The following is a 144179-nucleotide window of genomic DNA, read 5'->3' on the forward strand; positions in this document are numbered from 1 at the left end:
GTTTTTACCTTGTCTTACCAGAGCTAGATTCAGAGCACATACCACCAATTTCTTTTTTCAGCTAGTTTCCTGTGAAGTCCAACATAAAGAAACCCTAATACTGAGGCTTTCTGAAGCTCTGGTCTGACTGTGTTTTGCTGTTGACTTTAAACACAGCACTCTTCAACAGTGTTTCAAGGCACCCTAATAGGTGTTGGTTGGCTTTGCTACCACTGGAAAGCTTGAAAATGTGCCATTACATTGTAGCTGGTAATGTTTAACCTATGGCAAAACAGTCTGACTATGACCTCCTGAGAGGTGTTTAGATGCATTCAACTGATGAACAAGAATTCCCAGGGATAATATACATTCTTATGTATACTGGTAAATAGTTACCAAAATTAGAAATGCAATGACTATAGCATAAAAAAGGTATAGTCTAGCAGGTATGGCAAATAATTCAGTTTGCAATCATTCTGCTGCAGCAAGAAATTATAACACTGAGTGCTTCTTGCTGAGGCAGGAAAACTGAATTTTCCAGAGCTGAAGAGCTTGCATAAAACGGAAGACTGGAAAAGATCCATGGGATGTAGATCCAGCACACTAGAATGATAATTGGCTGTGGTGTGCCACTTCTTCTAGTGTAATGGTATTGAACAGCTGGACTTGGTCTGAGAATAGTGTTGGTTGTTCAGCCACAGGACTGTCAAAATTTCTGCCAAAACAGACTTTCCTTACCAGCTTGTTTGACCAAAGTTCTTTCAGCTGCTTCTGTCCCCAGTATAAATGCATGTGTTCCTCAGACTGATAGATGACACTGAAGGCATGTGGGCTTTGCAGTCCCTATCATGTTGTGTGCTTCAGTACCATACAAGTTGTGTGAAATACAGGAAGAATAACTTTCAGTAAGTTACAGGCTCATGTGAATTATTAGCCCCATGGAAATAAGTAGAAGCTATATTTGCTTCGTTTGAAGGATTTCTGTTTTATAACCACAGTCCACTAGAGTCTTTTGCACAGAGCACATACAAATATCTTCAGCAGCTGTGACTGCCAGACTACTTGGAGCTAGTGAACATTGCTCAGTCTCTGTAAGTACAAAGAGATTAATAACAATCATGCCTTATCGTCATCCCAAACATTACTCATTCCACTTTACCTAATGCATACTTTGGACTTGAATGCCCACCAACGTTTCAGTCAAAGCTGATATAACTACAGCCTATGATAGTAATATAACAAGCCTTTTTGCTTGATATGTGCTATGATTTCAAAATAAGGTAGGGTTACATTAATCACTTACAGTGCATCTGCAGCAGGATTTGCAAACTTACAGTCTGATTATTTTATGCATCAGCAACTAAACTAATCTGTATTTACTGTTCAATCCAAATTTATTATTCACGGAATTCAAGGTGGATGACTAAGCATTGCTCTCTCCTTCCTAGCTTCTGCAGCTTTCTTTCCTGGTTTTTTGTTTTGACATGAATGCAGAGAGATGGTTTCAGAAATGTGGAAGAGAAACACATGCTAAAAATGAACCTCTTTTTGAAAATCCCTAGAGAAGCTTCATAACTTAGTCACCAATAATCCAACTGTGACACTGAAGAAGATAAGGCAGCTTCTCAAAGATCTTGCATAAATAACACCGTATATATACACAGTTGGGGAATTATTACAGCACCTTCTCAGTCCCAGTGTCTGTATGTAATGTAAGTCAAAGGAGGAAGGGACAGAGAGGATAGAGGAGAAGAATTTTCACAGCATCACCATAATAGCTCTGGCTACCCTCTGTCAAGTAATCCATTTTACAGGAAGTAATGCCTTCAGTCTGGATCATCACTTCAGTGGTGGGTCTCATGCAGGTAAAGTCAATTGAAAGCCTATAGAGTGCTTTAAGAGAGGTTCTGTCTCTTCATAGGCTTTTCCATCTGAAGTATCAGCTCTGTGTAAATCAAATGCAACTGGCAATTGCTGATTTTCATATCCCTTAGGTGAAGATATGTTCAAATAAAGCAGGTGTGTGTATCAACAGTGCTATTGCACGTTGACTATCATTCTCTCAGGCTACCAGCTAACCATAGTCAAAACAGAATTTTCCACCTGCTGGCCAGCACTGTCCATAATGGTATCACTCACTGTAATGATAGTCAGGGTTATTTATGCACTTTTTTTTTTAGTTAGAGATGTTTTCTGACTGCAGCAATTTTCAGATTTGCTTTTGTATTAATAAGATATATAGTTAGTAATGGAAGTAAACCAAATTTAATTGCATCAGCCTTATGTGCATTCAATTATATGCTGTCATAGCTGGTAAAATCACAATAAGCAATTTTCCATACCTATTTAAGCAAATAAAAATGCTAGGATAGTTCTTGCTTCAAATACATTCATATGAGGGAATGTGGCTGTTGTTGTTAGACCATCCTGCTAATTGTTCCCATTAGTGCCTGTGGGACTAGTCCTTGCACGTGCTGGGGACAGCTTAGGCCATATGGTTGATACCTTAAAGTAGAATCCCCAATTTCAAAGAAGTCTTTAAAACAGCCTGAAACTTAGCAGAAGCAAGAGTAAAATGACAGCAGCTATAAACATCACCTCTTATATTGATATAGTTTCTGTATATGTCATTCATTTCTATAGCAGAAGCTCTTCTATTTAGGTATATGACATACACAAAGCATTTCAGAAACCATCATAATTTCATTTTTATCCTGTGTGGTACCTCACATTCTGTTGTAGCGTGTGGGCACTTAGGAGGGCAAGTGCTTGTAAGGTGATGTACCACATACAACCCACACTTAGCTATGTTGTAACTCTCTCCAGAGCCCAATTCAGAGAAAATTAGCAGGGTTAGGGTTTGTTTGAAGATCACTCAATATATGTGTGCATTTTACAGGATTCTTATCTGCTGTCACTGCAGAAAGGAATACACGTTCTTTAATACTCACATTATGTATTTCCATGTCTTGAGACATGTCCCTAGCAAAATTCCCACCTGCATATATGAAGCTGTGCCTCCTAACTCCCACTGCTGTGCCCAATTCATTCATATTTGCAGTGCGACAAAGACACAGCATACAATATCAGTGCTAAGGGACAGTTTTTCCACCTAGCTGATATTTCTTTGTCACAGGATACTTCTGGCTGCCTGTGACGAGATCATAGAGAACACAGGGCAAATATAGCCACACTTTCATAGCCTTTATTTATGCTTGCCAGCCACAGATAACTTTGTCTGGCTGAAGCATGGCTTTTTAGACCTCTGCCCCAAAACTTTAGAAACACAAAATCCACCCTAGTAGCTGAACCCACTGAGCTCATGCAGGACAGTGACAGTGTCATCATTCAAAGCATAAATTTCATCAGTTTTTGGTCATTTGGCTTTCATATCACATGAAGACGGTGATTAATCAAGAAAATTGCTATCTGACCTTCACTGCTGAGCTTCCATCAGTGCTGAACTGTGTTGTATTATTAGCAGACATTTGAGTGCTGCAGAGCAATGAAGACAAAGAGTCACCAAGAGTGAGATCTAGAAAGAGAAATTACTTCAGAGGCAGTCTTCTGAAAGACCTGGGAGATGGCAGTTGCCTCTGAAATTTATCTCAGGTCTAGAGCAAGGTTTTGGTAAGTCTGATCTGATAGCTATCAGAAGATTATTATTATTATTTTTAATGTGATGTATAACAGTGTCCCAGTTTCAGCTGGGATAGAGTTAATTTTCTTTCTAGTATCTGTGTTTTGGATTTAGTATGAGAAGAACATTGATAATACACTGAAAGCCTTAGACATAACTATTGTGTCAAAAGATTGTTACTTCTCTCTCCAGAAGTAAAAAATTGGAGGCAGGAAGGATTTGAGGAAGTATTTGTTGTCACAAACAGCACAAGAATCTTGACAAACTTTGCTTTACAAATTGATGTATAACAAATCTACTTGTCACCATGGCTAAGCATACAGAGGTCTGCTTTGACCAAGCAAAGATTTTTAAGACGGACATCATAAGCCAAGGATGCACAGCTGGAATCAGATCACTTTGGAGCCTCAGCAATAGCTGTTTTGCAGAATTACATGTAGGTATGGGGATAATACTAGTTTAGTGTAGAAATACCTTTGAGCTTGCTCACATGAATTCTTAATTTCATGACTGTTTATGTAGGGGGAAATGCAAATAAGCCTGCTCCTGCATCATGAATCTAGACACCACATGACATTTGTGCTCATGACTGAGTCATCAGCAGTAATGTCAGAAAGCCAGCAACTGGAGTTGTGCATGCATTGGATATAGACACTCTTGTAGTATCTCCCTGGGATATGTTAAAGATATCATAAAACAATAAGACAGTTGTCAGCATCTAAATACATGATTAGAGATTTGGTTTAGTACTATATACAGTGAAAACATGCTTTGGAAGTTAGCAGCATTATGGGGATGTCATTTTCTATTCTTATCTCTGTTCATCATGATTTTTAAGTAACAGTCTGTAAAAGTGAAAAATGCCTGTTTCACATGCTGAATGGATATTAGTCCTTTAATATTTTTAGTCTTTTTTGAGACAGCAACACTAGTAATACATGATTGCAATGAAAACTAAAAGCACATTGAGCTATATTTATAGGATACAGGCTAACAAAAGAGATGTTCTATTTCATACAGTAACATGTTTTATTATTCCTGCAATACAACATTTTGGCTGATTTAGTATTCTTCTAAGTGTCACTTAGACAAACAGGTTATGTTCTCTATACATAAGTCTATCCCATACCTCATTGTGTTCTATACATCACTCTACCCCATACTTCATTGTCCAAAAAAAAAAAAAAAAAATCACAGAACCCACTTAGACAGTGCTTGTTCTGAACCATCTTGAAGTACCTATTACTGCAACAAAACCAACCTTATTTTACTCATATGTATGTGGAGGTTTTCCTTTTGCCACAGGACAGCTCACTTATGAACAACCACAAGATTTTTCTAACACTCCACCACCATAGTTTTTGTCTTAAAGAAATAAAACATCAATGCCATAGATACAGCACAAAATTCAGCATTATAGCAAAGTCTTTCTACTGAGACTCAGTCATAAGAAGTAGCTTTCTTGATCCTGAACTATTATCACCTACCTTATTCTTCAGTCATGTCATGTACCTCAGGTCACAAATAAGTTCCATCACACATAGTGAAAAGAAAACACCTTACTCATTCTCTAAATACATTTTTTCCAGATCGTCTTTATATTCTCAGTCCTTTGAGGTAGGACCAACCATCAGCCTCAGGTGAAGTTAACCTTCATTTAGTAACTGCCTCAGGTGGGGGAGGAGATCTGAATAGCCCCCAAGCAGTCACAGGAATTGATTTTCCTACCATAACATGTGAACAATGCTGCTGCTGTTAGAGGGATTTTGTTAATCCAGCTGGTAGAGTGTGGTTTGGTTTGGTTTGGTTTGGTTTGGTTTGGTTTGGTTTGGTTTGGTTTGGTTTGGTTTTTTCTCATCACCTTTTTTTTTCCCATCACTTTTTCCTAACAATTAACTTTTTTTCCAAATCAGTGGAGCAATGGGTTTTGGCCTGCCAGAGCACTAGGTGGCTTTTCTGACACTGCAGGGTTAGTTGTCAATAGGAGATCGACCTACTTCATTCTAGAGACTGGAATCAGCTTTCCATGATGTACTTACACTTCTGGCCAAAGAGTGGGATACAATGATAAAATTTGGGTAGGGAGCCAACTGTTGCTACTGTTGTCCCAACATCCATTATCTTTAATTGCTGGATTGACTGATGTACTTGACAACAGAGATGGAACATACAGGGTGTCAGCCAAGGTTTTCATCATCCATAAGGCTACGGCAGAGCTTTTGCTCTGTCTGTGTCTCTTGTGCTGTCTCTTCCTCCTTCTAAAACTACTCAGATTTATATGTGAGTGCAGCATTAAATGCACTGAAGGAGAGTGTAGTGGCATGACTGAAAAAATCATGCTGATGCACCATTTCAGTAAAAATGCAGTGACACATATAATCAGAGAGCTGATATCTGTCTTGTTCAGCCAGTGTCACAGCAGCCTGCCTCATGTGGATAATTTCACTGCCTTCCTAGGGTCTATGTAGAGGTCAAGTGTACAAGAATGGGAGAAGACAGTCCTGTTCCTCAGTCCTTGCTCTGAGCAGATCAGGTAGAAACCAGCTCCAACTCAGAACCTGTGCAACGCTGGCCCCAGTAAAGATGACCTTTTGGCCATGGGACACATTTATCATCTGAAATAAAACTGCCTCTTTATTCCAGAACAGTTTGGGTGTCAATGTAGCAATGATGTTTCCTCTTCATTCTCATACGCTAATAAATATCATGTTTTCTGGGTGATGTTTCCATTTTGCCTTCACACAGGAATCTTACTGGGGTAATATGAGTGGGAGAGCTGCCTCTGCTTAACAGTGCAGCAGTTGTAAATACACACAAATTGGTTAAAAAGAAGCTATACTAACCTTCAACTTTCAACAAGTGAGAAAGAAACACGAGCTGGCTGAATCCACATTATGGGGAAGATGGCAGAGAGGCAGTGTAAAGAGCGACTGGATGTACACCATGAGCTCCAAGGATTCCTACAGAAAAGTGAAGTGAAAGACAAGGAGTTGGTTGCTAAATGAGCAGCTGGAAAGTGAGGAGGAATGAACTGAGCTCAGAGAGTAGGATAGGATTCAGATTAAAAAGTTGAATATGTGTCTACAGAGAGGACAGGTCACAAAGAATCTCAGTAGTTTACTGGTTCTGAATCTGGAGAATGAAATCAGATATGATGTGGTAGCTATTGTGGGTGAGAACATGCTGGCCTGCAGAGTGGTAGAGAGCAGCTCCAGATAATGCCAACAACATGGTCCTGAATGTGAAACAGAGTTCGTGGACACCAGAGCAGACATCTTTAGAATGAGAGGAACTAAAGATTTAGGAGATAAACCTGATATAATGAGAAATATCTTTAGGATGCAATCATGAAGATGTGTGGAGGCTGCCAGAAGCTGAAGCAGGCAAGAAATTTCTATGTCTGTTAAAAGGGCAAGGGGAAGCTGAGGATTAGGAGCACAGAAGTTGTGAGGGTGATAAAAGTCATTTTGCTTTTAAAATATGCTCTCCTTTGAAGGTATGAGCAGGACCCAGTGCAGAAATAAGTATAGACAACAAGGCAGCACATAAATTATCAGCTTGGAGGGATTTATTTAAATAGGAGTCTTGTTTAACATTGTTTAAAAAATGGGGTTTTTTTGTACTGAAGGAAAGCTATCTACAGGATTTCCATCCTGAATGTTTTTCAGTGACAGGTCAGAAAGAGGAGCAGAGAAACTAGGGCTGGTGTTTGAAAGGTCTGAAAGCAGATGACAACCCATCAAAGCTAATGGACCAGAAAAAATAAAAGGGCCAAGTGTCAATGTGAGAGAGAATGGGCGGATGCGGAAAGAGATCAGATGATGGCTGAAGAGGGAGAAAGTGGCTATAAACAAAAATCAAAGAGAGTACTGCTTGATAAAAACAGTCATGGGAAAGACATCAGTGATAAGAAGAATGAACCAAGGCTGAAATTTGAAGAGATATATGAAAGCAAAGAAATATGTACTAAAGGGTTGGATGTATTTCCATTGTAGGAGTGGAACTTACTAAGGATGAGTGGGGAAGACTGCAGGACAGAGAGAATTAGCAGGACTTTAAAGGAGGTTGATAAGTAGGATAGGATGTAATGGTAGAATGAATGGAAAAAGAAACAGCAGATGCAGTCTGCTCAAAACCCAGGAAAGAAATTGGAAAGAAGATGCAGAAGAGAGGGGCCTGATGGATCATATACAGATGGGTTAAGCTGGAGAATATGAAAGAAAGCAAGAAGGGACAAAGAAAGATAATTTAAAATAACTGTGAAGTGGAGGGATAAGACACAGTTACATGCTGTCTTCCCAGAATTTGCAGAAGCTTCCTTGTCACAGGACCAACTCATGCAGATATTCAAGACAGTCCTTTATTTCTGTGACAGTAGGCCACATGTTGCAGTGTTTTCATGTCACATATTCCCTTTAAAGACTGGTATGAAAAAAAGTTTTTGTACTGACATATTGCATCTGATTGCAGGGAAAAAATAAGTTTGTGACCTCTCAATCACCAGATGGCATTTTGAATGGAAAACCAAACCAAACCAAACCAAAATCCATTGTTTAATGCATATTCAAAGACAATTTCATAGCAATACTGTTATAAAAAATAATATTATGTGGGAACGTGTATGTGTAATTGTCCAGTAGCCTGGAATTTAGGAGCTCTAAGGACGAGCGCTGCCTGTCAACACCTCTGTGACTATATAACAAGATTTGCATTTCTCTAAGTTTTATATGGATTGGAGATTGGACTAAAGGAATTTAAATGCATTTAGAAGCCTTCATATGCCAAATCCATCAGTGGAATTTGGCCAAAAAACCAATGTCTGCAAAACAACCTCATAAATCCATCGAGGAAGGACATCTGTGGTAGCAGCACTCTTGATTTAAGGAAGGAGTGAGCATCATATTAGCTGTACTCTTCTTACTGGAAGAGGCTTTGAAGGTTTCTTAATTATCTGCTTTTGTATCTTCAGATATATTGCTTTCATTTTTTTCTTTGCTTGGTTGTATGATTTATGATATGCCTTTCCCGAAACCTTTAATGTGTTTTGTCTAATATTGTATCTTTTCTGCTACAGTCACTCAGGATTATCCACCAAAGAACACATGCCCAGCACTTCAAAACAACGTGCACTGCAAGGCAGGACTGGTGTGGGAATACACCATTCCGGGTTGCAATACAGGCAGCTCCAAAGCCCCCCACATTCTGGGATTTGTGTTCTGCAGTTCAGGTTAGTTTACACTGTAACCCAAGCTTTTGTTGTGTGCAGAAGAGCCATGGTGCACCTCACCAACAAAGCAGATGGCAAAGACACTTCTAGAAAATGAAGAAGCAATTCCTAGTAAACACTGCAAAAAAGAAGCAGGTATAGAAGGTTCTTATTGAAGTTCTATACTGGAGAAAACAGAGCTGATAAGAGTGTTCAGATAAAAATCAAATATGTTTAAAAATGAAAATGATTTCTAGTGTCAGTACTTTTGCTTGTTTGTTTGTTTTCCCTCTATGTCACTCTAAACATTCTCAAAGACAGGCCATTAATCCTAGTTACAGTGAGTGATGGTCATTTCAATTGCAAGAGTGAGATCATTGAGTTATGGAGGTTATAGCTCCATTTGGGAGCATCAGAAGGAAGAGACTTGACTGAGATTTTTGAAGATGTCCTGCTAACAGATCTTTACAGCAGCCATTAGTTCTAGCTGAGAAACAGGACTTCTCTTGAATGGGAGACAGAAGTAAGAGTGGAGGAGAGAATCAAGTGTCATAAACTACAGTAACTTAGGCTATGAACAAGGCCTAAAAGTATTTCCAAGGTAACAGAATAATTTGGTTTCAGTTAATGAATACAGTAATTTGTGAAAAACATAGAATCATATAATAGTTTGGATTGGAAGGGATCTTCAAAGGTCATCAGGAATATGCCTCATTTTTTATTTAAAACTAAATCCCTATTTGTGACAGACCTGTAATGTGGATAACTTGTGTCTTTTTAAGTGCATGACAAAATTTTTATTAGGAAAGCTGGCATTCTGTGTTGCTCTTAGGGAATCCAGACCAGCCATGGCCAACCTCTTCCCTGATGTGGCATAACATTAATGACAAAAGGTACAGCAAACCATCGTTTGTGGTGTAAGACTGATAGCACTTCTGAAATCTGTAGATTTAAGAAAAGTGCTTCATTTCCTCTTTCTTTAAAAAAAGTGTGCAAAGCAGTGTTTCTCATATTCATCCATTAGTCCACCTACAGTCATCTCATAGTCCATCCATAGCACCTCAAACCACCACTATACCTTGGGATCTATAGAGGACTTCAGGAGGTCCAGTTGAGCTCCTGTTGTCATAGGAAGCATTTTTCAAGTTCACCAAGTCCCAGATCCTGTTCGAGAGGACTTGTCTTACTCCACTTGATGGAGAGTTTGTTTGGTGACATTTAGTTAGCCATAAAAAAACATCAACACTTGAAGCCTGTAACTACAGATAGTGGATGTCAGGAGCAAAAGAAATTGCAAAGGGATCTCAAGAGACTAGATCAGGAGAGTCAACTGAAGGAGGTTCAGTATCAACAGAAAATATCTGAAAACAAATATCTGCTTCTTTATGTAATGGAGGAGAAGGGAAAGAAAAGAATGTAGCAACTGTTCTTAATTTCCTCTCATTATCCAATGTTACCCTTTTATGTACTTTAGGAGAAAGTAGATGTAAGACTTGGGAATAGCAAATTACTCAGTGAAGGATTTTCCTTGAAGTTAACAATACAGAAGAGCTGAGATGAATTTTCAAAACAGTCAACTGTAGTTTGGAATATATGTAACTTGAAAAACACCGTTTTCTTCTTAACGCTTTGTAATAGCTAAAGTCAAATGAAAATGAGGTTTCCTTTGGTGTTAGTTTGAACTGTGTTCCTTAGGAACATTTTCTCTTGTAGGGTCTCTGAGTGTATGGTAACTAAGAATATAAAATGATGCCAGTCAGTTTGATTGAACAGGATTTTGTTTGAGCAATACAGTTAAGAGTATATCATGTGCTGCTGGTGTGTTTAACAAACATAAAAAAAAATCTTGCAATGTATCTTAGCATTGCCTCAGACATGTTGCAAACTTTTAATAGACTAGACTAGGAAAAATGACTAAAAATTAAGGTTTGATTCCTAGCTCTGCAGAACCTGAACCATTATTGCTCCCATATAAAAAAGGGGAACGGGTTTCTTTACCTCACCCTTATTACCTGCGAAGAGCAAAGATGTAAAGTTGAAGCTTGTAATGGGTCTTTTGATCTTAGCTGAGAGAACTATTTTGGGTTAAGGTAAGAAATCTGCAGCGAGATTTGTCAAATCTCAAGGTGTTTGCCAAATCGAAGCCTATTTATTTGCCATGAGGAACTATTTATATGGAACTACAAATTTCAGCAGATATAAATTGTTGTACAGGTGAGCTATATCATCTTACCAGCTGCCTAAATCCGCTCCAGGAAGAAATAAGATGAAGTTGTTAAACCCTTGCTTTGATCTAATATCTGGATTTACAGGCCCATTAAAATTTTTCTGAGCTACTTGAACACAGAACACCATTATTCGCTATTTGTGATGGGACAGCCTTAAAAAACTTGAGGGATAAATTTTAAGTGATTCCAAACAGTCTTAAAAATGCCACAGCAAAGTATTAAATCTTTCTGTATATGTAATGATCACAATTGCTGTGATTGCTTGCTATGCCCAGTCTTCCATAGTATGCAAAGCCCTGCCTGGCCATTTCGGTCCCTTACCTCAATGGTGAAGCGCAGCCAGGTCTCACGGCCTGAAGTTGTGACTCCAGTTCCACCAAGTGAGGCTGTCTCCTCTACTGGTGTCTGTGTTCCTATGGTGCCTTCAAATAACACAAGATTTGATGATTTGTTTTCTAAGCTGTTTTACGCTGAGAAGTTGGACAAAGACCAACAATAAATGAGAAGAGACAGAGACAAAAGATGGTTGGTAGAAACAGGCAGGTGTTCTTTATTTCATGTGGCACAGCATTAGGCAGACAACCCAAGAAACAGTTTCTAACAAAAACCAAAGCTATCACTTCCAGGAACCATCCCCCAGACAAGGGTCTACTGCCAACAGTGGCACCAAGGTGTCCTTGCCTGTCCACTCTTATCTCCTCATAATTTGCACACGCTGAGGCTGTATCTTAGCGGTGAGCATCCTAAGGAGACTAACTTCTTACGATACAATATCTTTAGGCAGCGTACATACTGTGCAGTATCACCATAGTACAATCTCCTCAAGCCATGCTAAAACATAACACTAACTCTGGAGAGAAGGCTGTGCAGTCGCCTCGCATCTCTCTGAGGTAATACAATGCTGTTTCTTAGCTGACAACATGAGGGGCACCTGAAGGAAGATCAATATGGCTTCAGAGTCTATTTTTAAACTCTTGATGCAGTAGTGAGGACCTGGCATGACATCTGCTGAGACACAGGGTGAGTACCTCCTCCATTCCTGGATACTGCCAGGTGCTGGCAGCACCATGGAGCTGAGCCTACTGTCACTGAGAGGGTGGAGAACAGAGATGCTCTTGGACCAGGAGGAGGAAGAGAGGTCCGTCAAAGATCACAACAGGCTGTAATCTTTGCATTGGCCATGAGGCGAGGGGTAAGCAAGGACGGTGGTAAGGGGAGTTACATAGTTAACACTCTGGATTAAAGGCATGAAGAGTGGGTGGTGGAAGTAGGACATTTTGGAGACTAAGGGCAAAGCTTTAAAAGCCTTGGGATATTACTTTGAATTATTATCTACAGGTTATTCTCTCTATATATACTATTTTTCTTTCTAAATTAAGAAAATAAACATTTATTAACAAGTCACCGGGTCAAATCCTGCTCTCCACTGAAGCCAAATCCACTGACTTCAATGTGAGGGAGCCCTGTGTAAACAATGAAGGGCAAATTTGGCCCTTTATGTCCTGAAAAGTCTGCTTGTATTCATTTCTTTCAATCCTGCAAGGAAATACATATTGAACAGTGAATTAATTGTTAGGAATTTCTCTTGAACTACCGGGGAGTGTCAACGAGATGTGGCAAAGTAGCATAAAAAAGGAACAGATAAATCCTGGTTTAAAGATAATTTTTTCCATGTTTCAGAGCAGAGAGTGGATCTGGATCAAGCACTACTGGCCTTTACTTTATAAGCAATCATTAAATCCTTCATGTAGCTTCGGTGAAATGGTACACAGCCAGAGAAAGCAGAAGGAACCAAATACTCCTTTTCCTTTGCCAACATCGTTTGCCCAAAGGTGAACACTGTCATCATCCCTTCGGATGCTCTGCTAACTCCAACTGTCTGTACAGTGCAAGCTCAGCCGCTGAAGACAAAATGCGTCTACTCTGCAGATGAGTAAAACCTGTGATGTCTTACAAATGTCAACTTAATGTTTTAATTATTAAAAAACACTAGGTGCTTTTAGACACAGAACGATACAATTTTGGATGCATTTACCACTTTTATTTCACTATGCAGAAACATACATTCACCATGTGTTGTGATGCAGCTGACAGTGTAATGGATGCTATCCCTTCAGTGGGTATTATAGCTGGACACTAACGAGTTTTCAGTGGATGTTCTGTACAGGTTAAGGCTTGACTCTGAACTAGATAGTAAATGCTGACCAGATTCTCAAACAGATTTTTTTTTCTTTTGAGAACAAAAGGGAAATCAATAGAAAACCATCATGGTTATTTCAGATTAATAATTTTCTAATGCTGAAAACTAAGTAAAATACAGTTTGTTTTTTTTTTTTTTTTCTCCAAAATAACTACATATAATTTACAAGGTTAGGATCTGTGAAGGGTGACTGGAAGCTGACTCTGAACCACACTGACAAAAATCTTTAAAGTTAGTATACTAAAATCATTACTACCTCATAAGGTATTCAGTCAGGTATACAAAGCACACTTCGTAAGCATTTAAATATTTTGATAAGAGTAAAGATTCATCATCGTTTATCGGGCAGTAATAAAACCAGATCAAACAAATATAAGATTCAAGTTGTTTACTGAATAAACGGTGTTATTGGCACATCTAATGTGTGGTAAAACATTATACACAGTACCTATACAGCTTCTAGCATTTTGGGGATAATCTTCATTTACAATATCTGTAAACAAAAGGCTTGCCACCTAACAAATTTTAATTTGTTTAGACTTTCATAAACTGTGAAAGGCATGAACTGTTTATGTGTTACATGAGATCACTGTTTATATTGTTTATGAACGTGCAGGTATAGCTGAAAACTTAGACATTTTAAGAAAATTAAAAATGCTGCTTCTCTGTAATTTTATCGTTGCTTCATGCAATATTGTTTAACTGCTGCTGATTCAGATTGCTTTCTATGGGAAGATATCTCTGCCAGTTTCTTTATTAACAGTCAAGATCAATTCTTCTGTACGGAAATTTTCCATAGACAGATACAAGTCAGTCAGGTTGGAACTGAGACTCCGTATAGGCTCTTGTATTCCTACTGGTGTGCATGTCTGGATTCATATGCAAACTAGGTCATTCCTGCAGGAAAGAGAACTGAGTTAATTATTTGAAGCAACTACTCTCTTGCAAAGGAGATTTTGTCAATTTGTTCGAGTAACAAAAGCTATTTGAAAACAGCATCATCCCAGGATAAGCAACTTGGCCCAAATCCAAAGCCCACTGATGCCGATGGAAAGAATTAGTGACATCAACAGAGTTTTAAGGAAGACACAATTTGTTGTTTCTGAAACAATTAGCAGAATACCACAACAATCATGGTTACTCACTCCTCAGTGACTGGCTCCATCTTCCAAATAAATAACATACCAAAATTCCAATTTTTTTTTTCCTATGGTTTGTATATCCAAAAGCAGGTAAGCAAAAAAGCTTCAAAAGGTGTTGTGCATCACACTCTGCTACTTACACCAAATTTATATTGTTTTAAGAATAAAAGGCTGCTATTGATTTAAACAAATCAGACAAGCAGCTTTTTTTTTTCCCCACCCCCTTCTGCATAGCATTCAAAGCAATTTGTGCAATGGTGCTGGCATTAACGGTTAGTATGCATGACATGTTTTCACACACAGAATAAATATCATAGTATTAAGACATCTGTTTAGCCAGCCGCAATTGGAGAGCATGCCTTTACGGAAAGAAAGCTTCACACAAGAAAAGCTGCATTATCATCTCATCCTGATAAACAATGCTGCTTTAAAACATAAAATGTTCTTTCAGGGACAAGCCAAGACATCCAAATACTGACGCACTGATTCACTGGGTTTAAACAAAAAATCAAAAGCAAGTTGGACCATATCTTTGCAAGCTGGGAATTAAAGCTTAATTTGTAACATATCTGCATGGCACATTAATCAAGCAGCTGTTGGTATTTTTAAACATTGGCATTTTTAAATGAAATACATACCTTTAAGAACAAATTGGTTTTGTTCTTAAATGACATAAAAGCAGACAACAGATTTTTTTGACTTCAGAATCAGAAAATTAGACTGTACCAAAGCATGGACAATGAGGACTTTTCAAAGAGCCAACAAAAGCAAATGAGTAGTTTCTCTTTCTCTAGCTGGCACCATTAAATGAAGAAAGATGTTTAGAGCTGAATGTGCTTTACATTCATATACCAGAACTGATAACCAGCACAAATGCAACTTGTAAATGCCAGTGAGAGAAAGCAAAGGGTTAGAGGTGAGTTATGGTAGGAAAACAACCCTCACAACATGCCAGCCCAGTAAATGCCTAGGAAAATCATCTAGTCTTCTTACCTGTGGTCAATCCTCTCCATCTTCTGGTGTGATTTCTGTCTCTTTATGTACCACTACTTTGGTCACTGACATGTCAGGGTGCTGCTCTTTGGCTTCTTTAATTGCCTGAGCCAGCGCCTATCCCAAGGAAACCACAGAAGGGCAAAAACAAAAAGGAGGTGGAACATGCATGATCAGTAGCAAGGTGGAGAGATTCATGAGATATTACACAATTTACAAATGAGGAAAATGATTAATATATGAAATATACCATCACTGATTTAACTACTAATCCAGTTTCATTTAAGGCATTCCGGTATGAATAGTATCTTTTAAAGCAATGTTTGGAAATGTTCTCTTTGGCAGTTTTCAGGGTATCCCTTAGCAGTTTATAGATTTTACCTGATCATGATCAATATCTGCATCTCCTGTGATGACTATTCGTTTTTCAATTCTTGTCTCTGAGATGCCTCCTTTCACAGTCTAGATGGGAGGGACAAATGCATGTCAGTAACTTACTTTAAAGAGTGCTTCTGTTCATTCAGAAATGGTCAGTGCAGGAACACAGACATGACTGAACTACCTCAAACAGCACACACAGAGGGGACAACCCTGAACTGCAACCAGAACAACTCTAAAGTTGGCCTGCTCTGAATGGACTAGATGACCTCCAGAGGTCTTCCCAACACAGATTATTTTATGATTCTAATCAACCTGTATACATGTCAGGAGAGATGTTTCTATGTAAAAAAAAGGCAGGTATTTACAGTAAAATCATCCCATGAAGAAAAGAATGGACATACAGACGGCTCATATTAGTTCCTAGTTAAGTCCAACTGCAGGCTTCAGAAGAATATACAGAGTGGTACGATAGCTCCTCTACTGAAGGGTGAATTTCACTGCAGAAAGACGAAATTCTGTCCTCGGCGAATATTGGTAGAAGAGATGTCATGGCACTAACAAGTTTCTGCTTAGGAACTGTTATTTAGATGTTGTCTTGGAACTTGGAAGACCCAACATCATTGTTTGTGCAGCCATAAACTTTCTGCCTGTCTGTGGGCAAGTTCCTTAGGGTACCACCCAGCAATGCCACTGCAGCCTCTTAGCCAACTTCTTGTCCTGTTCTGACTACATGATACAGACTTACCATGTGCTTTCAACACTGTGCAGGAATAACAGCTCAGGACTCAAAGGCAGTGCAGTCATATCAAGGAAGCCTCATGTCAGGCAAATTATTGCTTCTTGGCTACCATACAAGGCCAACGTGGCTACACTGCTTCCAGTTCCAGAAAGTATTTGCAGCTAACTCAAGTGTTCTGCACAGCAATGTTTTGTCCTTGCATAGACATACCCTAAGGGTTTGTGACTCTTAGGACTCTTGTCAAGTCCTTGATTGAGCATTAACAAAGCCAGCAGAGCCAAAGACAGGGGAATGAAGACAGATGCCTAGAATAGGCAGGATTTTGTCCAGAAAATATAAGTGTGTGTCTACATTTTAAAGTACATAATAGAACTGAAGCTAAGAAAACATACACCCTTGTGAAAAAACCCTTCCCTGTTTTCTGAGGACTCACTTTGGTGATGTGTGTGGTGGTTGTAGTGCTGGTAGTTTCAGATGTGATAGTCTGTGCACTCATCAATACACCTGGTTCTGAGTCAGCACCACAATCCACCTAGAGGACCAAGAGAGACAAACAATCATCAAAAACATTTTTCTGAGCACAGAGAGGTGATAACTGGACTCGCCGAACTTCCCTATTTCTACTGTTCTTCATATCTAATAATAGGGAAATAACTGCTACTGGGGTGATCATGAGTCAGCATTTCATGTGGAGACTCCTCTTTCCTTCTGGAAGGACAGATGAAAAGCTGAGGCATTGAAATCTGTAGCGTCATCAATGTTCTTGAAAGGCCAGGACATGAGGGTCACCCTCAGGTAAACTGCACTTGCATACATCTTTCTCATGCTAATATTTAGTACTTGAACAGGTTAGAATGGTTTACGCTAAGGCATACACTAAAAATGGGTGAAGAAATATGTGTTCCTTAAGGTCATTTTAAATTAGACCCTGGCTTTTGCAGAATTTCTTACCTGAGAAGACTCATATGTGATGGTTTTTGTTTCTGTATGGACTACTGGCACTTCCTTTGTGGAAATTTCAAGGTTTTCCCCATCAGCAGAAACAGTACTGAAACTGATAGTTTCGGTCTTCACAAGTGGTGACTGTGTGAACAAAAAAAAAGGAATTGAAACATTTAGTAAGGCTTATAGATTTCTCAGAGTATTTTTTTTCCCTTGAGAAAGGAGGAGGAACAACTAAAAAGTGCATTTAAGAAAAGAGAGAAAATTATCTTAATTATAGTGGTACATAAAAGTACATAATGTTGGCAACATTTAGCACTATCCTGGATTTCATGAAAACAAACATTAGAAAAGACGTAAATACTACAAGAGGCAACGGGCACAATCTGAAACACAAGAAGCTCTCTCTGAACAGCAGGAAACACTTTTTTCCTGTGAGGATGATTAAGCACTGGCAAAGGTTGCCCAAGGAAGTTGTGCAGGCTCCATGTTTGAAGTTATCTGAAAGCCATCTGGACATGGCCCTGGGCAACTGGCTCTATGTAACTCTGCTTGAGCAGGGGGGTGGACCAGATGACCTCCAGAGGTCCTTTCCAACCTCAGCGTCCTGGGATTATACATCTTCTTAAAAAGGCAAGAGAACGAACGCTACTCAGGTTTAATCTTCCATTCAGCTCTCAGAAAAAAAAGCACAAGTTTTTTTTTAACCCCTCCACAAACCAGTCCTTCAAATTTTGGTAATGGGGCTAAGATAAGGAACCTGTGTTGTTTAAGACACAGTATATTTATTTACAACTGTAGTAAACATGGAAAAAAAACCCATATTTTCTGTTTTTGAGGACACATGAACTTTGCCAATTTTGATAGACTTTTCCAAAGAGAATACTCGATGAATCCTTGTTATTCATTGCATAACATGGCACTGAATTAAGCATTTCTCTGTAGCATGAAAAGTGCTTTTAAATAAAATAGGCCTGGCATTTTGCCAATAACGGAAACCAGCAACAAGCCTTGAAGGTGCCATACAAGGAGGAAGTAGGAGAAGAAAAAAACCTGCCTGCTGTAAAGATGCAATCGTACAAGCTTGGTACACTTTGCTTTCCATGGCAAGAATTAGCTTAGTCCACTACTGCCTATGTTTCACAATTCAGCACAGACATGACCGATTTAACGAGTTACCTCAAAATGAGATTTTCTTTCCAAAGACCCTGGAAGGTGGACTGTCGTACTGTGCTCCTCTACTTGCTCACATGAAGAAGCAGCATCAGTGACAACTCCTTGTTTGGTCAGGGCTTTCCGAGCCTCCTCCCTTTTCTCCTCCTTCGCCCCCTCAGTCTCAGCAGAGCCATCTTTCCCTTTCACAACAGCAGTCACCGCATCCAGCACAAGTCCGGCTGCTTTAGCAGGATCCCCGCTTGCCTGCACACTCGGCCCGTGCCTCTCCTCGATAACCACAGTCTCCTGTACAACCTTCTTCACCACATCCTGGGGCGGGTGAGCTGCTTGCTTCATTTCACTGGAAGTTATCTCCTGAGATGTCGTTGTATCTATTCTCTGCAAGGAAAGAGAAAAAAAACCCCAGAACATCAGTGTCAGAAGCAGACAGTACCACTTGCAACAGCTCCTCAGCTTCATGTTCTGTGAACATAAATTTAAAAAAAAAAAAGGGTATTACATTTTGCCAATTTATGTCTCTCACATTGTATGGATTTTCACTCTCAGGACATTTTCACAATAGAAGAAATGAAAACCAAAGCAAGAAGCACAATTTTTAGAAGTGAAGAAAAATTGCAGTGTTTTTCTCATTGGGATTTTGTGTGAGTTTTATAAAGGCAAAATACAGCACCCTGCAAAATGACCAAAATGAAGTGAAATGAGAGAAACCCCTTCTCCCTTTTTTTTTTTTTTTAATTTTTCTTTTCAGTGACGTTTCTATCGTGGTCTATTGTAACAAAGGAAAAAGCACACCAATACATGCACTACTTATATAGGTTCCAAGTTATACATAAAATCAGGAAACAAAAAAAAAAGCAAAAGTAATCGGCGTGCAGTGATAACGTCGATGGAGGGAATCAAACGGCCACCTGAGCCCAGCTCTGTGAAGTAGAAGTAACCCCTCCTATGAACTCAGTCGGTTTTCTGGCAGACTCTATTAAACTGAAGATATCTGAACCATCCAAGGTTTTTTCACCGGTGGACTGTTTAGTCTAAATAGACAAAGAAATGTAGAGTCACACACAGAAGAAAGCCAGACCCACATGCACAGACTTATTAATTGCCAAAACCGGAGGCAGAGACGGAGGAAAGGGAGAGAAGGTTGCGGGGGCGCAGAGAGGTTGGAAACAGGAAAAGAATGGGAAAATAAATCAGAGCAAATTCATAATGGCTGTAGTAAGCAACACTTACGAAGCATAGTTGTTAGCATTGGCATTTTGCTGGTTCAAGCAAAACTATTTTTTTTTTCTTTTATTAATAAGCCACAGCAGCAATACTACATTTCAGTAACATGGATCTTTAAATAAACTAGGAAGGTTGAAAGCCTTGTATAATGTCTGCTTCAGACTCTGGGCTGGATTCAGACTATGAGGGGAAAAAAAAAATAAGCTGGGTTGGCTGCTGTCAACATAAAGCCAGGCAGTGAGAAGACTGAAAGGCAGGGTGGTGTGAAGGGATTGCCTAAAAGAAGTCATGCTTTAATCTTTAAACCATGGCACGAAGTCAAAGCCACTTGTTACCACTACTTTTGACGTGGACGACTCAGTAACATAGTGAGCAGTAGCAATGGTAAATGGCTGTTCTCTGGAATATCTCCACTCAGACAGGCTCTTATCTCTCCGGGCAAATGCCCCTGTTTTTGCAGCTTCACTGCCAAGGTGTTTTTCTGCTTTGCCAAGCTGCAAGCTTCCCAGTGTACCATGCAACTGCAAATCCTCGTCCATCTTTAGTGTCTTTTTCAAACTTTCCTCTTCAGGACTTTGCAACCGAGATTCTGCTTCTTTTATAGGTGTCAGAGAGTCGGACAGCTTTCTTTTCGTGCTCTGCATGTCGGATCCCCGCCTGGCTTTCTCATCAGTGACAGGCTCAAGGATTTCATACTCAGCCACTACAGGAATGATTTTCACAGATTCTTGCACTTCCCTTTCCATTTTTCGCAAAGCTTCTACTGAAGGCTGTACTGCTTTCTCACTCTCTTTAGCTTTACTTGTCATGGTTACAATTTTCCCAGATACAGTATCATAGGACTTTCCTAAGGTGAACATTTTCTGCTTATTCTCCTCTTTGGATTGTATTTCACCTTCCAAGTCCTCAAAGCTCTGCATTAGAATGGTACTGGATTTTAACATCTCAGGTGGAAAGGTAGATTTACTGCTCACAGTCACTACTTTGTATGCCCGATTTTTTTTCGATTCACCATCAACTACCTCAGAGGGTATTTTGTCTATAATAACCCAATCCTCAGTGCCCTATATTTGAGATATAAAAGCTAAATTAGAATATCTGAAGGTTTATCTGTACTTCAGGAGCACTAAAGTATGAAGACTTTTAAGAAATCAATGCTGCCTCTTGTGAAAGCATATGATAACTTTTACTGTTGTACCTCTTAGAGCAGTTATCAAACAACTAAACAGAATCATGTTAGGCAAAATATGACTTCTTTGCATATTCCCTCTCTCTAGAGGCCCATATAATGTGGACACAAAAAATGACTTTTGCCACACTGTTTCTGTATTAATTTGAAGCAAAACAGAGTTTTAGCACATCCATTTAAAATTATTATTGGAATCATCCTAAGGTTAAGAATCATGTATCACAATGGTTCATAATGCTGTTGTCAAAATCAAATTGCAAAAATAGGGCAAATAAGCCCATTCAACCATTCCCCACTTGTCACAAACACACTGTTGATGAGGTTTTAGAATAGTATGTATTTGTATGTAGCTGTAGCCTGCAATGGATTTGTTTTCATTAGAATAACATCAACCCCCTTCAGCATTGTTGAAATCGAGTAGTACAACATAGTAAATGCCATATTGCTAAAGACACTGAACTGAACTTAATGCTCTTTTTTCCTCCTTATGCAAATATGCTATGTGATTAGCTTTGCCTATGCAATCAGCATCCACATATTCGACCTTAAGACCGTAACATTTGTATTTAACTAAGCAAATGTGGTAGTTTAAAATCGAATGAATTAAAAATAACCTCTAGGGATGATGGGATACTTTTCTGGATAATGATTTGATGAGAAGTAACCAAAGTGCCAGCAGATTCTCCCTCCTGCAGCTTCTTCTCTATCACACTTGGCTAATAGAAAAACCAATAAGAATAGAAAGTTCACCATCACTCAGCATAATCTGAATTCACTTGACAGTATAAAGGAAATTCATTCTAATGACAGAAGTGCTGCATTCACCATAATGTTCTCAGTGATGTTTACGCTGGAAATGCATGCATAACTGCAAACAACATCCACAAACAGTACTGTGCAAGTAGATTTCTAACTAGTAGAGAACTCAGTCTCTATCAAGAAGCCATAAGCTTTGCAGAGGACTCATTTCTCAGAATTTGCCCCCCAGATTACATCTTTATCTGGAACATACGAAATCATTTTAAAACCAAAACAAAACAAAAAAATGGTTTGGAAAGGAAGAAATGTAATAAAATAATAAATCATTGCCAGCCTGACTGCATTTCAATAAAGTATTGTTTGTTTTTACCTGCATTTCAAGGAATGTAGTACCTCCCTTCTGCAAAAATATGAGTTTTTCTGATTTTTCTGTTTCTTCTTTGGTCTAATGTCAGGGGAATAAATGGTTTTAGTAAATCGAGGGTATAAAGATCACTATACTTTACAATAGCTCATCCTATTTCTCTAATCTACAAATTATTAATTGCATGGTAAATTAAGAAACAGAATTAAACAGAATAATTTTACAGTAAAGAGGTTTCTAACAAGAAGTGAAATCAGTGTCACTCCGTGACAAATGCAGACATGAGCATATTATTCGCATAGCAGGAAAAACACTAAATCGAATAACACCTGGGCATGGACACACTGTGTTCATTTCCTCTTATATTACTCATCTGGTTGTGTCTGCTGCCAACTTCCATGGCCTTCATCAACATTCTAGAGCAGGTCCCTCCACCTTCACTCTGCCTTTAGCTGTTTCCTGAGTTTGCAGTCTTCCCTGCTGATGCAGGCAGAAGACGCTCTCTGTGAACATCTCAGCTCTCCCTTTCTTCTTACAGGTGGCAAGAAGTCTCAGAGTCTTTTTCTGATGCAGGAAGCTAGTGTGACACCAAAATCCTCCTCATTGTTACAATGCTGTGAAAATGGTACAAGTATCTCTGCAGCTTGACCAATGGGGAAAGTTTTAAATGTTGGCTTGGTAAGATTCAATTTTCCTAAGCCTTTTGAGCCCACCTTCTCGGCTGGCCACCTTTTTCATCTGGCTAGAACAAGTCAGGCCCTGGAGAGCAAAGCAGGTTTCTTGCCAAACCCCTTCTACTCAGTTCAATGGCCAGTGTCCTTATCAGACATGCCAATAGAAGTGCTATGACTGCCATGATAATAGGGTACTGTTTTCAAGATGTATACTCCATGTACTCAAGAAGAAACATAAACATTGAAAGGTAGATACAAAGCTAGAAACTAGAGAAGCAAAAACGACTCAGCTACCTGACTGCAATGAGTTGCTTAATTTTGTTATTTCTACAGTGTTGGTTTATTTCAATCCAGATTAGACTAGACACTGTCAGGGAGTTTGTTAATACAATGGTTTTCATGTTCTGTAGCTATCTGGCCATCATTATGGCAGATATTTAAAACTATACTTTTTATAACTAAAGAAAAACAAATTATTTCTCCTACTGTTGTAAGAAACCAATGGATGACCATATGGGTTTGAAGTCAAACTGACCAAACACACACAGGTGGCAAATGCTCAAAGCACATATTTTGAAAAGGCAACTTTTCCCTTTCTGTTCTTGTTTTGTTATACTAAAGAGTTACAGGTAACAGCAATACATATTTGAAGTGGATATTCTGAGTTAAACACATGACTTCTTTGACTAGAAGCAGCTAATACATAACCCAGTTCTGCATGCTCTCTGTCCTGACTGTCTCTGAATTTCTTAGTCGACATCGAGGTGCTGAATTTAACCCATACATGACTTTATTTTTTCCCTATCAAATTCCTCTCTCAGCAGGACATGTGAACTTAAACCATCCGACTTAGTGGGACCAAGAAGGATGGTCAGATGTTATCTACAGCAGCGGTCCCTCACTGCCAGAAGACACCTCAGAGTTAGGCTCTGATAGCTCAAATCCATTCACATTTTTCCACAGAAACACCTTCATTTGGATGAGATTCGGTGGGACAGCTGTAGCTTACTTAAATGCATATAATGTATAGTGTCTGGATGCTGCTTTTGAGCAAGTCCTTTTCTTCTATTAAGAGAAGAGTTACCAGATAAGGATATCTCTTGCTCTTTTCCTTTCCAAACAAATGGCTAAATTCAGATGTGTTTGGTCATGGTGAAGCCTATGTAATTGTGTAATGTTTTGCTACTGCTTGTGCATTTTAATTAAAAATTGTTATTAAATATTTAAAGTAATAAAGACACATAATAAAGTGAGGGGTTTATAAGTTTCCTTTCTCTGATTCAGGTTCAGCTAGCCAGCCACTCCCTATTCAACAGTTCCTTACATCTTTAAAATGTTAAATACATTCAGTTTATTACACTTATTATACACACTTTATTACAATTTTAAGAAAGTAAACCCATACTTTTAACTACAACCAAACATGGTTGTAGGATCTCTTACAATTCCTAAACAATGAAGGCAGTAGGAACAACAATAAGACTCCTCAGTGCTCCCTCCAAAAGGCAAACTTTGGGCATCGCGTCTGCTTTTTAGATATTTTAATCCAACTTGATGGCCACTCTAATGCATATCTGATGCCTGTATCACCCACCCGTTAGGTGGGTATAATGTGAGAGAAGAGGAGGTGGAGCCTTTTTCTTGGCAACATCCATTTCCCTAAGAGGAGAAGCTGAGAAGTTCTATCTGCTTCCAGGGATTCTTTTCCTCAGAGATCAGCTATGCCAACCTCTAAGGTGGGAAAGAAAGCAGAAGATTCTTTCAAATTATACTTTCCATCCCACTCTTTCTGAGTTCCTTACAACATTACATCAGTGCTGGGGGAGAAAGAGGCAAGCTTTGCGACCATTTATTGGTCTATAATGCTAAAAACAAGTGGTAATCATAAAGGTTGTTCCAGTAGAAAAATAAACCGGATATACATCCAAAATAGAATAAAAAGATTAATCTTCATACAGACCACACAAGCATATTTCTTTTTGCTCCACTGGATTTAAATCAAGATTCCCTCATTTTTTTTTGAGATCTATGTATTTTATGGCAACATGAATGTTACATGTTACATTGTTACCTCTACATCTCACTACCTACTCACAAACTAAATAAAAGGCTTTTTATTTGGCAGGTTCCTTGCAAACAATTCAAGACTGCACAGCAAGCAAGATTTTTTTTTATGCATGCACACTGCATTAAAATGTACACACTTAGCAATCTGCAGTGGGTCTTCAATGGAACAGTATCCAGTCAACTGCAGCAGCTATCGGTTCCCTTATGGCACTGGTCAAGCAGGTCTAATTATCATTCTTATTTCTCTCTCGCCTTCAAAGATGGAGAGAGTTCTGTCCCCTTTGCCCTGTATTTTCTTGTCAGGCTTGGTGCTGTAACCCCAGTCTGTCCCACTACAGTGCCGCTCCCAACCTATCACCATTATTTAAATTTTCTTTCCATCACCTTCACAGTTTCTTTCACGCGTGGCTGGACTTCCTCAAGCTCACTGAACCTGTAAGGAAGGCTGCATTTTGCACCCTCAAAGAGACCCAATTCTGCCACGTGGCTTACAGCGAATTTCATACTCCAACTACATTATATATATATATACATATATATATATACACACACACAAAAGGTATCTGTTATTCCTTGCATGTTTGCTGCTAGAGCCTGAGTCCTGAGAAAAAGGGAGCACCTGCAAGTGGGGAATGGCCTCTAATTGAGGCCTCTAAATGTACTGAGAGCTATTATAAGTAAAACTGAATAAGACAAATACGTAATGAAGCCTTTCAGCTCCCGCTGACCTCTTCAGGCACTAGTGGTTCAATCATAGGAGCTTCCTCCTGCCTTGCTGCAAGCCGAACGGGAGATGTGGAAAGCCTCTTCTCCCACTCATTAGACACAGTCGTTTCTGTGGAGGTTTCCAAGAAGGTGCGTTTCAGCTCGCTTATATTGGTCTGATGTTTCATCAGATCTTCCTGGGTTTTGTCTAGGTCCTGGACAGTTTTAAAAGAATAGAGCAGTTTGTAATACATCCTAAGCAGACCAAATTTTAGAGCCAAAACACACAACTTTGTTAGTAAGGAGGAAAGGAACATCTCAGGGAGCCGGGCAGCACAGCACTAACACAACACTCTGTGAAAATGTGGCATTTTGAAAGATAACAGCATAGCATATCTCATACAAGTGAATTTAAAAATACCCTTAAAGAGCTTCACTGTATTGCTATGATTTACACCTGATAAAGAGGCTTCAAACAAACATACATATGCGCGTGGACGCACACACACATACGTGCACGCATATATATATTTATCGTACAAGTTAGAGGAGTCATCATAATCTGAGAAAAAAAAAATCTATTTAATTTATTAGCAGGTGGGAATACACAGTTCATGCATCATAGTGCAGATTCACAGTTTACCACTAAAACTAACACACATGTACGGACATGCACTGGTATATACCAATACCAACCTCTAACATAAGATTACTATGTTTGACATACACATTTTCACCCTGTATTCGCTTAATCAGACTATTCTGAAAGAAGTGAAAAAGAAAGGGAAAGGTAAGGGACACAATATTGAAAGGATACAAAATGCTGTTTCTACACATTTTTTCACAGAGAACCGACAATAACATGCTGAGAGAGGTGAACACCTCCAACATTGGTACTTGAGCAACATCTGGACCTTTCTTTTCCGTTACCTGTGCCTTTAGATCTCCATCTTCCTCTTGATCCGACTGCCAGCATGAGAAAGATTGGAAAACAACACCTTACACATGCGTATGACCAAAGCCTTTACAAAAACTGGTGAGAGGAACACGCTAGGTTAAAATCACATTTTCTCTACTTTAAGGGCTTAACGAAAAGGACTAGACCCACTGGTTGACTTTGCACGTTCTCCTAACTCAGAGCAAGTCTCCTCTTCTCAAACTTGTTTATTGTGAGCGAAACAATGTTAAACATTTTCCAAGTAACATTGGTGTGCTCCACCTTCATAGATCTCTATTTAGGGAGCAGCAGTTGGACCTTCTCACTGAGATCGCGGCTGATTTAGGACCAAATGGTAACAGTAAATACTGTAATCCCAGAGTTTAAACACCTCCTGGGCCACGGGCTGGACTTTGTATTAACTCACCATGGGTAAACGACCTGCGACACTTTCTACAGAACGCAGCACATTTTATTTGCTAAAAGTGCTAATTCCCTAACCTCAGACCCATTCTGCATTTATATAATTTTGTTCCATATTTAGACTGTATACATTCTTTCAGGATCTATCTGCAGAGGTGATATTCTGGAATCGCCACGTTTCGGCTCAAATTTGCCTCACATCTTTGAAAGCAACTCAATATGGACTGCCAAAGCAGCCCAGTTTCTGAGGGCTGAATTTTCGGATGGCCAGTATACCACATATTCTGAAAGTCAGATACCCAGAAGGATAATTAAGGTTCACAAAATATTCTCCCCTAAAATAAGGATGGAGGATAGGGAGATTAACATGCGTTTTTGGTTAATAAACTGAACATTTTAAATGTCATGGGTTTAGGATTATGTTTTACTTTCTGTATAGCTCCACACCTGAAGCCATACAGTGCAAGAGGTACTTGAAAACATTTTGTACCCCAGATTCACCTCAACAGATTTTATGTTATTGCTCCATTTGGATTCTTTTAATGTTTGTGCCACTATTTTATTGTTAATTTTTCATGTAGTCCTAATTAGTCAAATGACTCATGGGAAAATCTTTACCTGTTGACAACTTTATAACTCGGCTCTAATCTATTCTATTTACAGCTGAGGCTGAATTGCCCTGACACATCATACAGAGAATTCTTCCTTGACAATAATTGTAACAGTCTGAAATATTAATGAGATCCTACTGAAAACCTACAGCAGTGTTTGTGGTAAGACCCTGTCTTCTAGCAGATGTCAGATTAAATTCAGCTCATATTTGCAGCTACAATCATATTAATTATGAAAGCTTTATATGCACTTCAGTGGAGTCACACAGGGTTGAATTTGCCTGCACGGTCTTTATACCATGTTGTGCGAATAAGGCTTCTCAGTGCCTCCTCTGAAGACAATACCTGGACTACTTGTGACAATATGTGAAGATGACATGTGAAATTACATTCAAGGAAAGCCTTAGAGGTTTAAAATCTGGAAATATCTTTATTCAGATATTTTGAAAACTGCTTTTTACTGTTTTTTTTTTTTCCCCCTCTCTATCTCACAAGGGCTGCAGATTACAAGAGCAAACAAGCTAAGTGAACAACCCGGGGGACAATCTGCCAAGCATGACCAACCCAGGTGGGCAGTGTTGGTGTGGGGGACAGTGCCACCACCTTGTGATCTGCACAGCACATGGGCCTTGCAGCTTCCAAACCCAACACAGACACAGTAGGAACCCGCAGGGAGTGTCGAAGACTCCCCCAGCAAAACTCTGGCACTCACATCCACACACAGGTACAGGTGTGGAGGGGGATCCCTGTGGGTGGCAGGAAGATGTGCCAGGGGAGGTTCAGGTTGGACATTAAGAAAAGGTTCTTCACTCAGAGGGTGGTGGAGCACTGGAACAGGCTCCCCAGGGAGGTGTCATGGCCCCAAGCCTGACAATATTTGACAGGAGACTGGACAACACCCTCAGACATATGGTGTGAATTTAGGGGTTGTCTTATGCAGGGTCAGGAGTTGGATCGATCCTTGTGGGTCCCTTCCAGCTCAGGACATTCTGTGATCCCAAGATGCTGCAGAGGACATGTGGTTTGGCACTCAGGGTGGGGAAGAGACGAGGCAAAATTCTCTCCCCCTGCCAGAACAGGGTGCAGGAGACTGTACAAACCTCAGTGGCAGTGGTCTCACCATCGGCTGCGGTATCCGTCTGCTCACTGTCAGTCTATTTGGTGAGACAAGTAACCGGGTCCCCAGAGGAAGGCAGGAATAAAGAATAAACCCAGCTCATCAGTACACGCGGCTCACATGGGGAGCTGTTTAAATTCAAACATCCCTGCGAACTGCATTAGCATTGCTTTTCAAACCACGCACAAGTCAAAGAAGCAAAATAAAAATGCTATATTAGTAAACAGAACAGACTCAGAGGAAGACTCGAGGCGTACTGTACACAGTATATGGCTTTACTGGAACAAATTTATAAGCCAAACAAAACATTACTGGAAAAGTGTTATTTGAATAGCAGATTTTTTTTTCTTAAGAAAGCCAGGTGGCTTTAAAAAAATCTGGGGAAAAAAAAAGAAGCTAATATTTTTCTAAACAAACTTTTCCTCCCATAATGCTTTTTTGAAAGAAATTTATTGATCAAATTTTCATTATAGTCCATATAGTTTAATGCGATATTCGACTTTTTATCTGGAGGGGGAAAAGATAATTAAAAAAAAAAAGGCTACTTTAACAGTCACCTGACTTTCAGCCCCTCATTTGTACAGAAGTTGTTCTTGTCTCCACATTTATACGCCATGAGGCTGTCTGCATTACCAAGGAGTTCAAATAATCATACCCCCAGCCCATCTACTGTCTGTCTGTGGAGTAACGGTAAGGCTCAGATCCCACTTGGTTCCAATAAAGAGCAGCTGATATTGTTAATGATAGTAAAAGAAAGAAAATCACCATTAAAAGAATCAAAAATACTTCTCATTCCATTTAAGAATATGGATGAAAGCAAGAGAAAAATAAAAGTAACTCCCCCCACCCAAAACACTTACTAGGTACAAGTGATAAAAATGAAACAAAGCACAGCATTGCACCAGCTGATCTATCCCTGCTTTGCTCGACACTGTGAAGAACGTTTCAGTGGAGAACAGAAGTGTCTAGGTTGAGTGTAGCTTACTATAGGCTGAGAACTCAAATGACTATTTTTGACATTATTCAAGCTTATGAAGAACTAGTAAGTAAAGAAAGTGCTTCCTACTGCCCCAAATTGGCATATTCAAGTTGTTTTAGCATCAGTGAAAGCTCTGGTTTAGATTAGAGATTTTCTATGGTCTTTATATAATCTAAAGTAACCCAGGCAGGTAATTTAAAACTAGGAGAATACATCTCATCCATAAATCACATCAGTAGGAAACAAGAGAAAAAACCAGCATACTGGTGGATGAAGTATTAATATCAGTCTTAACTATTTCCTATCTTCTCTCATTTTCTGACAACTGCAATGTTACATAAAACTGCTTTTTGGATCTTTTTTCATTGCTTTGTTCTCTATTATTCCTTCATTTGAGTAATTTGTATTGCTTGTACAACAGGCAGAAAAATAAATAGGTATTTTGGCCTATTTGGTAAGTGCATGAATGCAAGTTATATGCAATTTTTCAAGCAATAACCACTCACTAGACAAACTGCTTTTATTTTAATGTCCAAATAGTTTAGCTGGTCAACTTTCACTAAAGTTTTAGAAAATAGTTTCTCTATTAAGGAAGAGTCTCACATCTTCATAATAATGTAGGCAAAAATTTATGCATTGTCACTCCTGTTTTTAAAAAAATGAGATAATGAATCTATGCATCTAAAAGGAATTAAAAGATTTGTGTCAAGGCACTGTAACACGTGAGTCTGGCACGTAAGATTCATTTAAGAACTCGAAGTTGGGAACATTAGAGAAAAGAAAAAAATCAATAAAAATATTAGCTGCTAAGATATGAACACAGAAGCTAATGAAATCTAAGGAAGAAATTCTGTCTCTGACTGCACAGACTGCCTCCAGACGGACTGATCAAGGGTGAAGGGAGTTCAGCAAGGTATGAGATTGGACCAGGATACTGGCTACAGCCTTCTGCACCACTGCGTGCAATCTTTTCTGACTGAGGGAAAAACAAGGTTGGTATGTCTTTCAGCATAACATCAGCAAAATCCTAAATAAGGCATAAAATACGCTTTATTGCAATATACATGTCTGCTAGTAGGCCAATCAACACCCACGGAGTCCAAGTCAGCATTGCTGAGTTACTTGTAAGAAAGACCTGGGGTAACTGCAGAGCAGGGAATGGCAAACTGAGGCTCAGCAAGGCAGGTTTCCTCTTGAGTGGAGAGTGAGGAAGGCTGGCCTCAACCCAGGGATGGGCTGCGGTGGATGTCAGGCAGCTGCCAGGCGAGGGACAGGGCTGGAAGGGAAGGCAGCTGTCTCCTGAGATGCTGCCGCTGCTCCTCCTCTAACTTGCCATCATAATTGCTGTGATTTGTTTTGCCAACGTAATGCAGACATGCCCGAGTTTAAAACATACTCACTTTCATGCAATATTTTGAACAAGAAATACCCCATGGATTAGGCACAAGTCTGTGTTGTCTGCCAGGAAGCACTGCCAGAATAACCACCCTCATAAAAGAGCAACACTAAAAAGCCTATTTTTTACATTTTTATGCTCAATACTTCCTACCTTTACTAATGAAAAGAAGTGCTCATTTCTGGAAGAGGAACAGACCAATGTATCACATAAACACAGCCTCATTATTGCCTCTGGAACTGGCACTGCATTAATGCTGTTATTGCTATTAGATTAATCCAAGTGCAGAGCTAATGCAAATTGAGACCTAAATGCTATCTCAAAATGAGGACACAAAATGAGACAGCAACATTTTGGATGTCTTTTATCAGAAATTGCACATTATTATGCAGTTGTTAGGCATCACAGAGCCAAAAGCATCTAAAGACAATGTTTTTACAAGATAAATTGATGTGACTTTTGACTTTCCATATAAAGCAAATAAAATCCTGCACCAAGTCTTACAAAATCAACTGCAGCAGATTACACAAACGTTTAGATGCACAAGCTGGTTTATTGAAGACCACTACTGAAATGGCATCCACAAGTGGCCAAAATGGCTTTTTACAAACTGCCAACTGGTCTGTGATTATTTGATCTGTTGTGGTGTTTTCGTATTTTGTTTGTTTGTTTTGTTTTTGTTTGTTTGTTTATTTTTAATACAAAGCAAAACCATAGTTTTGCATTTGGAGATGAAAGGGAAAAAGTAAAAATGAGGGAAAACTGAACTCATTTTATTCTGTCACCGAAGAATAACTAAGCACCAGAAAAAAAATGAGATGCCAGTTACTCTGTTAATTAAACAAGCAGATTCCTTTCCATCTTCTGGATATCTTATCATCTCCACAGTTCCCAGAAACACTGTGGAGTCCTCCTGCAGTTGTTTCATCTGCCTGTGATAACCCTGATGGCTTGAGGCATCGGTTTCGGCAGTGCTAATAGAACACCGCGCATGGCAAGGCGGCTCACATGGCGTGTTCCCCCAACAGCTGCAGAACAGCTGTCCCAATCTGACCTCTCACTGATACACTGGATTTAAGCATGGGAAAACAATTTAGTCTGCAGCAGAGATAGGATTAAGGCCGAAAACCCAAATCCAGGTTTCACCAGACCATAGAGTCTCTTCTAGGCTCAGGGTACAACACATAGACCCTTGCAAAAATCTAAGTCTATCTGAATGTCAAACACCCCGAAGTTTGTGAGGGTGCCCATTATTATCAGCAAGCTATTCATATAAATGTAATGTATATACACACACATATATATGCATGCATATATAATTATGCAGGAAATGGTACTTTATTTCCACTATTTAGATAAGTATTCTAACCCTAGTATAAATGGATAGGGGGAAGAAAACAGTCTCAGTAGGTTCAGATACAATACTTCAGAGCTGCTCAGTGGCAATTCGTTTAGTGCAAGTCACTCTGCATCAGCCAACACAGCTGAAATCAAGCCACTTCCACACAGTGTTGTGCCTAACCCTGTGCCCCAAGCTGCACTCCCAACACAAGAAAAATAAAAAAGAAGAAAAAAATAAAAACAACAAAAAACCAAAACAAACCAAAAAACCCAACAAAAAACCAAAACCCAAGCCAAAAAGCCCCAAACCACCCCTTCTAACATATCAGCACAGACAGAAATGAGGCTCTGAAAGTAGGACCACTATTGCAGCAATCTAACACTGGTTAGGACTGAAGCACTGAACACGAAAAAGAGTGTGTTCGATGCCGAGGTACACACCTCTTCCTCTGAACTGTCACTCAGGTCATTGGCAAGTGAGGCACTCAAGGAGGCCGCCTTGGGCTCCAGGTAGCAGAGGCACATAGCCAGAGGAAAGGAGAGAGTGAGGGCGTATGGCACTGAGAAAGAGGCAGAGAGCAGAAAGAAAAAAATGAAGAGGAAGCAGGGCACCAGGGAGGGGGAGCGGATGGGGAGGTAGTGCTGCACGCTGGCAGGCAGGAGGTTGGTTTCAGAGAGGTTAGGGAGCGACAGGTAGCCATCGTCATCCAGGAGGGAAGGAAATGACTCTGGAAGTTGCAAGGAGAAGGAAAACAACGTTCCGCCTTTGCCGGCTTTTTGCTTATAGCCGAAAGGCATGTCTCGCTCGGCAGAGCAAACTCGGCCCTTTCTGTCAGAGTCCGTCTCCGGCTCGCTATGCTGTGAAGCACTCTCTTTCGGTGCCTCACAACCTAAGGACTTTGTTCGAGCGCTCTCCTTGCATCTCCTGCGAAGCTTTGCTGAAGATGCATGGGGGCCAGGCTGCAAGGAGGAGGGCGAGGGGTGGCAGGAGTCAGTGCCAAGCAAAGATGGCTGGTGACAGAGAAAAGAGCAGCAAACAAGGCGCAAAAGCAAAAGGACAAAAAGAAAACTGTAATTAGTTAATTTTCTTCTGTGATGATAAATAATATATATATAAAATTATAAACAGTACTTTAACACCACAGTTTTCCACTGAGTTAAATGGTGTATGTTTCCATGCCACACATTGCAAGTATTAGTTAATCAGGGTTACAGCTTAGAAAAGGCAGCTTCTTGATTTAGCATTTGTCTAGTCATCTGCAGCACAGGATTTACATGAGAGCCTTCATAGCTGTATGTGCAGTTCCAGGTGCTGCCAGTTTCCACTTACTATAAGACTGGCTTCAGATCATAAGAAGCTTTCAAACAAGAAGTACATGGAGAGCAACAAAGAAATGAGGGAATGTATTTCTAATACCAACACTGCTTGTGACAGCACTCCCGCAGTCGGGAGCAGACCTGAGGGGGACAGATGCTTCCCATCTGTGCCTTGGGCAACCTCAGCAGCAATGATTAAAACCCTAAAGATTTAAAAACTCTGTGTGCCCAAATTCCTCCATTACAATATCAAAAAAAAAAAAAAAAAAGCTAGATTCTAAACCTAAACAAAACACATTCTGGTTTGAGGGGGCATAAATCTATATGCCAGCTGTTACCAATGGAAAACCATTGTACTAGCTTGATACCTACTCCAGCAGTTGGCTCCTCAGTGTGGCTCCCATCACTGCCCAGGCTGGTCTCTGCACAGCACTGCCTGCACCTCTGCCCACTGCAAGGTGGAGCAGGCAGTGCCAGGGGGGTGATCCCCTCCTGGCCATGCACCCTGCACCCCACCGTTTCGGCAGCACGCTGAAAGAAGGGAGCTGATGGTTTTGGATAGGCAGACCCTCTGCTCTCTCACTGGGGGTCTGAAGGGGTGCTGACCAGGGAGAGGTCTGTGCCCCACAGAGCCACATCTCCCCACAGTCAAAAAAGTGACTCTTTACCCATAGTGAAGAGGCAAAAATGTACTCAACACTTTTGCTAAACCTCCTACAGCAATGCAAAGAATATCAGGTACCAATAAGCAGGCTTTGCTTTGATACATTGCTTGTAGGGCATTCAGCCAGTCTTTAAGGTCATTCAAGGATACAAAACTGTTAGGGAGGTGAGTCAGCAAGAGGGGTGCTCACCCCTAGCTGTCCGTCACCAAACATGGTCCCTGTGGGCAGCCATGACTGCTGTTTAGAAGGACAACAATAGTCATTGCCACTAAAATACCTCAGTACAACAGACTCGCCATGATGCTGATGGACTTATGTTTTGGCTGAAGTCAACTAAGTGCACTTGGCTGAAGAGGCACGTTGGCTCTGCGACCAAACCCTAAGTGCTCCATCCACCACACATCTCCCTGAGAAGCTATAAAAAGCATTTCACTCCCACTGCCTCTCCCAGCTCCCCAGGGCACAATGGCTTCAAAGCCAAAACAGCATTTGACTGTACAGGCTGGTGCCAAATCTGAGCCAACAAGCAGAATTCAGGCACCCATTGCACCAATGTTAGATCCTAAGCCTAATCTTTACCAGGTTAATGTAACTACTCCTACATTTATACAGTCCTAAAATGCCATTCGGCCCTTTGAAGGCAATGGTAAGGCTGATGTAGCCCCCGGTGAAAATGAGTTCGACACCCTTGAGGTATACTAACAGTAGGAATAGGATTTAAGCCAAATATTTACAAGGAAAAGCTCCTTCCCCTCCCCTTAATATTTTGCTTCTCTCTCTTCTTTAACCAGAACAGCTAAAAAGCCAATCTATCAGTACAGGCAACCAAAACCAAACCTAACTTCAAACTGCTTATAAATGTCTTCTTTATGGGCTTAATGTAGTACGCTCAAGTCAAAATTTAATGCTGATGGACTCAAGGCTTTATGTGAGCTGAACACACAGAACTTTCCTTTATATTGTAGAGGCAAAAATGCCAAAGTAAATTTATTCTTTGCTATTAAAGACTATTCACTTATTGACATCTTTGCAGTGTTAATATTTAGAATAACTTCTGGTACTTAAACATATGGATAAAACAAAAGAAAACATCTTAGTGGAGAAGTTGGAAACCTACCTATAAAATGTATAAATCCTTAAAAAGGAATTTGATGTCAAATTTGTCCTGTGATTCTTGAGACCCTAGTCTCCTTATAATAAATGATGAAAGTATTAGCAGGTTTAGTGGAAGAAGGACTGATATCTCCTATAGGCTTATAGAACTGAAGGTCTATTAGTGGGTAGTTTAAACAGAACCCACCTCTTGGCAAGTGGGGGCAGATAAAAATCATTCATTTATTCTTGTATAAGTACCATCAAAATATTATCTTAAAACTATCTTTGAGTATTTCTAGGCATATATAAGAAACAGATGATCTTTGAAATGCAGCTGATCTCTCCATTGACCTAAATTAACAAACACTTGGGACAAAATTAGTTTCTATCATCTATTTTCTGCATATTTGATTTTCGTCAATGTTTCTCCATTCAGAAACTAATGGAGTTTCAACAAGACTCTAGTTTTCACAGAGACTATTTTTAACGCTACAATTACAGCACACACTTGGAAAACAAAATATTTTCTCATCTGAAATTTTCAGTAATTCAATCTGGTTTTGATTTTCGGTACCTTGATTGCAATTCTTTTTGAGGACTTGATCCTTTAGCTATGTAGCTCATTGTGGTCTTATATGACAAGAGTAGAAGTTCAGGTTCTAACATTTGCATGCCTGACAGTTTTGTTGGTGTAAAGGTATACAATAAGGCTTTTCCTCAGAAATTAAGAGGGTAGATCTTACCTGTTTAGCAAGTGCATTCCATAGTACACTTTCTGAATGATACTGTAGATTCAGTATTTCATATTTTGTTTTTCAATCCTCAATGCAAAAGAAATGGAGGACATTTTACACCCAGTCCTTCCTGATTCTACCTTATTTCTCTTCGTTGACAGTCTCTAAAATTCAGTCTCTTCTCTGTCTCTCTGTTTGATTTATCCCTTCTTAATAACTCAGTGGATATAATGCATAGCCATGTCTGTACATGTATGCAGCAGTGGTGGGACTGGAGATGGTGAAAGATGAATCAAATTTAACAACTGAGCATAGAATCACCAAGAAAAACAGTTTTCTCCAACGCAAAAATTCAAATAAGGGAAGAAAATGCTTTTGTAAGCCAGGGAAAGAGAAAAAAACTTATAATAGTATATTAATATCCAAAAGTTAATAGAAAAAAAATACTAATTGAAAAACACACAAGGAACCAGAGCGTTATGGGAAGTAAATACAAAAAATACAATAAGTTAAAGCACAGAGCTACATACAAGAACACAGAACTATTTGGTTGCCTTGTCAAAAAAATGATGCCCATACTGAAGTTAAAATATGGCTGAAGACCAAAGGAGCAAAATGTGCACTGTGAGGCTACTTTTGGGTACTTCTAAAGAGCTCTTCAATGCTATGTAAAAACCATTGTGCTGTCAAACAGATTTACTTTTCAAAGAACAGTCTAAGGCAGGAATTGGTTTTTACAACAACACAGAAAAGGAGAAAGAACTATAAAAATATAGATTCAAGACACATATATACAGATACATACAAACGTGTATGTCTCAATTTCCTTTCACTGAACTAGGAATATTCTCCCTCCCTAACAGTTCTGTGTTTCTCCGAGTGCTTTCCAGGCAGGTCAGTTTAATATAAAAACCTCAACACTCTACCTTGGTGTCATGGCGTATTGCCGAGACGGGGGTGACTTCCTCTGCTCTTTTCTTTTTGCCCTCTTCATCATCTTTCTCTTCTTCTGCCTTTTTCTCTGGAGTCACAGTGGTTATCAAGTTGGTCTGAGAGATGCCCTTTGTTGTGGCGTACTGGCCAGTACCAACCTCTGCAGCAGACACAGAATCCTTCATGTACATTTCATGGTTTTCATTCACTGATGCTAAAAGCAAATATTTAAAGAGGGAAAGTCTGAAATAGCTTTTGCCAAGAAGCTGCGTCAAATTAAAGAGCTGGGTTAGTAAAACATTCAAGATATTGCTGAAAACAGAACTATGTCATGTTTCAAAAAACCAGAAGCATGTGCATACATTTAAATAAACTGTTTACTTGAAATAAAGCTTGTAGCTTTTATATGCATAAACATATATTATGGATGTGTATACACACATTACTGTAGCTAATGTGTGCATTACACAATCGTTAAATGTTAGCAAGCCATTTAAAGTGTTACTGTAGTAAAACATCAGAAAAAAATCAACATGTTGCCACAGTTATCAGGCAGGAAACATAAGGAAAACCAGCTATGACATCAGCCATGGGGGTGGAAGGGTTTTTTTTTTTTTTAAATCTGTCAGAATATAACAATGCAGATCAAATGCATGGTAAGTAACATGCTGCATTGCAGGAAATGACAATATTGAAGTAACACAAGAATAATATCTGAGAATAAAGAAACGGAATCTTTGTATTATCAAGCATTGAAGTCTGCAAGTTAAGTGAGCTCATTATCCTAAAAAAACCTGGGAAGTGATGGCATTCAATTCAGTGGATGAAACCAGAATATTTTAGGATGTAAGCATTTGATAATTCAGAAAACTTAAATATGTATAAATGAATTTGAAAAAAATAGTAAACTTACAGATAGAATGTAATCAAAACATTCATGTTTATCGATACCCTGCTCTTCACTGTTGTATAACTAATTTCTAAGTCAATAGGACTATTCAAATTTATAAAGTTATTTGGATCTGTAACAAATGACAGGGTCAGGATCACAGCGTAATCACAATGCAGAATGTTACAGCCACGTTTGCATTATAGTAACAACATTAGTGACGAAATCGTAAGCATTGATTAGAAAAACTCTTTTCCCCATTTGCACTTACACAAATTAACATCATAAAACCCTTGTGGAGTCTAGCAAATGCTAGGGAAAAGTGTTTCAGAGATCTTGGCTCTTGGGAATGAGCTTAGGAGGTGAGAGAAAGCAAAGGGAGCAGAGGGAGACATCTTGTTTAGATGTTACAAACAACGCAGAAGGATAATTTCTGCTTTGAGACATGCACAGCAATCAGGTCACCAGTTGCTTGGTAACAAGCAAGAAGCACATCAGAATTAGAAGATTCCAAAATAATTAATGACAAGCAGCACCTTTAGGGGGAGAAAAGAAGGCTTGTCACTAGTACTTTCAAATCAAAGCTTCTCCCCCTCCCCACCATCAGTTATACTCATTGCAATTTGTTTGTGATATTCTGCAGGGGAACTAACCTTTTTTTTTTTAAAAAAAAAGAACTGCAGCAATTCTGAATTTAGTCTCAGTCCTTTTTTTCCACAAAAATAAGCTACAACCTCCTTTCACTCAACAGCTGACAACAGTAACAGCTGACAAATCAGCTGAGACTCTGAATCAGAGGCTGGTTTCACTTAAGGGAGCAGCAGAACCGCGACCTTTGTGAATCACAGAGAAAGAGCAGAGGAGGAAGGACATACTATAAACCTGCGTATGTTAGTCTCTATCTCAAACCTTCAGAAGTCATGTACGGAAAAAAGCCTGCTAGCGCTCATCTGACTAGGATGCAAGGTAATTGGAAGCAAGTGTTATTACTCAATCAAGGGAAATAATTCATTTACAAATTTTAACATATACTTGAATGAAAAACCTACACAGGAAAAAAAGCCAAGTTAAACAAAAACCCGAACAGTTACTCATGCAAACCGTGAAAAACCATTGAAGCCTGAGTCGCTTGGGCAAGCAGGTCCAGGTATCCTGTCCTTCCCCAAAGCAGGGAAGTGCTTTGCAGGTGTAAGGCCAAGGAGACAAGTTCCACAAAGAGTGGGCTCCCAAGGACCTCATCCAGGCAAACACTTTGTAAGGACCACAGGAGGACATTTAGCACAGTATTTCTCTGCATCCTCCCCTAGCCCTGCAGTGAATGTGCAGGTACTTGCAGCCCCCACCCAGGTGATGCTCAAGGAGAAGACAAGAAGTTTATACCTGATCTAAAGCAGTGACCACCATGATGATAACTTTTGACAAAGTCAATTGAGAGGACCTTACCCCCATCTAAGCTGCGAGACATAGTATAACGTTTACTAGAAGACCGCTCGAAGTAAGGTGCGGGACGGTCTATGAGGGCGCTTGCTCTTCTTGTCTGTGCCTGCGTCCGGCCGCTGTAGCGAAACTTGGAGCCCAGCGTGAGGAACTTCTTTGGAGGTGCTTCTGGCAGGAGGAGCCTAAAACACACCAAACAGTGCACTCGTTACACTCCCTCCAACAATAATCAGTCCATAATTACTGCAGAGGAGACGAGACAACTGTTGGGTATCACTCTCCATCATAACCCGTGCCTCATGGGTCTGCAGCTAAATGGGAATCTGTCCTGGTTTTGTTAAAAACAAGTTTCTCTTTCAGTGAATTTGCCTGTCAGCTAAAGCCTTCATGTTAGCTGCATTTTCCTGGAGAACCCAACACATGTTTTGGTTAAACCTAGCAATGGAATGCAAACCTATTGATAAGCATGGATGGACATCTCGCGAGAGGGGCAACGAGAAACTGATGTCCGAGAGACTGACCAACGGTGTATAACATTCCATTCACGTGAATACTTCTTATAAAAGTGGGAGATCACGAGGATCTCGTCCCTTTGCCTCTCTTTCCCTTTTTTCCTCATGGCTGACATTAGGAGAGGACCTTGCTGGTCGTCCCTGCGAACTGAGGCCAGTGACAGACTGAATCCAGCTCCGGTTGGCTGCAGAGTCTAATCCAGGACTTTGGGTGCTGGCTCTGCAGTTGCTGAGACTTACAAGATTGGTTTTGTATATTTTGTATTATTTTCTCTATTCTTATTAGTAGCATTAGTAAAACATCTTTAACTTTTCCAACTCTCTTCTCTCTGTCCTTCTTTCCCTCCCGATCGCCTGTCCTGAGTGGGAAGGGGGGAGAGGGAGGGGCAAAAGGGGGAAGTTGGGGGGAGAGGAGGTTACCAACACATCTGCCAGGGTTTGATTGTCACCCCGCAATCCTAACCCACGACAGAATCAAAGGATGCCTCTCATGCAGCATGACAAAACTGCTTAGCTAATAAATTTGAAGATCTGAATTCTTCATAACAGGCAGTAGAATCATACAATAATTTTGGTTGGAAGAGACTCTCAATATCATCGAGTCCGACCCCACACTTTGCAATCATGTCCCTATGCTAGGCAGGCCTGGGCGGGTTTTGGTCTGATAAATGTACGCAACCCTGGAGGTCAGCACTCGTTAGCATGTATTAGCTCTAGAATTACTACAATTATCCAAGGAACAGGAGAGGAGTGACCAAAGAAACCGTAACTGATTTAATGAGCCATTCACACTTTCACTTTACCGCCCGTGTGTACTTGGATATGCATGGCTTAAGCTTTGAGACAAGCATATGCTACTGGCAGGATCGATCATGCATATCGCTCAGTCCCTTCCTGCTTGAAAATCAGATTTATTATTTTCTAATCACCAAAGGAAAAAAGAAGATGTTCCCTTGTATCAGGGATTCTGGTCTGGACTGAGATACAGACAGATCTCTTATACTTCTAATTTAATGTGGTGCTGCTCTGTTGAGGACAGAGCCAGAACAGATTTCCAGTGAATGCAGGGCAGTTTTCATTAACAGTCATTTTTCAGGTTAGAGCCTTCCCACCATTTGTATTTTGGCTACAAGAATTTGCTGAAGAACTCATTCTCCTGCTATGGAGTTTATGCTATAGATATTGATTTTCCATTAAAAATCAGAAAACACCCAAAAAATGCACACTCAGTTTCTTTTTGCATCTTTAGCTACTAAGACTGCATTTCATATGAACATACAGACAGCTTGAACCAATATTTTTAAGAAAGGAGAGCAATTGTTGAGTGCTCCCAAGCACCTTGGAAGGGTTTTTTAAGTGATGGATGGCCTTTCACACCGTTGAAAATCTCACCCTTTTGGGTTCCCATTGCTCGCTGACTATCTCAGCACAAACTAATTACAGCATTTATTCTACTACCCCAAATTTCTCTCAGGTCTTCTTAGATCTCAACAATATAGCTTCAAAATCCCTCAGTAATACAAAAATTACAGCTATCAATCAGGTATTCCGGGTTACCAAAAACCCCACCACTGACTACTGTCTGTATTTTCATATGTAATTAAATAAAAATCTTTTTTTTTATTTTTTTTTTTATTCTCTTATCTACATCCCCCAGTAACTTTCCATATAAGTTATTCTCCCTATACAAGCTCATGTGCAGCAGAGTCTTTCGTCTCTTTAATTATAGTGGCTGATAATATCATGGCACAGATAGAGCAAAACGATTAATTTGGACCATATGGTGATTTTAAACATTCAGTATCTGTCTGAAATAGTATGAATAATTTGGGTGAAATAGTTCACATTTTGAAGAAGCAATAACCTTTCATTGTCTGCTCAGAGATAGCTCATGATCAAAAAGACAATTTGACTTGAAGGGTTTTGTCTCTGCTGACAGAATTGATCTTTTCTGTTGCATTTTATATCACACCTTTAGGAAAAAAAATCCACATACCTGAAAAATGTATGGTGCTCAACGCACACTTTCCATAAGCGCTTTGCAGCACGATGATTTGGCAACTTAAACCCAATGGTGCTTTCAAACTGCTCAAACTAGGTAGGAAGAAAGAAAAAGTAAGTATTTGATGCCGTGCATTTATTTTCAGACAGTGTACACAGGTTCATCTTCATTTCCTCCGTCTGTATCATCTCATTGCAAGAGTGAATGTATATGGTCAGGTATATAACCACATATATACATATTCTACAGACTACTGGGGAAGAAGCTGAGAGTGATAATCAAAGGCAACCTTTGAGGATAGTTTTTGGGGCTAAACCGAGACAATGAACAAGAGGTTTTTGATAGTGACAGTGATGTTTTATGCCCTATAGTAACAAAGAGATCAGATAGGACTTGGGAGACTTCTGAGAAAAACATCATTTACATGTTTTAACCATATTGTTTTAACTTCACCAGTTTAAACAGTGGGAAGCCTGAAAATAGCCTGGAGGGGAGCAATAATCCCCAGGGATTGTTCTGGTCTCACACAGCCTTAGATTAAGGGGATTTACAGTGAAAGAACTAGAGGCAGTAAATCACAGTCTTTTTAGCTAATTTATCTCCCGGGGAGGATGAGGAAAAGACAGGTAATTGGAAGAGTCACCTGGGGATACTAAGAGACCTTTCTAGGTTGTGCTGCAGATTTATATTCCAGATGCAAAAGCTGTGGCAACTACCAGCGCTGTAACATGCTGATGGCTACGTGCAGATAGCTGAGCAGGTGACACAGCGCTGCTGTGACCAGGGGAAGGTGGGCAGAAGGGCACCTGTAAGGAAGCCCGGATCTCTACAGGGAGCCAACCGAGAGAAACATGGCAGGAAATAGCAAAACAATAGAGATGATATAAGTGACACATGGGATGATGAATCACATTATTGTTGGATGTGATTTGGAAAGAGACTGCATTGATTATTTTGCGTAAGGAACTATGGCCTGGTCACGGAATGTCACATACCAAGACCAGCAGAGCTCAATAGGACTTCAGTGGAGGAGAGCCTGAGTGTAGGCATGGGGAACATCAGTGGCTATTAATTTTATTTATTTATTTTTTTTTTTTAATCAAACTGAAGACTGGGAAGTTGGTTACTAAAACTGTTTGGTGAGAGGCAGGAGATGCAGGTTTGTGGATTTTGGTTTAGGACTCTACAAAAGCCTCATGCCCTGAGGACAGTGGGGTGCCCCAGCAGATTTCCCAGGTGACTTATGAAGCCAGCACTGGAGACACTGGCTCAGGACTACCCACTGCATTAAGGGAGAAACACCAGTCCTCATCCCAGTGATTCCTGTCATGCTGTACAGTTGCATACTCTAAAATATGTATGGGTCTTTCAATCTATCACAGACCGATTATTGTACCAGCACTTGAAATGGAGACATCCCTTTGCCTCTGATGACCCTGAACACCTGTGATTTTTTCCTGAGATTTATCACCTTATTTCTGGGTTAGTACATGTTCAACCCATGAGGTAGGTATTTGCTATTCATCCGGCTGAGCCACGAGAGGGCACTCACTGTATGAGATTTCACATCACCTCCTGAGCCAGAACACGGGCTTCTGCGGGCCTGGGAGAGTTAAGACGCGTAGCTACCAAAAATGTGGAATGATGGATGCTTGACTCCATTTTTATCAGTCTCCAGGTTTCTATTCAGCCTCCAAATTGACTAGTCTGATACACTTATAAAATTTGGTATAGCCCATCTACATCTCTTAGTGGATAAGAAGAACAGATACTAATTTAATATACAACATGATGGTGGATAATGAGCACTCCATGAATAAGAAATATGTTACTTAAATTCCCAAAGTATTCATAATATGGATGAGCTTTTTACATGCAGATGGTCATATTTATTCTTTATGTTAGTTCATGGATGTAAACAGAAAAACACGAAAGAAGATTCTACCTGTATTTTAAATAAAGCATTTACCTAATCTTTCCTAAGAAAATCAGCACAAATTAAAAAATATAAATGGAGAGGAATATTACATGGGTGTAAGACATGACAAATCAACAAACCAATGAGAAAAATGTTTTTTTTTGAGAAGGTTCATTCACTAAAGTGTGTCAGGATGCCCCTACCTCTCCTGGTCGGATTTTGATGTAGAAGTTGTTCCTCTTGTAGGAAATTTTCAGAACCTTTGGCCAGGCAAATCTGTTTATTCTGAGTCTGTCTCGATATATTAAGAGACCACTTGCACAAACTCCTAGCATGATTTCTACTCCTTCAGAATCCTGGAAAAGCAAGGAATGCACTTTTTTGAATACTTATTTCCTTATACAGTACTACAGATTCTTGTATGCTGTGTTTCTATCTGAGCTGCGTCTTTTTAATGCATCAGCTGTAGTGACCTGATTTCTGAGAGCTACACTACTCATTGACTGCATTCATGCAAGTAATAGTAAGGTTGGACAGGGTGAGAGAAACTGAGTGTTGTGAATATTTTTGTGTATTTCAGAAAGACTCCAAAAGGAGGGGGGAAAGTTTAGATGTTACTAAAAGAATTATATTAACCCTATAGCAAAATTTTATTAGCATAATAAAAAAAAAAAAAAGTGCTATTAGCATAAATACAAGATTGAAAGTAAGTAGGACAGCTTACAAATTTACTTCTCCCAGCATCGCTCATCTCCATGACTAAGCTTGTGTATCCTTAGATGGACTTTTCTTCTGTAGTTTGCTCGTTTTGGCTCTAGTTGGTTTGCTGATTTCCTTAATGCTGTTGTGCCCATGCTCAGTATTTTCACTTTGAAATGATCAGTGAGCAGAAAGCTGGGCATTTGGACCAGAAAGATCATTTTAAAAGCGTATGACTGTGCCTGCAATAAAACCCATCTTTGACAGGGAAGCTATAGGTCAAACACATTTGCACTATAAAAGATTCGGCCACAATTTTATCCGAATATACTGATAAATAGGTATTTTAAAAGTCAGAATTACACACTTGTCTTTCCTTTATAAGCCTTCAAAAAGTCTAAAAACAATCTTCACTGTTTGCTATTACCACTAGACTGTAAAATTTTGTGTTTTTTCATTTACATAAGTACTAATACTGCCAGAAAAAAAAAAAAAAAGGATCTACCTTAAAGTGCAGAGTTTTTAGTTAATTATTTTAAAATAACTTGAAGTTACAACCATCTGACAAAAGAAGCTATGAAGATGTCATCCTATGAAAATCATGAAATGAATTCATTGTTTTCTTGACAAGCCGTCCTTTAGGTACACAGTGAAATTCTGATTACATTTTAAGATGAACACAAAGTCATGCATAGTCAGTCATGATGAAAAGGCTATGGTACAGCTTGAAAGGCAAAAAAAGTATTTTAAAAATCAGAGACAACATAGAATTAGTGCCTTAAATTAACTTCAGTGTGAGAAAACACACCAATAGAGGATGTATGTTCCAACAATGACAGTATCACTCCTTAGAAGTAGATTTTTTTCTAAATAAAGCTCATGTGTGATATCATGGTCAGGTACTACAGAAGTGACAAAGATAATTTTATTCAGTGGACTTCAGTTTCACAGTTTCTTAAGCAGAGAAACTGTCTAACTACAGTGAATATGTTCTGGAAAAGAAAGCCTCATTGCCAGTAATCCCACTGCATGGCAAATGCCTGAACTGCATGTGTGCTCACATGTGGCACACAGCTGCCAGTGCAAGAGACTCCTTCCTCTGAGATACTTTCCCAAAAACTTGTTGAGAAATGCCTTCTTCCCTCATTCCCACCTTTGCAGTAGATTTAAGCCCATTCACAGCTTCTGTTACTTGTCAGCATCAGAGGCTGCTTTTCAATGTGATACTACTGGTGTAAAATGAAACCAGAATTAAAGAATTTGGCTTTTTTTCAGGAGCGATGTGGTTGAACAGAACAGGAACCTGTTCACTGTAATGTTCGAGGCACGAGATGCTCAGCTGCAGCTCTGCATATAAGTGGGGGGTTTCATCAGAGCAGTGACAGCCCAGAGGACAAATCTGTCTATGTGATGAACACATTTTTTTATTGTAGTCTTGTGTTGGATAATTGAAAACTAGTTTCAACAGCAGCTGGTGAGTTCAGCATCTGTTGAATACCGAAGATACTGGCACAGCCTTAATGAACTGACATTTATATAGAGACATCTGCCACAGTGTGACTTCAAAAAGACATCCACAGAGATACCTGTCCCCTCATCTGATAGCATCAGATCTCACTGGCACACCTAATTAAAACTAAATATTACTTCTTGCACAGAATCTACTTTTCCCACCTTCAGCTCAGTTTCCAAGATTACTGTTGGGCTTCTTAACTCACAGACAGACCCAATGCGGTTAGCACTGCTTTTTAAATTAAGAACAGCACTGTAGAGAGAGATCAGCTTGTTTACCAACTTCTCCTGCTCTGAGTTTTTCCATATGAAAACCAGAAAACTGAATACTAATATTTTTTAGAAAAAAAAAAAATCTCAGTATATCCTGTCTTAAATTTCACAGTCTTTCTCTAATATTCTGAAAAAAAGTACTTAGGCCTTAATACTATGCTATGTTAAATTTTCAGTAATGAAGCCCGTAACATATTTAGAACAGGAACTCACTTCATTGTGATTCTGCAGACACGTGTTGGACAGAGGATGTTGAAAAAAAGCTACTGAGTGACATTCACCAATCCATTTCTATCTCTGCTCCAAATATGTCTCAAGATTTTGTGCCTACCTGCAAGACCCAGGGAAGGCAGCGGCATGCCTCCTGGTAGTGCCGCCCATCGAGCCATACCCAGATTTTGCAATTTCAGTGGAGGCAATTAACAGAACACAAAAGATTGCACTGAATTCTGTAACACACATGCACAGCTCCTATGAAATCCCTCAGGCACACAGTTGCAGGCCCCTTCAAGATCTGAGCTGCAAATTTATCTTGAGTTCTTGAAAGGATCTGCTGCAGCATAAAAACAGACTCACAGTAATTTGACCTTTACAGAAAATGCAGTGCTCTCCACAGCTCAGGATTCTTTGTTCAGCACTCATTTGCTTAATGATGCTTGCTAACCTTAGAGATGTTAAAATTCATTAGCCTTACTTTGAACAGTGAAAAAAAAAAAAAGTAATTATTTATTAAAAAAAAACCAAACCCACAAAAAACGGACAACCAACACAAGACTGGTAGGTAGCTATCTCAAGTCACACTAAAAATGACCATGTTTTATTCATAGTTTAACCTGCCAATGATTAGGGAATCTACCTCATCATGGGAAAATGTTTCCAGCAGAATTACTGCCCTTCCAGTCAACTGCAATGACCATACTTCAGAAGAGAGACAAGCTGCTGTCTCCCCATTATTATCAATCTGATTAGGTTTCCAGTGCACCTAAATAATTGCTTGAAAGTTCTCTGCAGTGTTAGAAATGATCTGCTTATCTAGTTAAGATACTGTAGTTGGCCTTATTAAATTGGAAAATGTAACTGAATGAAATGACAATTGATCACTCCCTGGACAGCTTCTAATATGCTTCCTCATTACTCCATCCGTTCAGTATTTTCCCAAAGGATTTGGGTTAAATCAACATGAAAGGTTGGTGTGCAACATCTTTGCGTCTATAGGCTAAGTCATTACAGTTACAAGATATATCTATGCTTATCCCATAAGTCACCTTTCCTCATGTTGACACATGATTTATCCCACAAACTGCCTGTCTCAAAACAAAAAGAAAGAATTAATTAGAGAGTCCATGCAGATTCAAGTACTATGCCGCAGGAGAAAGACAATCGCTGAAAGAACTGTAGTCCCTACCTTGGCATGATGGAGATCTACTCCATACATGGAGAGTTTTTTGGCATTCTCCAGGAAATGCATCTCAGCCTCTGCAGGTGTCATTCCCCTGAGGAAAAGCAACCAATTTTAGCATCAATGTTAAGCAAGCAGAGTCTGAAATAAAATCCAGCAGCTGGAAAATATTTTCAGCCTGTCAGAACTAAACTGTCCCCCTTAGATAGCCGGGTACCTACCAGAGTCAAAGCTCTGGTGCAGGCCCTGTTACCTTTCACACTGCAAAGCTCTTCTCTACCCAATGATATGGAGAGGAGTTTTGTCCAAAAAAATGTTCTTATTAGGTATACTGCAGCAGGTTTTAATACCTCCTGATGCCGCAGGATGGTAGCTGAAAGACAGGTTCCAGCCTACACTGATGCCCTCCGCCTACCTGTGGCTCTTGTGCAGCTCGATCACTTTATCCTCCAGCTCTTTCGTGTGATTCGGTGCGAAGCGGAACTCGCTGACATAGTCGCTGCCATACTCATCAGGATCGTAGTCACCGAGCTCCGACTGCACAGTGTAGGAGCCCAGCAGGGCCAACGTGACGAATGAGCAAGGCAGCCGACCCGAAACGATGTCGTCTCTCAGCTGCAAGCAGAGGTAGTACCTGCAACGGACCACCAAGGCGGCTCAGAAAGTGATGCTCCTCAGCTCCATCTCAAGTAGCACAGCCCAAGGACTTCCCAGAGACCTTGGCTCCTCTGTGAATTTGCAGACAATACCCAAGCCCAAAAGTTTTCAGGAGTTAACAAGGATATTATTAATTAAAAAACAAACAAAAAAACCCCACAAACCAAACCCCACTAAACCAAAAAGACAAAACCAACCAACTAAACAAAAAACCCACAAAACCCAACAAACCTGAACAAAGAAAATGCAAAACAAAACCAAACAACACCAAAATAAACAAACAAACAAAACAAACCCAAACCCAACCCTTGCCTAAGGGTAGAAATGCCTAATTTATCTTTATAAAGTCGCATAGAGATTTCTTAATAAAATAAGTTATTACTTTGTTTAGTGACCTAGATGGAGAATTACCATTAAACATACCTGGCTTCTATCACAGATCACAAAGATATATAGCTACCTGATAATACTTTTCTTTAAGGAGAAAAAATAATCAAAAGAGGCAAGTACTCTTCATCAAGGGTTAGCCAAACTCCAATTCATTCAAAAAACGTGAGTTGTCTCTTTAGCAAACTGTTGAGCTTTCTCAAAAAAATACATTTAAATAGTAAATGCTGTTAAAACCACAGTGATGAACAGTTCAGGAGGTCACCAGATAGAAGAAAACAGAAAAACGTAAAGTGTGTTGGCTTGGTGGTGAAGGCATGGAGTTCTCAAGGGAGATTTGAGGACAACAAGAGGAAACAAACAATCCTTTCTTTTGGAAGACCTCTCTTTAGGTGGGAACTCCTGGTACGCTGTCTTTCTGCACAATGCCTAGCAAAGGGGAAGACTGATCTAAGCCAAAACTTTCATGCTACCTTTCAAACAACAAGTAGTTCACAAAGCAATGAAGGTTAAAAATATCCACAGGTTGCAAAATGTTACAAGAGGCTAGGGAACAGCTTGCCAATGGCACAAAACTCATAATGGCTCCTTATGCCAAGGAGGAAACCAGGTGAAGTTTTTGTTGGTGGTGGTGTTTTTATGGGTTGCGCTTGCAATCTGCACATAAAACCAGAAAGCAAATGTGCAGATTGCAGAGCTACCTGACTTGGATAGCAGGGAGCAGCCATTCATTACCACCATATTCCCTATACCATGCACATTTACTGCTTACCTTGTCAATTGACATATAAAATTTACAAGCATGCTTATTCTCATCCCACTTCTTTCCTTCCATGCTTACGATTATACCAACAATAATAACTTGTTATCGCTGGCAAAACTGGGCATTGGGCATCTTTGTAAAAATTAAAATCAATGTTCAGGAATATGTACATTGGAAAAGCCTAGATTTAGGGTTAAATTATAGAAAATACTCTTCTTAGCTCAGGGGGCAGACACTGTTCACAGTGTCTTCTCTGCCAAAGGATCACATATTTTCCATAAGCTCATAAGAAAATGGAAGTCGAGGGGAATACAAAACATTTCTTTTCTTGGATAATTCAAATATAAGTGCTAACAAGTAGGGCTACTTAAGCCCCTTCTAGAAAGGTATTTGATGTTTTAAATACCTGGTAATATCTTCAGATAGTTGGGCAGGGTCTGGAGGGTAGAATTTCACATTAAATGCAAACTGCCAAGCACCACCTGGAAAAGAACACAGGTTCACTGAAAGTCCACTGCAAATATAAACAGAGATGCTTAGGCTGTTTGATTACCAGAAGACTTAAAAATACCCCAGCCAAGCAATTCATAAGAACAGGAAATAGTATCTTTTTCCCATACATTGTTCTGAAGATACTACTTTTCTCTCTCTCCCAATTACAGTATTGGATCAGATTATAGAGTTCTTTTCTTATTTAGCAATATTTCCACTGAAGTGAGGTCCCTAAGGAGCAGTAATTTATTACTAACCCTAAAACCCCCCTCAATCCAAAAACAATGTTTACTGGAATTAACCATCTGAAAACACAGCCTATACAAGCTTTAAAAAACAAAAAGCCAAAACACAGAGGTGCTGGGAACACCATGAGCCAGAGTACAAAGGGGCTCCAGACTGGGGTGATGTGCCGAGGTCTGACCACCCAAACCAGCCCAGAGCATCCTCTCCAAGTGCTGCCTCAGCACACAGCTCCTGCCTCCAACAGACATAAATTACTGTGCAGACAAAACTGCAAGGACAGACATGGAGAGTTTGACTGAAAACCAGTACATAACACTGGGGAATTCTCATTGAGTTTTTTCAGTAAGTTTAGGTGACCCATGCGATGGATACCGGCCCGTGTCACCACAGTTTGTGAAATTTTTTTGGAGCGTCAGCTTTAAATGTTGTAAAGAAAGAATATCAAAACTGAATTAAAAAAAAACCCCAAAACAAAAACCAGTATTGAACATAGCATGTAAATATAAAAGCTATTCTTGAAAAAGGGACAGGCTATACCAGCGCATCTCTAAATGCAAGTAAAAAGCAGTAACGAAACCCCAAACCACAGTGTTCTTACAAGCAACACAGTTGTTTTCCAGTAAGAAGACTTTTCACTGAAGGCTCTGTTGTGGGATATACCTCTTATTTGTACTTCTACCACATAAATTACAGTATTTCTGTAGTCAGGAAACCAAAGCCAAAGTAATGACCTTTGTGTTTTCTGAAAGGTATTGATGTCAGAATATAAATCTAACTAGAAATAAATAGATCTCTCTTGAAAAGTCTGTATTGGCTGTATAATGAGGAAGTGCTTGTGAACACTGAAAAACAGGACTCTATGAACTCAATAGGGTAGAGCTTTCTCATGATCTTTAAATCAGGGGCACCTTGAGCCTAGGTACCTCCTAAAGAACATGGTGTTTGAGGTGTATCTGGTACACTCTTCAGTAAGACAGCTTATATGCTGAACAGGTCTGCTTGCCTGGAAATACTGTATGGTCATCATAACTGGGTCTTGGGGAATATTTGTTTAGAGGCAAAAAGGAAATTTAATCCATGCAAAGCCCCATCCTCTTTGGTCATCCACACACCCGAGAAAACAGGCTTAATGTGCGAGAAGACTTTGATGTTTACCATCAGGACTTCAGCTCTTGCTAAGACTTTAATGGTCCTTGATTTTAGGAACTTTTCCACTCTCTTGGGCCATAAAAGCCAGCGGAAGGAAAATCTGGCTGGCAATGAGGATGGGGCATTTTCTCACCAGCGAGTGGACTGGCCCCAGGGTGAGGGCAGAGCCTGTGGGTGAGTGACACCTGGCCCCATCACAGACAGAAGGGGCCATGGCCCAAAAATGTGTTCCTCTGGCACAGAAAATAAGTCGAACCTATGATATAGTCTGTCATGTAGCATGGATAGCTAAGACACCAGAGTAAGAGGCCTTCACCCCGACTTACAGGGGCTTAAATAAAACCTAATGCTGTGCACGTTAGTGGGTTAAAACTACCGGTGTGCAAACCAGGGGCCACACACACAGCAACAGCCTCAGTTCTCAACCACTGGGATGAAATCTCTGTGGTCTGCAGTGGAATCACAGATACCTGAGTGTTCTACAACTCAACCAGTACTTAAGCAGGATTATAAATATGTGTTTTGGAAAGTATAATGGGTAACAGCCCTCCTTTTCCACTGTTATCCTGTTCTAAACTTCTGCAATGAATTGTACAGAGCAAGCAAATTATAGCTGTCATCTTCTGCAAATACAACTGTCCCCTGTGTCAAGTCCAGAACGAGAGTCTTCTGCCCTGCTTAATCTCTTGCTGTCACAATCTTTCATTGTCTATCTCACGGTTTGGGCACATATTAAATGTCTTTAAAACCAGTGGTGTGGAGCTGAGCTGCTTGGATCGACTGCGCAGCCTGACTCATTGACATCTACAGCACCTTCGTTTCCAGATCCATCTTCTCAAGAGATTAAAAAAGGCAGATTTTCATTACTTTTTATTGCAGATCACTTGCTTTTAATGAAAATAATACTGGTGGAACAGTGTGGTTGCTCACAGTAAGCAGAGAAGTTTTCCAGCCAGTGTAAATTAACCCTTTGAATCTCGAAGAGGGAAGTAATTCCCTTGCCAGGCCTGACCCAACAAACACAAACTACCAGGTGTATTTGTTTGTGAAAGCAAGAGTGCTAGAAGAGATCATTTACAAAATATGTGAAGAAAAAAACTACTGAGGTTGCCCAAAGACGACACACAAATGTTTCATCAACTTTAAAAAGTGAGGTAGGGGAAAAAGAAGGCAGGTCAAATTTTGAGCTTGGCAGTCTTGACAAGGTTTTCTCTTGAGAGGTTTTTGAATTTCTAATGTAGCAGACAGCCAAATTTAACAACTGAGCTTTTTAAAATATACATGTGAAGCAGAAAATTGCCTGGCTCTCTGTGAACTGAATGGTCATTTTAGGAGCAAAGTTCAAGCTTCTGAAACATAGGAAGGAAAGATATTTTAGATAGAGTGCTATCTTTGCATCAGTGAAGTATTTCGGCATGAGGCATAAGCAGCATTACTGGATATGATTTAAATATCAGTAATGCAAAGAAATAATTTATATACGTGGCCTAGACCCTAAGGTTACGTTGCTTAATGTCAAACTTTGGGTTTTTGCCTCTCTGCAAATGTCAAGTTGTTTTCAGCAATGAAAGTTCATGTGTTATGAGCCTCAATAACTGCCTACGTTCATTAAGGTCTAAAATACCTAAAAGATGCAGGTAATTCCTTTGCCAGAGACCCGTGACAGGATGCAAAAGAAGACTGTGAAATAGACTTTGATGTGGTGAGGGGCTGGGCAGAGGGGGTTACTGAGCCCCTGGTGCTGGGACGGGTCCTGCGAGCGGGCAGTTACCCCAGTGGTTTGGGAACAAGCCCAGAGGACCAGAGGGGCTGGACACTGATGGGCAGGTGGTGCTATGACACACCACTCATGTGGCAAGGAGCCCCCTCTGCCTCTTGCATCCCTGTTCATGTCACAAGGGTTCAAGGTCTTTGCAGACACAGATCGCAGTTTGGAGGGAAACACTTTATTGTGTAGATTTTGGAGTCTGGACACACCGGAATGAAAGTTTTCCAGACACGCTAAAAGAAACGCACAAACAATAACAAACTTACTTCGGATCTGCTTCTTGATTTCCTTGGCTGGGTCCAACCAGTTCTGCAAATAAAATGTTTCCTTATTATTAAAACAGAGCTATGAGTCAAAGCTAGAACACCTCTTTTCTCCTTGACACAGCAATAGGCAGGGGTAAGACTAACTTTCAAGACGTGTCTCTGGGTAGAAAAAGGATTTTTATTAACCTTCCCAGATGTTGAGAGGCTGAATGGTTCAAAATAAAAAATTAAAAAATAGAAATTAATAAAATACATGCACAAATAGGAAAACAAAATTTCTACTAGCTACTAGGTGGGTTTTTTTGTCTGTTTTATTTTTTGTTTTGTTTTTTCTTTTAGCTGGTTGGTTGGTTTGTTTTGCTCTAATGCTGGAAGGGCTGAAAAGCCTTGTTAGAGGATAAACAGTGTGGCACAGGCTACTGCCCCATTTGCAACATGGCTTGGGCACAAGGTGCAACCAGAGGCAGCACCGTGACTGCCCCCATCCATGCTGTGCAGAACCCAGTGACCACAGAAGACAAAACTCTTGCTGAGTAGCTGGGGAGTTATCACTGTGATGACTCCACGGATGTCAAGGATCAGTTGAAATTCTCCTGGAAGAGGTACACAGCAGCTTGGGGTCTCTCGGTGTCACTGCTGCAGCCAGAGCTTGCAATTTATAGAGCAGCCTGCTCCGTATCTGCTTCTCAGGCACTGGGAGAAAAAGGCCCTGCACTTCTCTCTTGCCCTCTAACAGAATGAAATTAACATTTAAAATGTGTGACACAGCCCAGAACAAAAAGTTTTCTTTCCCTAGGAAAGTTCCACTTTCTCCAAAGGAAGATAAACAAATGTATCAGAGAAAAAAAATACTAGAGAAATATCAACCAAGCACAACACAACAATCCCCCCTCTAAACAAAAACAACCGGTTTGCAGCTGTCCAAACCTGGTCTGTGGGGCAAAACATAAGCCTGAAGAGCTCCAGCTATTGCTGAGCACAAAAGCACACCGTGCACCAAGAAATTAAAGATTCATCAGGATTTCTGTTTTCAAAGATCACATGTGATATGGACACATGTATCGTGTGGCTGGACATTATCTGGCAGAGGATATGCATATTATTCATCAATAAAAGTGGTGGCAGGTACTATTCTTTTAGCTGTTTAGCTCTGTAAAGTAACTGGCAATCTACAAATGCTTAGTACTTCTAAACTACCTGTTAATAATGAATACATTTTCCTCTTTCCAATACAGGAAAGCACACCTATCTGGCAATGCTCTTAAACACCTGCATAACTTTTAACACAACTCAAAACTAAGCATATGCTAAAGTGTTATCTTTCACTGGCATGGACCAAGTGTTTGCTTAACTGATTTTCTGAATCAGAAACAAAATCCTTATACCTAAAAGACTGTAAAAAAAGCAGAAAATAGAGAAAAAAAGGACCGATTTCTTCTGTATGCTATATGACTGAAACAAAGGTAAGCCTAGAAAATAAAACTGTTGTTCTTACAAGACATGAACAGCTGAAGAAGCAGTAATAGCTTCAGGCCATGCAAAGCACAAAAAACCTTCACCTGCTGGGCTACAGCACATATTATTAAAAGGTTTTGTTACTGGTTTATTTCAAACGATTTAAATTAAAATGTCAAAACCACACAGCGTATTTTAAATTATCCTTTGATACTCTCTTTCATCATAGCATGTCCAAAATAATACACATATATATATCATCTCTCTCACCTGCACATTAGACCATCTTGGACACTGTTAATACACAGCTTTTTATAATACTGAAGTTGAGATGCAGACAAGCAGAGTGTGATTCACTACTGCTGCCAAATGCTTCTGAAGACTTATGTCTTTAGCCAAATCAACAATAACACTCTGATAAAGTAAGTAAGACTTAAAGCCTCACTTTATCTTAGCAGTTAGCAGGAGCAGTCAATCAACTCCTGCCTATCGGTATCCCAACCACAGTATGATAAAGCCATATTTTAATATTATATGTTTAGTAGTGTATCCATGAATGTAAATCTGACTTTCATCTTTGGCAGAAATGAAACAAATCATACTAGAAAGAGAACCAGCTATAGGATTAACTTCTTTCATGTCATAAATAGTCAACACAGAAGGAAGCCAGGGAAACACAGGGGATGTTCTTGAGAGGTATTTACAAAAAACAATAGCTCAAGTTATGTCTATGGAATTTGGCAAAGAAAATCAAAAGAAGTTCTGGACTGTTTGCAACTGTCTGGGGGGTGTCTCAGGGAAGCTCTGATGTCCACATCCCAAAGACCAGCAACAGTTTTGTGGTTTACCTTTTGGTTTTCCGTGTCTCTGTATGTTAGCCCAAAGTAGTCTTTTTCCAAAAGGTTCAGATGCTCACACACCTTGTCAAATAGCACTTGACCTCTGGAACGTTTCTGTTGGAAATGAATAGGAATGAAAAAAATCACGTTTGCAAAACAAAGTAACGTAAGCCTTAAAGTAACACCTTTCATGTTTAATCCTCAAATCAATAATGCCAAAATGATTTAATTCCATTTTTCCATCTTTGAAACCAATTGACCATCTTCACAATCTGCTGAATGTGGCAAATCTGCTTTGCGTAAAAGTTCATGTCTTATTGAGGAGATGAAAATAAGTCAATACATGTCATGTTTCAAGTTTCAATGAGAACATCTCTTCTGTCTTTCAGAAACTGCAACTTCAAATGCATGCTGAGGTCACATCACAGCAAACCCGAGCATTCTTTGTGTGCAACAGTAGCAGCAAACAACAGTACGAAATATTCCTGATCGGGGACTATCAGAGCTGTGACTTGGGGTGACCCACTGGAGAAAAAAACAAACATGGAGGTATTTCTTGCCTCAATAACAAGGCAAACTAATTCCAGGATCCTTTTTTATCTAATATATGGGGAAATGCGATATACTGTCTACTGAAATCACCAGAGAGCCCTTCCTGGGAAGGTAGCTGGGTGAGAAAACAGTTTTCTAGTGTCCCAGGAACCTTTACTGCTAATATGTTGGATGAGATGATCTCTCACTGTTAACAGCCAGCACCCTTAGCAAAAGCTTTGTCTTATCTCTCATATGGGACAGTAAAAATTCAGGTCATCCTAGGTCTCAGTGTTTTATATGACACTGAGAAAAATTCTCCAAAAAAACAAACACAGAGAGAAACATCCTCTTTATGAGCCACACGTGCCAACTTTGATATACATTAATTATGATAAACAATTCAAAATCATTTTGGCCACTGTTTCATCACTGCCTGCTTCCCTAAGTGCAACTCAGCTAAAGGGAAAAAAAATCTCCCCTCTTCATATCAAACACATGTATATATTAATATTTTAGTTGCTGTCAGCACTGCAGTTTCTTTATCCATGGCACACACATGACTTGAAACAGAATGGAAATACGCTACTTGCTTCAAAGGCAGAGGAGGAGGCTAACACAAAAGAGGAGAGAATGCTGCCTCTGAATTTAGGCACCTCCGCTGACTGATCTGTGCCTGGACGGTGCTGCCAGCCCAGCAGCCTTGGCCATGGGGGGATGGATATTTCACAATCCAAGCTGACACAGCTACGCCAACAAACCCGTGGAGCCCAACACTGGCCTCAAGCTATTTTAGAAGTGGTAAGCAAGCCAAGAGAAAAGAAAAAGTAAAAAAGAGGAGCTGAATGTTGCTGCCTAACACCCTGTAAAAACATTATGAGCGATGATGGGGTTGTACAGTGTATCCTAATTTATATTAAATTTCGTATTTCTATTGGGGCTCTGATGGCATATGAGAAAGGAAGCAGGGACATAGTCTCTACATTTTTATCAATGAAGAAACTGAAGAGCGTGGCTGTTAGGAGTCTAGGAAGTGTTCTCCAAATGAGAAAAAAACAGGCATGGAAGTGTACTGTGAGCGTATTGCTGTAACTTCATTTACAGTGACTTCCAGCATCATTTGAGCTCACAGCTCCAGGGCCTTGTTCTACTTGTCATACGCTTTCCACCCTGCTGTAGGAAGCATAAATATACCCCAGGTCCTTTATAATTTCAAACAAATGTTTAGCTAATTCTTCACGGCCCATACTTGGAAGTAAATAATAAAAGGTTAGTGGTTTTATACTTGAGAGTCTATGGAGAGGATCAGGTGGATAAGAAAAGATTTGACTACTGGTGTGCAGAGAGGAATCAACTTGAAGATTTCAAGCCAAAATAGTCACATTTCTGCTATAAGCAAGCAATGCTGTATTTTGCAAAATTTCTTGCTTTTCTACTTGATAACAAACCAAATAGTTATAATGAATGAAATAAGCAGGTAAACTCTAGAGGACACTTGCTTTGAGAAACACTATGTCTGTACCACCGTACCATTTATATGTATTTGAATTGTGACACTTCAATGTCCTCTTAAAGAGTCATATGAGGCCAACACAGGAGCTGGTTTATGTGGCTGATCCATGCAGCTACACAGATGTCAGCTTTGACTAAGACCAGCTAGCAGCTGCAAGGTACAGTGTTTTAATAACACATTGGAGGAAACAGTTGTGTGGGGCTATGCTGTAATAGAAACCAAACAACCAACCAAAAAGAGTCCCAGTACTCAGAATTTCTTGTTTGGCTATACATCACAGGTGAGGATAAGTATGGCAAGCCTGGAAAAATTTGTACATCTCATTTTTTGCCCATGACAAAACAGATCTTCCTCCTACTGTAGGAAGATGCTCAAGTTGTATTCAGCCTCTTCCCACATCAGGATATGGGAAAGCCCTGCCAGAGGAAGTCAGAAATACCACATATAACTAATGGCCCTTCCTGGTCAGGGTCCCCTATTCACCAGACACCAGGTGTGAAGTGGTGATGGCTGAGGGGAAACCCTACCAGGACCACGTTCCTTCTCCACAGAAATGCCCACCAGCATCCAGACAGATGAGCCTCATATGTTGCAGCTGCCACCTGTTACTCCTGAGTGCCTCTTCCCAGGTCAGAGCTTACCTGTGGGAGCAGGATTTAGGGGACTCCTATCATTTGGGGAGTGGGGGCTGACTGGCAACGTAGCCACCACTGAGGCCCTCCAAATCCTCGTGTACCTGCATATCTGCAGCTCTGTACCTATGCAGCATTAGTACACACATCCTCTTTCTAGAACAACATTGCACAAATGCACAGTGAAGGAAAACTACTGGATTAATCCATGAGAAATTAAGAGGTTTATATAGGTATCCTTATTTTGGCAGGGATAGATTAGGAGGAAGAGGAGGAGAGAAAAGTCAAGTTACAAATTCATACAGCTCCTCAACCTTTGCTTTCCACCATTTCGGGGTGACAAGTTTGAGGAAATGAAAGACTGACTGCTGGTTACTGTGGATCAACAGGTCAATGCCAAAAATGCCAACCAATTCTCAGCAGTCCAAAAAATGTGGATTAAAAAAAAATTAAAGAATATCAGACTTTGTGCTATCAAATATTGTCCATGTAACAGAAGAGTTTTTCTGAAAGGTAAATATGGTGAGATTCTCCTTCAGAAATATTCTTAGCTATTTTTCAGGCATGAATGGGATGAAATGAAATGTGCAGATGTGGAAATAAGAGGCATTTTGCTTTAGGTTTGGGAAATCAAGACTATAGAAAGAATGCAAAACTTAGATTAAATGCTATAAATGAGTACAAAAGTCCGGGAGCAAAAACTTTACACTTTTCACAGCCTCCTCCCTGCAGCTCTATAAAGTCCACAGCTCTTGCCTGAAGCTGGAATGGGAATAAACAGCCTCCTGGTCGAGCTCTCAGAGACAAAAGCCAGCAGCAGCGAACTTGGCACATCTGCACCCACCAGCAACTCCCACACGCAGGGGAGAGGAGAAGCTGCCTCTCTCCTTGCCAGCTTATCCTTGGTTTTGGAGCTGAACTTGTCCCTCCTTGGGAGGCCAAAGGCCACAAAAGGCTCTCCCGTCCTGTGACTGGCTTCTCCAGAAAGAGTCCACATTCAAATCTCTCTACATTGGCTTCCTCAGCTCATATCCCTCCATCACACACCTGGTTCCTTACAGGATCACCAGACTAAGATAACACATTGTACATCATTGACAGAGAGGAACCCAAAAATTAAGTACTTCCATCTTAGCTCTGCCTGGATAACAAGATTATTATAAATTCAATTATTCTTATTGGTGAACTTTTGGGTACCATGTCTGTTATTTTTTAATGAAGAAAAATAATGACTTTTCCTTTATTATGATTAAGTGCATAAGCTGTAATGTAGTTATGATAAACAAACATTATTAAAGTGAAAAAATGCAAGTCTTTGTTATAGTTACATTGTCACCTCAGTCACAAAGTATGTATTGTGCATCAATATAATTCCAGAATCACAGAATGGCTGAGGCTGGTGGGCACCTCTGGAGACTGCCTACTCCAACCCTCCTGCTCAAGCAGGGCCACCAAACAGCAGGTAGCTCAGGTTCATGTCCACCTGGGCTCTGAATATCTCCAAGGATAGGGGCTCCATAGCCTGCACAGCCAACCTTTGCCAGTGTTTGACCACCCTCATAGTAACCTTTTATTTGTTATGTTTAAAAGGAATTTCCTCTATTTCACTCTGTGCTCATTGCGTCTTGTCCTGGCACTGGGTACTGCTCAGCACAGTCTGACCCTGCCTTTACTCCTCCCATCAGATATTAGTACACATTGATAAGATCTCCCTGAGCCTTCTCCAGGCTGAGCTGTCCCAGCTCTCTCAGCCTTTCCTTATATGTAAAATGCTCCAGTTCATCTTCTTGATGGACCCTCTCCAGTGAGTCCATGTTTGTCTGGTAATGGGGAGTCCAGAACTGGACGCAGTACTCCAACTGTGGCCTCACCAGTGCTGAGTAGAGGGGAAGGATCACCTCTCTTGATCTACTGGCAACACTTCCTAATGTGGCTCATCATGGCACCAGCCTTCTGTTCTGCCAGGGCACATTGTTGACTCTTGCTCACCTTGTTGTCCATCACGACACTCAGGTAATAATAAACACTGAATTGCAGCAATCAGGCTACCAAAATAATGTTACTGTGATAAGCAATGAGGAGAATTACATGGGAAAAGAGCAACCAACAACTTAATACAAAGATGTGACACCAACTTCCTTGTCATGTAGGCACGAGTAAGACCCCAGGAACCCTCTTTGCTATTCAATGAGATACAGGGAAGAGATCAGAAAGATTTCAAATGTTATATGCTGGACAGTGCTTCCCAGACTGGAAGTTAGTTGAGCCAGAGAAAAAAATTTATCAGGATCCAGAACCCACGCCTCCAAAGGGCAATTTTTTCTTCTGTGCAAGACTGTAGTCTTGGCTGTCCCATGCCAGAAGGCACCGTCTCTCAGAAACGTCTCCTTCAAACTTCTGTGGCTCCTAGTTTAGCCATCCTGCCCCCGAAACATGACCATATGCAATCTTCCTGTGGGGCATTTTGGAACGCACCTTGGTGATACAGCCTGAGCCTCTTAACTGATGCACCCTCACACCAAACAACAAACCGTTGCTTGCTGCATAACCTCCAGCCTACTGGACCAGCCATCTTTCCTAGCTTTATTCCAGCAAAGAGGTGTCTGTGCTGGGGACCTCTTGCCACCTGTGTTTCTGCCAGACTGAATCCAACCCTCTGTCTGACAGATTCTCCACGGAGAGGCAATGCTGCACTGGGACCAGTATCTCATCAAGGCTGAGAAGCCTTTGTTCTTGGGGGGGTTTCAAGGCATTGGCCTGGTAATGCCACAGCTGGCCTGACCCAAACGGCCTCCCCAGTCCCTTCCAACCAGCACGGCTGTGACAATGGAATCCATGTGCACCTCCACAGACACTAAGGAGTTAATCGTCATATACCTGCTTAAAGTGTAGAGTGTTAGTCTACTCTAGTAGTCTATTTTTATTCATGAGCAGATTACCTTCCTCTCACTGATAGGGAACGAGGAGGAGCTGAAGAGCAGAAAACGGCCCTCTCAGCTTTCTAGAAATGAAAGCTACTGCAATCTCCAAAGTGTTGTATTTTGGAGCAGTTCTATTTTTGCATCCAATGCTGCAGACTCATGCGGATGCAAAACGCTGAGCAAGGGCCCTCTGCAGCATGCAGGTATGTCTCTCCCATTTGAAAGCAATTACAAGAGATCACATTCAGATCAAATTTTACAGGTAAGAGAAAACCTGAAGAAAGAGTCCCACAGCCAAAGAGCTATCACGGGATTCATTTTTGCCACAAATAAACCATCATCTCCACTGCACAGTAACCGCAAGGTCAGGGCACCCCAAGGAATTGAAACTTCACCTCCCTTTCTGTTCAGTCAAGGAGCACAGCAAGATGAAAAAGTATCACAGCTGTAAGCCTGGATTTAAAATGGAAAGAGTTTGCATGTATCTTTCTGCATGAATACATATGCAAACACAGCATCTCCACTTTCCTCAGAAAAGTTGTCAAGCTGCCAGCAAGCAATGCCACACTAGCACTAGCCTGGTGTTAAACTGTACAATTACTGTAATAACTCTAGTTGGAGTCACTGGAAGAAGGACAAACAGATTAGTATCATGAAATCCTGGTAGGAATGATTGGACTTTAACTGATGTTGAGGTTATCTGGTTCACATTCCTAATTAGTATTTGCACTTTCCCATGGATCTTAACAATGCACTGTATAAACACGTGGTCTGGCTCTAGCCTTGCATGCTGTAATGTATTTTGGCATGTGGCTGTACTAACGTCTTCCTTTTTCCCTGTTCTTCCTGGTGGGGAAGTATTAGCTAATTTTTTCATTTGCAATGTGCATGATGCAAAAAATTCCAATTCTGTCCAGACTACTGATTTTATTTTACTCTTTCGATTTAAGTTGCATTTTGCAAGTTATTTTGGTCAACACTTCGGTTTCTACACTGCACAGGCCACATGGTGGTCTCCTCTGTGCAAATGCAAGGAAAACACCCATAAAAGTTTAAGTGTATATGGCAACAAATAACTAGCATGTACTAAGGCAAGTTTCTCCCTCCCCATATTGCAGCTTCTGCAATTATTCTTGCAACACATACAAGAGTAAACGATTAACTGGCTGCCAGTAATACTTTGTACTTGCCACAGTGAGCACTCTCTCCCCACAAATTCCCCCAGCTGAGTCTCCAAGCTGGTGAATTCCAGTCTCCTGACAACACACTTTCTCATTCTTTCCTTGTGAATTATCCAATTTACACAAAAATATCCCCAATCCCAGGAAAACAAACAAAACAAAACCAAGCCCAAAAAACCATTACTTGTGCAAACAGCGGCTACCTGCAAGCTAAAGTGATCTAGTGCATGCAGGTTTCCAAAATCACTTTTGTATTGAGAACATCACTTCTGGGGGAAGGGCCTAGAATGTCACATATATGTCATAATTTAATATGCATAGGCAAATATGTGCATAATGTAATGCACATCATATAGAATCATAGAAGGGTTTAGGTTGGAAGGGACCTACAAAGGCCATCTAGCCCAATCCCCCTGTCATGAGCAGGGACATCTTCAACTAGATCATGTTGCTCAGAACCCCATCCAGCCTGGCCTTGAATGTCTCCAGGGATGGGGCATCTACCACCTCCCTGGGCAACCTGTGCCAGTGTTTCACCACCCTCATTGTAAAAAAATTCTTCTTCAGGTCCGGCCTGAATCTCCTCTCCTTTAGTTTAAAAACATTACTCTTTGTCCTATCGCAACAGGCCCTGCTAAAATGTCTGTCCCCATCTTTCTTGTAGGCACCTTTTAAGTACTGAAAGGCCACAATAAGGTCTCCCCAGAGCCTTCTCTTCTCCAGGTTGAACAACCTCAACTCTCTCAGCCTGTCCTCACTGCAGAGCTGTTCCAGCCCTCTGGTCACCTTTGTGGCTTCCTCTGACCCCTCTCCAACAAGTCCATGTCTTTCCTGTACTGAGGGCTCCAGAGCTGGATGCAGAACTGCAGGTGGGGCCTCACCAGAGTGGAGTAGGTGTATACACAAACATACATGGATCTATAAGTGAATGTTCAGTGTGGTTCCAAATGTAGAGCAGCTGGTGATCATACCACAGCACTTCTCCATCTATGGAGAGTCAATCAGAGCTCTTAAACTCACACAGTCACTCTGGTAAGGAGTGCATTTTTATCTGTGAATTAAAAAAAATCTACATACTATGTTATTTCCCGTGTTTCTTTCTGAAAGATTCTGAGCTGGTCAAGGATACAAAGTGATGAACTGAGAAATTCTAGAATTTAATCACTGCACTTCAGGCCAGAAAATTTTCAAATAGGGAGAATGTGCTTTTGAACAAATATTGATTAAAGGTGAAAAAAGAATAGCAGAAGGTTTATTTTTCCCAAGGAAGATAAATGAAAGAAGTAATTCCAAAGATGTTTAACTTCATTTCACTTTTCTACATTTTTAATTTGTGTCTTCAAAGGATTTGCTTTTGTGCTGTTTATAATTCTCTGCAGATTGTCTCCATGGGGAAAAGAGAATGATGGAGAAACGTGAAAGAAAAGAAACCTTGAATTTCTTCAAATCCATCGTTTCTCAACCGAAGTCCCCAGCTGGAAGCTAAATGGGGAGCATCTAGGAAGAAGAATAGACGGAGAATCTTTCCTGGAGTGTCAATTGACAGAAAATCAGCAAGTATTCCTCCGGTTTACTGAAGCACATCTTAGAGATTACATGTTCAACTTGCAGGATGAGAGTTTTTAAAAGCTTAACATGACTTAACCACTGGAATTTAGGTCCCTGCATCCACTGCTGTGTCTGCTAAAAGTGGCACTGGGAGATACAGAAACATTTAGTTAGGTGTGTTGAGAATTACGTTCTAGGCATTATAGAAAACATCTTAAATAAATTCACTTCTACTATGGAACAAAAGCTTTGCTGAAGTTACTAGTACAACGCTGTACACCAAAGACAAAGGTTAAGATACAGAGACTGACAAAGCAAACAACAAATACCCTTCTCTCCTCCTCCACACAGAGAGAGAACTGAACTCATTCTGTCTTTTTAATCCAAATAGTTCAAGTTTCTTAAGGGAAAGTCTTGGGTTTGGCATACATAGAGTATTATAAATGAACACCTATGAGGACACACATAACCCCTGAATGGATGTAGTACTCTCATCCAGTTTGTAAGCAGTTTCCCAGCATGTCTAGGAGACACTGAACGAGGCCTTTCTGCCAGCCTTTCATGTGGCAAAAACCTACAAGCAATGAAAAGGTTCAAAGCAAAACACTTTTTTTTTTTTTTGTTCTCAAGAGGAAGTACCATTTAATCTTTTACATACCTCACTGGCAAACTGCATTTGGAAATGTCCCAGGTCACAATTCTGAATACAATCCACTGAATGAACTATTTAGCCAAATGCAGGGAGAACTAAGTACTAGGCAATTTCAGAAAGATTTAGTTTAATAAAAGCTGTGTTAAAAAGGCTTTTTTTTCCCCCCCAATGTTAATACATTTCATATAAGGAAATACTTTTCCTGAAAGCTGCACGCTAACACAAGCTCTCCAAATGTTCTGTTCCCTTATTAACTTTTTAATGTGTGAACTTGCATATACATCCCAGTAGGTGACTAATACATTCTAATAGTTTGAAATAAAAATTGCAGTAGTATTTTGCCTTTATCTCTGCTTTTTAATTTAGAACTCTATCCCACACTGCTCTGCACATGGAAATGAATACCACATTAGAAAACTTACAGTAGACTAGAAGGTATTTTGACATACAGTGACGACTGATCATTTTCTTTTTCTTCCCATCATGGTAGCACTATAATTTATCAGTTCATTGATATTTAATGTAATATAGAACATTGAAATGTATTACCATTCCTGAAAATAACCTTTTCTGACACCTGTCTCCTAAGTATTTAATACAAGCACTTAGATAAATAAATAACAGTATCTAAGCTGTAGTTACATACCTGCATCAAGTAGCAATGACATTGTATAACATGGCATAGTTTTTATCGGGGGCAACCTTCTTTAATGCCGTTCGAGCTTGCAATCCTAAAAAGCCAACACTAATCTAAAAAAACCCAGTGGACTGCTAAATCCCAGTAAGAGGATTGGTGACCTAGTCCCGATTCTGGCATCAAACCAAATTAGGGTTTTTGCCTTCAACATCAGCAGCAGAGATCACAACAGCAGTGGCATCACATGAGCTCTAAGGGTACTCATGTGTGTGTTATACAGTTTGCATGCTTAGGAAAAAAGCAGGCACTTCGTGGCAATGCAAAGCAGCAAAAGGAGGCACCTGAGAAATAATAAATACTCTGGAGTGTGTCTTTATACATGCAAACTAACAGCCACGGCTGCATGTGCACAACAGCTACAGAAATACCCATCAAATGTGATGATTATCAAATGCTTGGGCATCCCAAGTGCATCAACAGAATTTGTACTGTAAAAACTGAGATCTGGTAACAGCTTACAAGTACTACTCTCTGATAAAGGTAGAAAACAGTGGATACTATTTCTCTAGCAGAAGTTCAATTCTCAGCACATTGATTAGCCTCACGGATTTGTTATATCCTGACATAAAATAATCAACCATAGTCCACGATTTTGGAGGCTTTTCAACAGAGAAAGTACCACCCTTGTTCAGCTTTCTTGAGAACACAGATTGTTTGGGCTTGGATTTTAACAAGATGTGCAGCTGATCCACTGGCTTAATGCCGCCTGATTGCCCTACTGCCTCCTGCAAGACACTCTGCGTTAACACAAGTGGGTCTCTTGGGTTTCATTACAGCAGTAGGGGTTATAAATATAAATATTTTCCTTATTCTACCTGTACATGGGTGAGCACAGCAAACACTCTTCTCTCCTGTGTAACTGTTAACCATGTACAAGCCTAGCACCAACACAGAGAGGGGAACCAACCGTTACCTGTACTATAAATAGTTACTGGCATATATCACCAAAAATCATCCATAAACATTATGTTTCTTTTCAGCTGAAGAAAGCTCTACTGTCAACATAGTCTGATTAAGAGAGTAATCTGGCCATATGAATTTAAAAGCCAGAGAGCTCTCCCTGACCTACATTTCCAGGTTAGAGTCGAGAAAAACAAAACAAAACAAAACACAAAAAACCACAAAGAAAAACCATAAAAAAACCCCAAACAAACCCCAAACAAAACACAAGAACAAAAAAAACCTCACACCGCACAAACCACAGTACAGAAAGATGCTCTTGAGGCAGGAGAGGCAGCACAACAATCAGGCTTTTAGATTTGGAGTACCTTAGACGTTATCACACCATTAATGCTGGGGTTGTCAAGTAAAACAACACAGCCTATTCTTAAGCTACATCCAAGATTTATCCACTTCAGATCAAAACCATTTCTGCCAGAGCAAGATAAGCCATGAGAGACAGACCTTGCTCCCTATGAAAGCTTTGCTTTAGAAGCAGGTATTTCCTCACCACCCAGTCCCATCTCTGATATTTTTTTTCACTGTATCAACAGAAAGGGATAAGAAAACATAAAAGTAACCCAGTGAACACTTCATGGGGCTCAGCTGGAAAAAAAATCACCCATATGAGGTGCTAGGATTTTATATGATAACTAATATTTTTAGAAGATGATGATAAAGTCAACATTTACTGGTTTTGGTCTGGAAACAGCAATTCTAAGTGTTAACATGGAGACAGCATCTACAAAATGGGAACAACTACAACAGAGTTGGAGATTAATTCAGACAGCTCAGTCGGGAGCTGGAGCAGGTAACAGGCACTCAAATAACACAGAAATGGGGCAGAAAATGTGACAAAATGCAGGGAGGCTTGGCAGAAGTGTCACTAGTCAGTGCCAAGAAAACCAGCAACTTCTCTGGGACGATGGGCACGGGGGAGATGGACACGTCCAGATATAGCAGGAGGTTTTAAATTCTGACCATCTGTTAGGGGAAGGGAAAGGTGTAAGCAAAGCCCTTCATTCACTCTTTGTGATTTGTATCCCAGTATTACTTTAAAAGTCATACATAGGTTGGGTGCTGGTAAGAAGCAGCAGGATCTCTGAGGTGAGGACAAACAAACGTGGAAGGATCAATGCACCATCAGCAAGGACAGTGACAAGGACAGAACACCTGGAGCCAAGAGACCTCTATCTGTCTGGGACTGAAGATGGGTAAAAGATCACCCTCTCGAGGGCTCTTGCAAACAGGTTACCCAGCAATGAGCCTGACTAAAAAATTTTTTAAAACTTCACCATATAGAGAACAAGCTCTTGTTGCCTGACTCATGTCCAAGTGGTGCATCAAGAGGAGGGAACCAGAGGCAACATTTCACTAAGAAGTTCTCAGCTAATCATTTATTCCCTAGAAAATGCAGTTTAATGGCAGCTGAAAATATTTGTCAATGTAGGTCAACCTCTCTCAATAGTTTTCACCATTATGAAAAACTGCTGGTGCCTCCAAAGTCTCAAAATGAAGATCTTTGCTAAACCCATCATTTCACTGCCCAAATCATTTGCAGAAACTATTAACAAAAGGCAAGAGATAAGAGGACTAGATGAAGAAAATGGATGTGGAGAAGACACATACAATCCTTTATTTGTTACTTTAAACTACTGACATTTTTTTTAATTTCAACCATGTCCCCCAACTGTGCAAAAGGTAGAATTTAAAGCCCAACCTGTTGTTTACTAGGTGCAATATCTGAAGGGTTTAATTCTTGGTTCTCCTTCAGTCTCTGTAAAATACTGGCATGTTAACTGGAGGAAATACAAGAGACCCCAGCTGTTTAATCCTGTAGATGTGTTTTCCTACCAAGGTTCTAAGAGACCTTTTCCCTGAATATCATGCAGTACAGATGTTCCCAGCTGTAAAAGGAGCTGGGGGAACTGAGCTTCTCCTGGTGAGGAGGAAAAGCTGCAGCCCCACAAGTGCCACACCAGCATCCTTCCTCCGCCTCGTGGCATTTCCAAAACACGGTTCAGCCAGGAATTACTTATTGTCATTTAGATTTTTCTGATTTGAGTGAAAAACCTAAAAAAACCTAACCATCCAAACAAAATAAACCAAAAACCCCCAACATACTAAAAAGGTAGCCTTAACACGTTTGGTTTTGTTTCAAATATAAAACTGAAGCAAAGAAAACTATCTCTACTCAGCCTCTTAGTTGATTATTATGAGCTGGACAACATCGGTATTGATTTCCAGAACATTGTGCTTCCTCAAGTGACAAATATTTTAGCTAATAAAAAGCTGTACACGGTATTTGGAAAAAGCAGCTAGAAGCGTTGTGTACTAACTCTATTCAGCTGGAACATATTCAGGAAATACTGAGACTCCTACTGACATGTGTCAGGTAACATAGACCTTAACTGAATCCCCTAGCTAATCTAAGTCAGCCCTAATTAGTGGGTCTGGGGACATAAAACATTCCGTGTAACGGCAACGAAGCATCTCAGTCCTGTCACATTTACTGAAACACATCCCGGGGACGGCCCAAAAACTGAAAACAAAGCTCTTCATATTAAATTAACTGAAATGTAAGCAATGAGTAGGTCAAAAGGAAAAGACTTATTAAAAAAATTCCCTCTTGCATTGAGTAATCAGTTTCACATGTAAAGACTGTGTGGAATTAATTAAACAATTAAAATGTGCGGAGGGGTCACTGAAATTGTATCCTTCAGAAAGCAGAGTGCATCTTATTACAGAGGTTCCCCTCTTGACCTTAAAGCCTACCTCAAAACGGATGAGAAATTCAATGTTATTAAACTCCCTGTGCAACAGCAGAGAGCAGGTTGGCAATGAGATGGCTCCTGGGGAAGAGTCAGCTTGGATACCGCATGGAGAGGGAGACAACAGGGCCATGTGTTCCCCACTGCCATACAGACACACAGAAGGGTTTTTCCTCCAGAGGTGGTCTTGCAAACCAGATTTGGAAAATCAGGAAAAGAAACACTGGAAGCATTTGAAGTCAACCACCACTCTCTTTCATTTCTGGCAGTGGTGGCAGAGCAGAAAGAAGCTTGTTTGTTCTCTGTTCTTCAAGCCTGTCCTTCAACCATCCCTAACAACTTATTTATCAAGGAAGCATCCATGTACTCTCACTTTTTAACAGAAAAAGAAAAATTCAAGCGAAATGCAAGACTCCATCCTATGTGAGAATTTATGTCTTTCATGACCATTTTGTCCCTGGAAAGTTGTTTCAGCACATATTTGTGCAGGGCAGAAAGAGATCTGCTCACTCCAGTCTGCCTCTGTGCATGTTATAAATCCTGGGTTCAAATGTACGGAAATAAATCTCACCATTTCAACTCAAGTATGTTAATGCAAAGTCACCTGAGGACACAGGGAAACCCACTAAAGAAATGGGGCCTCCATCAGGGAGGAAGTCACTAGGGGTTCATCACAAAGGTGTAGCAGCAGCTACACCATAGGACACCCAACTACTGCCCAGGTCCCAGCAGCAGCCTGTCTGAGGAATCTGGGGAAAAAACAAACAAACAAACACACTGTATTTTTACCAGCCCTCTCCTACCTCAGCTGACCCCCACTCACCAAGAAGTTGGGGGGATACCAGTGATGCTTTCTGAGATGTCAGCTTTCCACATGCTCTGCAGCCTACCTGAATCCTATGGTAATGTATGCTGTTTGATGTAAGGCTGTGGAGATGCCACGGAAACATTTGTTTTCATTTACTGGTATCCTGCACGATAAGAAAGTTTGAGCAGTAGAAGAACGAAGAAAGAGTATAAATTACCAATGGGCTCAGACAGCTGAGCCTTTGAAAATGAAATCTAATTATTCTACCATTTATTTAGACAGATTATGTTACAGCTTTCTGATCTCACTTTGTGATTAATAACATGTATATGTTTAGAGCAAAAACGATGAAGGCAAATTTCATCCTGTTTTGGGAAGACACTTCAAATTAGGGTACATGTAAGAGAGAGGATGACAGCTGATTCCACTTGCATCTTTTAATTACAATGCAGTAGTCTAGATAACAGAAAATTGATGTGGGGCAGAGAGGGAAGAGGAGGGAAATAAACCCTAGAAATAACATAACTGCACTACAGCACTTGAAAACACCTATTTAATGTGGGAAGGACCCAGAAATAAGTTATTTCTGCTTGTTTTCTTGTGCGTTACGAAAATCTGAACTAGTGCATTCACTGTCTCTTTTAAGGTTATCTGAAATCAATTTTTCAGTCTTGGATCTTGCTTTACCTTTGGTTCTTCAAACCAGCAAATGCAAAGTATAGGTCTAGCCTGCTTAACAGATAAGTCTTCAGCACCCTCTTTGTGGTGCAGTTTTGGCCCCAGGTGTGGACTAGGCTGCTTTTGAGAAAGAGCATTTCTGACCCCTATGCTGGCTGGGAGAGTGCAATGAAGAGCCCAAAGAGAACCATTTCCAGCAGCATTGCACATCTAGGTGGAAATCACCACTCAGCATCCACCTGAGCAGATGGCATTGACTCCTGTGACTGAGTGCCCATTAGAAGTGTCCAGTTTCTTCAGGACACGGGAGAACCACAGAGACACCCTAAGGTTGTTTTTCTTCGATGAAGTATCAGGGACAATATCAGCGTATAGAAAATACTTCTCCAAAAGCCAACAGCTGTCCCTGGACAGGTGAAGCATTATTAGATGGCCATCCTACCACTGAAAGGAAACACCTCTCCTAAATAAGCCCACTGCTACCATCTATAGTCTCCTAGACAAGAGGGGCAGCGTGGATACAGATGGTAATACTTCTGGTTTATGTTTTTGGAGGAGAATGAATGACCAAGCTGGGTTACCTACTTAACCTGATTTTGGCTTGTAATGTCTTACTGCATGAAAGACTTTCTGGGTCAGGTTAGATAAAACACACAGGCTGTAGCACTGTGGAGCCTCAGGAGAGAGCTTTTACCCAACATTTGCTTAAGATCCTTTCAGTGAATAGATACCACATGAGATGAACCATTGTTAACCTCAGCTTTGAAGATACCTCCATGACATTTTCCTCTGTAGATATATCTCATACAACATGAAAAACTCGTGGTGTCACAAATGAAAAGTACTGGATGTGAGACAGACTGAAAGATACAGCAGAAGACAGCGATGATGCTCAGCATTAAATATGGAATAAGAAAGAGGGGCTTCTGCAACAAAGGATACCAAGAGGATAATGGATTAACCACACCTTCCTCAGAAGCATCTCAATCTGTGCGTACGTGCTATTTCAGCTGTCAAGTCATTAGCTGGATGAACACATAATTGATAAGCTGTAAGTTGTGCTCTACTTGAGAGCAATAAGCTCCTTTAAATTTTATTAATATTTAACATATATAAAAGCATTTGCCATTTGCAAAGCACTCTCTATAGAGTAACTGATGGATTCTATAATGATTCACAACTCCCAGATGAGGGAATGCAGTTCTGGAGGGATAAATATCTGGCCCACATCCAAATCAATATTCACTGACAGAGCTATTATTCTAGCTTTAGGTTTCTAAGTTTCTGGTCCTTCTCAATTACATTGTTTTGCAGCCTTCAGTGGGTAGAAGCATGACACACAGAGTTGGAAGACAAGAGATGACAACACTGGATAATGCTTCTGACTCACATCCACTGATTGTCACATCTCTGCCCTGGGCCACCATCCACACCAAAAGTTGCAGTTAAGTGGGTAAACCACAAAGAATGGTACTTTTAAATATTTGACGGGCATGTGTTGTCTTCTCCTCTCTCCTTTATTTAAGGAATTAATCTTGGGGAATTTACTGACCTCCATAATTTCTTAGGTCTTTCAGTATGTTTTTTTATATATGTATTTTTTTCCATAGTTTAAAGGGATACAGTAAGTTGACTCATAGGCCATCCTTAAAAACGACAGCATTTTTCTGAAATGTGACAGATTATTTCTCAAGCTACAGCACTGAGTTTCTGTGAAACAGCCACAGAACTTTGTTATTATCTAAAATTACTGTAGGAGAACCTAACCTTCAGCCTCCTACAGGGTTTCCTGAGGTGTCACCTGAGACAGACCTTCAGTGTCCCTGCCCTGCTAACTCCCTTTGTATGTAATTTTTCTCCCCAGGACCAAAAGCACAGTGAAAGTCACATCATTTCTCCTGGCTGGACACAGGACCCTTTTGCTGTAGCTGAACTTTATGCAAATGGAATGGACTCCCCTGGGGATCTACCAAGTGTTCCCACATTGTCTGTGCCAGAGGTACATACAGTTGCATCCTCAATACACACGGTATGCTGACAGTACCACCCGGGAAGGATGCAAAGTCTGTATCATTCGTTTAAGACATGTAAATACACGCTTCACTCCAGTTGCATTTGTTCCCAGAAATATCTGCGCCTTTTAAACCACTCCCTGAAATATCTGTGCCTCCTAACTAAATTCTCTTTCAATGCACCCAATCGTTTGCTCATCATCATAGCTTAAATCATTTGAGGATTCATCCTTTTAGGAGTTCTATTCGTACCAATATTACATCCTGCCTAGAAAGTCTAACCATCTTAGAAGCAGATATAGTGATTATTGATGACAGTCAATACCACTTCAAAATATTTCAGCAGCATAAGTAGAAAAAATTTATATTTGACATTATTCAAGAGCTATTCAGCACTGGCAAAGCAGAAAAATCTGACAAGCAATAAAAAATGATGGCTTCTATATGCTAGTAGTTTGACACTTCAACAGAGTCCAAGTTTAGCAAAAAAGTGAAACTTCCTAAAAGAAAGCATTATTCACAGCATTTTTGTGCATAAGCAGAAGTCTAACATAAAAAATCTCCCCTTCTGTTCCATCTTATACTTTCACAAAGCTCAGCCTGCTAGACCAGATTTCCATAGAAATCCTATTTGGTAAGATTTCCTTGATTGTATTCCAAAAAGTGACTCACATTGTATAACAAGTGGCAAAAGCTGAAATGAGTTTGACTCTTTCCATCAAAGCCAGTATTAGTCATTCTTCCAGCTTAAGGGTTCACACACTATTCATGACAGGCAAAACTGGGACCACAGGTCAAGAAATGACAATTTAATAGTCACAAAGTATGTGGCCAGATAGCTATCGCTAGTCTGAAGGAAATAACACAGGACTTGGCCAGTGAAACTAAATAATATTCGACAGCATGATGGCTAAGTAGCTGGAAGAGTAATAAAATCACAGCTCCTGTGTTAGCACAGAGAAATTCGGCTGAAACGGTAAAGCCATGGATAAATAAAAATCATAAACTTCTTCCTCATCTGTCGCTCCCTAAAGCACTTAAAACAAGAGCGGTTGGAGGGTGCAAGGGCGGAGTGTCACCTGATTGTAAAGGCGTCAGGATTCACTCCCAGTCAGATACTCCTTTCCTTCACCCTCTCTCCTTCTGTGTGTTCCTGTCTGTTCTCCTTTCAAGCCTGCAGACTAGCTCATCTTTATCTTTATACTCTTCTGTCCACCTCAGGTGCCTTTTCTTCTCTGCCACACCCTGTGGTTGCCCAAAGGAGTGCTGGTTTTGCCAAGCCCTCCAACACGCATTCTTCCCCTCCCGGCCACTGCTTGTGGCCTCCTGACCTAAAGCAGGCTCAGGATAGGTTGATCCACTGTCCAAAGTCTACCTTGGTGACATGGCTGGGAAGGCTGAATGGAGAAACTGATCCACTCTGAGATTTGCTCATGTCCACTATGACATTCTGAATATGCTCATGCTCTGCCTCACCATGACCTTATGGAATTGAAGGCAAGGTGTCCTCTTAGCATGAGTCTGCCCACAGGCACGCATCAGTTCCCAAGTGACAGTGCAGCAAAGACCATCCCTCCCAAAAGCAGCTCCTGGCAAAATCTCTGCAGAAGGCAAGTTTCCTTACAGAAAACCACCAGCATCTTTCTGCCAGTAACATTCAGACACAGTTATGATTCACAGACATTGTGGAGAATCATGTAAAACTTCCCATTCTCCCTGCTGTTTGCTCCTGACATTTCCCCCGCCTCCCCTGGGCATCTCTCATTCCCCTGCTGATCTCACGATGGTCAGAATTACTGTCTGGACAGTGACTCAACGTAGAGTCTCAACTTAGCAGAGTACCAAGGAAAAGATAAGCCCTATGGGATTAATTTCTTCTTCATTTATGAGCTCTGCTGCCTATAATTAATTTTTTTTTTGCATTCTGCTGTGGCATGTGCTGACATAAAATTAATCCAAAGTCTCTGGCTGTTCCAGGAACTGCTCACAATCCCTCACCCAGCTCAAATCTACGCAACTTCTCCAGAGTCCAGAGGAAACAATGGAAGCATCTCTGTGCTTGGCATTGGTGAAATATCAGGCCATTCATACTTTTGCTTAAATCAGGAATCTAATTTCAAATATTTTTCTCCACGTAGGATGAAGAAGACAAAACACAATGTACCTCTACTTCACACGCATATTCCGATCCATCCAAGAGCGTCACTTTGCACTGCATATTTTTCGGTTTCTTGACGATCTTTAGAGGAGATTTGGAAAGTTTGCTGGACGATGATTTTTGAGAGAGCTTGTCGTCCTCTAGCTGTTGGTATTCCAGTTGTTTTGCACTCGCAGCAGCAAACTCCTGTTCTTTTTCTGTGGTCTATGAAGAGAAAGATAAGTTTTGAAGTGAGATAAACCAATCATGTAATGCAGTACACTGTGCACCCTGCACCCAACTAGGAGAGCCTAGCATGTGGCATGCAAAAGAAAGCCCCTGATGCAGGACTGAGTCTTCTTTATCCATTGAAAAGATTCCTCACATTCTTCCCTGCCCTCCCCTGTCACTCCAAAATGTACAGAATACCCATGAAGGAGGGGCATATATGAAAATACTTTAGGTTTCCACTTTTTCCATAGGTGAAAAATCCCACTTGGACTTCTTGGACCAGCTTTTTTGGTCTGTTGAAAATGCTGAATAATTGGTAAACTTTGTGATGAACAGTTCCTACAGTTTCTTGATACTACTTTTAAGTCCTGTACCTATCAAATCATGAGACACTTCCATGGTGTCATATGGAACAGGAAAAGACCATCAGGTCTGCACTAATTTCGCTATCAGTGGGAAAAGAGTTCCCTAAATGAGGGTGCAGATCCCTCCATGACAGTGTGAATTTGCCAGGGGATGCTGACATACCTGGGCAAACAAAAGATTCCTGAAGTGCCCAACCAAAGGGTTAAACAAACAGGAAGGAAGTGAGGGGCCAAACAACTTTTATGTGCAGCCGACTGGCTAATGGATGGTAAGTACAGGATGAGAGGCTGAGTTTTGCTCTCTGCAGATGCCCGATAAGTCCCTCAAGCTGTCGAAAAGTAGGTACTATTTGCAAGACAAATATTCTGGAGGAAAAAGGGGCAAGGAGAAACAACCGTGGTTGTTTTTGCTTGGGTTTATCTGAGGGTCAGACCATTTGAAGAGTTACCATGATGCAGCACAGCCCGTGGGACTCTCCACGGTAGCAGATGAAAGCCAAAACAGCTCTACAGCATTTCACCCTTCCTAGCAACAGCACTGTGCCGCAGTCATTACCTTTCTCATCAGTTATGCCCCTCATGGTCTCCAAACAAAACCTCAACAGGAGTGCAGTAATACCTAAACTAAGCTTAAATAAAATGAAATAAAAATAACATCTTTCCATTATCTCACTACAAGGAAAAGAAAATAACTCTTTTGGCTCTGAATTATTTCAGTGTAACAGGCAACAAGCTTTACTGGAAAGATATTGTAAATTAATCCTCCAAGTCTGTTTCCATTCATTGTATATAATAAAACTTCATGAGAACGGAGCAAATCCATCCAAAGGCTTTAATCTGCTTTGAGACCAAAACAACCTTGCATCGTATAACCAGTAACAACAGCGTACCACTAAATCCCAGGGAACTTTCCCCAAGAGATTTCATACAAACAAGCCATAAGCTTTCCCCTGCCTTCGGGTGTATGGTGGAAAGAGAAATTTGGAGTCAGCTGTGCTACTGACAGTGCCAGCACCCACCAAACTGCAAAGAGGTGGGGCAAGACCCCACACTTCTCCTTTCCCTGCCAGAGAGAATATAGCAATGGGCTTCTGGGCTTCCACGGGTGGGGAGACTAGAAAGATAAAATAGCAAGAGTTGCTTTCAAAATCCACATCATCCCCTGAGCTGTGGATGTTCTTTCCCAGGAGCAGCACAGCACCAGCCACCTCTTCTCCCATCCAGCTCCAGCACTGTAAGACTTTCTCCTTCCAGCATTTGGACACCAACCTTGCGTCCGGATGTCAAGGTCCTTGCATATCTTGAAGGCTGGAGGGAGATGAAGGGCACAATGCATGTCAGCTGTTTATTGAGCATTTAACACTCACAGCGACTGTGACGAAGGGGGAGAGCCACTCCAGGCTCAGAGCAAGGCTTGAGGCCAACTACCCCTCTATCACGACCGAGGCCAGATGTCTCCTCTTAGGGTCTCTGTGAACAGCTGTGCTGATGCTGGTGGGCAGAGAGGGTCTATGATGATATCCACATGTTTTGTTAAAAAAACCTGCCATGGAAGGTGCACATGCACACATGTAGGTGCAAAAGTGGTAGAAAATATACTGTCACTGCCAGTGGCTCATTAGTTTCACATAGCACCCAACAGTCATTTAAATTTTAGAAGCATCTTCGGCCTACAAATAAGTTTTATTGGTCCTTATTGGTGGTTATTTTCCTTCACATGAAGATACTCGGTAACTCAAGACTACAGAAGAAACTTGCTTATTTATACATTTTTTTAAAAATTGTATTGAGGTTACTTTGTTTGTTAAGGTTCCTGTCTACATGAAGACCAGGGGAATGTGTCTAGGTTAAAAATCATACGAAGGATTTTCTCTTATTTGTCTGCAGAACAAAACATGCCAAGAACTATTAGAGAAGATCTCTCAAACTATGCTGACATGTTCAGGCATTGAGGTACTTTCAGACTGTATTAAGCCTCTCCTTCCTAAAGAAACCTGACATCCTGGCATCCAGGAAAAAAATGTGGCTAGCGTACCCATGTACTCAGTGAATTATTTTGAACTCTGCAAGCATAGCTGCATTTTCTCCTAAATTCTTCCCTGAGATAACTCTGTGGTGTATTTTTGCTGTATTTTCAGTGTTGTGTACTAAACTTTAGCGCAGCACACGTTGCTTCATGGTTTGTGATTTTTGAGCATAAGCTCTCTCAGCTCTATCTAAATTATTGTACCGCACTGTGACACAGCATGTTCAACCCGCTCTGAAGCTGGATCCCCCCTCTTGAAGCAAGCCTTTGAAGTGACAGGATTCAGCAGTAATGGTCTTTGACGCTTCACAGCTTCTCACTGGTGTATGAAGTGATATTACCAAGCTTGCTCAACGCGCAAATCCCATCTACTTATCATAGCTGCTCAGAAACGTCAGTGCCCAACCCATGCAATGCCTTCCTGATTCTCAATGAGATAGGAAGGCAGGGAGATAGTAAGACTGCATTATTATACATGATAGAAGGGACTCAATCCTGTAGTAACTGTTCATCTCAACATGAAGAAGCCTTTTTGTCTTCATTAAAATGTTGGTTTTTATGTATACAGAACGGCAACAAAAAGTCACTCTCATGGATCGGTAACTTAAATCTTTCTTCCTGAGGTTCTCTCATCCAAGCAACAGCAAAAGCCAACAGCTTCTTCACTGTGATTACAGATGGCAAGAGAAAGAATGATACCCATGACTCCTTCAGATTATGGCTTTTTTAATGAGACCATTGTCAATGCCTTGGTCTCTTAGTGCTGTATTTAAGTAGTTCTTCCCTGTGATACAGACATTTAAGCCACCATGCTGGGCAGATCACTGCAGCTGGATTGGGCAGTCATCTTAGAACAGGGAATTCTGCATTAAAATTGGTAATCTCAGCAGAGAGGTCTCACATATCTCTTTGCTATCCCAGTTCTTTTATTGAGGCTTCTACAGACACCTGCTCACTGGTTGTCTCTGGGAAAAGAAATGATCATGTAGCACACAAGAGCACCTCAGGTTTCCAAACTCACATCTCCGTAAACACAGATGGACAGGTTTGGTTCCTAAGGGTGGTGTGTTTATTTGTGTTTGTTTGGTTTGGTTTGGGGTTTTTTTGGGTTGTGGTGTTTTTGGGTTTGGTATGGTTTGGTTTGGTGTTTTGTGTTGTGTTTTTGGGTTTGTTTTGGTTTGGGTTTTTTGTGGTTTTTTATGCGTTTGTTGGTTTTTGTTTTGTTTTGTCTTGTGGGGGGGAGTTGTTTTGCTTTGTTTAAGATGAAAAGAAACCTGGGGTGGAAAGATGACTGAAGACAGCTGGAATAAGAAAATTAATAATTAATTAATAATTAATAATACTTATGCATAGGTCTGATAGAATTATATTCTAAATTAATGACCAGTTTGTGCAGCACCTTTCTCTTTTGGAAAAGTGGTCCTGCCACTTCTCCCGGAACTATCTACAGGCAATTTCTGATCTATTTCAGAGACCAAAATTGTCCCAACACGTAATAGGTGGATGTTGGAGCAAGAGCAGAGACATCTCTGGTGGCAAAACCAGTTAGGAATGAAAAAAAATAAAAAAGCAGTTTTTCCAGCTGTTGATCTTCAATAGCAATACACACCAGAAATCCTGCCATGCCACGTCTGCTTCTTGAGATATTAGAAGTCAGACATAAGACACTTCTTTAAATTTGCTGCCAGAAACATTTGTTGTTCCAAGCATGTAGGTGGTGCACCCCTAAATGAAGGAGATGTACAAGTATTTTGTACCTGAAATTGCTTATACCCCTTTTTTCCTCCACCAACAGTAAGTTTGGGCTGCAGCTCTGTGGACCACAGCCAACCCCGAACAGCTCCCACAAGAGCACTCATGCTGATTTTAAGTAACACCTTACATCTGCTTGCTTCACCATCACTGTCTCTCAGCTACGTAAAATAACCAGACACCACTTCAAATAACCTGAATTTTTTTAAAGGGTGGAGGAGAGGAGGAGTTTGACTGACTTATTCAGCTCTTCAAAGGCAAATGGGATCACATGAGGGTCATAACCTTACAGAGCTAAGGGATGCAATTTGCAGGTACCTCATTTACTGTGTGTCACTTATCCATGAAGAACAATGCCTGTTAATCCTATTGACTGGAAATTATTAACGGGAAAAAGAAAGCAGCTTCCATAAATTTAATAAGTGCAACAATGAACTAAACGGAAAAGCATGCAATAGCTCTTCTGAAACCTATTACATGAAAAGTTAAAGTAATTATAATGCAGTTATTTCAGAACTACGAGAAGCTTAAGGGACCATAGATTTTTCATGGCTCAAACATCAGACAAGCGAGCATGAAATCAGTTTTGGGCAGGTGTCAAAGGAGAAGTGAACTCTGAAAACATTTTTAGCTTCTTAAAAGTTGGCACTGTTATCTAATGCAAATGCAAGATCAAAGATATTTCACAGAATCACAGAATGTTAGGATTTGGAAGGGACCTCGAAAGATCATCTAGTCCAATACCCTGCCGGAGCAGGAACACCTAGATGAGGTTACACAGGAATGTGTCCAGGTGAGTTTTGAATGTCTCCAGAGAAGGAGACTCCACAACCACCCTGGACAGCCTGTTCCAGTGTCTGTCACCCTCACCATGAAGAGATTTCTTCTCAAATTTAAATGGAACCTACTGTGTTCCAGTTTATACCCATTGCCCCTTGTCTTATCATTGGTTGTCACCGAGATGAGCCTGACTCCATCCTCATGACACTCACCTTTTACATATTTATAAACATTAATGAGGTCACCACTCAGTCTCCTCCAAACTAAAGAGACCCAACTCCCTCAGCCTTTCCTCATAAGGGAGATGCTCCACTCTCTTAATCATCTTTGTTGCCCTGCGTTGGACTCCCTCCAGCAGTTCCCTGTCCTTCTTGAACTGAGGGGCCTAGAACTGGACACAATATTCCAGATGTGGTCTCACCAGGGCAGAGTAGAGGGGAAGGAGAACCTCTCTTGACCTGCTAACCACCTCCCTTCTAATACACCCCAGGATGCCATTGGCCTTCTTGGCCACAAAGGCACAGTGCTGGCTCAGGGTCATCCTGTTGTCCACCAGGAACCCCAGGTTCCATTCCTCTACACTGCTCTCTAATAGGTTGTTTCCCAACTTATACTGGAATCTGGGGTTGTTCCTGCCCAGATGCAATACTCTGTGAAGGGGTTTCGTTAGAAGGAGATATGTTGTTGAATTAGTCAGGCCCAAAGGAATCTCAAGGCCACTTCGAGAAGCTGAGAACAGAATCTGCTGTGAGAAAGAGGGCCTCAGCATGGCGTGAGTCGTCAGACCTATCATCGGTGGGGCTCCAGCGTGTGGACTGCCCATGATACTCATTTAGCGAATCCATGCTTGGAGCGTGGATTCGTGATTAGAGAATAGTTGCGTATATAAGGAGACATGCTTCTGTAATAAATGGCTTTTGCGTGATTCACATTGAATCGGAGTGCTGAGTCCTTTATCGTTCCAACAATACTCTACACTTGCTCATGTTATGTATCATTACATTTTTCCCTGTCCAACTCTCCAGCCTGTCCAGGTCTGGCTGGATGGCAGCACAGCCTCCTGGCGTGTCAGCCACTCCTCCCAGTTTGGTGTCATCAGCAAACTCGCTTGACAGTGCATTCTAGTCCCTCATCCAAGTTGTTGATGAATATATTGAACAGTACTGGCCCCAGCACCGACCGTTGAGGGACTCCACTAGATATAGGCCTCCAACCGTACTCTGCCCCATTGACCATGACTCTCTGGCTTCTTTCCTTCAGCCAGTTCACAGTCCACCTCATTACTCAATCATCCAGATCATGCTCCTTCAATTTAGCTGTGAGGATGCTGTGGGAGACTGTGTCAAATGCTTTACTGAAGTAAAGATAGACCACATCCACTGCTTTGTCATCATGTAGCCACCTGGTTATGCCCTCATAAAAGTCTATGAGGTTGGTCAAGCATGACTTCCCCTTGGTGAAGCCATGTTGACTGCCTTTAATGACCCTCTTATGCTTGATATGCTTTGAGATGGCACCAAGGATAAGTTGTTCCATCACCTTCCCAGGGATGGAAGTGAGGCTGACTGGTCTATAGTCACCCGGGTCCTCCTTCTTGCCCTTTTTGAAGACTGGAGTGACATTTGCTTTCCTCCAGTCCTCAGGCACCTCTCCCGTTTCCCAAGACTTGGCAAAGATGATGGAGAGTGGTCTAGCAATGACCTCAGCCAGCTCCCTCAGCACCCCTGAATGCATCCCATCTGGACCCATGGATTTATGGATATCCAGATTGCTTAATTGGTCCCTAACTCAGTCCTCATCAGCCAAGGCCAACTACTCCATTGTCCTGCCCTCCTCTCGGGCCTTGGGGGTATGGGGCTCCTCAGGACAGCCTCTGGCAGTGTGGACAGAAACAAAGAAGGCATTCAGTAACTCTGCCTTCTCTGTACATTCTGTCACCAGGGCACCCACCTCATTCATCAGTGGGCCTACACTGTCCCTAATGTTAGTGTTATCTGCTTAGTCAATAAGAATGCCCTTATATTTAAGCACTGGAGGACGAAAGACATGACATGAATTTCAAAACATTCTGCAGGAGTGCTATTCTTTTTTAAATGCAGAAGACCAACCAGTCAATATCTACAGCACAGAATCATAGAATCATTTTGGTTGGAAAAGACCCTCAAGATCATTGAGTCCAACTGTTAACCTAACTCTAGCACTAGACCATGTCCCTAAGAACCTCATCTAAATGCTTTCAGGGATGGTGACTCCACCACTTTCCTGAGCAGCCTGTTTCAATGCTTGACAACCTTATCAGTGAAGAAATTTTTCCTCATACCCAATCTGAACCTTCTCTGGCACAACTTAAGGGCACTTTCTCTTGTCCTATCGCTTGTTACTTGGGAGAAGAGACTGACACCCACCTAGCTACAACCTCTTTTCAGGTAGTTGTAGACAGTCTCCTTTTCTCCAGGCTAAACAGCCCCAGTTCCCTCAAGCTGCTCCTCATCAGACTTGTGCATCACACCATATACCCTTCCATGAGTATCTGAATATATATTTCCACTCCTGAGACACCAGGCTCATTATTTCCTGGGAGTAATAAGTGGGCACATAGCTGGTTGCACGCACGGAGCATGTGTGCATGAGCTCCTTTACCTGCTCCTTTTTCACAGGTGTGCTGTGAGCTGCCACGGCTGAGAACTGCTCAAGCTCGTTTTGATGCTCCTCGCTCAGCTGCTGCTGCTGCTGCTGGTCCTGCGGCTGGGTCTCTGCCGCCCCTTGCTGCGCAGGGCTCTCCTGCTGATCCTGCTCTTTGTCCTTGGACTCAGAGTCCGATCCCGATTCTGTAGTCATGGTTGGTTATTCTGTAAAACAAGGGGAACAGACCTACTGAGTACCATCACATAGGTGTGAGTTTGTAGGCGAGGTTTATAAAATGGAGAAAAATCAGGTGCAAAGTCCTAATCTTAATATGCCCAGCCTTTAAAAGTAAAGTGGCTATTCGTGGCCCAACGAGGATTTCTAGGAAAGATTTCCTGGTTCAAAACACCAAGCAATGCATCCATATTCTGAATAAGAGTCCATTGCCATAAGATCTTACTCTACATTATAATATAGGAATAATTATAATTATAGGAATTATGTTGAAGTTACACACATACAGTTCTACAAAGTTCATAATTCATAAAAGGAGAGTAACATATTGAGAAAAGCTCATGTGATTGAAGGCTCTAAATTCAACACAATTCACTGCAGTTTGGGCTTCTAAACCATGTGGAAACTTTTGAAAACATCAAATCTCTTGTTCTTTACATTTAAGGCAACAGGTCTTGAACTCCTCAACACCTGCACTCTGTTCTGGAAATGGACTCAAGTATTTTTGATGCTTTTGGGCAATAAATAGGTTAGAAACATCTGAAGTGGTCCCACCAACATCAGTGCAAATGTACAACTGTCCTTAAGCACAGTTCTGTCCTTCCTACTTGAATTTATCCACATTTTGGCAATTTCTTTCTAAGTGCTGGAGCATCCAAAAGAAAAGATAGAATGACTTCATGGAAGTATTTAAGTGTTAGATTTAAAATAAAGTGAATACGACTTTCCTCGAACGTGACAAGGCTGTTTGAATTTTACTTTGTGCACTGGTAAATAAAAATGAAAACATAAGCAATAGTTATTCAAAATCTTAATTATTTCAATTAAATAGCTTCATTACAAATATGTGGTTGGCACCGAGTTCTCAAACTATATAGAAGCAAAATCCAACTTTAAAAAATATTATGATTTTCTATCAAAACAAAGATATGAAAAAGCAGACTGTGTGCCAGTTCAGCAAATAAAGTCTGCTCTTACTTTTGTTACTCATATGCTCTTAGTCCTCATGGTCTTATCCTTGAGCATTTTGCTTTTAAGCAGCTCAAAACCAAACCAGTCTGCTGCAATCTATTTCTGTTGATCATAAGGCCCTGATTTCTTTAACCTGGTAACCATAGCTACTATGTAATTATAGGCAGTTCCACAGAAAATGCATCTGCTAATTCATCTGCTAGGAAGTCACTATCAACTCTCAACATACACTATGTAGTAAACTACAATGTTTACTAGTAGAAACAGGTTTATTAAAGATCACTAAAAATGTACAGCCTCTGCTCTCTCCTCTCCTCTCCTCTCCTCTCCTCTCCTCTCCTCTCCTCTCCTCTCCTCTCCTCTCCTCTCCTCTCCTCTCCTCTCCTCTCCTCTCCTCTCCTCTCCTCTCCTCTCCTAATAAGCTACATTGCTTGACAAAAAATGTTTTACATGAGGTGAATTACTATTTTCAAACTCATTTATGTATCCTGCCCTTTCAAGGTTAAGTCCTCCAGTGAATCCATGTCTCCGTACAACAAGCAAGTGCCCAGCATTTAGCCTGCGCTCAGTTTTTGCACTGCCTGTGAGGATGGGGGTGCACATTCCTACCTCCTGCACACCAAAACAGCATGAGAGAAAAGCAGAACTAGAAAGCATATGTGGCAGATTTATGCTTCAGGCCACATTTTCAAAGTACTAATGTGTGATAGACTTGTTTAGGAATACATCATAAATTTCTACACTCAAACTGGCACAGTTATATCAAAAGCACCCTGTTAAATGTATCATTTCAACAACATATACAAAAAGCAAAAATTAACTTATGTCTTTTAAAATATGACAGTCAGAAAGGCACTCATGTAATCGAATTACAGATGTCCGCCTCTGAGATGGTCACTTTAAACAGGGAGGAGATAACCAGGCATTTCAGAGGGCAATTCATCCGACCTATTTTAGATGTTTGCTTAAGCCAAGATACATCACATAAGAGCATAACTTGGTCCAATTTGCTATGAAGGAAGCCTAAAAAAGTTCCTCTGATGTAGATCAAACAAACCCATACTCCATTTTCAATTCTATTCAGCCACTCGTTTTTGCATGCTTTAAAAACTGAACTTCAGAACAATGTTAATCTCTCAGAGTTTTGTTTTGCCCATCTGTCACATCAACATGGATGCTACTATAGTTGCCTTGCTTTAAAAGCATCCAGATCTCCACAAACTTCACAAATTTTCTGCCCCTCAACCATGTTTTGCACAAGTGTATGAAGATATGAAATCCAAATTAATCAAATAATCAACTCAATAAAAACCAAACTATGTATTTGATTTTCTTTTCCACAAACTATGAATTAGGAAGTAACAAAAACCTAACTAACAGCTACAAAAATAATTGAAGAAATACCACCAAGCAGCATAGATGACCAATACAAGGTATAATGCATTAAAGCTGTAGTACAATTGGTTTTTTGGCCCTCTTGGCATGAATTAGAGCAGTGTAAATAGAAAGCAACGATCATACTTGCTGTTTGAAAACAGCTACCACAAGTATCTTAAAGCATTAATTTATATAAGATCAGATTTCCAGTTGACATGAATCAAAAGTCTGTCTTCCTTCAGCTGCCATCAATGGAAGCTCATTTTTGCACCCTATATAGTTTCTTCCCTCATGAACATTTGTATCCAGGCTCTTTGTCAGCATGGAAACACAGCCGTTTAAATCAGCCCATAAACCACAACGTCATGGAGCATGAAATGACAAGAAGTTTTACTTATCTTGCCAGTTATAATTTTGTACCTCAAGGAACAACAAACATATTTCTTAAACTCTTCTGGGACATTCCAGCATGAAGCAGAGCCTTACAATACTAGGAGTTACTCCCTGGGACTGGTTTACTCTCCAGTTACACATAAGTCCTCACTTGCTTTAAAAGCGCTTTGTTAGAAAACTTTTTGTGCATTATCAAATATTTTAGCATAAGCGATTCCCTGGATACAATATTCCTGTCATTAATCAGACAGCAGATGGATTTAATTAACCCAAGGTTACCCATTTCCAAATGTCTTCTTTATTTCCCTATGCAGACTAATATGTTTAATAACAAATACTGAGAACAAAACGCTATCGACTTCACGCTGTTATCTTACAGATGTAAATAGAAGCAAAGCAAACACATTTTGAATCCAGTTTCTTACAAACTCCTCAGATGACTGCATTGTTAAGGTTTATCTCGTTCAAACTCGTGCAGGTTAAAATACCAAAATTACAAGACAGAAAACAACATTCCTCCCTCAGTGCAAACCAATAGGTTATTTTGCCTTTGTCAGCAAACAGCTGCTTATTCAAACTATCTGTGAAAGCATTTCTTTTTTTCAAATGGTGCAATCATCCTCCTAGGAAGCAGCACATTCACTTATTGAAGAATAACAGTAATCTCAAGAAAGTTAACAACAAAAACCTTACCTTTGTTTATACACAGCAATCCTGACAGACTAGCTAATAGTGTCTACACATTTGTCAAACACATATAATAGACTCAGAATGTCTTATTTTATTAGTTTATTTACTATAACTGGCTATGTATCAAAATAATGACTTCTAATGTGAATTTCAGTACAGGAAGAAAGAAATAACTGAAGTTCCCTAAACTTCTTCCGTTGCCAGCACAATCCCCGTATCAAATTCCCCTTTCCAGCAAACAGAAAACAAACTAATGAAAAGAAATTATCTTACACAAATGAGGTAATAATATGCAGGCCAGATGTGCTCTTGGATAGCTAAGTTTTGGCTTAAAACCCAATATTAAAGATTTCAAAAGATCAGTTGAGTCCAAACTTAACACAGATGCTACTAATACTGGATAGTCTAAGGCTAAAGTGAATTCAGCTACAGAATTCAATCAGATTGAAAACCAAGGCTTCTGATTAAAGGGAAAAAAATAAGCCAAGAACTAGCTTATCTAGCTTATTTTAACCTACTTCATAAAAATTAAGTTAAAAATATATGTAGTTTCAGCAGTGTAAAGTTTTAAAATGTGTTTGAGAGTGCTGCAGAAGAATAATCAGGGAAGATAAACATTAGTATACTATTAAGGTATTAAACCAACTTCAAAAAATCCATGACATTTAAAAATATTTTTTATTAGATCATATCACAGAAATCTTTTCATACCCTTACACTACAAAAGACATTACATATGGATTTCAAAGCCTGCAAACCACTTACACAAAGCCTACATCCAAAAACCTTCCAATGCACCTACTCCTTGTTACTTACAGCTACCAATATATCTCGGCTTGGGAGATGACTACTTTTGTCAACAATTACTTGCTATGGACTTAAAGCACATAATTTCCTTTTCTCTCTACAGGAACTTAAATCATGTTGTTCTCTAATTCTCTGAGCAGACAAAGCTCAGGCTATGTTACCTGGTCACCTCTAGCAAGTGACAGTCACAATCTACTGTATATATTCATACATTCAACAAGTTATTTGACCCCTTGCCTCCCGTTCTCAAAACACAGACCTTCTGGGTTGCGCCTACTGAGCAACAAAATTCACAACTAATTGACAGCAGAGTCCACAGTTTAACACAGCAGTCATTAATAAACCTTTATTTATATATAAATACATGCTAGTGAAAATATTTGCTATATTAAACAAACAGAAATCACATTACAGAGGAAATTGCAAATTAATTCTGAATAAATTGTGAAGTAATGGCAAAACAAAATTGAACGAAGTATAATCAAATGAACTATACATAGCCACTATTTCCTGTAATGCACAGATTAATGATCTACATTTAAATGCTGCTTTGATCTAATTAATTCTCTTTGTAGGAAGTTCTCCTTTAATTACAATAATTTCTGAAGATTGTTATAAACCATTGCAAAGGTCCAAATTTGGAAGTTATGTAACAAAATAATGATTCTATACTTCAAAAATAATGTTCCGCCTAACGAGAGACATATTTATCCAATAACGACAAGATGCTGATGAGAAGAGCATATGGGGAACCATATTGCTGCTATGAGCGGTAAAAGAAATGTCAATATATGTTTCAAGAAAAGAATACATGCCAGAATGACAACTTCTAAGCTTAAATATAAACTGTTTTCATCAAACTGCTCTAAGCCTCAGCTCCCTTCATTCCAGTTGAGTTCCATATCAGGAAAACAACCATGTTTTTGTTGATCCTTTTGGATTTGAGTGAGTTTTGCCGCCATGTGCAGGAGGCATCCGAGCCACAAAAGCCTGGTGCCAGGTCCCTGGGAGAGGCAGGATCTCTGCTGCACTTCACCAAGAGTTCAGAGCACCTCTTTCATAGAATCATAGAATAGTTTGGGTTGGAAGGGACCTTCAAACATCATCTAGTCCAACCCCTCTGCAATGAGTAGGGAGAGCTTCAACTAGATCACGTTCCTCAGAGCTCTGTCCAGCATAGACTTGAATGTCTCCAGGGATGGGGCATCCATCACCTCTCTGGGCAACCTGTGCCAGTGTTTCACCACCCTCATTGTAAAAAATTTTCTCCTCATGTCTAGCTTGAATCTTCTCTCCTTTAGTTTAAAAACATTAGCCCTTGTCCTGTCATAACACGTCCTTCTAAAAAGTCTGTCCCATCTTTCTTATAGGTCCCTTTTAAGTACTGAAAGGCCACAATAGGGTCTCCCCGGACCATCCTCCTCTCCAGGCTGAACAACCGCAACTCTCTCAGCCTGTCCTCAAAGGAGAGATGTTCCATCCCTCTCGTCACCTTTGTGGTCTCCTCTGGCCCCTCTCCAACAGGTCCATGTCCTTCCTGTACTGAGTGCTCCAGAACTGGACACAGAACTTCACGTGGGGTCTCACCAGAGCAGAGGGCTCTGCACTCTGATTTCTTCTCTCCCTGCTTGTGGGACTCTTCTGGTTTCCCTGCTCCTCACGCAGGTTTACTCACCACCATCCTCCAGTGACGGCAGCAACCATAGGTCTTACAGAGGAGGCATCTCCTTAGAGTTACGGTTTCTCCAGTGGATGCCAACAAGCCAAAGTGAATGCAGAGCCGTGACCTGAGCAGATGTGGGTGAGCAATGACTGCACAAAAAGGACAATTGGATGCCCCAACCCAACCACACACTCCTGTCACCTCTCTTGTGCCAGCACCAGTGTAATTTTGCGGGGTAGGTGGCTCAGCTGGGAGGGATGAACCTCCTCAGCATGGGAGGGAAAGCAGCACTACCCATTCAGGCATCAGTGGGCACCCATCTAACATGCCTGTAAGGCTCCAGCCCACCAAGTGCAACCCTTATACATTAAATCACAAACACACTGGCTACACTGAGAGTTAAGCATTACATCTTAAACATATATATATATATATATATATATATATATATATAACAAAACCACAAACACATTAGAGAATCAGCACATGGAAAAAAACCCCACAAAACAAAAAACAACAAAAAAAAAACAAAACAAAAAGATGGTCAAAAAGGTAATAACAAGAGAGACAAGAGGCAAACCAATGGGGGAAGGTGCTAAGAATCAGGCTGAGCTGCAATGGTGCCAGCACAGCACACTCGGGGTTAAATGACATAACAGATCTGTTGCACAAACCATAGGTATCAGTGGAGGAGAGAGATTTCAGGGAGGACAGGAACATGTTAATCAGCAATAATAAGAAAAGGCTGCCTGGAGGTGTTGAAAAACATATCATGAGTTAAAATATTTGTTTGGTCCCCTAGGAAGGTGCACAATACAGATTTCTTTGACATTCTTTGATGAAGATGAAAAAAGGAAAAATGGAGGCAACATCTGAGAAAGGTGTCATGTAATCAGGATGAGATGGGGGAAATACCTTAAAACCAACACACACACCCTTCAGAGGGGACAATGAGGCAATGGCAGATTGAATTACATGTAAGGACCCAAAACTCCCCCGCCCCAGACAATCATGTACCTTTCTGGTACCACCACTAAAAGAAAATGCAGCTCAGTGTTTCTGGAGAATTATCCCTTGCCTGGCAAGGGTGAGGACGGGAAGCGTGAGGAGCTTTTAAATTAGGTGTGGGGGGGATGCAGGAATATATATCAAAAGCAGAACCAAGGACATGTGACTCAGGGATGAACATAAAAGACCAACATCGACATAAAAGGAGAAATGAAGACTAGGATGCAAAGTGACTTAAAATCAGCTAGAGATGCAGCAAACAATAAGGAGAGAGTCTATAAATACACCAGAAGGCAAACCAGGCCTTTTACTGAACACAGAAAAGGCTGAATTATTCAGTGCCTTGTTTCACCACAGTGAGCTGGGACCAGACACTGCGGACATCTTTCACTTGATGTGCAGGACGTGCAAACACAGACCGGATGGAGTAAAGAGAAGATCAGAGCAAACACATCAGTAAGCCAGGTAGTTTCAAGTCAGCAGGAACCACTGGAACCAGGGTTTGGGGAACTACCAGCAACCATCTCCAAACCATTAACCGCTGCTACCTTGCAGATGCCAGTGGGGCCAGGTAAGGCCTAAAAAAAATTAAAAGACCCAACACACCACCCGATCTTACAAAGGAAAGCGGGGACATAAAAGCCAGAAATTACAGTGTGCTTTTAATACCAGAAAAGTTACTGAAGTGCACCGCAAAAGATTCCTAATCCTGTAAAAATAATGAGATTGGAAAGAGAAAAAAAAAAAAAGAAACAAACAAAAAAACCCCAAACACAACACTCAACATGAGTGTATCAAAAAGTCATGTCAGACTAGCGTAATGTCTTTCTCACTCTCTCTGACAGGGCATCTGTCCCAGCCGATAAAAAGAAAGTGGTACAGATGACAGAGCCTATCTTTAGCAAGGCTTTTAAAACAGCCCTGCATGACTTTTTCATGAGTGAACCACAGAAAGAGTTTAAATGTTTAAAAGGAGAAAGAAAAAAAAAAAAAAGGTGTACAAGTGATGAAAAAAACCCCAAACCCCAGCCCTTGAACACTTAGCAGTAGTATGATGACAACTTTTATCAGTAGTATGATGACAACCTGGGAGAACTGATCAATTTGAGAAACCACAGCCCTTCAAGTATCAGCGAAGGAAAGGAGAGTGTCCGATCCCTGCCCAGCATCACGTCGGGTGGCTGGGGCACGATGCCGTTCTCACCAGACTTAAGAGGAGAAAAGCAGTCTGACAGAAAACCATCTATACGCTGAATCTGACTACATTCCCCTATGGGCAATGGCAACAGGAGTGGGGACCTCAAAAGTGATGGGGAAGCTATGGGTTAGGCAGCAGGAACAAAGCAGTGTGAGGGTCTGAAACAAGATCAATTTCAGTCTGGGATGTAATGCTGGAGCTGTTTTGCCTTCTGTAGCACCAGGAAGAAGCACACAGCATACTGTATTTTAGTTTGGGATTCATATTTTTGAAAAACATGCATTAGAGAGTGCCAGGAAGAGAGCAGGAAGAACAATCATAAGATTAGAAAATGTGACCTGCAGAAAAAGTTTTTGTTTACCCTGGGAAAGGAAAGAGAGGGAAGGGAGCCGATAAGAGCCTTGCAATACATGCAGGCTTCTTGCAGACAGAAAGTAATCAAACATTTGCTAACAGTGAAGCAAGAATGCAATTGGCATCGAGTGGGATTTAGTATAGATGGTGTATCAGCTATAACGACAGTCAAGAAGAGGTTATCTATAGCTGTGTCTCACTGGAGACTTACATACAGATAAACAGTAGCAGTAAATTCTGTTCGCAACTTTATAAAACATAAGCAAATAAAATTTTGTTGATTTTGCTACCCCTTCCACTTGGGTTGGCAATTCTGAATTCACAAAATGCATATATTTTCTTCTGCTTCAGAGCATTTAGATGCACAGGATAACATTTTTATTTCCTGTTTACCTTTCATTTCTACGATTCAGTGAAATTACCCTGATCTGTTTTGCTCTCTTGATGGGTGGCTTCCCACAGCAATAAAACCCAGAATCACTGCAGGTTCCCTTGCCCCTCCTGCATGCAAGGTTTATGAAAAATATGACTGACCAGGCTTCCTGAAGACACCAGATCACCTTTTGGAGGTCATATCACCTAGAGCACCCCAAGGCTACCCTAATTTCTAAACAGGACAAGAAAATCAGGCCACCATAACCTGTTTTGGCTGTTTTTTTGCCATCCTGCTGATCGAAGCAGTTTTCCCCACGGGCAGATATGGATTTACCAGAGGAATAAGGTAGGCTGCATTCTCCCACCACTCTGTACAGGTCTCTAGACATGGGGTGCAGTTGTCAATGTATCTTTCCATGCACCCAAAAGTGGGGGCTGTTTCTGCCCCGTCATCTCCCAGTGCCAGGATTCATCCACCAGCTCCAAAAGGAGGATCATGGCCACTGCCCACTGCTTGTGCTGGTGTTCCTGCAGACGGCTCCCATTTGGAAGAGGCCACACTCACAAGCTGGGAAATGAACACCTTCCTGCGACTGCTGGGTCTAACTACAGAACTGCACAGCGCTTAAACCCAAGCCTGATGGCTATTTCATTGATAAAGAAACAAAAAACACAAAGCAAAGAACCCACACAACAAAACAAAACAACCACCAACAACACAAAACAAACAAACCCCACCACAAACAAACACCCGCCCGAAAAGTCAGCTCCCCCATCAACAAAACTAAAAAAAAAACACCAAAAATTGTAAAAGGAGAACTCCTGAGAAAAAGTGAAAAATGATGTTTATAACATAAACTGCTGCTTATAGCAGACTTCAGCAAAGCAGCTGCCCACCAAAAAGCTTTAATCCACACAAGTACTGCAATTTCAGAAAAGCAGGGTGAAGCAGAATTAATACATGAATAATTCAATAAATAAGTATGCCGAGAGACGACAGGGAATTACAGGGGGGAGGCAGATGTGAGGAGGAGAAGGAAATGAAGGAACCAGTACTGGAGACTATAGCAGCAACCCACAGACGCTGGTCATGAGAGAATTGCATAGAAACACCCTCAACTCCACCCTTGCCTCATTTCAGTTTAAAAAAATAAACAAGTCCACGCAAAAGAAAACACACCAAAAATGCTTGTAGTGCTGTGATTACAACTGACTGATAATATATTTCATTCAACAAATAAAAAGGCAAGAAGGAGCCCTCAGTGTCACACCCTGATTTTCTGCAGATAAGTGACTTTGATTACTTGAGTTACACTTACGTGAGGTGTTGACCTTTCTGAATTGCTCTGGAGCCAAATATGGGCATCATTCACTATTTAAAAGTTGTATTTAATGCTACAGAGACTGAGCATGCTTCAGGCATCAGATCATTAAGTTCATATTCTCTCATCCTGAGCAGAAAATGGAATTAATTCAAAATTAAAAACGGAGTTGCAAGAGTTGCTGACACATGACAGGTGTACTACATTATCACACTACCCTCAGGCCAAAATACTGGAACACCTGTGAACAGTATTTTCTCTTTCATACACTACTTAAATAGACTGTGCTCCAGTGTTCCCAAGCTGGTGACCTGCTGAACCTCACAGAAACCAGGGAATCAGATAGGCAAGGAATGCATCAGAGCATCAAGCCCATCTCCTCCAAGGCTTCCTGCTCACTCCCACCAGACATTTATCTTTCCAGCCAAGGTGATGTAAAAGCCTACAAAGTAAAACAAAAAATTATGACCTACAACTAAAAATATCAACATGGCTCTTCTGAATTCCTGGACATCTTACTAACTAGGATTCAGCAAAGAAACCAGTTGTTTTTTTGCTTGATTTTACAGAGTTGTGACTGAGAAAGTCAAAAAGGACTGCTCTCTGACAAATTAAACTCCTCCCAGCCTATTACTGGCAAAAGCGATGTACTGTTACGACTTTTTTGTTCTGCTTTTGCAGTGAATAGATACTTCTCCCCCATTTTTATGGGGTGTGTGTGGGAGGGGGATTCTTTTTAACATTTTGTAGCCTTTTCTCCAATCCAGTATGGTTCAGAGATGGACAAAAGGAAGCATTTGGGGCATAGAGGACAGAGGTTTTGCAGTCAGCTGGGTGATGCCTGTTCCAGGTAGCTGCTGCTGTTTCCATTCTCCGCTGCTGCTCTGCTCCCTGTGCCCGGCATGGGCCCACGCATCTGTCTGCCCTCAAGTATGCTCAGCTTCAGAAGGCCACAGCATTTTCCTCTTTTTTCCCAAAATATCAAACTGCTTTTTCATCCCATTTTCCAATTTTGAAGGTGTTAAACAGGTCTGATGCAGTAAAGCTACATGATGAGGTATCACAGCGTGTTTAGTCGTAACAGCTTTTGTTTTTCTGAAATGGATTATTTACTTTGTATTTAGATTTTAATCTCCTGGGTATTCACGTCAGTTTTGAAAGTAAAACATGCCCTGCAATATCAAGTAATAGACTTCCCAGTTTGAAGCACCGCGTAAGCAAACCACTGGCTCCCCCAGCAAATTAAAATCTTACGGGTCTAAACAACCAAACCTGTCGCATCAGACAGCCAGCTTTTTATATTTAAGCTCTTCTGGGATCCCCATGCTCCTCAACGCTTCAATTACCTGCTACAGATTACAAAAATACCATTCATTTGGCACCAGCAGCTCACCTGTGACACCTGTGCCCCAGGTTATACTGTCCCTCTGAAACCACCCTCCCAGCCCTACACAGACACCAGCATGCCAGACCATCAACAGGGAGAAACCCCCAGCTCTGAAAATGCAGTTCAATGTGTCCTACTCTAAAAAACTCCAGTGTGCACGCCACCAGTTGTTAAATAATGTGTTGGATGCAAACCAAGATCTACAGATGGTGTGGGAGCAAGGATTTCTAGGAACAAATAAGTCAGACTGGAAATGCACGAAGAGCAAGAACATTTATGGTGGATCTGGGCAGCTGCAGAGTGGAGTGATCTCACTTAAAATCACTGATTAAGTGGTGTCCTCTCCCAGCTTCAGTTTGCTTTGGTTCTGTCTTTTAGGACCATTTTAGTTGCATGTTTTCAAAGCATGGGAAGCTCATGCACATGTTGTCCCAATGCACAATAATTAAGTCTGGAGGGTCCTTTGCATGATGAACTCCACAATGAATTAAGAGCAAGCTTTCTGTACTTTCACATCACATCCCAATAAAGCCAAAACCTTTCATCTTCTGTGCAGCTATTCAAACTATGAGGATTTGAAAAACAGCATCCAAAACAGCCTAACAATGAAAATAACTATCTTTAAAGAAGATTTGACTCTTTTCACCTGTGAAACCCTGAAGTATTATACATACAGCTATATAGTAATTACATCATATACTCCTGACCCAGTATTTTATTGGATTATGCTCTCTCTGATGATGGATGATACTGCATCTGGCAAGTCCTCCTTCACATGCATGACTATCTTGGATTTAGACACTTAAAAGTGACAGCAGCTCAGAGAGGACAGAAGGGGTTGGGGCTATAGGGACAGTCAAGTGGCTTGAGGTGTCCCCACAAGACAGTGTTCAGAAAAGAATGGGGGAGGAAGGAAAGAGGGGAAGAATAAGAAAGTAGAAAGTGGCTGTGTTGCAGCGTAATCACCAAAATGAGAGTAGGAGGAAATGGACAAACTGTTATAGCAGAAAGAGTAAGAAAAGCTCTTTACAGCTTTTAAATCACTGAGGATTCAAAAAAGCAGGTCACAGAAATCATTCTAAGTTACTCAACAGGAGCTGAGGATTTAAAAAAAAATATAAAAATCTATTCTGTATCAAATACAGCATTTGAAAGCAGAAGTGGAGGTAATTAATCTGGATGATACTAATTCCTGAGGAATTAATGACTTTACGGTCTCAGTTATTTCTGTCCTCATGTATTTTTTCTTATACATAGCTCTGGAAAGTGTTTGATGATGTATTTTTAAGGCTACAAACCACTAATTTGGTAGCTGTTAAACAATTCCAATGATACACCTTAAGGGAGAATCCTACGATACAGAAATAAAGTAAAAGACTTTGATACCACACCCTGTTCAGCGCGCTGAGCTTCAAACTTAACTCATGTTAATGACAGCCATAAATGGTGGCTTTTCCCATTGCTGCTCCTGACATTGTGCAGGACTCAATGCAAACTCTCTTGGCATGTGACAAAGGACCACTGTGCGCTGTATCTACTGATTATTTTATGCCAATCCATTCCTTTCAATACCCTTCAGATCACAGCATGTAAAATTCAACTTATTTATATTCTACACTACGTGGTAGTGGGGGGGGGGCGGGGAAAAAAGTTAACTTTCTCCTTACCAGAAAGATTTGTCCAAGGAGTATTTATAATTACAAAGTTTAACTTACCAAATAATTTTGATATCTTAATGCACAATTCAGCCTTCTCAGTAGCTACTAAACATGCAGAAAATCCAGAAATTACTCCCTACTTCATCATAAATTGTGGTTCAACACCCCAGCATTTCTTGTAATAGCTATGGCTGATGCCAGATCACAGAATAAATGACAGAGTTGCATTTCACCTCTTTTGTTCACTCTGCAGCCTGTTTTCTGCGGGGACAGAAATCTCCATGCCAATATTTACGCAGCCATTACATCTGAACTAAAAAATGAATGAAGTCATCCACCCCCTTCCTGGATGTCAGGAAGGCCCTGGGGGAGCGGTACCCTGCAGCTGGGCTCCAACCCACTCCTCTCTCCCTCGCTATATGCAATTGTGTCACCACAGCTGGGGCTACAGAAACCGTACCCTTAAGAAATCATTATTTAAAAGGTCTGCAAAGAAGCAAGAAACCAACTAATCCTTCTCCCAACTCTGGAACAGCATTAACTATCCCTACAGCAGCAGTCATCAAACTTTTTTTGAGAGATATAGCCATGCAAGTGTACCAAAAGCACCACCAACAAAAGAAGCATGTCAGGTATGTGCCAGATAATTAGAGGGCTCATCACTTGAAAGTATCTCGTACAATGACATTAGTGCTTTGTGGTCACCTTCCCAGCCCCCATTTTTTAAACTCTATCTACTATATATTTATGTCACCTATTACTAAAATCCCACAATGCTCAAGCTTCCATGTTCCCCACAAGCCATTTATCCCATTGAGACTCCCTAGCCTTACTGTTTCTAAAGATTTTCCCAAATGTCTGACCTATTTCTACCTACTTGAAATGGAGGCACACTCCTCCTCGCCCTGGTGACAGTGGATGTGTAACGTGGCTCTGCAGCTCACGGATGGATGCCGTTCTCCCCTCAGACCACCCTCTCCTCCGTCTTTTCTGGCAAGTCCTATTTTTAGCCTTCTCTCAGGCTCTTTTCTCTCTCCTCTGTTCTCTTTCTCATCAGTCCACCTCTTCCTGAGCAATAGCATCCAAACCCTACTTAGAGCTGAAGATCAACTGTGCTTACTTGTGCTGGGCAGATTGCAAGGACAGCTTGATGTCTGAATACAATACTCCTCTTTATAACCTCCTGCTATTAAAAAAGTTCAATATATTTGCCACAGTATGACACTTACCAAATTAGTTTTAACCTTTGATCCATTCATAATCCCACACTGTTTTCTCCAAATTCCTGCTTAAAGATCTCCCAAGTGGAAGAAAACTACGTTAACTGCATTATATTAAATAAAAAGGGAAAAATATACTAGGTATATATGTTTTATTTTTTTATTGGTTTATATTTAAAAAGTTCCTTCTCTTGTTCTGAGTATCATTCAAACAAGTATATATTAACATATGAGATCTAGTTTCAGTGACAGAGTGCACATGATTTATACTAGAACAACTGTGACTCCCTGTATCTGAAGCACATTCAAGCCATGATACTTTCTCGCTTATCAAAATATGAGGGAGTACCAATTGGAAACATTTTCAGTTTCTCTTCCAGCTTCCATCCACTGGTGAAATAGCCAGTCCAGAAGCAGCCACCTCAGTCCCTGACAGGTGTTAGGGGCATCAGCAATGGGGCTGGACCAACCCCACAGCACATTTTCTGTAGCTGTTTCACAAGAGCTGAGAACATCTTTCAAAAAACACAGCGAATTGACGTACTTGTCTGCCTTCAAGAGCCTCAGGGCCATTAAGGTGACTTGAGTTGCAGCGCTGGCGCTGTCGTAACTTATTAATAAATTAGGAGCCAGCTCACATCTGCTAGGAAAGGAAAGTCTAGTCTACCCCATTTTATGGTCTCTAGCCGAGTCAAGCACATTAAAATATGTATTACTTCTGTCTACCTGTCACTTCATGTAATATGCTTAGGTGAACCCATGGCTGCAAGCCAGAACCCAAACTGTTTAAACACAAGCGGTGCTTTCGGGAAGAAGTTATTTGCAATAGAAGTGTCAGGTCCCTTTCGGTATGCTGGCAAATGTTTGCCTCAGCCCTCGCTGAACCAAAAGTTAAATGGTGAGGAAAGACTGCGATTTCAGGTTAATCTGAGCACCTTAATACACTCATGAAATGACCTACATGCCGTGCCTCGCCAATCAAAAATGGAAAAATCAAAAGATCGATTGAGGCTGATTCCTTTAGCCCGTATTTAAGGAACAGTTTTGATACTGATTTCTTAAGAGGGGTCAAAGCCCTGATCTACGTTACACCACTAAGGAAAACATCTACTCTTCTTATTCCTGGTACTGACTAAACATGCCACGGGGACACAAATGGGCTGACAGGCCAATATAGGATGCAATTTCATTCAAACCAGTTGTTAGACAATGGCTGGCATTCTGATGACTGAAAACTTGCAGAGAAGCTAGTTCAAGCTGGCTTAAGTAGATCCAAGTGTGGACTTGGATATTTAGGAGTTCTTAAGAAGAAAAGCAGCTTGCAATATTTCAGGGTGGGGTTCTGAGGCTTTTTTCTTTTTTTTTTTTTGGTCTAATCCATTAGTACTCAATAAGACCAGAAACATGGCAGAGTCTTTTGTGCCCAGAATTGCATCTAAGTCCCAGAATCACAGCTGTAATTAATGGGTTTTCCAAGATGGGGGGGAAAGAATCAACTGGAGAAAAAAACAAAATCAAAACAACCCAAAGAAAATTCAGTAGTCTGCAGACTGAGAAAGTTAAAGATTTCTTCTTTTGCTCACACATACACACAACATATAATAAATGTCACAACTCCCAAAACACACATACTCTCTGTTTCACCTTATTTGTAATCCTTTACAGTGTCGTGAAAGCGTGCTGCTTTCAGGAAGATGAAGGCCCTTTTCACTTATATTTCATCTGCAGTTCAGCGCGTTGCTTGACCTACGCTGACATAACCTTAAGTAAAACAGGCTCAAGTATGCAGTTTCGCCATCCCTAAAGTAAGACATATTTCATTAGTTTTTGGGATTTTTTTTCTTTTTTCTTTCACTCCACTCACACTTCAGAGAAGAAGAAATGCCTGGTGTGAATTCTTTTCCAGCATTTTAAATACCACACAAAGTGCTTTCTTCCCATTGCCAAAGAGTTTCCGAAGGACCGCAAGCCCTCCAGAAAAGGTGTAAATACATTTATCCATCCCCAGCCAGTGGGAAGCAGATGGGATAGAGATGGAGCCAGTAGCCTCCAGGCACCACAGCATCCACCCAATGCTGGGTGCTGCCTGAGTTCCCAACATACACATGAGCTAGGAAAGAAAATAGGATTTTTGGGATAACTAGCTGCTCCCCTCCACTGTCAACCACCTCCAGTTGCAACCAAAACCGGGAAGCACCCAAAAGCTCCAGATTTTTGGTATTAGGATCACACTGTTATTTTTCAAGCAGCCGGCTGTACTACCTTATATACTGCAGCCATACATTCATTATGGTGAGTCATATTGAAATATGTGCAGAAAGGCTGAATTATTAACTTTTTGCAGCAACCTCGGTGCCTTAACACCCAGAAGTCTCATAAAGGACAGTTTTGTAGCTTATTAAACTAGACACATTTTTGTGCTCTACAAGCTTTTAATTGTCAAGGAAAATCATGTACAGCTATATATCTATGAAATGTATTATAAATAAGGCCACATTGTTCAAATTAGTTTGACGTTATGGGGAAGAAAATTCCCTTAGTTTATTATTTTAGTGCTCAGGCCACAGCAGTCTGTAAGGTACAGCAGATATACTATTGCAGCTGAATAAAAAGCAATCTTAAAACTCGCATCCAACAGGGATCAATCCAAACTTCTTTATGTAAACTATTACCATTCAACATCAGAATAGAAACTCCACCGAGTCACTACTGCATGTCTCTTTTGAACATGCTTTAAAACAAAAAAGCTGAGTTTTGGGTTGGTTTTTGCAGGTTTGGGTTTGTTCGGTTGGTTTTATTTTTGGAGGTGGTTGGGTTATTTTTCCTTTTTTTTTTTTTTTTTACTTGGGTTTGGTTTTGTGTTGGTTTCTTTTTGTTGTTGGTTGCTTTGTTTAGTTTTTCATTTTTCAAAAGATTGCTCATGTTACCATTATTTTGTCCTCTCAGAAAGTTCTCTGGTTACTCTGGTGTGTTAGAAAGCAGATTCATTAAGTCATTAAAGCACCTAGGAAGCTCAAGTCTGGCATACATCCCTTCCAACTCCTCCTCAGTCCAGCAAAATTTATAGAGTGAAAAACCTGTGCCACAGTAGGGAAAAAAAAAAAAAAAAACCCAGTTATTTTCAGACCAGACCAAACCAAATGCACTTGAATGAAAAAACCTGAACTCAGTCCTGAGAACAATGACAGAAAGGGAAGACTGATTGAGCCTGGGCACTGTATTGACTGTAATTGCTCCAGCAATTTGCACCATCACTAACCTCAGCAGCAGTGCCTGATCTGTACAACAGGATTTCATAAGTACCCTAAGCAGATGCAGAACTATTTCCCACCCTACACACTTTTAAAGGCAAAAAGACATGGCATTTTCCTGCAAACTACCGGTGTGGGTTTGCAACACAAGCTACACTGTGTTTACTAACCCCACACTCAGCGTCATGGGTATTCTAACCCATTCTAATTTGCAGACTTCGTCAGTCACAGGCAGCACACTGGTTGGGACCAGAGTAAAGCCAGCACAAAGCACGCAGATGTCACGTCCTCATCTCCAAACATTTCATGGTATGGAACTTCTTCTCTCAGGACAATGTCCATCACCTAACACAGACGTGGGCACGCGCTTCTCTCCCGGTTTATATTTATCCCTGGCCCAGGTGCTATTTTCCAACAATGAACACAAGCTCACCCGTGCCAATGGCTCTGAAACAAAGGCAGGAATTCTTCCCCCTCTACACACACCTCTCTCGGCGCGTGAGCTGCTAAAGCGATTTCATACAAATTAGGTTCATGTGTCAAGGAACAAGTGACCTGGAGTTTTCAAATGTTCAAATCCAGCACGTGTTTGGTCTTACACTTTATTTATGTTCTGTATGTACTTTGCCTCCCTAAAGACCACAGCAAACAGCTGTCATTAACATGCACCCCCTCTGCTAACACTTTCCTTAATCCCTGACTTTCCAGCCTATAATTAAACTTCACAGCTGCCATACTCAGAGATGGCACCAATATCCATCATTTCTTTCTAAGTAGTCCCTAAAAAGATCTTCTTCCAGTTTCCAAGACCATGGGCTAGGACTAAAGCCTCTTATAACTACAGGTTTTAGACTGAAAACCTTCCATTCACTTAAAAATCATACCATCTTTTAGCAGTGAAATTAAATGGTCAAATAATAATATCTTAATAATTAAACTAATGCATTTTTATAGTGCCAATAGGTGGATTGCGAAGAGCTGGAAGACTGATAGATAAAAGCTGCAAATACTTTCACATTTTGCATGGAAAATACACTGGAAAGGGTGGTATATCCACAATGACTTACAAAGCCCAAAGTTTAAACAGCAGCTCTGCAATGTAAGAATTAGGATTTGGAAAGAATTGCTGAATAAACATAATGAAAAAACAAATATCTTATTTTAGATCACAACAGTAAATTGGGGTTAGCACTTCAATCCTGAAAAATCTGCTTTTTAACATTCCTGTAAATGATTCCTTGAAGAACAGAGATGGTTGGCAACATTTTTGTCTGATGCTGTTGCTACAGTGTTCAAGAGGACTTGATCTGAGAATATTACTGTCTTCACAGTTGAAAAAGGGAAGGAGAAGATGTCCATGTTAAACACTGTGGTTTTGGGTAACACAACATAACACAACACTGGAGCAGCTGAACAGAGCAGGTCAGAGCAGCTTAACACCCAGTGCACACACGACGCGGGCTTCAGATCATCGATGATCTTCAAGCCCTGCAGATACAGGACAATGAAACCCCATCAGACAGCCACAAACCCCTGTTACTTTTTAAAGTCCCAAATGTCTGGGACATCTGCTGAGCTTCTGAGTCCACAAAGCTTGCCCATCTGAAAGCTGGATAACCACACATGGCAACCTTGATCCTAGAGCTCTTCAACTCTGCATACTGCAGAACAGCAGCCAACACAGGATCACAGAACGATTTGAGTAGGAAGGGACCTTCAAAGCTCATCTAGTCAAACCCCTCTGCAATGAGCAGTGACATGTTCAACTAGATCAGGTTGCTCAGAGCCCCATCTAGCACAGCCTTGAATGTCTCCAGGGATGTGGCATCCACCACCTCTCTGGGCAATCTGGGCCAGTGTTTCAACACCCTCATTGTAAAAAATGTCTTCTTCATGTGTAGCCTCAATTTTCCCTCATTTAGTTTAAAACCATTACCCCTTGTCCTATTGCAACATGACCTACTCAAATGTCTGTCCCCATCTTTCTTAAAGCCCCTTTAAGTAATGGAAGGCTGCAATAAGGTCTCCCCAGAGCCTTCTCTTCTTCAGGCTGAACAACCTCAACTCTTTCAACTTTTCCCCATACCAGAGGTATTTCAGCGCTCTGATCATCTTGGTGTCCTCCTCTGGCCCTCTCCAACAGGTCCATGTCTTTCGTGTACTGAGGGCTCTAGACTTGGACACAGAACTTCGGGTGGGGTCTCACAGGAGTGGAATAGAGGGCCAGAATCACTTCCCTTGACCTGCTGCTCATGCTCCTTTTGTTGCAGCCCAAGATTTCCAAATACTATTTTTTATACAGTAGGGCAACATTTTTTTTGACTGTAAAAGCACTATCATTACAAACAGTGAGTGGGCTCCATTCATAACATAACTGGCAAGTGCACCAGCCTGCAGTAATCACATCACCTGCTAATGAAGACACAGGGATGTTCAGGGTCTGCCATCCCCTTTTCTCTTGTTAACATGTTTAGAAGTCTCAGTGTACTTTGGCTTTTGCTTCACGTGTCAAGAGACAGGTTGAGTGCTTAGATCTAGCCTTTGCACTTCTGAAACCACAGGCTGACTTCTCACTAGATGAAAGCTGCAAGCCTTGCTGAAAGTTATCTACCATTTCTACAATGCAGGGACACCTTCAGGAAAGGAATGCATGCATTGTCGATTCTATCCCACTGGTCGAGATTAACAATTTAACATTAAGATTTTAATGCTGTGCAGCTACTGAAATATTTTGCAAGATTTATCTGCTACTGTAAGGCTATTTTGGTAGGCTACCCGAAGATTAATCGTCTGTGTTTTGTCAAGTCTAAAAAGCATCACTGCTCTGCAAAGAGATCATACCAGACAGGTGTAAAAATTCAAAGCTTGGACAGCTATGGCTTGTTCCTAGTGGCAAGGCAAGAAAGGTCAACATTTTGAGTGGAAATGAATATACTTCCAGTTCTATCTAAACTACAGGTGAAATTCTCCTCCCTCCTTACATTAAACATGTCTTTTTAAAGGTGAATTTTGAAGACTGCACATGACATGTTTAATCTTCAAATACTACTGCTTTGAAAGGTTAGGAGCATGCAGAAACAGCGTTTCATTGAAAACTGTTTGTCAGTTTTAATCACAGGATAACTCTACAAGAGGTGTGACTGATGCAATTTAAATTTTCACCTGACAAATAGAATTATTAATCTTCGCGGCGCCTACAACAAAGGATCAAGCAGAGCAGTCAGTCAGTTACCATCCCTGGGAGCTATTACAGAACATTTTTGGGATGGGAAAGCAGCACCTGGCAGCATCTCAAGGTGAAGCAATTCTCCTGGCAGTCACTGCAGCCAGGAGGTTAAAAGATCTCCATCCTTGCCCCCACTGCTACCTCCTTGCTTTGGTTTTCCAAATCAGGGGAAGACCTTGGGCAGCCCCAGTTATAAGAAACACTGTGTTTTGCAGTGAAAGTGACAGAGAAACAAAGTTGAGGGCTTTATCTGTGCCTGGAAAGAACTGATCATTCTGTACTGGCAGCTCTGGCAGGGAGGAGTAAGGAGCTTTTCACTTGCATCTGAATGAAAGCCTTACCTGTCACCAGTCACTACTTCATTTCCTTACAGGAGGTGATAAATACTCTAAGCTCCCACTGAGTTTTCAAGGAGTTGCCTTTTTCTAGGAGTATACTTGTCACGACACCTTACCACCCCACCTCTGAAAGATACTACACATTATGCAGAGCTGTCATCTTAAGTGATATTAAATATTATTCTTAGGCACTAACATTGTATCTCTTATACTACTGATCAATATTTTCCTTATTATGTATCTAACTAGAGTTCAGAAAGAAATAAAGTTCTAAAAATTTCAACGGAGTAACTTGAAATGGGGTTTCCATATACCATAATTTCAGAATACTTAGTTAGCATAGGTTATGCAAGGTCTTACAACAAAGGCTAAATACCACCAGAAAGAGGATTCCTCACTTGAGAATCTCAAGATGTTGGGCTTAAACGTGCCACTAGTCAAAGAGGGACTTCTGCCCAGCCAAGTCCTCCAACTAGTATGTACTTAAGTAGGAAACAATCTTGTTCATCATGTAAACACTTATTCAGACTCTTGTTAATATTTGTGCTATGCCTTCTGAATTTCTGGACAGTTTCTTTCAGGCTCAGCAGCCAAGATTTAATTAAGAAATATTTAAGCACTAGTATTTTTTAAACAATGGCACGTAAGCAGAAATAAGTGCTTATCACATCTACATTACAAAGTCAAAATACAGCCAGTGGAAACCAGATACAAAACGCTCGCCTTCGGCTGAACTAGTTTTGTTTGGAAAATGAACAGACAATGCATTTCCTTGGCCAAGACCTTGATTTGTTTGCCAAGTCCCATCCTGCAGTGATTATTTTCTTCTTACAACAACATCCCAGGCGCAGAGGACACTATCAAGGAAAACGACTCATAGTTCTGCAGGTTAGGAACAACAACAGCCCCGATGTGCCTTAAAAGATGGTAGCAAAGCATTTTTAGTAAACTAGGTAACATAGGATGTAGTAAATGTATCTATTTTATCCCTTTATAACTGCTTGGAAGCTAAAGAATGATGAAGATCTTCTTAGTGCAATTTGCATCTTTATAACATGATGGCTCATTGCTGCATCATCCACTGCACACCAGCATTTTTTCACTAAGACAAAAAAATAGGCACAGCAAGATTTCTCACAAATCTATGGAGATATTAAACACTGGTATCAATTTCCACAAACTGGTTAGAAGAAGAGAGCAAAACCACACTGATTATGATCTTCAAAGCAACATCACAGGGTAAGAAGGTCACGGGGGCATCTTCTGTCATACCAGCAACCTTGCTTTTAAATGGAAGAAAAAATTGCAGGAGTTAGAAAGCAGTTCCTCATACAATGGCATAATGCAGGACATGGACAAACCTCAAAATAAAGTGCAATAACCAAACTGCTACTAGGGTGAGGTGATTCAGAACAAGGGATGGGGGAAAATGCAACAATCGTGTCTACACGACTGATAAGGGAAAAAAAACCCAAACAACTAGCTGGAGAGGGAGTCCACAACCAGACACAAGGTTTACTTTAATACAGACACCCTTGTTACAGAAGCTGCTGATACCCTTCTGGCCAGTGCAACACAGAAACTACAACCACCTTGAGCCCCTGGATAACCCCCAAACCACGCCCTGTTCTGTACACTGGCAAGAGATATTTTATGTCTGCTCCAGTAGCAAAGCAATGGAAAGTTGGTAAAAATTTAAAAAGAAGGACCTTTTTTTATTCTTCAGTTCTGCATCTTTAATTCAATCACTGTCCCCTCAGGCTGAGAGGACTGGCTTTACTGCTCTGCATTACTGTGTTAGTAGAGAAGCTGCAAAGTACAATGTTCATGGTTTATATATAACATGAATGTAAGAAAAATAGTTCAGGGTTTGCACAATGAAGAACAAGTCAAGAAATCTGTGTCACACCACTGGCAAATGAGGATAAAACCCTTTTGAACCTTAAACGTGAAATTCTGGATGGTTTGGTTTGGCTTTGCAAGAACTGTGGTCAATGGGCACAGATCAGAAATAACCACCTCAACACCAACTCTGAAGAGAAAGCCAGGCTTTTCAAGTAGCTTGAGCCATATCAGCATTTCACCATCGTAATAATTAGTTGTGTGGCATATTTAGTTATGTGCAAATGCAAGTAGGCACAACGTTTATGCAGACAAAAAGCCTACATGAATATATTCAAATATATTGATGAAGGTGGTGGGCACTGTCTTTTCTCCCTGCCTTGGACAACTGGTGGGGGTGGAAGCATTGTCTGCTGGCTCTTTTTCTCCAACCCATCACAGGAAGAAAGAGATTCCCAAGATTGGACTAAACTAAGACAAATCAACTATTTTATTGTTCTTGCGGATGTCATTAAATAGGGTTGCATGATAAGTGACTGAGGTGCAGTGGTGATCTTTTTTACTTTTACTTTCTCTGAGATATCTACTATAGCACATGAATATATTATTTATTGTCATTATATATACATGCATAACCTACATACAAGACTAGTGGCACTGAGGGTAAGACTGAGCACAGAATGCAAACCAGTGTCAACAGTAGATCTAAACCAGAGTAGAGCCTGCCCACAACCCCCGTTTGCTGCAGTGAATTACCCACACTTAGATTGCTACTTCTGTAAGTAAGCAATCACACCATGACAGTGTGCTGGCACAGTATTAAAGGACCCCCTAATTGCCATGTCTCAAATTCCAGCTCTAAGCCTGCTAAGAGAAAGCTTGCAAAACCCTTTAATAAATCATAGAAATCAAAGATGGAAACCAGGTCATCTTGCACACACCTTCTATCTGCACTGTGAGTTTGCTACCCATATGGTGCTGCTGAGTGCTCTGCCTCAGAGACTCCTAAATGATTCAAGCGCTGAGGTTTCTCCCAATTCCCAGGGCTGCCTGTTACACAGATCAGTGAACCTCACCATGCTTACGCTTCCCTCCTGCTAGCCTCATCCTCTCCACCCCAGTTGTTGCTTCCATTCCATTTTGTTCTTGTACCTTTTTATATCTCCCTCCAACTCCTCCAAAATCTGCTCTTGATGCTACCACAACCATCACCCGGCAAAAATTGTTGCTCAGGAAACGTTCTTCTGCCTCTCCTGTAATCCCACTGTAGTGTGCTGCTATTTTTAGAAGAAAAAGGAGGTGGTGAAGGGAATGAAAGGCTGCCAGCTCCAGCTGTACAAGAATAACACTCCAGTACATGGAAACAACATTATGGTGTTTCCCTTTAAGCACATATAATTAACCAAAACTTTCAGTCTTCTGGAATGATCAAAAAAAGAGACACAGAAGAAATGGAAAAGACAAATTCCAAGGTAACAAACCCTTCATCTTACTTCACCTTTCAACCCTGCAGCTGTTCCTCTCCTTCCAGGGTTGTTCTCAAGATTTGACATCAGTGTTTGCCTAGCAAGACAGATGGTTAAACCAGCCACATACTGCCAGTAATAAATGATCAATTAAGAAACCTTCTTGCAACTTTGCCTAGCGCCAGCCCCTCAAGTGGGAGCAAGACCTGTGTTTTACTCCCGCTTTGAGACAAGGCAATGTGCTGACCTCTGAAAAGGCATCTGTCAGTCACCCTCCCCAACCTCCCCAGCTAGTGCCAGATTCACCATGCCAAGGGCTCTGTGCAACCAGCGTCTGGACTACCAAGACCACACAGCTAAACCAAGCAGACCCTGCATTCCTGAGAGCACACTTTTATACCTCACCTGCCATCTTTACATTTATCAAACCTCATATTTCCCGATATGTAAGGTTAGGAACCACTACGGGGAAGAAATCAGAGGTACTAGGTTTCTTTTTGCAAATACTTCCCATAGGCAATCAGCAATATTTGTCCCTGTTTAAATGTATATTATATAGATGTATATATATATAGATGTATATATATATAGACGTGTATATATATGTGTGTATATATATATACACACACGCAGCTGTGGTTCATCCACACCCATTGCATCATGGTGGGGAGCAGAGTGGGTGAGCACTGCCTTCCCCAGCCCTTGTTCTCCAGCCATGGTAATTTAATGGAAAGAAAGCAGCTATGAATTCAGCAGACCTGGTGAAGTAATCACCTCCAAGGTCCTTGGAGAGATTACAGCTTCCTGACCTAAGGTATTATTTCGTAGGGTCAAATTTTGATACCTCTGTTTACACTGAATCGAGCCTTGCTTCACAGATAGGCGTACCAATTTCTGTGGGAAGAATGGCAGATAAAGATACTCCCCGATGCAAGTCAGGGTGCAAGAACAGGTCTCTCAGTTGGCATAAACATATGTTTCCTATGTCTGGAAGAGTGCTTTTTTTTTTTTTTCTTCCCTCTTCACAGTCTGTTTGCATTTGCTGGCTTATTAAACAAGATTTTATTTTCAGCCACTATGTCCTAGGAAACCAGGAGCTGCTACACATAATTGCCCTCAGATTCATAAGGAATAAACAACAAGGTAACCACTACCACCAGGGACTCCTCCTGCTCCATCGCCACCAGCAATGCCACGCTCCCTGGCCGCTGGGAGCGGTGTCACCTCCTGTCACTTGGGAAAGGTTGCTGGGGCACCGGGGCATGCAGTTGCCTCCCCGGATTTACTCACATCCTCCGGGGAAGTGGAGAGCACTGGGACCGAGACACTGCAAGGAGTGAAGCTCTGAGGATGAGGAGTGCAGAGGGATAATCCCAAACTGGGAGGAGGGAAGGGGGGGAGATGCTCAGCCACTTTTCTGAGACATGGGGAGTACGGATGGTGCCAGAGGTTCCTCCCAAAGGAAGGGGCACCCAGCCAGTGACTGCAGCCAGGGGAAGGGCATGTGATGTAGGAGGGAGAGGCAAGAGCCTGGCTGGGAGAGCAGGACACAAGCAAAGGCAACAGCAAAACCACAGGTGCAAGAGTGTGCCTTGATCTGGTCTGACACAGGCCAGGAAAAGGGTGTTTGCCCTTCCTCTCTGCCATGAACTGGCTCATCCTCTATCAACAGGGTTCCGACCAAGAGTCTGTCAGGGTCAGTCATTCCCACCTCAAATATACTCCCACTTCACTACCTGCAGCCCATCTGGGTTCAAAACCTAGTCCCTGCTAAAGGAAAAAGGTTGCAATAAAAGCCAAGTCACAGATGCGTGCTGTCCCTTTGTAGTTTAGATTTTAATGCAGCCTGAGAACAGAAACATCAACACTCTCCATTCCACATAGGAGCTTTCCTTTCCCACCTCTAAACCATTAAAGCAGTGCTATGACTTATCCCTTCTGTCACATTTATCAGTAAACACACATTTCATACAAATACATGCACACGTCCATGTATCCAAAACTGTATCCTGCTTTTTTCTCTTCACACTCTACCCCTTCCCAAAATTTTTCTTTATATTCACATATGCTTTCCATTTATTCTAGCCCTTTATCCTCCCCAACACACACTCTGAGTCCCCAGCTTCCACATTCTTCTTTAAACCTCTAAACTATAAAGACTTTTCTCAGTGGGCTCAAACATCTGGTGGGTAATCCTCATGCAGATTTCAGTACTTCTTTTGTTTCTCAGCTTGCCAACAGAACAGTTTTGATAGGTAGTGAAGCCACTGAAAGGGATTCTCTGTCTGTGGCACACTAAGTATTTACAAGATCTACAAAGGAAAGGGTAAAAATTGAAGGAGTCTATGTAAAAAGGGTTTGTTGATTTTTTATTTTCTTTTTCTTCTTTACTTCTATGTACTTTCTAAACTTTTATTTATATATTACCTTTTCATATAGTGTATCCCACAGGAATCAAATAGATTTGTGTTTTGTAAGACTATTATAATTTCCTTTTTGTTTTTATCTGTTTTATTCAAGAACAATCAGCTCTGCTGATATAGTCAAAGACCAAGTTAAAAGTAAAGATTTAATTTTCCTCCAGAGACAAAATCTGACAATTACTCAAATTGCATTATGTCAATTACTCAGGAAAGGTGTAGGAGATACCAAGTTTGCTGTCTATACAGCACACTGTCTCAGATTAACTCAGTCGTCCCAAATACTGACCCATTTTTGCTTTTCCACAGATATTTAGTCCTCAGCAATCCTCTCAAGTTTCTCTGCACTGATGCTTGTGGTGACAACGATTGAGACTGGCAGGGGCAGGCGTAAAGGGCCTGTAGGATTTCTCCTACCCAAGCCAAGATAAGTGCTTACGTTCCTCTTCTCTACTACCCGTGCCATTCATCTTAAGAAACTGAGATCTTTCCAATGAAAAGAAGCATTTCTTTTTGGGTGTTTCTAGTCAGCGAGAGAAGTGCTATGTGTTTGTATACACATAGATATGGACCATTCCCCAACCATTAAAAACGGCTTATACTGAAGACTAAAAATTAAGAGAAATGTGATAAAACCTGGTTAATGCATCATCTTTTCAGGAGTTCATCTCTTTCAAAAGCTTCCTTTACAGTATTGATTCAAACTGCTTAGCAATGCTTATTTAAGTCGAGTTCTGGGTAAAGCTCTTGTACATGCTCTATAACTTTCGTAACAAATAAAAGCAATTCATCATGATCCTTTGGAATAAACACATTTTCAGCTTAATTTTCAGCACAGTTGACAGCAATCATATTTTTCAGTTATATGCACACATTTATTTTCACTTGATTTGAGAGAAATTAAGTCTGAACAAAAGACTTTGAAAATTCAAACTCTGCAATCATATCACATTTTTAACTGGAAATATGTTAAATAAGATGCTGAAACACAATATCCCAGGGCCATGCTATACACATTGAAAAAGCCCAAACCTGCAGACTCATAACAGCCCTCCCTGCACAGACCAACCCTTTGTTTTCAAAGCCCAACTTACATTGAATGCGCACTGAATGTACACAGATTCTCACCCCAGGATGATTCCAATGTGATAAAATAACAGAGTTATTAATACTTTCATGCTGAAAACGCTGTAGCTTAAGAGATAAAGCTGGTGCTTCCTCTCATGAGAAACAAGTATTCTTTTATAACCACTTCTAAATGGTTTGATGTTTTCTCTGAGACAACAAGCACTCATTTACTGGTTCATGAGATTTCCATGAAACAAGTTTGAAAGTCACCCGCCATGCATAACACATTTAACACATTTCAAGAAGTTTCTGTTAACTCAAGTTCATGCCTAAATACAAAGAAGTGACATTTCACATATTCAAGAAAATAATCATGCATAGCCTCTGCAGAATTCACAAACACTGCACCAAACAACAAATCTAATAAATACACATGTGAGCATGCTTCTGTGGGTCAAACCTACCACCAGTGCCTGTAAGTATCTATAAAAACCCTTCAGCCTTCAAAGAAAAACGTGTGAACAGTAATGTTTTCATCACAGAGTACATACTCAGTAGGCTTCCACCACAGAGAAAAAAAAAAAAAAAAAACAAAAAGAATCGCACCCTGTTTAATTCAAAAATTACGTAAGTTGTAGCTTCACCTTCACTTGCTCCTTGTCAGAAGAGAGAATAAAACCCCAACTAAAATTAGACCTCTCCAGTTTTGCTGCAGTTCCCCGGCAGACAGACACAGCCCTGCCCTGGCAGGAGCCAGCAAGGCGGAGGTGCGGGGGGGGGGAGGCTGGGGATGGTGCCACACCCTGATGCTCCCCCCTCCTTCCTTCTAATCCTCTTCCTCCCACTCCTCCCAAAGGCGAAACCTGTCCACTGCAGAAGCAGGCTCCCATCGGATGAGCTCCTAACACGCATCTGACCAGCTCCTCGGTCATACGAGGCAGTACTTGGGGAAAGAAACCCATCAGCTGCATCACTGACAGAGGGATGCGACTGCAGGCAAATAGTTCAGGGAGAAACCTGGGCTGTACAGGTCTGATTAAATAAAACCAACATATTTGAAACACTTCCCAACGTGTTCCACGTTCTCTGCTGCAGTGAGCAGGTCTGCAGCACACCGATGACTCAAGGAGTCCTCCTGCTCCAGTGGTGCTGTAAGGAACAAACTTCCAGTGCCTCTTACTCTAATGCAGTGCTCTTGGGCTCTCGTCTCCCCTTATTGCCATGCAGGTCTCATCCTCACGTTAGAGCTGAAAGTTTCCAGCCCAAGGAGAGCAGCATAGCAGTATCCACCTATATTATGCATGTACACGCACAGCTACAGCAAGACCTGTGAATTTAACCACATCATGATCACAGCAGGATGATCTTGACCTTTTTATACTCTATGAAAGGAACCATTCTCCACCGACCTAGAGCAAAAGGATACACTTGATTGCATCTGACCAAGGTTTGCTAGTCAAAACTTACATAATTTGCTCATTTTGTCTTTTTCTATGAGGCTTAGTTATACTTGTTTTCTTTACACAAATCTTTTAGCTTTCAAAGGAAATAGGCAAATACTGACAATATTAAAAATAAAATGAAAAAGATACTATGCAGATTGCTACACTCTAAAAAGACAGATGCACATGGGACACACCCAACCCAAAGCTTTTCTTTGGCAAGTAGGCGTCTGCCTTTCTATCATTTTGACGGAAAAGACTTCAAATATCATAGGTAGTTTCCCTTCAACTTACAATCAACATGCATGTTGAGTTGAAGATATACTTTCCACCTCTATCCCAAACACAAGCACACACTGGAGAATAGCATTTGGACCAATAAGCACCTTTACCAAATGCCTTTCTTTTTGAGCATAGCCACAAGAAATTAAAAAAAAAAAAAAATTAAAAAAATCAAGAAACTGCAAGGCCAGATATGCTATACTTCGCTACTTGCAATGATCACAGGAGTGCAAGTTTTCAATCTTCCCAGTATATATGACAAAGTTTCAACTCCGAATGAAAACTAAGAAAACCTAACAAGCCAAAAATACTATTTCCCACGCTCCCCAGCCCCTCCCTGGTCACCCCAGTGCAAGGGTACCCAGCCGGGATGCAGGAGAAGGGGACCGGCACCACCTTCCTGCCGGCCACACCCGCGGGGTCTGGATTTCCCTTTGCCCACAGATCAGCTCCAGCACCGCAACTTCCAAGCCGCGCTTCACGTGGACACGCGTGGGGTATTGGGGTGGTGGGGCAGGGAGGGAAGTGCAGCGCCAGGACCCAGTCAGGCCACCGCGCGATTCCTCTTCCGCGCGGCTCCGTCAGCGCGGGGCGGAGCAGCCCCGGCCCGGCGGCCCCGACACTCGCCGGCGGCGGGGGGGACCCTTCGTGCCGACCGGGACCGTGGGGCGGGGGCCGGGGGGAGCGGTTGCGGTGCTGCGACTGCAGCGGTCCGGGGCTGCGTGCATAACCACACCCACCGCATTGCAGAAGCCACGGCCCGCGGAGGGGGGGACATGGGGACGGACAGAGAGAGGGAAACAACTCCCCCCCGCCACCGCAAGGCGCGCAGCCCCGGCCGGGCGCTGCGGGAGAGAAGCAGGCGAGGGGCCCCGGCTCCCTCTGCACCGCCCAGGCGCAGTGCCCCCCAGGTGAGCGGTGCAGCGGGCAGCCGGTGGGCAGTCTGTCCCGAGGAGGCTGGGGGTGCGCCCTACCAAGCCTCTGCCGCCTACAGAAGTTCCCCACAGAAATGCGCATCGCCCTAAAAAAATTAAAATTACAAGTCACCCCGCTTCCACACACACACCCCCACCCCCGCCCGCTAGCACAGCTGCGGCGGGCGCAGCCGTGTCCGTCGTCCCTCCCGCCGGGCCGCAGCGATCGCCTCCTGCCGCCATCCCCGCTCTGCGGGGTCACCGCTCGCTGCCTCCCCCGGCGCTTCCCCGGGCATCCCGGCCTCACGCACACGCCGACCCCCGGCCCCCTTCCGCGGCTGCTAACTTAAAAATGGCTCCTAGGAATGAGGTTTACATATATAAATACGTATATATTAAAAAAAAAAAAAAAAAAAAAAAGGGGGAATGCAATCTGCCCGTGTCCTCCCCCCCGGGCATATCCTCTGTTTCTCCTTGCGGGGAGGACACTGCGCGCATCGGGGTCGGGAGCGGCGGGACGGTACCTTGGCGGTGGCGGGGAGCAGCGGGGGCGGCCGGCAGCGGTACCGGGGCGCGGGGCTGCTCCCGGCGGCGGCGGCCACGCGTCAGCAGCGGCAGCGCAGCCCGGGTCTGCCCAGAACGAGCCTCCGCCGCTTCCCAGCAAATCAGGGCTGCGGAGGCTCCTCCGGAGAGAGGGAGGGAAAAAGGAAAGAAGGAAGAAAAAAAAAAAAAAGGAGAAAAAAAAAAGAGCCCAAGCCGCGGAGAACGGCAAAAGCTGGATACCGGCGGTGCGAGCGGGGGGCGGTGAGGGCCGGTCCTCGGACAGGCAGCAGGCAGGGCCCCCCCCGCCCTGCACCGGGATCCCCACCTGCGTCAAGAGGGATCCGGTCGGTTTTTGGCTCAGCTAAATGAATTTTTCTGTTTAGACAGATGAGTTTAGCTACCGCAGTTGCAACCAAACCCTAGCGATGGAGAGACTCCCATGGAACTTAAAAGCAGCAAGTTGAATGCTGGCAAGGTCTGGCTTTGATTTACCCGTGATTTTTTTTTTATAGGGGGGGCTGGCGGGAGGTGTACCGGCCTTTTTGATTTTAATTTCCAGTGACAAACCACATGCTTTTAATATCTGGGCCCTGTTTCACTCACCAGCATCATCAAAAAATAAACAGAAGTCCTGCCACACTTTAGCTCCCAATACAAAAAAGGTAATGTAAAACTGAAAATGACTTCTGAGTTTTTACTACAACATAGACCACAACATGCCACATGTCAGAAAGCATCAAATATTCCTAGTGCATACAGAAGCTGTTTGGGAGACTATAATCCTTTCACCATTTCATTTTGGTATTACAAATATGTAGCTCCTCTCAGACACTGGAGAGCTCAGTTATATGCTCTACGAGTGATACAAACAGCTATAGGTTCTGAGACTCTGGTGCACCATGGCACTCAGGGCCACTTCTCATTCACATCTCTGAGGGACCAGAAGCAGCTGAACTTGCTTTTTCTCAGAGAAGGAACCGGCCATGGGAAAGGGTAGCAACAGCTACCTATGGGAGAGCCACAGACTGAAATGCTCTCATGTGGCACCTTCAACCTTTTTGCAATGAACTGGATGAATTAGGCACATTAGGCTTATTCTCTCTTTAGATAGTGTATTTTGAGAGCTACTCAAAATGGTAAGATCCAAATTCTATTCAGGCCTTCAATATGAATCAGGGAAAAAAAAATCTCCTTTAATTAGCAGCATTTCTGTGGGATTTAAGAATAGAAAGAGGTTTTGACAGTAAGCAGTGGACATATCATTGTACCATTTCTCAGGTCTGCAAAACTGCGCTGCTCTGCATTTAATGTAGAATTGTAGCAAGACAGCCTCCCCCCACCCCCCCGCTTCACCTACCATGCAGGAGTGCCATGTAGCAGATCTGGCACACTATAACGGATCTAAGAAGGAGAGAGACCTCAAAAGGAAAGTGTGTGCCATCAGCTAAGAGAGGGCATACTTGTAGTCATGCTGCTGAAATAAAAAGACTTGTATGCCCTTCTCCACCAGGAGCTCTGTAAGCCATCATGAATCACAAGGGAATGGACTTGACAGCTAAGACGCACATTAAAGTTAACAAGGTTTGATTTGAAAAAAAAGAAAAAAAAAAGGACTGAGTTGGTTTGAATCAGATCGAGTCTCAAAAGCAAGCTAGGAGACTTAAAAAAAACAATGCAAGATTTACCAGCTCTATCTTGACCCACCCATGACAGAGGAAGGTGTTGACACTGCTTTTAAGCAGAGATACACCACTGGAATATTAGCGCTTCACAGCAACATGTGTTGTCCTTGAGCAGAACTGCAGGCAGATTTGTCCCACAGTCACAATATACTGTGTGGATATACTGCATACATAATAGCATCTTTCATCTGAGGATCTAGAGGGCTTTCAGCACACTGATTTAACCTCAAAACATCAGGTGGTATTAACAGGCTGTTCCTACAAGCAGTAAGTCTTCACAACAGGTATTAGGTAGCTGGTACCTCTGGGCTACCAATATGGGCCTTAGTTTCACAGTTTTCAACACAGTAGCACTGCGAGTATTTTTATTTTTCTTTGTTGAACATTACTTTCTAATTCCAAAGGGGGTTAACTGGCCAGCTTGCCCTGATTTCTGTCAGATGGGAGTTTGATGGAATTTTAGGTTTCCATGAACAGCAGCTTTTCATTATTACTAATAAAGAACTGTGTTCTTCCAGCAATTTATAATACAGCCCGAATCCATATTCTTCTCACACAGGTGGGAAATGTGAATAAGCCCCCTACACATCACTGGAGTTATCCCAGTGTCCATTTACATGAAATGAAGCATGGGTGACAAGCCCAGGTAGCACTAGAAGAGACCTTGATCTCCTACCTTGCTATGGGACAATAGTTTTATTTTTGCTATTTTCTCATCCTTCTGGAGGTGGTGCTCAGACCTGGATGTCAAGAACAAATTAGTTTAATGGTCCCATTTGAGTTTCTGTTTGTCTCAGCTCCCAGGTGTGGCACAAGACAGTCCTATCTTGCCTCTACAAAACGCTCCACCAGCAGCCAGAGGCACAGCTCCTGGGCCTGCCACAGGAAAGTTTTTAACTCCCACATTCTGCCCATTTAAAAACAGCACCAGCTTTGGTGGGATGCAGGATGTCATACACTCGCAGCTGCCTTGAACACAGCCTCTGAACCCTTCACATCCTGCCACTCTAGATTCAAGCTCCCTGCATGCTGCTACCCACCTGCCATCTCCTCCCCATTTCAGTGACTGCAGAAGACCTCTCCCAGCCTGCTCCTTTTCTCTTCCCACATCAGCATGTCCCATTTTCCCTCTCCATGCAGCCCCTCCTCCTCCCTGCATTACCACCACACCTCTCAGACAGGGGCCTCCTAACCCTCTACTCCTCCTTTGCCCATGCAAGAGGTATCTCTTCATCTTCCTCCCCTCCAAAGCAGTTTCCTTCCCCTTATGCCATACACCTTCCCTGCATTCTCACCAGGTCAGGATCCTCAATTTCTACCCAAGCAAACAGTTAGATGCACATCCAGATTGCTCCTGTGGTGGTCTAAAAGCCAGGCTGCTCCCAGCACCCCATCCTTTGGGGAGGAAGGCACATGACTATTGAGATGACAGGACCCAACTGTATGAGCAACAGAGTCACCCAGGAGATCAACACTAAACTGTGGAAATGGGCAAAATATGCAGCAAGCTCTGCCCTCCCTTCCCTTTTCCATCCATACATCGCTTTTGGTTTTCCAGTTTCTCTCCTTTGGTGAAGGCACGCAACTGGCTTGGAAAAGCCCTGCAAATGGGAGTTGGGGAGGAAAGGCTTCATTCTTGGCATGGAAATCCAAGGAAGAATAAAGGCAATGACAGCCTCTGACATGAAGCAGGTAAATTAGAGGTGGGGAAGGAAAAGGTCCCAACACAAACACCCCTCTTCCCCATGGGGTACCAGTCAGAGGAGGGTAGCTGTAAGAAAAATGGGCCCACACACAGTATTTGGCCATAACGGGGGCTTTTTTTTTTTTTAATAGGAGAGGGGAATGGGGAGACATGTGGTCTCTGCCAGGAAAGGATGAATAGGCAACCCTGGAAGAGCAGGGACAAGGATTATTGCCCAGCCCTGGGAACTGCTGCCTAAAACATTCTTGTGATTCCCTAATTGATTGGCCATGGCATTCAAAATAGCACATTACAGAAAACCAAGACACAAAAATGCTATAAAACTCAGCAAAAGGCTGTCTCAAGCCCAGCCAACGATGAATTAGCCGGGTACAGCACTTCAAAAAATGGCAAGTACTGTAAAAGCAGTAGCATTATTACAGCCTTATTAAGAAGATATTTCTTAGTAGACAGGAGCTTGGCACTATCTGTCTAGACGGGTAGATGGCTTTGGAGTCAAACTGATTTTTTTATTATTTTTTTTTTCCATCATTACCGTATCCACTTCCATTTATTAAAAGCAAACTGTTCTGCCCATGACTCATGCAGCTGAGCTTTCTGCATGGCAAGGAAACAAAATTCTCATAATTAAGAGCGCTCACTATGAGACAGCAGATGAAGGTAAGATTTAGAAACCAGACCAAATCTTCTATTCCTGTCTTCCCTCACTGCAAACATAGTGCCCGTAGATCTCTAAAGGGCCAATATTACCATTGCCCTCAGATATCTAAGTAGAAAACCTTCAGGTGAGATATCCCTTAGTGCAACGCAGCTACACAGCAGGTCAGATTTATTCTTGACAACGGTTCATTGACTTTAGCGCAGGGATTTATTTGTTCTGTCATTTGAGGCAAGTTTCATTCTGCCAGTCAGTGCCAAATCCACCCCATTTAAAGACTACTGAAGGAACAATCAGTAAATTTGGCCCCGTTGCTTCTGCTACTGAAATCCTGCCTATAGAAGATTTACTGCAATTAATTCAGCACTGCCCTTTGCCATATCTGTAGCTACTTTCTGACTGAGAGCATTAACTGGATTATCAAGTGATTACCTCCTGCTGCAGTTCTCCAGCCCTTGTTATGAACCAAAGGTAACCAAATTTTATGGATGCTTTGGGATGTACCCAAAGCTGTGCCTAAAACAGACAAGAATTCATTTTCAGATACAGTAATAAACTGAAGCTTTTAATCTCAGTTAAGGTTTTCACTTTACATTTATTCTGTCTATATGTAATCATTAATATGCTTTAACTGTACTTTGATTTAATATGCACTTATTACAGGAAACAAAATAGAGATGATATGCAATATGCAGTTAACACAAATGTATTTTAATTTAAGTAGGGTTCCTAAAAACCCTAATAATGAGGGAGGCAGGGACAACTCTCATTTGCTATCAGCAAAGGACTGAGAGCTGCCTACATGGCAACAACCTCTACTAAGGTCAACCCATACCATTCTCCTTTACTGGGGTGCTTTCTGTTGAGTCCATCTATTGCAGTCCACAAAATTCTGCCTTTTTGTCCCCATTGCCACAGTGCAGGTCATTTTGTCCTACTTGTGGGGTGCTACAAAGGAAAGTGGATACTTTCCTCCTGTCTTTCCCACACCATTAAACCCAGCCTTGCATTTTACTTACAAAACTACCTTTAGCTCTTCTACGTCATCTTTTTCCTGAAGCACCTAATTCAGAGAAGGATTTAAGCAGGAGCTTACCTTAAGCAAAAGCTAGTCTCGCTGACTCAACAGAGAATCAATGTTCGTATTTATTAAGTATTATCAGAAAAAAAATGCCATCCTGAAACATAACTGCCTTCTACAAATCTCTTTTTAAGATACCTCTTCCACACAACACCTATAATAAAATAACCCTCAGTGGCCAGGTTAATGGGCACAGCCCCCAACTGCTTTTATATCATTTGTCTTTGTAAGCTGCAAGATTTACCGAGGATGGAAGGCACTTTAATGAGTGTTTGCATAACACCCAACATGGTTCACCTCTCATCTCAATGAAGGTTAATAGCAATTAAGGGAAGTGCTAGTAGGTTCTTATTTAAAGTAAAATGAATAACTATGCTTATGCTTATCATAATACAAAAGTGTTATTAAGAAAAGGTAAGAAGTCCTGCTCACAAATGAACACATTTATCCCTAATCTGTATTGTCTTACAGTTATGCATGCTAAGATGTCAGAGGTTGTTTTCTTTAATGGTTAAAAGATTACTTTCATTCTAAAGATTCCTTAGAATTACAACATTTCTGACCTGGCATGTCTGAAGAAGAATTCTAGGTTCCCTGGCTATCTCTCTCCATTTTTATTCTCCCAGAGTGCCAGAAGAAAAGAAAACCAAGATTCAATATTTGACAATACATAAACTTTACTCATAGAAAGGGAAAGGACTGGTGGTTTTTAATCTACTCAATATGTTTACTGAAGAAAACAACAAGAAAGCAAAACCCCCAAATGCACTGTGCAATTTCTCTGTCTTTAGTTCAAAAAGCACACATTTGTTCCCAGTATGCTGCCTCCTCTTGCTCTTGCTTCTCTCCTTGCACAACATGTTAACAGTAGAAGTGGCTGCTCTCCACAAATCAAGGACATGGGTCTCTGTCCAGGCTGTGCCTGGCTGCTTCAAGCACACCCAGCCAGACATCACCCTTGCTTCTCATAGCCCATCCCAGTCCCACAGTCCACCGTCCTTTCCCAGCCAGTTTAAAGGTCTGCATTACCAACAGGAGAAAAGTCTCAATTTTTTCACCATTTGGCTGTTCCTTCCCACCTCTGTCCTGCTCCCTTCACCAAGCTACTACAAACATTTATCAAGGCCATGGGAAGAAGCAAGAAAAACCCATCTGAGTTAAAGCTAAAAAGGGAGGAGAGACAATAAATCTGATCAATTCCTCTCCACGATTCCCCACGAGATCTCATCAACATGAGACTGAAAAGCGGAGGGGGTGGTGTGACATGAGAAGGGGGGATGACGGCAGAGCCACACTGCCGCCTCTTTTGGCAGCCACACCAGCCTGTGCTGGTGTTAGACTGCGGTGTTGGCCACCAGCCTTTATTTATGTGAGCGACAGCTCAAAATCATAACACCAAAACCTTCAGCCCCAACCTGACCAGGCTCCCAGGGCCAGTCCACCTCCAGCCAGGAGCTCCTCCATCTTATGTTTATATTTGCTCAGACACTTTCAAAATTCATTACCTTCTAAAAAAACCCCTCTAATTCAGTTTACAGTTTAAGTCTCACATCCAGTCCATGCAACAGTGCCAGTAAAACTGAGCTGAAGGCAGTGAGGAGAAACACCTCCTTTCCCTCTGCTTAGGCAGCTTACTCCCGTGCTACTCATTCTCCGTACTCATGGAGGAAAAAAATCCGTGGCTACTGATCCAGGCTCTTCAGGTCTTTCCCTTAGCAAAATGTGCTGTTATACCTTAAAGGTAGGGTGCTCTGTGTGCACTGAGTGTATTGTATCCTGGCTAGAAGAGTAGCAGAGTCACACTCTACCGGTTTCCTTCTAACTGAAATACAGCTAATTGCTATCTGGAGACAGACTCTGAAACAACTAGGAGGGGTCTGGGTTTGTATCTCTGAAGAGTAACCCTCTTAAAAGCACAAAAATGTTACTGTTACAGTAAAAGAGAGTAAAAACCCCATCATCTTCAACTCACAGCTTTAACAAACCAAACAAAATTTCATTCTTGCAAACGACAATGATATATAATGTGTGCTAGGCACCGAAAAATATCCAAGAAAGGCATTTCAGCTTCTCACCACTTTGAAAGGCTTTTTACAATTGCAAATAACCAACAACCTTTCACAGTGCAAATGTTTAATTTACCATATATCCCCTGAAATGATAATTTTAGGACCAGGTTTGCTCAGTCGCCACCAGGTTGCTCCCTATGTGCAAACATCTGTTTGTCTTCTCCCAGAGAGACACACATACAGCTCAAAGTTGCCAAGCAACATCCTGCGTGCCTTAAGCATCAGGGCAACTCGCCTGCTTTAAAAAAAGTTACTCAGAAAAAAAAGCAAATAGGAAAGCACAAGCTTATGTAAGGACCCTGCATTTAGACGATGTGCTCTGCCTCTTTCCCAGAAAATTTCTGGGTGCGCAATTTGTTCTTGGTAGTAAAATAAATGCAACGATTCTTATCATCTCCAAAAAGAAGAGTTAAAAAAAATTAAAAATAAAAAAAATAGATGGTGTGGTGGAGTTCCTAAGGTTGAAACTAAAATCTAAATAAATGTTCAGGTTGAAAAATTAATTTTCTGGGTGACAACCAACAAAGCATACTGTCTTCCTATCCCTTACCCAAATCACAGAACAAGCAAACATTGATTCAGTGTATCTGGGTGTCAACCCAGTGCCACTGGTGAGAGTAAAATAAGCAGATCTTATTACGAAGTTACAAATCTTAGTAAAAAGTGGTTACAAGAGAAACAAAAATAATATATTTACAAATAGCCTGTGAAACAAAGAGATCCAGGTTGTGTTCTCCCCACATTTGAACTGGTGTTGCTCCAGCATCCGTTAAGCTACTTCCAAGGTATTCTTTGACATAGCAATCGAAACAGCCAAACATCCACACTTTGCAAAGTTTTAACACTAGCTCCTCTCCCAAAACAAAGTCACAAACTGGAAAAAGTGGGACCGCAATCTCTACTGCAAAATAAAATCATGTTAATAGTGTCATGGCTTACAAACAGCACCAGTCCTCAGTTTCCCAGCTTGTCTGCAGGACTCTGATGAGACCACAGTGACTGATCCTATCAGTTTGTGCTTCGGTACCTTGAGCTTGGGAAAAATTTGCAATTGCCGTTGCACCTATTAAGATGTATCATGAACTATTGCTGTTCTTAACAAAGGTAACCAAAACTCATGGCATTTGGAATTTCACCAACACTTGAAGTGCCAAACAAGTGCAATACGGCTGTAAAAGCCTTTAAGACTTTATTTTCTCCTGACAAGACAATGCTGCAGAGGTAATGAAAGCCACAAACATTTTCTCAAAGGAAAAACATGGTAGCATTGATACTAGGTGTTGCATTTACACAATACGGAGCGCACAGTTTTTTTCTCTGAAATTTCAAGAAAATTCTATTGTTCAGTTAGTTTGGAATGAATGTATCAAAATCCTCCAACTCTGACTTCAGTAACGAATCAGTTTCTGGTGGTTTGGGCCATTTTGCAAAAGTTATTTGAAGTGGAAGAAAGAAATTAAAAAGCAACTTAAGCAAGCCAGGTAAACGAACTCATAAACCAGCCTTCAGAGGGTTCATATAACTGCTTTCCTATGTCCCTTTCACATTTTGGGGAGAAAAGTTGAAAAGAGAAAGATTAAGCATGGGAAAGATTCGGTTCCTAAGGTTTTATTATTGCTCCTTGTCCTCTACACTCCATCCTTACCACCAAAGTCCAGCATTCTGAATATCCCTTCTGGTATTTCTGTCAGGCAAGAGAGAGCATATGCAGTAGCTATATGCATGCTGACAGCCAGCCCCGCACATGCTGATCGTCTATCAAAACTTATGCTTCAATTAGTCAAACAGGCTCCCTACCCACCGTGGCCACACAGGACATGGCTGAGCTCATGCCAAAGCAAAGCATTTCCCTGAGGGAGGCAAGGTTTGCCTCTGGGCTCTTCTAGACCACCATGGCTACACCACCACCTCTACTCTTTATCTCTCTTATCACTACACAGGGTGGATTTGAACACGTAACATAGAAGATGCTATAGCAGTGTCTTGTGGTATATAGAGCCTCCATGACTCTCCCTGTGCCACCCACCCTCTGCTTTGCATTAAAGCATACAAAATCCTACTTTAATTTACTTTTGGGGGGATTCTGGCACTCTTCGAAGGAACCTGAAAGTGATTATACAGATGAATGATGAAACCTGAACTGTTGTTCTCATGTTCCACCCAAAGGCAGGAGATAAAGTGGCTTATTGTTAGATAACTCAGCCTCCAGTTGCCACCACAACTGTGGCGATGTATTACTTGGGGTGCAAGAAGGCCAAAACCCTTCAGACAGCAAGATCATTTTTGTGTAGTACTCTGAAATGAGCTTCAAAGAAAAAGTGCTTTCATGTCATCAGTAAACTCTTCACTGGCAGTTTTCTGATTGTTTGTTCTTGGGTTTGGCTGTTGTTTGTTCTGTTTTTCTCCTGTTTTTAATGAGCAGCAATTAATAAGGAAAAAAATTAAATAAAAAAAATCTGACATATATCCACTATTATGATTAAAGTAAGGACTTCTGAAGCTAAACTCCCCAATTACTAACTTAGAGAACAAAGTAAAGTGAAATTTTGTTTTTCTGTGCTTAACTGGGATCTTGAAATGCACATGAATTGTGAGGTCTCTTGCAAAGGCTGCATCACCAATGTGGATGTTTTATTCACTTTTCTTCTTCATAGCCTGTCTAAAGCTAAAATTATTGTCCACATTGTCATTTATCAATTTTATTTAGACTAATCAAATAGAATTTTCACTTCGCAACTTCCCAGACATCACATTATGTGGCATGTCTGAAGTCTGTATAGTGTTAATCGGTCAATGAACTTAGCAGAGTAGAGCAATGTTCACCAGGCAATTACAATGTCTGGAAAACTTGCCATAAAATAGCAGTTATCATGCATTATATAAATGCAGACTGAGCTATTATGGTATGATTACGTAGCATGTTACATATTATTTTCTGATCTTTTAGGTCATTACTATCCTCAGCTTCTGTACCAGGAGTAGGTCTTACATATGCGTGTCATGCACCCTTCTCCCACACATCCACACTGCAATGCCACTACGAAATCTTTGTTTCAGTGATTGCTCTTGAACACTTCTGGTTAGCTTTTTTAGTATCAGAAACCTATAAAACACTTTCATTGTTTAAGGGCGGTGTAGCAAAAGTCAAATTGAGCTGATGACCAACTTGAAATCAAAAGCAATGGCTACTTGGAGAAGTTAGGATGCAAAGTGGTAGGGCAAGAATTCATGGTACCCTGTTCAAACCTCGCTAATTCACAGTGTAAACATTTTTGATGTACAATACAGATGAAGTAACTCACTCTCTCTCTCTCTAAAATAAATGTGTTTATATTGCTTTGCTTGGTTAAATGAAAGTTTCAAAATACATTGGTCTGCACTGCATTAGCTGAAAGAAGAAAAACACCACTAAAGATAATCTGTTCAAAATTTGCCTGGGGAGTCGACACTCCAGATCACTAAAAGTTTAGCCCACAGAAAGCAGTTACAGCTATACTTGGGTAATCCCAAGTACTTGAGAGTGTTACATATGGGGAACAGCTGTACACTGTGTGCACAGAGATGACACATTTGAAGTGAAATGTGAGAAACAACAGCTGCTTGTAACTGTACAGACAATGTTGAGCTTGGAGAAGCCCACAGAGCATCTCCACCTTCTGGGCCACCAAGCTGGAGACCTGGAGTGGGAACTCATCTCCACATCTGCAATACCCAACAGCAAAAGGGCAGGAGAGATGATGAACACAGCCAGCATCGAGCAAATGCATACCTGAACATGACTCCTAATGATACCAGGAGAGACATGACATCTCAGGAAGCCTGTATTTTAAGTATTGGGATGTAGTCAACCTGTCTCATTATAGAGGACCAGTAATGAATCTTACCTGGGAAACCTAGGTTCTGTGGAAGAGATGAGCTGCAAATACCTGCTACCAGAGCAGACTAAACCCAGCCTGAAATTCTTATCAAGAAAGTGTTTTGAAAGTATTGCAATGTAGCAGTTAATATAATTCTCAACTGTATTATATATTCTCTTCCCCAAATCTTGAGTGTTCTTATACATGTTTCTATAGTAGGTTTTCTTTATATACATATATTTTGGGAGACAGAAAATGAACAGGTCTTTCTGAAAGTTTCAGTTTCCCTTACTTCCTCTCAGAGAATCAAAAGGTGGCAAAAACCCACGGGTTGAGATAAGAAGAGTATAATAGGACAGAAAAGCAAGAAAAAATAACAACAATAATGACAATAAAAGAAAATTACAAAACAAGCGATACACAATGCAGTTGCTCACCACCAGCAACACCAGTGGCCTGTCTGTTCCCGAGTATGGTATTTGCCCCCCCCGCTCTGATTTACATACTCAACATGATGTCATATGGTAAGGAGCCCTTTGGCCAGTTTGGCTCCTCTGTCCTGGCTTTGCTCCCTCCCAGCTTCTTGTGCACCTGGTAGGGCATGGGAAGCTGAAATGTCCTTAACTAGCCTGCAACAACCAAACCATCAGTGTATTATCAATGTTCTTCTCATATTAAATCCAAGACACAGCATTACACCTGCTACTAGAAACAAAATTAACTCTATCCCAGCTGAAACCAGGCCAGGCAAGGAGAGGACAGGCAGAAGCCACCCTCCCTCCTCCATAGCCATTTCCTAATGCATATTCTGCTTTCAGGCAGCATTTGGTAATTATATCTGATTTTGCAAGATCACTTCCCTGCCTGAACAGTTGTGTTGTTTATAAAACTAAGAATTAAAGTTGCATTATACAATACACAAATAAGCAGATTCTCTGCCCTTTTGCACACAGGTTATTCCTGGTAGCATCAGCGCTACTGAAATGCCTTATCTTGTCACGTTCTTCTCCACTTAAGAAAACCAAACCACTGAGAAGCAACAGAGACTTGAAAATCTTATCGCTCATTCTTCAAGAGCCTGGAACAAACAGACTATTGAGAGTCCAGAAAGTGCAGCAGAGGTAAAAAACAAAATAAAAAAATATAAAAAATTAGTATCAGTTATGTCTATAGTATCTGCCACAGTAGTTTTGCATCAGCAAACGTGATTCTCTGCTGCACAACAGAACAGGTCTAATCTTGACAATGCATTGGATGAAGTCCTGCACCATTGAAATGAATGGGAAAACTCATCAGTTGAATGATGCAAGGGTGTCCCCACCCCACATGGTCTGATAGTCCTGGTGGTCAAGCAGCTGACTCAACAAATCAAACAGAAACACAGTGTCAAAGAGAAACAGTGCATTGGCTGACTGTTCTGTTTTACAAACTAGACAGAGATAATTTTAATAGCTGTATAGTTGCATAAATATGTACTATGGGAAATTAAATTCTGACTCCATCCCTTTATTTGCGTTTTACCCAATAGTAGTAAGTGCATTCATTGATGAATTAAAATGCATCTATGTTTCTTTTTTTCCAAATAAATGAAAAAAGCACATTGAAGAGAAACAGCTATGTTATGTCTAGTAATGAAGTAATTATTGCAAAATACATACTCATCCAAAACGTATTCTTGCATATGATTACAGCCCATTTGATATTTCAATTTCAAATGCAGTTGATATTTGAAAATTACACATAACTTGCAAGGAAAAGACAGCAACTGTGTTTAATATGGGTAGTTAGTGCCATTACAATAATTTCTCGTCCAAGTTACGTGTGCAAGTTGATTTTGTGTGCAGCTCACAGCACTAGACCCATTAGACCCCCCTTCTCCCCTGCAGCACATGAAGGTCAGCTGCTTTTAACGCCGGAAATTTAGTGAAACAGCTTGGTTTGTTATTACATTGGAACTGGTTTTAGTCAGGGCAGCTCACAGCTAAATGGCAGGCAGAACAAGCAAATTCAATTAAAATAGCTCTGAGGCAAAAAGGAGACGAGTGTATTAGGAAAATATAAATGGGACTTTAAATGGGTGCTACAAGAGCACAACCAGGCCATAACACAATCTGCTTTGCCTCTTTTATAGACATGTTTTTCTCTTTAACTATGTAGAATATTTTTAAATAGGCTGCTCCACTTCACAACATTATCTTATCTTGGCATACAGCAAGCAGGCACAGAATAGCCAGTTTTCACCAATCCTGCCACACCAACCCTCTCTTGTACAGAACTTGCAAAATTCACAGTTTGGAGTATTCCACATTCCCAAGCTTAATTTTTGTCCCCTGCCACAGTGAGAAGGTGCACAGACCATCCTTTCTGCAGGGCAGTGGCTGGGTACAGGCAGGGTAAGAGCTGCCACCAGCCCCTAAGCGAAACGGAGGGGAAAGCAGGGAGCAGTGCCTAAGGCTCCAGCGTTGCTCGGCCAGAAGCTTCAAAAATGAGTCTGTAAGTATTCAGGGCAGCAAAAACACTACCAATATTCACAGATTCACATGAAGGGACATATATTTTTTTTTTTTTTTCGCCCCCATTTGTTTTACATCACTGAAGATGCTGCTCCACGTGTTCTCAAGGACAGCATTACAACTTCTTGGACACACTCAGTGTCAGAGCAGTTCAAGACCTCTTCTCTAGAGCTTGTATTATTGTAATGAGCCCTAGAGAAGAACATCACCCATGAACTGTGCAGCTCCAAGCCTACCCAGAAGCCAGAGTCCTCTGGACTAGGGCTCATCTGTGCCTTGCTTTGCAATTAATCAATCAAATTCCTTCCCTTCGTCATTGTTTGTGGCACCACATTTGTCTCCCAACTGCAGAATAAGATCTAGATGAGGGAGAGTCAAACCCATTTTAGTCCCACCAGATATCAGGCAGTCCTACCTGACACAAAAGAGAAGCAGGAATAAAATTCACATTTTCATTATATTCAACTACTTCTGTGTATCTCAATAAAAGGGTTTTTAAACTCATTTGTGTTTTTGTAACATCTACATGTATCTTCTGAAAGCAGCCTTCCTTTCAGTGGGTCTCTGTTACCGTAATAGCTGTGATGTGCAGCTATACTCTTCTACACTGACATGAGATAGGATACCAGCATCGATCCAAATTACTGATTCAGTTCTGTTTCTGTGACTCTTCCACAACGTAAAAAAAAAAAAAAAAAAAAGTCAAAACAAAGTTGGAGTAACACATGTTATTGAAGTTCAGCCTCAAAGTATTTACTTTTCAGAGTTAACTGAAAACAGGCATTTCCTGAACTAATACTAGCCAAAGGTTTTTTGGTTTGGATTGGCTTTTTTGGTTTCTTTTTTTTAAATTTTCTTAGCATCAAAGCAATGTGTTCTCAAGCACAAGTATTTTATTAATACTTTTTCAGAACGTGCCTAAATGTTCCTTGTGGCTTGTATGATAGCCTTAATCAGAGAATTAATGGACCTGGGATGAAGACAGACCTCAGAGAACAATGAATAAAATCCTTTCTGTTCTTAATACCATCTACTATTTCAGCCACCTTATTAAAAAAAAAAAACCCACACTTTTTTTTTTCCTCACCCACAATTCATTTAACAGTTCTAGCGAACATTTTCAGGTGTCAGTACGAAAATGAGAACTCTTTTTCTATTGATACATATAAGTAACATTATTAATTATTTTTTCCTACAGCATGTCAGAATTCCAGTCAGTGATAAGAGCTAAAGCACACTATACCCTGTACACATCAACAACAGATAACCCTTGCTTTAGAGAGCCAGGATTAAGATTAGCACCAGGGCTAAAGTAAAATTATTTTGAAACTAAAACTACTTTGCACAGTAAATCCAAGCAACTTCGCATTTCTTACACGTAATTTTGTTTATGTTGTGTCTAGAGCAAGTGTAACTTGGCAGGAGTGCAATACTCTGCAGACAGATATGGCAGCAGGAGAAAAGATAGCAACTCTAAAAATAAAGGCTCTAACAGTACCATAAGCAGGAGCCAAAATGCAGAAGGCATTTATATTCACTGTCAGTGGAGTGAAAGGTATAGTGGATGACCATGCAGCAGAAAGGCCCACCAGGCCTCTGAAAGACCATCTTCACTTTTCATAGAATCATTCCAGCTGGAAGAGACCCTCAGGATCATTGAGTTCAACCATAACCTAATCTAACTCTAGCACTAAACCATGTCGCTAAGAACCTCGTCTAAATGTCCTTTAAACACCTCCAGGGATGGTGACTCCACCACCTCCCTGGGCAGCCTGTTCCAATGCCTGACAACCCTTTCAGCAAAGAAATTTTTCTTAATATCCAACCTAAACCTCCCCTGGCACAACTTGAGGCCATCTCCTCTTGTCCTATCACCTGTTTTTCTTCAAGTGAACAAACTGCTCCTCTCATTTTGCATCTGTAATGTGGAGGATATAAAGAGACAAACAAGCTTCACAGGAACATGTCACTAGGGCCAACTTTTACATCAGTAAATTGACAAAACTAAAACAGGAATACAATTTTACAAGAAAACTACCCACCAGAATACATTAACAGTGATATTACAGAAGCAAGTACTTAAAAAGTAGCAGAATTAAGTTGCCTTCTACTGATGCACTATTTCCAACCACCCCAACACCCCCTCCCCTCCCCTTTTTTTTTTTCCAGAAGGGAACTGTTGCCTTATTCAGTGTAAAGGTTGAATAGCATTTAAGGAATTGAACTATGAAGACAGAATTATCAATTTCCTCACATGTTTTCCTGTAGTGCTTAACACTGATAAACAAGCACTGCAAGAATAGCCATCAATACTTATAATCACCATCTCCCCAATCACCATTTCACACAAGAGACTGAGCCACATACATTAAAGCATCCATCAGTTTGGGATGCCCAACTTGAGCCACCCAGGGAAGAGTGCTTATACCACTTGTTATCTTCTAGCACAATTCCAATAGTTTTCAGCTTCAGTTTATCTTTTTTTTTTTTTTTTTTTTTTCACTGTGATTCTCAAATCTCAGCTTAAACCTCAGAAAAGGGAAAATTCAGATAAAGTGACATAGCATCACTAGGGAGCTCTGGGGCAATAGATAAGATGTACCCCATTTATCACAGCCCTTCTGTAGAAAGCAAACAGGAGGCTGGCTGGCTTCCAAGCACACCGAGCGAGTCCTACCCAGGACAAAGCAAAGATACCACGCTCTGGTCCCTTCCTCTGACTTGTTGCTGTTCTGTTCCCTTCTTTTCCCCTATGTTCCAATCCTGTTTTCCTTCCATCCAGCTCCAGTCTTATCAACCTGTTCAAATTCTCACCAAACACAAAGTTTTCACACAGTGTCTCAGTACGGCCTTGCCAAAAAGTCATGTACCCTGGCAGGCTAATAGGCTTTGTCTGCAAGCACAAGAGCAATCGTATTTTTGAGAAAGGACTATCAAAATATTTGAATACAGGTAAAACCATATATTTTTCCTTTCATTCCAGAAAATGAGGTTAAGATAATTTCAGCTTGGGAAAAAACCAAATCCCTCCTCTTCCACACCAAGTAAGGTACACATTCCTTTTGGATAGAAGGGTTAGCTTAGGTGTTTTAAATTGTAAATACGTGTGGGTGGAAAAACACTTTCCATGAGAAACACCAAATTAGCAGTCATTCCTGCTAAAAACCAAAAATCTTTATAAAGCATAGGACTCCATTTGAATCATTGAATAATTCACGTTGAAAGTGTCCTCTGAAAGTCATCAAGTCCTATCTCCTTGCTGAAAGCAGGGTTAACCTCAAAGTTAGATCAGGTTGCTCAAACACTTGTTCTGTCAAGTTTTGAGTCTCTTCAAGGATTAAAAGTCTCCAACCTGTGTTGATATTTGATCACTTTTATGGTGATATTTGTTTATTTACACCTGGCAGGAATTCCCCTTGCTGCCATTCACTTTCAATATGAGTCTGAACCACTTTATCTATAAACCATTCAGAAGTTCCCCTTTAATTTTTGCTTCTCCAGGATAAATAAAGTTACATTTCCTTCCTCTCTTGATCCATCACTTGTTTTTTTCAGCCTCCTTGCTATAACCCTCATTCTAAAATTGGAAGTCTTTCTTCCATAGGAGCAGGGCCCGAAACTGGGCACAAGACTCCAGATGCAGCCTGTCCATTGCTGAGTAGGGGAGTCATACGCCACCTACACACTTTTTAATCATCATGGACATGGTTTAGTGGTAGAATTGGCAGTGATAGGTTTACGGTTGAATTTGACGGTCTTAAGGGTCTTTTCCAACCTAAATGATTCCATGATCTTTGCGTGGGGTTGGCCTTCACTGCTGCAAAGGTGCACTGCTGACTTACGTTCAGCTTGTCCACCAAAGGGACTTCTACGTTCTTTCCTTCAGAGCAGTTACTAAGGTAGCTGACCCCCAGCCTGTGCTGTTGCTTTGGCTTATTCCTTATCAGGTGCAGACCTCTGTAATTTTCTTTGCTAAGCTTCACATGGGTTCCCCTCAGTCCACTAATGCAGCTTTTTGTGGTTCTCTGTTCATAACTCCTCAAAAATTCAATCATTCACATGGCACTGTGTCAGTGACCAGGAATCACACTTAACAGGGGAGAAAAGTCTTCGGAGCACAAAGTCACCTGGTAGGTCCACCCATCCAGATGTAAATCCTGGCACATTTCTTAACAGCTCATGTACAAGCCTAGGATGAAGCTGTCTGCTGCTCAGTCAGGGAGCTGATAAGCATCCACTGCTTTCAAAGGCAGCCCAAGTAACGCAGTGCGAACTCTGCTCCTGAAGCCTTAATTAGAAAAGGTCGCCAAACCACCTTCCTGCAGGTGGAACGAGATACGTTTCTTCTAGTGTTACTTCTGGAAACATTAACTACCCTCATGCAAAGGCACGCAAAAATCAGTGCAAGCTAGGAAGTACTAAACCAGACATGCAACAAGGAGGAATGATTGATCTTTTGGAGAACAACGTGAAAGATGTAGAATTCACAAGTTTCTTTTTACCACCTCATCTGAAAACTTCATGATACTGATAGATGATTTTTTTAAGGAACATATTGTTAAGTATGTTGACAAGACATCACCAACCATTTGGATCTATTAATCAATTAAAATGGCTGTCTCTGAAAGAACTGAATTAATATGAGACACAAAAGATGAAAGAAGAGCAGGAAGCTGAAGAAAGGAACAGATTCAGATGACTCATCTTTTTGAGATTCCTGTTTAATGACACTTTGCCCACAATGGAGAAAGAACTGTTTCTCAGGTAAAAAGTTCATGGAAGGTAAATGCCTTCATCCATCACCACTGAGGCAAACTATTGATGCTAGGATGCTAACTGCCATGTAAGTTCCTACAACATTTAACTCAACCACAAAGTGACATGGATGGATTCTCCCTCAGAAAGGCTAGTGTTTGGACCCACACAAAAATAGGTGCTGGTGACCTCAGCTGGGATATAATCACCTGCCCATGCCAAGGGCATCTCAGTTTTCCTGTTCATCAGACAAAATACTTCAACCATGTCATTGTGTACCTGCTTTGGTCAGTTTGCTTCCCCATGATCCTCTGCCCCTTCCTGAAGCATTAAAGCTCCGTGTGCTACTGTTCTAGGTTTTTTTTTATGGGATTGCATGTGATACACACAGCCCTTTATTCAAGCAATGTGAGGAAGGCTGCTCAGCCTCCCTGAACACACCAGTAACAGCACATGAACCTCATTATCTGTGCTTGACACACATTTTTACTGTGGAAAAAAACAAAACAAAACCAAAAAACACACAAAACCAAAAAACAACAAAAATTTGCTGTTTGCTAGCCATTCAGCTACAGTTGTGGTTAGTGAATGTCAGGGTCAAAAACGAGCTGTGAAAAAACACAGATCTCATGCTCTCTATATGGAGCCAGATTCTCATCTGGCCCAGGCTGGCAGGGCTCCACATTGACAGTCTGGCTCTCAGTTTAAATGGGCTATAAACAAGGTCTTTGCTTCATCTATGAGGCTTGGGGTATCTTAAATTTGACAGCCATGGAATGAAACTTTACTCTGGGGTTTAGAAGGAAATTATTGAACTGACTTGTTAAATTATGTTTCATTAGCAGCAGGAACATTACAATCATACGCTTTGTTATTTGAGCCTTCAATTTGATTTTTTTCAAGACTGTTTCATCATTCAGTTTTCTAAAGCAAATGATTCTGAAAGGTTGTGCAAAGGGCATAAAAAGGAGTAATATAGTAATGACTTTCTGAGCAATTAGTTAGGGGTGGGTGGATATATATATTTGGGGGTGGGTGGTTATATATATATATATATTTTTAGAAGAACAAAACGTAAGTTTGTTAAGGTTTCTCAGACCAACAGTCCTCAGTGACTGCACATTCAACCAACATATTCTCAACCCAAAGGTGGGAACCCTGAGGAACATCAGAACACGAGACCTTTGCATGCCTATTTTTGATGTTCATCACAGCAAAAGAATTGCCAGCTGCCAAAAGAAGAGGAAAATAACTGGAAAACATAGTTTGAACTCCTCTAGTAATTCATCAGGTATGTATTAAGGAAAAAAAAGTTAAGGAAGAGTGGTTGATTCAAAGACTCTATGGAATCACTAGGTTTAAATTTACCTCCACAAAGAATGAAACCACATCTGGAGCTTATCCTACTCTTTTCCACAGTAGCAGAGCATATTTACTTGTGAAATCTTAAACAGCATTAATTGAAAGACATGTAAGATAAAAAGAAGATTCTCATAAAATATTTTGAAAATAACATCTTTAGGTAACATAAAAACCATGGATCTATGAGACTTATTAAAAATGTTTAACATACTGCTTATTCACTACCCAAAATTATTCTGCATATTCTCATATATGATCGTTTTATGTTTTCAGTTGTACTTGGGAAGATCAGCCCCATGATAATTTCAAGCTGTGGTGCCCAGACTGGCTGATCAACTTCAAGACTGCATGATCACAGTGTGCTCTGAGTACAACCTTGACTTGGGAAGTTTTTGGAACAGGAAGAAATGTAGCCACCCAATTATCACGTGAAATTTCAGATCACACCATTTATCAACAAAGATACAAAACAATTTGTATTAGCTGTTGGGTAGCTTCTGAGAATAACGCAAAGTAATAGATCTAACCTCCAAAAGCATCAGGCTTAGGGAGCACCTTACCAAAGAGCTCTTTTCCCCTCTAGTCATAGGCAACACCAGAGAAGGTGCTGAAGCTCCATCCCTATGAGAACTATTCAGAGAACGTGCCACATAAAATCTTTTCAGTGTCCCAAATCCTTCCTCTTTCAGACTGCTATCATCACCATGCTTGGGCACTAGCTGAGCATGCTGCCGAGGACACAGGGCCTGTACTGGGAAGCTGATTCACACTCATTATGAACCTCCTGCAGAACCTGGGACAAGATTTTCCATTAGTGTACTTGCAAAACCAACGAATGAGGTTCGTGTTGAGGTGAAGCACACTCTTAAAAAAAAAATTACAAGAGTTTATTTATCCTGGCTGATCTGCATTTACTGCCCATATCTCCATCAGCAGCAGGAGGTAGCATTTAAGTAGAATAAAAATAATAGAAAAGGAAAAAAGATTGTGCATTTTAGTCCTGTTGCAACTTCCATGAAAACAAACAAAAACAACAACAACAACAGGTCTGAAAACCTTTGCTACTACTTCCCAGTGGAAAACAGCCTCTCCCTTGGAGGGGGAGAAACCCCAATCCTTAATTTCCCACTGTAGTTTGAAATTGGTATGATGTGCAGCAAATTAAAAGCCTCTGAAAAACCTCTGCAAGAGCCAGACAGCCCAAAGGCTTCCACCTACTTCAGAAAGCCCTACTTCAGGCAGCCCCACGTGGGTCATCACACAAGAAGGACCTCTGCCATTTTTGCAAACATGTTTCTCACAAGCATCATGGTCACACACCAGAGGAAGGTTTTGGTGTCAGTGGACAAGAGCCATCTTCTGCGTCCCACATAAGATGAAGCCACGTAAGCACACAAAACATGGCACATTTTAAGCAAGTTCATGTTTCTGATTTACGGATGTGTCAACATCGGATGTGAAGCACAGCAGGTTTGTACATTATCCCTGCTGCAGCCTGGGCACCCTCTCTGTGGCGCAGACTCCAGCACTGTTACAACCCATTCCGAAACAGCTGGCGGATAAACACGGGCACAGCATCCACAGCAGGCAGCCCTGGGTGCCAAGGGCTCCCGCACTGTCGCAGATATCTCATCCGCGGTTAATGCCATCAGAGAACACTTCTCCGATTTGTGGCAGTGAGGCCTCACCAAGCAGCTGAAACACTCTGGTCTAGTCATCAGCACTAATTGAGAGGAGGAAAAGGGTTATTTTGAAATAGCATATCCTAGAAATTAAACCCAAGCCTCCTGAGAAGGAGGCCGGAGGATTATTCCACCTCACCAAAGCCATGTGAGTTTTTCCCCAGTGCTTCCTAACCCACACAGTGTATAAAAAACACTGCCTTCTAGTATTATGAGCATGATCTACTTCTTGTAGACACCCAAGCAAAGAGCTCTGCCATTAACAAGAATAAAGATAACCCAACCCCACTCACCAGTGGTGTCTGCAAAGTGGAAAAAATTCACAGTTCTCTGAATTTTTACACTAGAAGAGTGAAATTTATAAGCACAAAGTGATACCTTTAGACATTTTCTGTCCAGTCTTCATAATGTGTACAACATCACATGTATTGTCCAGAGCAAGAAGTCAGTCCAGAAAAGTCTACATGTACGATGTGAATAAACCAGAAATATTACCTCATATCTAACTCATTACAGTGCCACATAAAGGGGAAAATATTTGTATTTAAGAAAACAAAGTATTTTTAAAAAGTACTTGGAGAAGAATATGCAGTAACCATGGTCAGCAGAAGAGCTCTTTCACATTTACTTTTCTACAGCAGTCTTAATAGAAGGCTTTCAGCAAAATTTGCTTTCCTATATTAATTCATTAGTAATTTGAGACACAGAAAAACTTGAGAAACAAAATTAGTTTAACCCTTAGAACAGACTTCAGAAGAAGACCTCCACACAATTTATGTTACTACTTATAAAGTACACATCTCACGATCAATTTTATTTTATGCTCCCACTTCCCTTTCCAGAATTCACACCACCAAGGGTGGAATGTGTAAAATTTATCAATATCACATAAAATATGATTGCAACATATTTTATTTGGGGGAAAAAAAAAATAAGGAAGTACATTTAACTTTTTCCAAAAGGATCAACAGTGCCAGGCAGCACAAGCCAGTTGCCAGACATGTCAGTGGCAGAGGTTTTGTGGATCTGCACTGAAACTGCAGGAACGTGAAAGCCCTGCCTGTAGCCAGCTGGCTGTTGAAAGGTGATTGATTACTTACTCAACCAAATTACAGGAACAACCAATTTGGAGGTGATTGGTTTTATTTTAAAGTGTAATCATGGTTCTAAACAGTAACCCTTAACATTGGCCTGCTATGGCTGTAAGAGACTCCATTAGGATTTGTGTTTCCATTAGACAAAAACCCCACAGTATTATCTGTGTAAAAAGTAGCTGCCCTCTGTGAGGATATGTACTAAATCCAAGATTAAAATCCAAGCCTCTTGTCACCCACCTTGACTGACAAAACAGAATTCAGAGCAACAGAAGTAGGAAGAAGAGAAAAGCCTTTGCATGGCTGACCCACGGAGCTGACCCACTGATCCTTCTGCTCCACCCATATGTAATGACATATCTCTGTATACACAGCCACAGAACAGTGGTGGAGGATATGACTGGTTTTTTTTATTAGTCTTTAATGTTTATTTTATTATCTGTCCATACAAAGATAGCCTCCAAGATCATATCTCATCAAATGTGTAACGAGCCACATTATTCTCCACCACTGTAAACTGGTGAACGTTCATTGATCTCATTACCAGAGAGCAATTCACACTTGCGAAGAGGGTGGGTGACTACTTCTAAATGAGAAAAAGAAAAAAAAAAAAAAGAGAGAGCAAAACCCCTAATCCTCGGAAGCCTAATTCAGGAACAAAATGCCCAGGTCACTGCCTTTTGTTCTACTGAACATCTATATTTACACCAAATATTCACAGTAAAGAGTTAAATAGTTTTTAGAACAACTTACTGAGCTTTGGAGACTTTAACTACACTCTGCAGTGTTTGCAAAGCTGAATAAAGGCAGTTTCCTTCCCCTGCAAAGCCACCAGCAGCTGGGACTTGCTTGGCATGTCTGAAGCATTCCTCCCTCCATTCCTTAGCAATGACAGCCAGGGCCACTGGCCACCAACCTCCCCGTTTACCCCCTTGGCAGCCACCATAGGTGACATCCACCAAATGCAATGCCAAAATCTGAGTAACACTTCAGCTAATGTAATTGCTGAAGCATCTGGTGGGCTCTGTGCACGTGTGTTATAAATTCGGGGTAGGGGGAAGAATCAGGATGGAATAACGGACTCTAATCTCATTGCCGTGCATTGCCTTAAACTCTTACGCTTTCTAACTTTTTAAAACTTGTTAAACTTTTTTTAAAAAAGGAGGAAGGAACACTTTAAAAACTAAACATCAGTGAACCTTACTCTATGAACTGATGATTTGTTTACATTTCCTCTTGGTATAACATCTGTCTTGCTACAATACAGGCTAGGCAGGAAAACTAATTTCAATATGGAAGTACAGAAACTCCCTGCAAGTGAACAAATGGACAAACAAGAAAATTACTTATTTTTGAATTGTGTATTAATCAGTTTCAAGTATATGAATCTAAAGGCATTATATTATTTGTTAATTAATATAAGGAAGAACTATTCCTACTGAATTACTTATTATTTAGTATACACACATGTAGTCTTATCATGAAAGCTTCCAAGGCAGCTCAGTAGAGGTTCCTTAATTCCTGTACACGGCATGAAGCTAAAGAAGAGGGGAAAAAAAAAAAAAGATACAAAATGGCTGCAATAGACAAAATGCAGCTTCTTTGGCAAAAGTAACTTCTCACACATAATATTTTCAAAAATGGCTTGTACAGCTGCTTTTGACTCCTATATGCAGCTCAGAAAAAGGCTGAGGAGATGCTGGAGGCTGATAATTAGCCAGCAGAAGTCCCTCCCAATAGTCCTTCCAGATGGTTGTTATTACGAGAAACAAGTTTGTTCCACTGGGCAAGAGGCCACAAACATCACCCAGGATCCTATGGATTTCTGAGGACAGGATCCTGGGAAAATCAACAGTAAACTGGGATTGTTTTCACAGAAAATAGCCTTGTGCTGCTATAATGTTCTCCTTTTGACTGATGCTGCTCCAGACACCGGGCTCTGCTGAATTCTTACTTTCTGGGAGACCCATAAAAAGAGATAGGATGTCCCTCAGCTCACTAGCAAGTACAACCTGCCCCAAAGGGACAGGAACATCCTTGTCACAAATCTCTAGCTAATAATAAATAATTAGAGAATGGTTGCGGCTGGAAGGGGCCTCTGAAAATAAGCTACTCCAGCCCCCCAAATAATTATAAATAATAGTAATAACAATAAATAATAATTAAAAAAAAGAATCGCTAGCCTCAAAACACACCATCCCAGATGGAGAAAGCATATGGAAGAAGCTGCAAAGACTGCAGCAAAGCTGTGCAGAAGAGATCTCTCTCAGTCCTGGGTTTAAGAGCCCAACCTCCTGCTGTTGGAAGTAAGGACGTTTGGATTTGATTAATAACCACTAAATGCTATACCTCCTATGCAAGAGCCTGTTAATGTTTTATTACTTTCATTATCAGGAGGAGGTATGTCACTGTATGAAGGAGCAGCAGTTGCATCCCTCACAAATGCTGCTTTGAGGCAGGGCTTGTAATGAGGTGTAGGACCAGAGACAGAGGTGAGTTCCTGGGGCACAGTCCACAGATGCCCAGCAAGCTTATAACCAGCAGCCACTGCTTTCCTCTAGATGTCACCACAAAAGGAATTTCAAGGCAAATAAAAAGCTCACGAGAGCCATTCCCTGAACTTGAGGTACTGTCCTGAAAACCTGACAGCTATTAAAAGTCCTTTTCTGGCTATATTACGTACAGGAGTCATGGGAAAGGAGAACCAACAGAAGGTCAGCAGGCAAGAATTTTCTTAGCTTGTTTAGTAGAGAAAAAGAGGGAAAAGGGCTACCCAATATTCTATTAGCTGTCATTCTGGAAGAAATCTCCAAGTGAAAGTGGAGGCAGAACTAGAAAGGAGGAAGGAGCTGGACCATGAACCTGAGACAGTGATGGCAGGAAGAACAGTCGAGGGAAGGATGCACTTACGCTGGGGTGGCAGAGCTCTAAGCTAAAAACATGACACACTAGGAAGAGAAGAGAATTAATTTATCCTGAAAAGTCAAAATGGCTCTGCACTTTCTGCCAGACACATTCTGCAGCGTATAAGTGTCACTCCTCTCACTGACCGAAATAAAATCTGGATTATCGCTGGGCTGCCATTTACCTGTGCTTAAAAAGAACATTTCCAGAAGTGAAATGACATTGCAGAAAGCAGCAGCACTTCACAAGGAGGTGGAAGAGGAGGAGGTTTTCAGCAGTAGTTGTGATGTATTTATTCAATGCATGAGTAGATCTTCATGTTGCAGGCCAAACTACAATTCTTAATGCAAAGCATAGTGCCCCTGCGACAGATGAAAAATGCATTTATCTAACAAGTTACATATGAAAAAGAAAAAGAATAGTTAAGCCACTGTATTTCAGTGTATTCCTATTCAAGAGTTCAGAGAAATTTGATTTAATGAAAAAAATATTTACAGAATAAATGTGATGGCCCAGAAACCTAAGAATTCTTTTGTGTCCAGACATAAGAACAAATCTAACTTCATTAAAACAAAATTATTAAACTTTCTTCCAGTAAATATGAATGTTTGGAAAGTACAAATTAGTAGCTAAAAATGTTAATCTTACTGCAATGATTTCCTTCTCCCCATGACACGTCATCTACGTATCTAATGTTGGCATCAGACGTTAATGAACGGCAGAGAACATTTTGCAGAGGTTAAACAGCAAAAGTCATCTTTGGTGATCACTCTAGACAGTAATAGCAAACCAGTTGGCTCCACTTCTGGGATAAAGTCAATTCTCAGCCTACAACAATAAAAAGTTGCAAGGCTTTGAAAGGGAAGTTTCTCAGACACTTTTTTTTTTTGTTTTTAACTTTAAATCAGTTTAAAAGAGCTGTTCTAGTAAGGCATACAAACAGAAACAAGCATTTCAGTGCTGCTCCTGGGGTCCTGTGCCTTGTGTTTCTCTGCATGCATTTCAGAGCACCTCAAACTCCTTGTCCATCTCAACCAGGCAGTTTCAACAGGTCCGCAGTCCTTCACCTCAGCTTCAGGAGAGCCACAAAAAGCAGAGGAGGAGGAAAATGAAATGTGCTGGTAAACACAAATGTAGCACTTAACTTAGAAAAAAGAGAGGTTCAAGAGAAGAATGGGAAACATGGAAAAACCATCCAGATACTTTTCTATCTGTGCAGAGCCACCAGCCTCATCAATCCCACACCGCACACAGCTGCCTGTGGCAAGCGGGTGACGTGAAGGGGTGAAGGTGGCAGTGAGACGGGAGCTGAATGGGACAAGGTGACAGGCAGAGCCCTGAGAGAGCAAGGGGAACATTGTGAGAGGCACCTGGCACCCCTGTGGCATGACGGGGGGAGGGGGGCCTGGGGGGACAGTGAGCGCAGTGAGGTGCCAAGCACAAGCAGGACAGCAAGCAAAGAGCAAGAGCAGTTGATCATCTAGAGAAGGAAAAAGGGGAGAACATCTGTATGGGGTGGGGTGGGAAAAGGGCATCCAAGTGTTGCAACAAGTCCTGTAGCAAAATCTCTATGAGACTTCAAGGAGGAAATATGCAGGGAGTTGCAGATGTGCTTCAGGGGAGAGGCTACATTTGTTTCCAATTTCTGTTTTGTTTCCTTTTTTCTGGCAGTACAATGGGTGAGTAAAAGATTTTTCTTTCCTCTGGTTGGTTTTTTTTTGGGTTTTTTTGGGTTTTTTTGGTTTTTTTTTGGGTTTTTTTTTGTTTTTTTGTTTTGTTTTGTTTTGTTTTTGTTTGTTTGTTTTTTTTTTTTTTTTATCAAGCAGTAGGAATTTATTAGAAGTGGTATTTTTGCAAGACTGACTTGGGACATAATCCAACAAATAATTATTAATCTACTTAACTTCAAGCATGTAAGGAGTTCTTTTGACATTAATGAGACTATTCACAAACCTTGTCTTAAGCAAATGTGGAGTGTGTGCATGAACATTGCCTAATTTAACTTTTAGTTGCATAATGACCCCTGCATCTTCTGCTTTACCTCCAGATTGTGGCTCCTCTTTATGCACACACCCTTCTCCTATCCACCTTCTTGCCAGTAGGCACCATTTTAATAATATACAACATAGTACCACTATAACATCAGTCACGGTAGATTCTAAAAGCAAAGCCAAATTCATACTATAACATACATAAAAAGTTATCAATCAGGCTGATCTGAGATGTAGTGCAGGCAAAGATTTTACAAGGAATATCTTATTTGTAAAATAATAATACAATTGTTTTCTCTCAACAATTTCTCTCAACAAATTAGGACTTAATATACTACAGGGAAAAGTTAAGTGATTTCCCCACACAGGAAGTCCTCTTTTAGAACATCAGATATTTTATTTTCACTATGCTTTTTCTCCCCTTCCCTCTTCTTCCAGAAAATAAAATACTAGTGTATTTCAGAATTGACAGTGAAGTCCTCATTTCCAAAAAACCCAAAAAAAAAATTATCAGCACATTCTAATACAGCAGGTGAAATAAGCCAGAGCAGAAGGCACAAAGATACCACTCCTGCACAGTGCTGAACAGCTCCTGGCAGCTCCATAAATACACGCTGGTGACAATAACGTTTCAAATCTCTCACTCAGAGGCATAATCATTTATCAATACTGCATTTTTCCTGCTCTGATTGAGCTAGTTTGATGTAATGACAAAACTGATCTTTAAATATTCAAAACTGTGATTATTGCACTTTTCTGAGAAGCATTTTTTTTTTTCCTAGTACTGATAACATTTACATTTTCCTTTGGAAGAAAAAGATTTGTCTTCATCACTTCTACTTGTAATTTGCTTTATTTTATCTCTTTCAATGTTGAGCACAGCAAGGAAGAAATATTTGCATGCTAATACAAATCAAAGCATGAAAGTAATCAAATCAAACAAAAAGTAAAATCTTCTCTGGACTTAATGAAATTCTTCCTCCCCTCTTACATCATTAATTCAGCACTTTCTTTTCCCCACTTATTGACCAGCTGACAAACCTTCCCTTAACCAGAACTATCAGGAAAAACAAATCTTCAGTAATTCAACACTGTATTGCGCATTCTAAAAAAACCATGATTCATAAAACTTTTTTAATATATATATATATGTGAAAATACGTGTGCTTGAACTGACCAAAAAAGCTATCCCAGTTTTCCCAGAGTCAAGAACCTTCAGGTAAGTGCTGTCCTTTCATAACTTCAGAGCAAAGCAGAAATTTAAGTGGGGAATGAAAATAAAGATATTCTAAGTGCTATTCTTGCATAGTCCAGTCTGATTGAGTTTTATATTGCTGTTTACACAGGAAACACATCACAAATAATGCCAATTAACCTCATACCTACTTTTGTAAGGAGAATAGCTGCAAACATGCTTGGGCTTCAAGCATGAGGGACACTTACTGCAAGGGCAGGGGCAGTTTGGCAAAGCAAGCTGGTAAAACCTGGATTGTATGTAATACTGCAAAGTGCACAGTAGGCAGAGCAGTATTTTTTGACCATTATACTACAAATAATTCTGTCAGAAGGCATTATTCTTGGGTTTTGTAACAAAATGAACCTTCAGTGATTTTAATGGTAGGTATTTGGCTTTAATAATGCTATTTAATATTAGATATTAAGTTGTATAACTTGTGTCTTCAGACTGGGCAATTCCATTACTTTCTCCTTTAAAAAGTGGCTTCAATAACTAAGCTTTCAAATTGTTTTCCCCGTAATAAATAAATGAAGCTAAAGGCACTTGTCAGCACTGAAGAGCTGGATCCAGTCCCACAGTGGACATTAAGGATACAGATTAGATCAAGCCAACAAAACACTTAAAGCAAAGGTTTTATCTATTAGCTGTGGCAATTTTTAAATTGAGATTCAGTAATACAATTTTAATGCCAGGTGAATAAGGTCAAAGCAGAAATTACGTCAGTGACAACAGACAAATTCTTACCAATGTAATGTCTACAAATTAGAGCAAGTGTTCCTTCAGAAACCATTAATGCATCTATAAGCATAGAACAAACCAAAAGCAAATCACTTCACAATGTCCAACTTGAGAGAACAAAGCTAAAATGCAATTGTGATTGTTATTTCTTTTGGGCAGAGATAAAAGCAACAGTTTATGCTGTGGAACTAACCCTCTCAATCTCACGACAATAAAGTTGCCTTCCTGATTTTCCTTCCTCTAGTTTAAATGAATGTCCTTTTAGCTGCAAGTTTCTGGCTCATAAATTTCTGATATCACATGTTATGGTGGCACAGACCCAACAGGTCATGCAGCCACACTCCAAGATGCTTAATGGCTGAAGACATCAGTCCCCCGTGGAGGGAGAAAGGAGTTCAAGTCGGGTAACCAGAAACAATGCAAAATTATAATCACTGGCTAGGTCTAGCTCCCAAACCAGCCAGCTCAAGTTTGGGGTAGGCGGGGGAAGAGAGAAGAAAGTGCAGGAGAGGTGAACATACAACCACTGTGACACAAGTGCTGTGTCCACCACACAGAGGAACAGAAGCACTATGTACCATGGTCTGCCCACCTCAGGCAAGAAATACACATCTAAATTAAGGATCTTGTCATCTTAGTACCCTTTAGTTAGCTGATGTATTAGTGAATTCTCTCTCTTAAAATACACTGCCTAACCCTTCAGTTAACTGATGACAACTGCCTACCCTTGTTATCTACTTCCACAGTGCATCGCATACCTGATACCTTTGCCATAAAAGAAAA

General features: G+C 40.9%; 2 protein-coding genes across 26 annotated transcripts; both read right to left on the reverse strand.

Annotated features, from left to right (window-relative positions):
- Positions 1 to 11576: 11576 nt before the first annotated feature.
- On the reverse strand, positions 11577 to 114413 carry EPB41L3 (erythrocyte membrane protein band 4.1 like 3). 25 transcript variants are annotated; one of them, XM_071804228.1, is made up of 25 exons: positions 114394 to 114413; positions 82634 to 82842; positions 74867 to 75064; positions 55829 to 55933; positions 53526 to 53568; positions 50011 to 50086; positions 48213 to 48431; positions 47804 to 47891; positions 44118 to 44270; positions 41991 to 42088; positions 39489 to 39664; positions 37150 to 37370; positions 28680 to 28733; positions 26539 to 26574; positions 26305 to 26370; positions 25632 to 25823; positions 22169 to 22243; positions 21654 to 21755; positions 19535 to 19657; positions 18630 to 19004; positions 17460 to 17591; positions 16942 to 17040; positions 15770 to 15850; positions 15389 to 15505; positions 11577 to 14150 (listed from the first exon to the last, which is right to left on the reverse strand). In XM_071804228.1, exons 2-24 carry the CDS (start codon positions 82829 to 82831, stop codon positions 15395 to 15397), a joined length of 3021 nt encoding a protein of 1006 aa, XP_071660329.1. In that variant the 5' UTR covers positions 82832 to 82842; positions 114394 to 114413; the 3' UTR covers positions 11577 to 14150; positions 15389 to 15394. The 25 variants fall into 25 exon arrangements, with proteins under 25 accessions (XP_071660329.1, XP_065688337.1, XP_065688335.1 ...); XM_065832265.2 differs by lacking the exon at positions 114394 to 114413 and adding an exon at positions 114050 to 114188 and having other exon boundaries at positions 37150 to 37316; XM_065832263.2 differs by lacking the exon at positions 114394 to 114413 and adding an exon at positions 114050 to 114188.
- On the reverse strand, positions 19668 to 21647 carry LOC136098676 (uncharacterized). Its single transcript, XM_065832281.2, has one exon. The coding sequence runs from the start codon at positions 20792 to 20794 to the stop codon at positions 20144 to 20146; it is 651 nt and encodes a 216-aa protein (XP_065688353.1). The 5' UTR covers positions 20795 to 21647; the 3' UTR covers positions 19668 to 20143.
- Positions 114414 to 144179: the final 29766 nt, after the last annotated feature.

The sequence above is a fragment of the Patagioenas fasciata genome, chromosome 2 (assembly GCF_037038585.1).
Source record: "Patagioenas fasciata isolate bPatFas1 chromosome 2, bPatFas1.hap1, whole genome shotgun sequence".
Classification (NCBI taxonomy): Eukaryota; Metazoa; Chordata; class Aves; order Columbiformes; family Columbidae; genus Patagioenas; species Patagioenas fasciata.

Excerpts from the sequence above, each read along its gene's own strand:
- LOC136098676 (XM_065832281.2), bottom strand. The coding sequence starts at position 20,794 with ATGTTAAAATCCAGTACCATTCTAATGCAGAGCTTTGAGGACTTGGAA.
- EPB41L3 (XM_071804228.1), bottom strand. The coding sequence starts at position 82,831 with ATGACTACAGAATCGGGATCGGACTCTGAGTCCAAGGACAAAGAGCAG. Across the intron at positions 53,569-55,828 it reads GAGACACGGAAAACCAAAAG|AACTGGTTGGACCCAGCCAA; the intron begins GTAAACCACAAA and ends TTTTATTTGCAG. Across the intron at positions 39,665-41,990 it reads GAGCACCATACATTTTTCAG|GCTCCTCCTGCCAGAAGCAC; the intron begins GTATGTGGATTT and ends GGTGTGTTTTAG.